General features: G+C 40.8%; 1 protein-coding gene and 3 long non-coding RNA genes across 4 annotated transcripts; 2 read left to right on the top strand and 2 right to left on the bottom strand.

The window, feature by feature from the left end:
* Nucleotides 1–35,999: 35,999 nt before the first annotated feature.
* LOC128122103 (uncharacterized) lies at nt 36,000–39,755 on the bottom strand. Its single transcript, XR_008222333.1, has 3 exons — nt 39,667–39,755; nt 38,484–39,525; nt 36,000–37,820 (listed from the first exon to the last, which is right to left on the bottom strand). It is a non-coding gene; the product is annotated as an uncharacterized LOC128122103 (long non-coding RNA).
* A 34,788-nt stretch (nt 39,756–74,543) lies between these two features.
* On the top strand, nt 74,544–80,946 carry LOC128121406 (uncharacterized). The gene is made up of 3 exons (XR_008222178.1): nt 74,544–74,585; nt 78,782–78,886; nt 80,892–80,946. It is a non-coding gene; the product is annotated as an uncharacterized LOC128121406 (long non-coding RNA).
* Nucleotides 80,947–82,702: 1,756 nt separating this feature from the next.
* On the top strand, nt 82,703–143,359 carry Efcab3 (EF-hand calcium binding domain 3). Its single transcript, XM_052758454.1, has 22 exons — nt 82,703–83,303; nt 85,730–85,783; nt 86,759–86,863; nt 89,050–89,103; nt 89,774–89,878; nt 90,466–90,519; nt 91,580–91,684; nt 92,337–92,390; nt 94,405–94,509; nt 99,653–99,706; nt 104,480–104,584; nt 107,298–107,351; nt 108,991–109,044; nt 116,522–116,606; nt 119,318–119,385; nt 123,243–123,386; nt 126,167–126,238; nt 127,351–127,471; nt 129,593–129,768; nt 130,108–130,292; nt 137,842–137,964; nt 140,325–143,359. Exons 2-22 carry the CDS (start codon nt 85,759–85,761, stop codon nt 140,649–140,651), a joined length of 2,175 nt encoding a protein of 724 aa, XP_052614414.1. The 5' UTR covers nt 82,703–83,303; nt 85,730–85,758; the 3' UTR covers nt 140,652–143,359.
* LOC128122746 (uncharacterized) lies at nt 85,962–91,696 on the bottom strand. The gene is made up of 2 exons (XR_008222479.1): nt 91,553–91,696; nt 85,962–90,335 (listed from the first exon to the last, which is right to left on the bottom strand). It is a non-coding gene; the product is annotated as an uncharacterized LOC128122746 (long non-coding RNA).
* Nucleotides 143,360–144,179: the final 820 nt, after the last annotated feature.

Here is a 144,179-nt window from a genome sequence, read left to right as displayed (position 1 = left end):
GTAGTAGTTTCAAGTCAGGTATTAAAATATCTCCTGTATTGGGTTGTTTGGCTTTTTTTTTCCTCTAGAGTACTCTGGTATTTGGAGGTCTGTAGATGTAACCATCTTATTAAATAAGAAACACGAAGCCGCCGGGCGGTGGTGGCGCACGCCTTTAATCCCAGCACTCAGGAGGCAGAGCCAGGCGGATCTCTGTGAGTTCGAGGCCAGCCTGGGCTACCAAGTGAGTTCCAGGAGAGGCGCAAAGCTACACAGAGAAACCCTGTCTCGAAAAACCAAAAAAAAAAAGAAAAAGAAAAAAGAAACACGAAGCCAATGCAAAGATGAAAGCCCAAGAGGTCAGAGCGATAGCTAAGAACTAAAAACCTTACCCTTCACTGCCACTGCTATCTTCCTCAGCAAGAGACCTACTTCCTATCTGTCTTTTTTATAGACTTTCTATTCTGCATTTTCATTGGTTATAAACCCAATCACATGACCTCCTTGTTACTGCCTATCTATTCAGACCTCCAGGTCTTCTATGGTTGGTATTGAGATTAAAGGCATGTGTCTCCATGCTGGCTGTATCCTTGAACACACAAAGATCTGCCTAGCTCTGCCTCCCAAGAGCTGGGATTAAAGGCGTGCACCACCACCACCCAGTTTCTGCTATGGCTTGCTATTAGCTCTGACCCCCCAGGCAACTTTATTTATTAACATACAAATAAAATCACATTTCAGTACAATTAAAATATCACCATAGAGGTCTTTGACTTACCTATATGAATGTTTGGATTTTTTTTCCTACTTCTGTAAAAAGCATCATAGCAAATTTAACAGGACTTATATTAGATCTGTACATGACTTTTAGTAATATGGCCACTCTAGTAATATCAGTTCTGCTAATCCATGTAAATGGGAGCTCTTCTCATCTTCTGCTGCCTTCTGTGATTTCCTTCTTCAGTCAGTGCCTTGTAGTTTTTGTTATAAAGGTTCACATATAATGAAATTTATACATAGGTACTTGATTTTGAGGCTAATATAAGACTGTTTTCCTGCTAGGTGGTGGTGGCACACACCTTTAATCTCAGCACTTGGAGTCAGATGCAGGCAGAGCTCTGTGAGTTTGAGGCTAGCCTGGTCTACAAAGCAAGTTCCAGGATAGCCAAGGCTACACAGAGAAACCCTGCCTCAAAAACAAACAAACAAACAAAGTTTTCCTGACTTCTTTCTCAGTAAGCTTATCATTGGTGCATAGAAAAAGCTGCTAAATTTGCATGCTACTAATGGCCAAAGTTCTTTAGTAGCTCTCATGGTCTTCTTTCTAGTGGAGTCTTTCAGCTTGTTAAACTACAAGGTCATATCATCTGAAAACATGGACAATTTGACTCCCCCCTTTCCTGTTTCTATCCCTTATTTCTTTTTCTTGCTTTATTGCTCTGGCTAAGATTTCAAGCACTACAATAAAGATAAGTTGTGAGAGTGGACACTATTATTCTGATTTTAGACTTTCAGTTCTTCCTTATTAGTATGGTATTGGTTATTGGTTTGCCATAAGTAGCTTTGGTTATGTTAAGGCATACTCATTTTATCCTACTTTTCCCAGAATTTTTGTCATGAAAGAATGTGGAATTTTATCAGAGGCTTTTTCTGCATCTATTTAGTTGACCATATGATTTTTGTCCTGGATTCTATGTATAAGTCATATTATGTTCTCCTGTTCACATACATTGAACTATCCTGATATCCCTGGAATAAAACAAATTTGAATATGGTGTATAATCATTTTTACTGTGTTATTGCAAGTATTGTGTAGAGGATTTTGTGTTTCTGTCCATCTAGGAAATTGGTGTATAACTTTCTTTCTGATATTGCCATTATTATACTCCTGTCTGGTACAAGTTTCAGGGTATAATTGAATTCATGGTATGAGTTTAGAAATGTTTGTTCCTTTATTATTTTCTAGGATATTTCTTATTTTATTTTTATTTTCTAGGATAGTTTAAGGAGCCCTGATGTTGTTCCTTCTTTAAAGATCTGATAGAATTCATGAAATAATCAGTTTGGCCTTGGAGTTGCCTTATGAAAACACTCTATTACTGCTTCAGTCTTGTTGCTTGCTCCTTCCTGGTCTACTTAGGTTGTTTATATCCTTAGTTCAACTTTGGTATGTCATATGCATCCAGAGACTTCGCCTATTCTTGTAAGTTTTACCACTTATTGCACTGAAATTTTTCTCAATATTCCCCAATGATCACCAAGATGCCTGTAGTGGTTTTGTTATATACACATTTTCATCCCTAATTTTATTGATGTGGTCCTTCTCTTTGTGTGTTTTGGTCAATTTGATTAAGAGTTTTTAAATCTTATTTACCTTTTCAAAGAACCAACTATTTGTTTCACCGGCCTGTGTATTGTTTTTTAAGTATCTATTTCATTAGTATCTGCCCTGATATTTGTTCATTCTGTCTACCAGTTTGGTGATAGATGTTAGTCTGGATGATCTTCTTATTGGTGATAATGAGGTATTGAAGTCCTCCAATATTATTGTATATTGACCTGTTGGCCCCTTTATGTCCAGTATTATTTCCTTTATGAAATTTAAAATGTATTTGCAATCATTATATCTTCTTGATGGGCTATTAGAATAGAGTTAACTTATTTTTTTTTCTAATTTTGGCTTGAATTCTTTGTCAGATATGAGTATTACCTTTAGATTCCAATGTTTTATACATTTTCAGCCTGTATCTTTCTGGCTAGAAAAGTGTGTTTCTTTCAGACAATAACAGCTTTTATACTGTTGGCCATTCAGACAGTTTGCAACTTTTGTTTTGTTTTCGAGAAAGGGTTTCTTCGTGTAGCCCTGACTGTCCTGGAACTCACTCTGTAGACCAAGCTGGTCTCAAATTCAGATATCCATCTGCCTCTGCCTCCCGAGTGCTGAGATTAGAGGTGTGCACCACCAGCACCAGCTCAGTTTGCATCTTTTTTTTTTTTTTTTTTTTTTTTTTTGGTTTTTCGAGACAGGGTTTCTCTGTGTAGCTTTGCGCCTTTTCCTGGAACTCACTTGGTAGCCCAGGCTGGCCTCGAACTCACAGAGATCCACCTGGCTCTGCCTCCCGAGTGCTGGGATTAAAGGCGTGCGCCACCACCGCCCGGCTTCAGTTTGCATCTTTTAATTGAAGAGTTCCAAGCACTTCTATAGGGTTTCTGCTGAAGGGCTTCTATTAACCCTGAGCTCTGTTGAGTATTCTTCCATGGTCGATTGATGTTACTCTTTGTTCTTCCATTTCTCTTAAAGATTTGCTGATTAGCAGAGCAGAACATGCCTGATTCTTTGTTAATTCTTACTTTAGGCTTGTGACTGTCTTCCCTTCCACAATAACCATTGTTTCTTTCACAAGTCTAAAGTTCACTATTTCTGGATTGCACCTGTCCACTGTTCATTCTTGTACACCGTGCCTTTCCATTCCACTCGCCCTGCCTCCAGATTCACACCTGATATTTTGTTGGACTCGTGAAAAAATAGGATGAGGGGATATCTTAAGGCATCACCTTCCCTCATTCCCTCTAATATTAATTTTATGGAATTTCATATTGTTTTTCTTCTTTGTGATATATTTGCTCTGCTTTGATATTTATTTATTTCCTTCTGCTAAGTTTGAGGTTTGTTTTCTTCTTTTTCTAGTTCCTGGAGGTATAACTGTAGGTTGTTTATTTGACATCTTTCTTCTTTTTTAATATAGACATTTGTTGCTATAAATTTCCCTCAGGACTCCATTTGTTGCAGCCCATAAGTTTGGATATTCCATGCATCCATCTGTAAGAGTGTCAGGTGTATTCAGCTCATTCTGTCCTTACATAAAATGGCTTTGGTCCAATTTCCTAGACCTTAACTTTGGTTTACCAATATTTTGGCAATGCTATGTAGTTCTGTGCTTTTAGCAAACTATAATCTTGTGGGGAGTTTTTATAAATTATTCAAAGGCATTTAGTAAATACTTGTTACTATAATAAAAAAGATAAAAGTCTTATTACCTACTAGTAATCTCTCACAAGCAGAAATTATGATGATCTATTACAACATATTTTGTTATCCTTGTCTTTGTACCAGAGTTGAAGCCAACACTTCCATTTTCTGCCAGAGATAGCCATGCCCAGATAAAACTAACCTAACTCTATTATGAATTGAGTGGAAGATGTCATTGTCATTCTGTAATAATTAAATGGTTCTGTGAAATGTCATGTGTTGCCATTTTTATCTGTAGGAAAGGAAGTTGATGTCCAGGATGCGGCGAAAGTTCTTCAAGACATGGGAATAGAACTTACAGACTCACAGCTATCCAAAATAGTGAACAATGTACCAGTTGATGGTAAGTACTTCCCATCAGAATATAACTCCCAAGAGAGACTTATTGTTAAAGTGTGGAAACCTCTAGAATTGTCTCTGTCTGCTTGCTTGCCAGATAGTAATAAGTGACTTATGCTATATCATCTTAAGTGATCTTCTCACAGCCCTGTCCAGTTATCCAACACTCAGTATATAAAACTGAGGAGCAATGATATCACAAGTGGAAAATTCCATGTGACTTCATAAGATAGATCATAATCAAACATTAAACAACAGAAATATTATATAAAACTACTTGAGCCTCAGCATATGAGCTAATTATGAAACATGAATTTCATTTTTAAATTTGGACCCTGTCCTCAAGGCATTTCATTATGTATATTCAAGCACCCCAAGATCATAAAAAGTCAAAGCACTTCTTTGGATAAGGGATGCTAATCTATATGTCTTATATATATATAGTACTAATGCCTTCTAATCCTTAGTTTGAAAATCAATAATTATATCATCATTATATAAGTTCAGTGTATTTTTATTAATTTTTTCTATTGAACCATCTAACATTAACCAAGAGTACATGAGGAAAGAGAAAGTAGAGAGTGATACAATAGGAAACTAAGGAGCTATCACAAAAGGAAGGAAAAGATGTATTGTGGCATGTTAGTGAAGTTAGAACAGTCCATACATTCTGTATAATTTTATTATTTATTGGTAAATCAGAAAAGTCCTCGACAATTTACAAGGAAAGTTTCTAAAATTACTGGTTCGTAAAGCTCCACTTTGCTCTTCTGCGAGCTGAACAGTTCTTTTTCCTCCAGATGGAAAAGTCTATCTGAGACGGTTGCTGGATGGTATGCAGTTCTTTAAAGGTAAGAGGGACACTAAGTCAAGTGAATGAATCTGGGACTACCATTTTTGTCATTGATACCATTTCCTTGTGATTAAAGTGTGGATACATTTGGGCTTTTTCATACATCCACCTATATTTTACCCAGTAATTTCCTTCAATGTAACTGGGAAAGAGTGTCTTTGCCCTCATGCAGTTTTTTTTTTTTTTCAGACTTTCATGAAAGAAGAAAATATCAAAACTTGGGTCTCACAGCGATTAAAAAAAAAAAAAGTAGGGTGAATTACCATATCTTGAGTAAATTTAGTCAGTGGCAAAGACTACTAATCTGATATTTGTACCAAAAGTAAAAACATTACAAAGGCTCCATGAAAGTGGAGGGACATAGACTAATAAGAGAGCTGGGAAGATGCAGGAGGGCCTACCATCACAAGCCATAAGCACATCAACCAGACTCATCCGAACTACCACTAAGATTTTTACTTGAATTCCCTTACTTTTAACTGAAATGCTTCCAAATTGGACTTGCAACCCAGCATTCTTAATAGAAGTTAGTTATAAATACAAGAGAAAAACAAAATGAATTAGAAATATTGGGCATATTGTCACCTTTCTGTGACTTGATGAGGCATTGCTTTGTCACATCTAGCTTTCTCTAGTGGGTGTCTTCTCCATAAAGATTAAAGTGACAAGCACTAATTCTCTGTTAGATTCTGCCAGTATTGAAGCTCTTCTTGGACCCTGGTGTTTGGATTGAAAAATGACAAACGTAATCCTCAGGGATTGTAAGTTTTCTCCACAGTTGAGGGACACTAACTTTTGATTGTCTCTCTCTCTCTACAGGACCAAAGGTTGATGCCAGTAGAGTGGACACGGTTTTGGGAAATATGGGAATAAATCTCAATCAAAGGGAGCTTCAAGATCTAATAAAAAACCTGGAAGTTGATGGTAAGAGTTTTGACTATTATTGAGCTCTCAGGAAAAAAACTAATCATGAAAGCCTATTTTAATAAGTGTTTATTTGACATCAGGAAATGCATTCTGAAAACTTGGGTCTGAAGGAGGAACATACCCTGTCTCTGGCTGGCTTCAAGCACATTTTAAAGAAAGATTTAAATGACACCACCCCATCCACCGTATCTTCCAATGCGAGCTCATTTCTACTTTATCTTTTTCATTTTGTTTTGTTTTGTTTTTTAGACAGAGTCTCACTATGTAGACCATACTGGCCTTGAACTCACACAGATCCACCTGTCTCTACCTCCTCAGCTGGGATTTAAAGGTGTGCACCAGGAGGCCTGGCTTCAATCTTTCCTGATATAGAGAAAGTAGGGAGATTTGGAGATTGGATAGGTGTTACTCAAATTTCAGTCCACCTCATGGGCCACCTTCATGAGTAGGTAGCCCCAGTATTTGTTTTTAAAAGGAGAAGCACTGAATCTTTATGTTCTTTTAATGTAACTAAAGTAAACCTGCTCCACATAGCAGCCTTCTAACTCAGTGCCCATGTGTCTATCTCTTACATGGGTCTCATGGAGGAAAGTCTGTGGTAGACAGCTTGAACTACAGCTTCCTAAACTGTGGCTCATGATCTATTAGAAGTAATGTAAATGACTGTGGGGGGGGTGCAAAAAAAATGATAATGGTATAAGATTTCTGAAAGCTAGATGGCCAAAAACTAATTCAAAATCAATCACATAACAAATCTGAGGTATTCTGAGTGCTCATCCACGGTGCATTGTGAAGCTTCATGGCAGCCTTGGTTGTGAGCACACAGGGGTGCTCCACACCTTATGTGTAGCCACACCACACAGCAGCAGTGAAAGCTGCCTGAAATGCATTGGCATGGACTAAAGTACTGTATGTTGTGGACTGCAGTGTTTTTTTATGTACATTCAGTTTTTTTTTCACCCTCCTAAGTGGATCTCAGGCACATGCCACCCATGCTTCACGCTGTGCATGTACTTTCATTGTATGTGTTTAAATGATTTTAACACATGTGAACTGAGAATATCATATTATCATATTTCATTTCTATCAGTCCATTTGTCATTATGAAGGGGTTTTTTACTTCTAGTAATATGTCTTGCTTTAAAAAATACTTTGTCCAGTGTTACCAATGCTACTAGATACGTTTGTCCTGCTTGCACAGCTTATCTTTATCTTTCCTTTTCCACAGGTTTAAAGGGTACATTTTATGAATAGCATATAGTTGGGATGTTTTTAATTGAGTCTGATGATCTCTGCCTTTCAGCTCAAGCTTTTATTACTTTTAATGTGATTACTAATACAAACCTATCCAAGGTGGTTGCTGAGTTTGGCTGAGTGATCACATCTGTAACCTTAACATCTGTCAAGACAGAGCATTACCCGCCTCCATGACCTTCCCTTGTGGCCTATTCTAAACCATCCCCACCCCAACCCAAAAGCAACTGGTACTCTTGTTTTTCTCAAATTAGTTCTGCCTACCCAGGATGGCATGTAGTGAAACCACTGTGTGTGTGTCCTTTATAAAGCCTGTCTGTCTTCTTTCTAATACTGCACAATAATTACTCCAAGAATTAGTAGCACAAAGCAACTATATTTTGTGACTACAAATTCTGTAGGTGGGAATGGGGTGTGACTTGGTAGGTTTGGCTTCTTTCTGATATGTGACATCTGAAGTTGGCTCGTCTCTCATGTGCAGTAGTTGATGGCAGCCATTGGATTAGCATTGGGGCAGTCTGTTTCTCTCCACATGGACACCCCATGGGGTTTCACTGCATCTACTAGCTTGAGCTTCCTCACAGCATGTGCACTGAGATCCAAGTTCAAGCATCCTAACAAACAGGGAGGTAAAAACTGCATCCTTGATGTAACCTAACCTAGAAAGTCACACAGCATGCTTTCACTACATTTCTATCAAAGGAGTTGCCAGACCCTACTCCATTCAAGGTAGCTTCTGGGTGAGGAGCATGTCAGCCACATCTCAAAAGAAGCATGTGGGGTGAAAGAATTACCTCGCATATGTTCCTACCATGAGTGAAGCTGCTGAGGACACAATACAAGACAGTGTGGATGTGTGCACCCTTTTCCTGCGGGTAAATGTCTCAGAGTGGAAACACTGCATCATTGTCTTCAGTTCTATAAGAAATTCACAGATGTTTTCCAGAAGTGGATGTGCCATTCTGTACTCCCTCCTCCACAATGCTTAAGAGTTCTATTTGTCTTCACTCACTATCGGCATTTGGTGTTATCCGTTTGGAGGGAGGGGCAGTAACACCGGGGAGCAAATGCAGACCCACACCTGCACGCCATGAAGACATCACTGCAGAGCCAACTTCCCCAACCCCTGCCTTCAGATGTGGACTTCCAATCATTCCATCCCCAAATGGCTTTAACTCAAATTTCCTTGACTCGTTAGAATACTGAGTGCTTCTAAAAGTGCTCATTAGAAATTTTGTGCAGCTTTTCTCCCTGTAGGTGAGAGGCAATTTTGCTTTACTCAATTTCATTTAAAAATGAAGTTAAAGCCAGCAGTGGCGGCACACGCCTTTGATCCCAGCACTCGGGAGGCAGAGGCAGGCAGATCACTGTGAGTTCGAGGCCAGCATGGGCTACAGAGTAAGTTCCAGGAAAGGCTCCAAAACTACACAGAGAAACCCTGTCTCAAAAAGAAAAAAAAAAAGAATTTAAAATTAAGATTTTTAACTAAGATAAGTAGAACTGGCTACAGTATACACAGTATACATACATAAAATAATTAAAAATAAAGAGGTTTTCTCAAACTGTCCTATTTGTAAACACCACAAAACTGTATCAGGTTGCAAAGTACATTTAGGCTGTGATCATTTATATGTGTGTATGCTTAATTGGTAAATAGCTTCTCTGGGTATACCTTATTTAATAAGGTTTCTGGTTAACTTTTTTTGCTTACTTTAGATTATTTATCTTAAACTGCCATTCAGATTTCCGTATGCTCGGCATGCCGGTCCCATCTCAGGCAGGTGTTGGCTTATTCTTACGCTTGGACTTCCGCTTTTTCTCTTGAGCAGATAAATACAGCTAACTCCTCAGCTCAGCACCCTTTTCCTAGCCCCATTGTCGCATTTCTGTTTGTTTTGTGTCTTTCAGAAAACAATAAAGTTGACGTGAAAAGGGTAATAAGTGAAGCAAAATCTTTCACAGGTAAAACATTACTAAGACATTTTTATTTTAATAATGCTGATGTGTTTTGCTTGGATTTCCCCAATATTGCATCGTAAGTTTATTAATGTTCATATTTTAAATATTTATAATGAAATTTTTTGCATCCAATTTTTCTTCTGTCTTTGACCTTGAATTAGAGTTCAGCCATACAAAGAAATAATAATATTTAATAAATTACATTTTTGTGGTTTCTGACAATAGCATGCTCATCTTTCACTGATGTTTTAATGGGAGGTCTCAGATCAGCTATTCATGAGTTGAAAGGTCATTCCTTCCCGCCCTCCTTCTTGTTTTGAGACAGGACTCTGCTATGTGACCCAGGATGACCTTGAACTTACTGTGTAGTGGTAGGGTGGTCTCAAGCTTGAGTCTTGGTGCCTCAGCCTCCCATATGCTGGAATTGCAGGCATGAGGATCCATACCCATTCCTTATTCTTTTCACCCCTCTCATCCTGACCCTCTTTTGCCAAGGCTTATACCCTCTATTCCCTACAGCCACATCTGCTCATTGCCTGCCTCACCCGCCTCTAGGCTTTGTGAGCTTGGAAGTTAATTGGCTCTTGTTTAGAATTCAGGCAAATACTAAACTAATGATAATACTTGAGAGGAGTGAAGTGAATTGAGCTACTTCAGTCATAATCACATCTTGCAGCGTTAGGGGGTGACCAGGTAAGCCTGACTTAGTGGCCCATTAGAGATTTCGAGTTTCTTCAGGGTTGAGATGTCTTTTTGCCAAAAGGCTCAGAAGACCATGCTCCCCTTTTATCAAAAATCAAGAAATATGTTTGCCTTACTGGGCATGTGTGAGAAGGTGATTGTAAGGTGACATTGTATGGGCCAGCATTTTCATTATTTCAGATCCTAGAATTGTCGTATACCAACAATTTTTCTTTTTCTTTCAAAGGAGAGAAAGTTGATACAAATAGACTTCCAAATGTTTTGGACACATTTGGTATTTCACTCCGGCCTTATGAAAGCTCGAAGTTGCTAGATTTGTTGCCAGTTAATGGTAAGTGTCATGGGCACCATCTGGGTTTGTTAGATAGTTTGGTTTTGTGTCTAGTCTGTGTAAAGAAATTCCCAAATTAAAAATGCTTGAAAACTATTAAAACCTAATGATGATGCAAATAAAATCTCATCATTTAGATTTTAATTTAAAAATTATCAAATCTTTCAGCTATAAATTTGCTACCAAAGTTCTTTATTGGTCTTGTTTTTTAGAGAGGAAGCAGGGAGGGCGGGAGGGAGGGCTAGAAAGTAGAGGTGGGTGAGGGAAGAATGGCAGCAGGGGACAAAACAGCTAATTGACATAGCCGCATGTTTTCACAGGAGTGAAATGTATACTTTACCAAAAAGGTGATTTTATATATTGAAAAAAGGCTGACTTTTAAAAATTATATGTGTGCATGTAGTCAGACACATATGGGTCCATGCATGTGTAGAAAGCAGAGGACAACCTCAGATGTCATCGTCAGACCTTCACTGCTCTGGAGTTCACCCCTATGGCTAGCAGGACTGGCCAGGGAGCCTGCTGGTCCTCCTGGTCTCCACCCCGCCTGGATTTACAGGCTCGCCACATGATTGCAAAAGTTGTGGAGATGTAACTCTGATACTAGTGTTTGCAAGACGAGCACCTCACTGACGGACCCACCCCAACCCAAGGCCAAAAAAAGAAGATACATTTCTCAACTTCATTATGAAATGAAATAAAACTAGAAACAAATCAGGGAAACAAAAAAAATACATTCAACTTCATAATTCAAAGACAAACCCACTGTTAGTATTTTCGTGGATTTGCTCTTCATGCTTTGAAGACATGAAATGACTGATTAATTGATGGATAATATTTGTGTTTGTATGAACTTGCTTATAACTCTTTTCATGGCATTAATATGTGTTCTGATCATAGAAAACCTTAGTGATATAAATAAGCCAAAGTAAAGCTGTATCTAGTCCTTCCTCAAAGCTGTACCTACTGTCCAAGTTGTGATCCATGTGCTCCAGCACCCTGACTTCACCTGTCTTCACTTCGTACTCTCATAGATAAATCTGCACAGACAGCCTTAAGTCTCTTGAGACTTAGTTGTGAAAGAGAAGGTATTTTGTTTATGTATAGAATTTCCTTCCAGAGAAGCTGTTGTAATTGAACACCCATCAACAGTGGTTAAGGTCTTTATTTCCCTCACATTTATAATACAGGGAAAAAAGAGGGATTTTAGACATCTCATTATTATTTGAATTTCACTCAGATATCACTGAGACTCAGCATTTTGGTTCATATATTATCTGTATGTATTTTAAATGCTCTTTGGGCAAAGATGTTTTGAATTCCCTTTTTTCTGAGGTAGGAGTTGTATACTCTCTTTTGACTCTTGTTTCCAAAACACCTTTTTTTTTAATAGATGATGGAAGAGTTTTTCAGAAAAAGTTGGTGAAGGCCGTGAAGTCTCTTGATGGTAAGGAGCAAAATAAAAAGGCCTTTAAGACTGTTCTTTGTACTGTGAAAAGAAGCATCCTGCTTTCTTGTACTCCTGTATCCTCACTTAGGCCAGCATAGTGTCTGTATCAACCAAGTACTTTCCCGTGCCGGAAATGTTAGGCTCCCATGGATTTCCCCTCCTCTGGGTCCTAAGGGGGAATTATTGTTTTAACTAAAAAACAAAAAAGAAATGAGGGGTGTTGTCTCTCACCTAAAGACTTAGGTCAAAAGTAGAGACCAATCATTTACAGGCTCACGTAACAAAAATAATTCTTGTTCTACAAAATGTCAGTCAACTTTACCTGGGACTTTTCATAGACTCTTTAAGATGGTTTTGCTCTGTAGGCTTGTGCCCAGCAGAGGAATTGGGGGGACTTTACTCTCCTGCTTATGAGCAAAGTTGAAAGTTTGGGGTTTATCTTGAAATCATAACAATAATATCAAGAAATGAATGGTGTTTTAAAATGATAATAAAATGGATGACCACCGTTAAATAAAAGATATACTAGAACGTACAGCTGCACAGTCCAGTTAGAATTGTTCTGTTTGATTGCATCTGTTTCCTGTCCCCCTACTTAGAAGGCAGTGTTGATATCGATAGCCTGGATACGTTTTTAGAAAACATGGGGATCGAGATGACAGAGAAAGAATTCATGGATCTAACAACAAGGCTGCCAGAAACCTGTGAGTGCTGTGGGCACCTGGGGGAAGCGGGGAGTACACATTCTCTAGTTTTGAAAACAAGAATTTTTCCAGTCAGACCTTGAAAACATCATAGATTTTTCAAAAGCTTAGGAAAAAAGGCTGCATCTGAAAAAAGGTCGGGGGGGAAAAAAATGCTGTAACTTTACTGCCAGCGATCTAAAATCCAGTTTCTTCCCCTGTGGATACAAAATGCTGCACAAGATAAAGCGAAGCCTTTAAGTCAGAGAATGATCAGGGAGTAGACACCAGATGAAGGGTTTGCAAGAAGAGCATCAGTCCCATTTGCTTCTCCAACATGTTCAGTTCCCACAGCTGCGCTCTGTTGAAAGCTGCTGTTCCGGAGTGCCCTGCTGTGTCCCTATAGCCAAACCCGAAGTACACGACTCTGGCACCTTTAATGCTTCTTTCGTCTATTGCCACCCTGTACTCTCGGGTGTGTGAATTCCCAGAATTGTCTCCCTTTCTGCCTTTCCTGAGGCTCAGCTGCTCCTTCCCCCAAACCAGCGGGTTAAGTGTTCTTAATGGAATTGTATAGAATGGAATAGGAAATTTCAGACGTACCACAGTGTAACATCAATTGGTATGTTCAGAGGTCTTAGTGTTGCTTACAATAAAAACAATGTAAACACTGTCATAAGTTATAGTAATAAACAGTTCTAACCTTAGTCTACTGTTTTTTCCACAACCTTGTTTTTCCTAGATGAGGTCACTTACTTATTACATTATGCTTAAAATGTCACCTCTTTTACTTCAAACCTGAACTTACAGGTTTCAGTCTAGGAGAGCAAAGTTTTTATTTGTGACTGAGACAAATAGTTGGTCTGGTAATCTCATATAAGGGATCATGAATGTGATAGTATTTACCTTAAAATTTTTACTTCAGTGAAAAAATAGAACCAAGGCCATATTCGTTTAATACAAGAATATTCTTTGAAGGACATCTTACATAAATATACTTATTTATCATTCCTAATTTCACTTGCTTTTAAGAAGGACAGTGGTTTTTGTTTTTTGTTTTGTTTTGTTTTTTGTTTTTGTTTTAATTTTACATTCACCAGAAACTTGCAATCAGAATCTGTCCGGGTTTTTATTCTTTCTCCAGTCTTCTGAGAATTATCTAGCCCAAACTGACCACAACTTTTTAGCAATTTGCCTTTAACCAAACTTTATAAACCTTCCATTTTTCCATAGGAAAAGTTCCCTTTTCCATTTTCAGTTTGTCAGTTAATATAGTGATTAAAAATGTCCATTTAGTGAAGAGTAGAGCTCCTGCCTGTTTAGTGAAGAGTAGAGCTCCTGCCTGACCAGCAAGTCTAGAAACAAACTCAACAGTTCGGTCCATAAGAACATGTATTAGTCAGGGTTCTGTAGAGGAACAGAACTTAAGGAATGAATAGATATAATTTATTAGAATAGTTCACAGACTCTGGGCCAGCTGGGCCAGCTGGGCCAAGCTATCTACCAATGGAAGGTCCAAGAATCGAGTAGTTATTCAGTCCATGAGGCTGGATGTCTCAGCTGATCTTCAGTATATGCTGGACTCCTGGAGAAGTAGGCCCTAATGCCAGTGAAAGAATGGATTTGCTGGAGAGAGCAAACAGGCAAAGAAAGCAAGCTTCCTTATTCCATGTTCTACTGCCAGCAGAAGGTGTGGCCCAGATTAAAGGTGGATCTTCCCACCTCAAAGATCCAGATTAGACGTGGGTCTTCCCACTTTGAATGATTTAATTAAGAAAAAAAATCCCTTACAAGTGTGCCCAGTCTCTTGGGTTTTAGTTAATTCCAGATGCAGTCAAGTTGACCATCAAGAATAGCCATCACAAATACAAAGGCACTAGTTTATTAAAAATGCAGCGTATATTCATGAACTCACAGCAGCCCTGACTGCCTGCTCAAGATCAAGACAGTCAACATTCCAGCATGGAGGGGGATGGGCTTATGAGCTGAGGGGCTATTGAGGGATTCCAGGGAAGGGAGAGTTGGTTTTAAGGATATAACCCAACCATGCTAAGCCAAACATGCATATATGGGCAGCACAGATTAGCCTCTGGTTTATTTTTTTTTAAGGGCACAAACTTGAAAGAGGTAGGGACGAATTCAGAGAAATTGGGAGGAGTAGGGAGTTAATACGTTCTACATGTATTGTATGCATATATGAAATCCTCAAAAGAATTTATAAAAATATTAGAAAACTGTAGCTTACAAGCTATGAGAGTTCAACATGCAGTGGACAACAATCTGAATGTAAGAATTCACAGTAAGAATTAAAAATAAATGGGGATAAATAGATAGTTCAGTCATTACTTACTTCCCCACACAAGAATAAGGATTTAAGTTGAATTTCCAGAATCCACATTAAAAAAAAAAACAAAAAACAGGCAAACAAACAAATCAGCGTTGTGGTACACAAGCATCAGAGAGACAGACAGATGGGTGCCTGGGACTCTCTGGCCAACCAACCTAACCTATATGCAAGTGAGAGACTCTGTCTACAAAAAAACAAGGTAAGCATCTACTAAGGAATGCCACTGGAGGGTGACCTCTGGCCTCTACTTATACACACACAAGCATCTATGTGAATGCACACCCACATGCCACATACATATACACATACATGTTGTTGTTTGTCTTTGCTCTTTTGGGGGTCCCACCACCCAGCTCCCAAATAAATCACATCCAGAGGTTTATTCTTAAACATAAATGCCCAGCCTTAGCTTGGCTTGTTTCTTGCACACACACACACAAGGAAGTGAAAGTAAAGCTGAGATCATCAGGTTGATAGAGACCTTCTCCTATATAAACTAGCCCCTGTTAATGCACAGTTTTCACTAGCAATCTAAACAGCATGCAAAAAGTGAACTTGTTCACCCTTAATTCTTGATTCCTCTTCTATTTCCATGCTACCATAACCTCCCACTACTACTCAATAATCAACATATTCAGCTGTTCCTGCCCTGTCCTGTTTCCCACAAGAACATATTCCTATCTTTAGTATTCTACCCTTAATTCAGACCCTTGTGATCCTGGCTGATACTACTAACACAGCCTCCAGAATGGTCTAATGACTATATTGTTGTCTTAAATTAATCCTGCATAAAACAGCCAGGATAATTGAGTTAAAATGTAAATATAACCTTTTTATTCCTCAGTTAGAACCTCCCCAAGGGACTGGAGAGGACCCAGGCTCTTTTCCCAACACCTACATGTTGACACTTAAATGTTGATTGACCAATTCTAGGTAATCCAGTGCCCTCTTCTGGCCTCTGCAGGCTCCAAGCATGCAATATAGTGCACAGACAGCATGTAGGCAAAACACTCACACACGTAATTTAAAAAAAAAAATTAAACCCCTTCAAATAAGAGAGTAACGGAGCAATGAATATGATCAAAGTATATTACATACATATAAAAATGTCAAAATGAATCCTATTGTTTTATAAAGTTAATATGTGCTCATTAAAAACTTAAAATCTTCAAAGATCCCCTCATAGCTTATAGACATTTAGTTTAACAATATTCCAGGGACAGTGCAGAACACTTTTTATGAATTATTCTATTAATTTATTCATGTTGTCCATTAATGCTTATATTCATTGATACAAGTTTCTATGTCACATATGTCTATTGAACACCAGAATGCACCCCTATCTCTGTTTCTGTCTTAGTGGTAAAGTCACGGAGAAAACAAATTAATGTAAACTTTACGGACTCAGGATTTTTTCTGCTGCTGTGTTCCTGGGCACAAGCAATGAGAAGAGTCCTAAGAACTGATAGAGTAACGTGCAAACCCCAGTCATCCGTTTGACGCCTGCATCCGTTTGCCCCTCCTACAGCAGATTTCAGTCAGGCCAGATCGACACTTCAGCTACCCATGCACTGTGCTCTGGTAGCTCCTTTCCTGCTTCATTCACTGCCACTCTCTAATTATAAAAAGGGATGTAATGCTACCAGCTTTTCAGTGTATACCAGAATGCATGGTCAGCATTTCCAAGAAGTGTCGAATTAGAAACAGAATGCATCCAGAAAGCTTGAGAGAGCTTATCTACAAGAGAATATGGTCCAAACCATCTTAGTTCTTATTGCTGTTAATGGAGCCACTGAAGTCCAAAATTGTCTGTTATAGAGGGACAATTTAGTTAATGACTTCGTCAAGGCTGTGCTACATAATTTAAGGACTGTATGTTTTTGTCTTTTTACTGAGTTTCGTTTTCTCAGTATCTGTATTTTTCCTGTCTTATAGCTGAAGGGAAAGTGAAACTAAATAATTTAATGAAAGAAGTGTATGCTATTTTAGGTAAGTATGAAATTACTTATTTTTTTTGCACTGCTTTAAAGATATCTCCTACTTTGTCTTCATTTTCTTGTTAATTTAACCACTTTAACCTTTTGTTAATTAAGCTTGCTTTGAATCACCTATGCTTTTGCAACAAACACATGCCAAAACTTCAGATATTTCAAAAATTAAACAATGACAAAGATACTATCTACAGATGTAATTTTGGGGGTGGGTCATCAGCAACATTAAAATTTTCTGGGAAATTAGATGAGCATTGGGTTATTTGAAGTATGTTCCTTATAAGAACATAAACTTGGCTGGGCAGTGGTGGCACAGGCCTTTAATGCCAACAATCAGGAGGCAGAGCCAGGCGGATCTCTGTGAGTTCAAGGCCAGCCTGATCTACAGAGCGAGGTCCGGGACAGGCACCAAAACTACACAGAGAAACCCTGTCTCGAAAAACAAACCATGAACTTCGTTGTAAGTAAGAGAGTTTTCTAAATCCGATGCTTAGACTGCATGAGTACACAAGTGTCCTCACAGGTTGAGGTTTATCTAACAATGAAAGGTGCCAGACATGTTTTGTTTTTCATAATTTGGATTCATTTGATGGTGTTCTGTAGCAAAGACAACACATTTCTCTTAACAGTATGAGAATTTTTGAGTCCTAATTCTACCTTTTGGTACCTCTTCAACCAAAGCCATAGAAGACACCATCAGGGTTGCCAAATCTCCTTCACTAGTGTTGATTCTCATTGGAGGAGCTAATGCCTGTGTCAATCAGGATAATTCATCCTGTTCTGTCTTTAAATCAATACTTGGGTGTTTTGTAGTGTAATGGCTGTGTGCAAGTGTTCGAGACTCTCAATAGCAGAATTCAAATAGCTATGAGACGAGATAGCAGAAGGGATTATACAAAGGGACTGGAAGGTGCAGGAGTCCAAGGCCATTATCTTATCAGGCCTGAAAGATTAGTTCAAGTAATGCCTTAAATCTAGGACAAACGGTCAAGCATATTTTTCTTTTAGCATAGATAATCTCATCCGTAGTATGAATCCAAGTACAATATGAAGAATTAGCAATGGTGCAAAGTCTCACCTCATTAGCTAAAGAAAAAGCAAGCTCTCTTCTATTTTAACTGCTTTATTATGTTCTGTAGGGTGATGATTGTATTACATGACAGTCAAATGAGATACAGGTTTTATGATGACCTTGAATTAAACAATTCCTGTGAATGGCATCAGTTACACTTAGTAATCCATCCCACCATTACTATTTACTTCCTCATAAACATTTGTTTGGGAGGGGTTTGCTGGAGTGGTGCAAGGTCTCATGTAGTCCAAGCTAGACTTGAACTTGCTATGTAAACAAGACTAGTCTTAAACTCCTGGTCTTGCTGCCTCATCCCACCTAAGCACTAAGCATACACCACCAGCCTCAGCTTCCCAGGCAGGTTTCTATCCCAACTGGACTTTTTGTAAGGAAACAAACATTTTGGCAATTATTGAAGTCACTAAGAATTATCTATTGGCCCCACAAAACATAGCTAGTAATTCTTTAAATTAGTTTACTAGTAAAAATATGAATTATAGAATCAGCTTGAGGCCTGGGGATGTGACTCATTTGCTAGAGTACTTGCCTAGCATACATGAAGCCCTGGATTCAGTCCCCAGCATCACATAATCCACGAATGGTGGCACACTTATAATCTAGCACTAGGAAGGCGGAGGTAAGAGGATCAGAAGCTCAAGGTCATCCTTGACTACATAGCAAGAACAAGGCCAGCCTGGAATGCATGAGAATCTGTCTACTGCTGCTACCACTACCACTACTAATAATAATAGTAACAATAATGATAATAATATAATAATGATGTTTCTTCTAACTCTAGTAAAATGTTGTCCCTAGTAAAACCTAAGTGGATATTAGTACAGAAGATTATATCTTTAAGTCATAAGTGTATGATAGTAAATCAACAAAAAAGAAAACTATGACAAAAAGAATAAAAAATAATATGAAAAATTAGTAAAACACTGCGTTTTCTTGTTCTGACGATCTTAAGTGGAAGATTTCTATTTCTTGAAGATGTGTACTTGTTCTGAGGGTCTTGTATCTTAAGTCAGAGGTCCCATCCACATGCCACTTTTACTATAGTGAAGATTTTCATCCCCCTAAAATTCATGCTGAAGCCCTAATCCCTGGTGCAATGGCATCAGAAAGTAGGTGAGTAGGTCATAAGGGCTCAGCTCTCAGGAGTGGACTTCGTGCCTCATAAACTGTAAAATGCTTGAGGGGAAATAAGCTACTAAACTCTCAAAGATTTTCTAACAACACTCAGTCCTTGTCCAGTCCCAACCCATATTGTTATTCTGGGATCACTGTTAAGGTAAGTACTCTATTCTGTGGCACGCACCTGTTTATTTTACAGCTAAGAATGGTCTTGACATAGACATTAGTAAAGCTCGAGTATGAATGATTCAAGAAATAAAGAATGAGTGCATCCTGGAGTCCCTGAGGGCAATAAATTCCACTGCTATGGACAAAATAAACTCTGAGTCTGTAAGAATCCAGAATGATTCTTTTCTGATTATCATACATCTTCTTTGTATTGGTACATAAAAAGTTTGAGGATTATAGCATGCCAGCTGCATGCATAAAAGACTCTTAGGGATAGTGTCAATGAATTCACCCTCCTTTTTGCACTGCAACATGCTTTGGGACTCTATAGAGTATCGTGATCTCATCTAATCTTGCTTCCTAAAAGCTTCATCTGTAAATACCATTAACATAAGAATTTTGTATTATATGTAATATATGAACTTTTGCAAGGCACATTCAACCCATCACATGAATTCTAGATTGCTTTTCCTAATTTTGTGCATTAGAATTCTGATAGACAGGGGCTAGGAATTTGGCTCAGTGGGTAAAAGGCTTGCTGTGCAAGATGGGGACCTGAGTTTAGATCCCCGGCACCCATGTGAAAAGGGAGGCATCACACTTCTGTAAGCCCAGGACTGGGGACCACAGGCAACAGGATCCCAGACATTCATCGGCCAGCCAGTCTAACTGAAATGGTAAGCTCCAGGTTCAGCAAGAGAACCTGTCTCAGACAACTAAGGTAGAAAAATGATTGCAGAAGACACCCTGATATAGTCAACCTATGTCTTCCATGTGAGTTCTCATGGGTGAGTGTAACCACATACTCATGTACACATGCATGCACATGCACAAGAATTCAGTTAGGAATCAAATAGAGTCTATAGACCACCTTGGGATGGTCCACATTTCAATAACATTAGTTCTTCTAGTCCATGAACGCAGGATTTCCTTCGGTTCATTCGGTTCTTGTTTCTTTCATCAATTTTCTTTTCAGAAAATTTCCTTAGTTAAATTTATTCCTAGATATTTTTAAATTTTATTTTATTATTTTTTAAATGGTGTGTGTCTGTATACATGAATGAAGAAGCCAGAGGCCTGGATCCTCTGGAGCTGGAGTTATTGGTGATTGTGAGTCACCGGACATGGTTGCTGGGAATCGAACTCAGGTCTTCTGGAAGAGCACTATGCACTCAACCTCTGGGCCATATCTGCAGACCCGTATTCCTAAGTCTTTTTGACAGCTATTGTAAATATAATTTCTTCCTTGGTTCTTTTTTTTTTTTTTGATAGTTCATTGGTACTACACAAAAACACTACTGATTTTCACGTGTTAATTCAGTATCTTACAACTTCATGAGTCTATCTATTAAATATTTTAACATGTTTGTGGTGGGTGATATTCTTTATGTAAGACTGTGTCATCTGTAAGATTATTTAACTTCTGCCTTCCAATAGATATATTGTTTCATTCTTTCTCTTGCCTGATACCTTTTACTAAAGATTTCCACTGCGGTGTTAATAGAAGTGACCAGAGTGGCATGCTTAATCTCCTGTTAGAAAAGCTCCAGTTTTTACTATAAAGGATGATATATGTTAGCTACAGGTTTAGCATTACTGCCCTTTTAAGGCACATTGCTTGCATAACTAATGTATGTTTTAATATGAAAAGCCATTGAGCTGAATGATTGTTCTGCACCTATCATAGTGATCATGTGGTTTTTGTCCTTCATTCTATTAAATGGCATAACTTATATACTGCATATTGAACCATCATCACTTTACCATGGTGAAAATCTTTTTGATAAAAGTTCAAATTTGGTTTGTTAATATTTGGTTAAACTCTGGTTTGTCAAGTTGTGTATCTGTCTTTGTCCGAGGCACTGGCTTGTGGTTTTCCTTCTTGTTGTGTGTTTTTCTAGCTTTGCTATTAGGATAACAGAACCCAAGTCCATTTTTGAAACATTTTTCTCACAAGCATTTACCAAATGCATTTTTGGTACATTCTATTACTTAATAATTAACCAATTAATATAAGCCATGTAATATATGTGCCTGTCTACAAGAAATTTATGTGCATCATAACTTGTAGTTCCAAATACTATCATTTCAAACTCCTAGAGTAAATATTTAAATTTTACTTCATACAAAAAGCACTCAATGATTACTTGTTTTATGCATAATTAAGTTCACAAATTTCTTGATTTCACAGGGTCAAGAATCATCGCTTTCATGTTCTCAAATTCTCTTCTTGCCGCCATTTGTGTCTTCTAGGAGAGCCAATAGATGTTTATGACCTAGAAGATAAGCTGGAAGACATGAAAGTGGAGCTTACAGACAGAGATTATATGACTCTGATGAGAAGTCTTCCACTTGATGGTAAGCATATGCATATTGTATTGCTATGTATTGCTAAGGATTGATATGTATATAAATCCTTCAGAAGGTTTTTGAGTACTTGATTGTGAGACTTCTAAGATGGTAGCAAATTTTTACCAAGGTTTTTTTATTTCTTAATATTTTATTCAATATTCATCCATGCACATAATATGTTTTTATCAACTCCATCCCCATTCCCTTCCCTCCAACTCCTCCCTTAAATACCCTCTACTTTTCCCTCCCAACTTCATGTGACCAGAACTTTAAAATCATTTCTTAGAACTTTCAGAATATTTTTGCCAAAAGAATATCTGAATCATTTACTTTTCAATATGGTAAACAAAAGCTGTTTCGCTCACTCCTCCCAGTAAGGCCTGTGTATTGTCCTTGTTTGCATTAACATCCCAGAGAGTACAAATAAAAATGCAAAAAGGGAAAAATAAGTGAGGTTAGTCACTTATTTATAATTAGAAATTTAAAAACAAATCAAATGGGGTATGTGTTTCAGAGTTTACAGCCAATGGTCATCGGGTTTTGTGCATGAGTGAATAGATTTGCCTCATGAAAGTCTTTCTCAAGGGGCTGGAGAGATGGCTCAGTGGTTAAGAGAATTTGCCTTTATTGCAGAGGACCCAAGTTCAATTCCCAACACCTACATGGTGGCTCACAACTGCCTGTAACTCCAGTCCCAGGGGATCCAGTGCCCTCCTCTGGCCTCCCCAGTCACAGGCACACAAATACTACATATACGTGCCCCCAAAACACCCACACACACAAAATGCAAAGGGGGGGTTTCAAATTGAAAAAAAATAGCCTTTCTCCAAAAAAACTGCATTTCAATGAGAGAATACAAATAAATCTAGAAGGAAACCAATAAAAACTGATCTTTTTGAAGTCATAGGATTGTAAGAATTGTAGTTCATGCTGGGCGGTGGTGGCACGCGCCTTTAATCCCAATACTTGGGAAGCAGAGCCAGGTGGATCTCTGTGAGTTCAAGGCTAGCCTGGTCTACAAAGCAAGTTCCAGGAAAGGCGCAAAGCTACACAGAGAAACCCTGTCTTGAAAAACCAAAAAAATTGTAATTCATTGCTTGTTTGCTTAAGCAAATCTACCTTATTAATGTTTTCTGACCTGAGTTATCTTTTTTTCTCACAGCTTCAGGAAAGGTGTTTAAGAAAAGGGTATTGGATGGTATAAAGACTCTTAAAAGTGAGTGCAAAGCATCATGAGAACAGATAAATATACATGATTCTGATACTGTTCATGTACATAAATTCATCTTTATTAAATAGGAATATCATAAATGTATTTTCTCAGAATTATATTTTAGATTTTATTATATTTCCCAACATAATGTGCTGGGTTATCATGCTATAATTCCCTGGGAATTTATCTAGACCCATTCAGAATTGAATATGTTTGAGATGAACAAAAGACCCCATCAGAGAATGAGATACTACATCTAGTTTCAATGTTGTTTCTCCTTATACCTGTGACTAGGTCTTCCTGAATCTAGGCCCTCATGAATAAAATTATAACCATAGAATGCCTAAATGAATTAGAGTTTTCCACATTTTAATATCTTTTTAATACCTCATCTCTCCTCAGGGGGAAAAGTTGATGTGAATAACCTGAGCCCATTTCTGGAGACCATGGGGCTTGATCTCTCGCAGAAGGAATTTGAAGACTTTGTAGAAAACCTCCCAGTTGATGGTAAGCTCTATAGGTTCGAGCATATCCCTCTGGGGACACCTCAGGTTTAACAGCATCCCTAGAAGGCATTGATTTGACATCCAGAGGGTGTTCTGAAAGGTTTACAGCAGAATCCAGATAAAAACACATGCTGTCTTTAATTAGTTCAAGTCTCGCAAGTGTCCTCCACCATGGATGGCTAAAGGAAATGAGTCCCAACAGACCATTCTCAGGTCAAAGAATGAAGAAGAAAGAAAATCAAATGAGAGGCATTTGGTAGGCACACCAAATAGTGCATGATTGTAAAGGAGCTCGCCTATTGGGGATGTGGAAAACAGACTGATGATAGTGAATGCTGTGAATGCTTTGCCTGTCCTGAATTAGAGAAGCAATGGCTAGAGAGAAACAGGAATTTTAAAAGATACAGAACTGTGGATACTGAGAATAATTAGGTGTTGTGTATGATATAAGCTTTGGGTTTTAAATACAATAATAAAATGAGAATTTTTCCCAATGGAAAATAATTTGTCAATATTGACTGAAGATATGAAAAATATAGCTAGGTAGACAATGGTAGTTATAAAATTAGTCAGCTCTCTACCACTAGCCATCATGCCAACAAGAAACAACATGTTAAAACAGTTCTTTCCTTTGTCCTCTTGTTTTGTGGTACTAGAGATTGAACCTAGGGCCTCGCACATGCTAGCTGAGTTCTCTTTACCGTGTTATATCACCAATGCAAGCCCAGATAAATTTAAAGATAACTTCTGTCAAATCTTCTAATAACTGTTTGTTTTAATGCTGTTTAAATGGATCCAGAAAGCACACTGGGAATGGTGGAAGTCTCTTGAAACCTTGAAACCTACCTCCAGTGACATGCCTCCTCCAACAGGGCCACACCTCCTAATCCTTCCCAAATAGTTTCACCGACTGGGGACCAAATATTCAAACATAGGAGCCAATGGGAGCCATTCTCATTCAAACCACCACAAAGTACAAAACTAAATAGAACAGGGAGGAGGATATGTTACATCTACTTGGCATTAAGTACCTAAAAATATAATGTAAGCATCTAGAACTAAGTTTTAGATGTTGCCAATGTTCTAGCTGGAACAAGGGGAAAGATCCTCACTGTTGCTCTGTGATTTTCTTGCAGAGAATGGAAAAGTTGATATGAAAAACATTGTGGCAAAATCGAAAGATTTCGAGGGTAAGTTTCTCCAATACTGATATGCAAATACTATAAATAAATATCTTAAATGTTTCCCCCAATATATTGTTGATATCAGCCTAGACATTTTACTCAATTACTTGTCAGATCAAGTTTATTTGATAATTTATGTATTCAAAATAAGCCACAAGATTTATCTTTTTTATTATTGTTGTTTTGTTTGTTTTATGAGGAAGGGTCTCTCTATGTAACCCTAGATATCCTGGAATTCACTGTGTAGACCAGTATGACCTGGAACTTACAGAGATCCTACTGTCTCTGCCTCCTGCATGCTGGGACTAAAGATATAAGTCACCATGGCCAGAACAAGTCCTGTGTTCCTTAGGGATACATTTTCATTATAAATATTTGTTTGCTACAATGTAAATCGCTAAATTTCAAGTAAGCACATTAATGTCTAGGTAAGGTTTTGGAAAGCTCACGATGTTTTTTTCTTCATGATCAGTTTTATAAGTCTGAATAATTATTATCAGAATTATTTCTGCTGGCAACTCATGTGATTATCCTATTTGTGTACTAGATTGCATTCTGCATGCCATCTCTGACCTTTGTTGTGTTAGTATTGCAAGGGTAGTGTTGCCTTGACGTCCGTCTGTTGACACTTTGTCACTTTGTATTTGCTTCTTCCATTTTGTCTTTTCTCCTTAACTCCGAACTGAGATTGTAGCCATATAACTATTATTTTTAAAAGACATATCACAGATCATATTGGTTAATAACATGTTCTTACAGATACCTTTTTTAAATTAAATTATCAGGCCAACCCAGTGGGAAAGCTACTTGCCGTGCAAGCCTGGTGACGTTAGTTTAACCTACTGTGGAAGGAAAGAACTGAGACACAAAAGCTGCCCTCAGACCTCCGTATGCCATAGCATGAGTCCATGCATACACATATCACACACACACACACACACACACACACACAGAGAGAGAGAGAGAGAGAGAGAGAGAGAGAATAAATATTTTTAAATAAATTACCAGTTCTTAAAATTTTTCACCTGTAACCATTCAAACATTCTTCCTTTTGAAAGGAGAAAAGATTGGTGTCAGTGGCCTGAAAAACACTGTTGGAGAAATAGGAGTTGACCTCAGTGACAGAGAATATGTGAACCTGCTGGAAACATTGCCATTTGACGGTAAGCTGCATGCATGTTACTGTGACCTCCAGAAACTATCTAGTCTTTCAGTTCTACTTTTTGAAATGTATGTAGTGTTGTGATTTTTTGTTTGTTTTTTTTACTTTTCCCTTTCCATACGTGTGCAGTGTGCATGTGTGGTAGACATTGGTTTTTCGGTGTGTGTAGGCACAGCATGGGTGTGCATGCACGTGGAGTCCCTGGTTGATGTCGTGAATCATCCTCAATGCTCTCTTTCCTCATTCATGGAGGCAGGGTCCCTCAACCAAACCCAGGCCTCACAGGCATAACTGACTTACAGGGGCAGTTGGGCGGGGGGGGGGGGGGGGGGGGGGGGGGCTGCCACACACACTGGCATATATGTGAGTTCTGGGGACCTAACCTCTGTTCTTAGTGCACGGTGCAAGCACTGAAGTGTATATTTTCAAATGTGTGTGTTGAAATGTCGCCTACACCCATCCTCCACCCTTCCTAACAGTCTCTGCTACTCCTGTGATGCTTCGGGCACAGAACTTAACTTTTTTTTTTTTTTTTTTTTTTTTTGGTTTTTCAAGACAGGGTCTCTCTGTGTAGCTTTGCGCCTTTCCTGGAACTCACTCGGTAGCCCAGGCTGGCCTCGAACTCACAGAGATCCGCCTGGCTCTGCCTCCTTAACTCTTGAAACATTTTCCACACAATCACTGTTGAGAAGAAAGAAAATAAAGCATTCCTGCTGCCTTCTCAGTGCAGGGAGGGAGGGGTACATCTTTGATCCCGGTACACAGCAGAGGTCCTCCTGAGACATCCCTGCCCTCTAAGACTCGCCTTTCCTTACCTTTTACTCCTCCCCCACGCTAAACCCTCAAAGTTCTTGTTTCCATTCTCAGTGCTTAGGAGTAGGCCAGGTTTCTCTCCCTTTTCCCTCAATGTTGTTTCTTCTTTAACCAAAGAGGCTCAACGTGTTCCCCAAATAAGCCTAGTTTAGTTTAGTGTAGTTTCATTAGGCGAGTCGCACACTGTAGCCAAGGTTAACCTTCAACTCACTATGTAGCCCAAGCTGGCCTCAAATTCACAGCAATCCACCTGCCTCCCAAAGTAAGCTTTAAAAAGCTTAGCCAGACATGGTAGCAGTTGTCTGTAATCCCAGTGCTAGCAAGGCAGGGGAAGAGATGGAGGGAGTGGGTAGGGATTGAAAGATAGTCAGGGCTACATAATGAAACCCTGTCAGAGGGAGGGAGGCAGAAAGAAAAAAATTTAACTTCTTCCTGGGCTGGAAAGGTAGCTCAGTGGTTAGGGGCACAGGCTGCTCTTGCAAAAGAACTGTCTTTCATTCCCAGCACCCACTTTGTGGCTCACAACCATCAGTAACTCCAGTTCCAGGGGATCCAGTGACCTCTTCAGATCTCTACAGACACAAGGCATACAAGCACACACTTGGTAAATAACATATGCAAGCAAATACTCATACACATAAAATTAAAAATAAATCTCTTTTTTTAAGTGCCTTCTCAACAAATACCTACTTCTGTAAGTAATTCTTGTATCAGGTGCTAAGAAATTAACTTTTTCCATATTTTTACACCAGTTTGGAAGTTAGGAAAACCTTCAAGTATGATTCTTGCTATTAAGGACTTGCTGCTGCCTCTTAGGGCACAGACATGTCCACACTTTAGTATGAGATAAGTGAAAGTAAAAGAAGGAATATGTGGTAGAAAAGAAGGATGGAGCTGGGCGGTGGTGGCGCATGCATTTAATCCCAGCACTGGGGAGGCAGAGCCAGGCAGTTCTCTGTGAGTTCGAGGCCAGCCTGGTCTACAGAGTGAGTTCCAGGAAAGGCGCAAAGCGACACAGAGAAACCCTGTCTAGAAAAAACAAAAAGAAACAAAGAAAAAGAGAGGGGGGAGGGATGGAGGGAGGGGGAGGAAAGAAGGAAAGAAAGAAAGAAAGAAAGAAAGAAGAAAGAAAGAAAGAAAGAAAGAGAGAGAGAGAAAGAGAAGAGAAAAGAAAGGGATGGGGGACTTCAAAAGTAGGAAATATCCCAGCACATGGGAGGCTGAAGTAGGAGAATCCAGAGTTCAAGGCAAGTCTGGGATACACAGCAAGACCCTAGCTAAAAGAAAAGGGAAAAGAAGAAAGGCCAAGAGAGTATCGGGAAGCAGGGATGGAAAGATTGTATGAACCAGAGGGTGGAGAGGACTATGGTGAAACAGTGTCTGAACATGTGAGGACATTGCACTTGGGAGCCCACAGCATCTGTGATTACATGTATGGGAACAAACCATTGGTTTATGTTCCAGCATGGATGAGGAATGGACATGACAGTGCCCACCCCTGGCTGAGAAGCTATAGACAGCTGGCAGCTGCTAAGGGGGATTCTGTTTTCTTTGGGAATGTGGTCCCTGGCAGGTTGCTCCAGAAGGGGACCCTATATCCATTCATATACAGGGAACACTAGTTGGATTCAGTGGGCAATTTTAAAAAGCGGTGGTGTTGGGAGATGCTCAGCAGTTAAGAGTAGTTGCTGTTCTTTCAGAAGACTTGAATTTGGTTCCCAGTATTCACATCAGACAGCCCACAGCTCCTGTAACTCCAGGTCCAAAGGATTCTACCCCATCTTCTGGCCTTCAGGGGCATCCACAAAGCATGTACACTCGTGTACACACAAAAATTAAAATATTTTTTAAGAGGACATGAAGTTGGGAAGAAAACATGGGGGAAACCTGGGGGGTAAATATGATTGAAATACAATATATACATGTATCAAATTCTCAAAGAATAAATAAAAATATTTTTTTTTTTTTTGGTTTTTTCGAGACAGGGTTTCTCTGTGTAGCTTTGCGCCTTTTCCTGGAACTCACTTGGTAGCCCAGGCTGGCCTCGAACTCACAGAGATCCGCCTGGCTCTGCCTCCCGAGTGCTGGGATTAAAGGCGTGCGCCACCACCGCCCGGCAATAAAAATATATTTTAAAAGTAATTGAAGGAGCTGAGGAGGTGACTCGGTGGTTAAGAACACTTGCTGCTCTTGCTGAGGACACAAGTTTGGGTCTCAGCACCACGTCACGTAGCTCACAGCCATCTATCACTCTCCCTCCAGGGAATCTGATGCCCTTTTCTGGCCCCCGCCGAGTACACAGACATACATGCAGGCCAACACTCATACACATAAAAGGTAAAATTAAATATTTTTTAAAATAATATTTAAAGTTGGAAACAAAAACAAATAAGAATGATGAGTGTAAGTTTCAGCTCTTATAGAAGCCAGTTTGTCTTGGAGGTGGATGTATTAACAGAGCAGTTATTAACACATAATGTTTGTCTGGTCCCAATGATGATCAGGAGCCATTCTTGACACACAGCAACAACACCTTATCCCAGTGTTACAGTGGAGGAAACAAAGGCATAGATCTGCTTAAGCCAATTAATAGCAAAGCCTGAGCATTTACGCTTGAGCTCTCAGCCCTATACCAGACACTCTGTGCCATCATGATGTTCATTCCTTAACTTCATGACTCGAAGGTGGAAGAGGACCTTCCTTAAGGTCAACCACAGAATGAAAGGCTCACCCTGTATTCACTGAGACATTCTCTATCCTGAACTGTAACTTTCTCTTTTTTTTTGTTTTCTACAGAAAATAACAAAGTTTTTCTAAATAGACTCCTGTCGAGTCTGAGGGCTTTCAAAGGTGAGTAGCAAATGTTATGAGAAAGTAGTATATAGGATTGGTTTGAGATTCTCCACCTTTGTCCTTTTTTCCTAGTTTATGGTCATGATTCTTCTGGAACCTGTTCTACACATTGATCAGTTTGGTCTTTGTTCATATATGGCGTGTAAATAGGTCAGCAGCAAGTCAAAGGAACCAGTTTTGAATGCACAGCTTTATTTCTGTGGGTCTTGGACAGATCTCATTAGTACATGACTATCACTGTGCTGGACCATAGCCATCACAATGCTCAGCTGAGAACTGCAATTTAATAAAATGACCAATTTAGAAAATACTGCAACTCAGATTCCAGTTTTCTGGTCATAAGCACTCCATATTTTCAAGCCATATATAATTAAAATATCACCATTTGCATAAGTCACAACTGCTCTAAGATCCCGTTGAAAGTTGGCATTGATGACACCCGAGTCCTGGTCTTTATGTCTAGTAGTCACTGTCTTCCAGTGCTGGAAGAAATTATCATGCCTGAATTTGAGATGAAGGAACTGACCTAAATAAGAGTCACAATATAAAAAAGATGTTTAATACACATGGAGTTAAGATGTCCCCAGTATGATGGGCATCTGGAATACCCATCCATCTGGCCAAGGAATGAAGGAGTCCTTCTGAGACTCACTTCTTATTATGCACTTGCTGTCTATGGAATGGCAGTGATAATCACAGGCATCATTTATGCTGTTCATGACATGACTATTTTTACTAGGACAACAATTTTAACTTCTCTGAGTTAAGTGATGCCACAATTCTACCCAGTTCAAAAGCAGCTTTTCCTACTGTGGCCATCTTTTATGATTACATGTAACTAAATTTTTCTGTGGAATAAAAGTTTACTCAATAGCACCCACTTAGGCAGATGTTTAAGCTCCAGAGATGCTGTTTGGTGTTTGATTTTTCTCTATTATAATAAAAACTATAATGTACATTTACCCTTCTCCCTTTGACATGACCTCTTCGTATGAAAAGTGGAATTAGTAGCCCAACAGTTATGAAAACTTAAAAGGAGCATGATTGCTAAACCACTTTCAAATAACTTTCTAATTCTTTTTTGTATGTTTATTTGCCTTTGTTTCTTGAGGAAAAAGTATTGCTATGAAGTGCTGGCTGGCTTGGAACACTCCGTGAAGACCAGGCTGGCTTCAAACATGGTAGAGCTAGATCTACTAGCCTCTGCCTCCAAAATACTGGCAGTAAAAGCATGCACCACAACCACAACCAGACAAATTAACTCTTAACACAAGCCAGGCCTGTCGAAAGTTACTCTATTTTAGCAAGTCTTTATGTCTGGATTGGGTTTTTCTCATGTGTCTGAACTTTTTTACAGGTGGAAGGGTTGATCCTAATAATGTGAAGACACTCCTCCAGAACTTAGGGCTCAAACTCAAAAACAAGGAATTGAGAAGTGTGGTACGGAAGCAGGCTGCTGCTGATGGTAAGCATGAGGATTGTGCTGCCCTTGGGTGTCAGGAGACAGAATCTTGGGATTAAGTATAAGAGATTCTAAGGTTAAACAGGCATGCTGATGCACACCCATAACCTCAGCACTTGGGAGACAGAGGCAGAAGGATTGCTGGAAGTCCCAAACCTTCCTGTGTAGTAAGTTACACAGGCTACACACACATACATACATACACACACACACACACACACACACACGCACACGCACACGCACACGCACACGCACACGCACACATACACCACATACTTCTACAATTAGATTGATCTGAGAATTTTAGGTACTATTTATGGAGAAGAATTTGGCCTGAAAGTAAGAAGGAATTCTGTCTTTTGTCATTTTTTAGTAATCTGATGTCATCATGCTATTCCCTCGGTGTTTGAGAGTACACTGACAGGCCAGGGACTTGTAGGAAAAAAGAAAATGGGAGCAGGGGTAAAAGAGAATGAATTGTAAAGATAGCCAGAAATAATCAAGAGAGAAAAATCTACAATAGGAATTAGTGGAACACCATCAATATTCTCAAAGGTATCCAATGACATGAGATAAATACAGAAGTGGGAAACGTTAAAGGGCAACACATCAGGAATCGATGGGGTACAGGAAACATCTAGGTCAATGTGTGAGTCACACACACATACACACAGCACACACACACACACACACACACACACACACACATACACAGCACACCTTTTGAATGGTTTCGTTACCATTCTTAGAAGGCATCTAAAAACCCAAGGACTGAAGATATGATACATAAGTACCATGAAGAAATGATACTTCTCACAGCCAAACCCTGTGCTCAAGAGAATGACCACAGTCCAAGGTCCTTCGTAATAATGAGGAATCCAGCTTTCAAAACAGGAAATGTAAATTTAATGTTAAACACAAATAGATTAGTAAAATTTATAGGCTCTCATCAGATCCTAATTTATAATTTGTCTAAGTTATATATCATCATCTTAATTGTTTATGTTCTGTATTACAGCTAATCGAAGTATCCCTCTGAAAAAAATATTAGCGGATGTGAACTCGGTTGTAGGCAAGTTAAAAGTTCTCTAAAGTTTAAAACCCTAAATTTTAATGCTGTCCTCAGATCTTTTCATTAATACATAAACTCACAAGCCCAGGAGGCATATAAACAAAACTCTGGTGTCTTCTCAGTGTTCTGCTTCCTCATCTAGATGTCCCAAGGGTGGGTGATGTTGGCACACGAGCATGAGGATCAGATCAATCCCCAGAACCTACATAAATAGCAAATTGTGGTGGTACACCCTTTTAATCCCAGCACTGGAGAGGTGAAGATTGGTGGATCCCTGGGTCTTGCTGGTCAGCCAAACTAGCATAACATGTGAGCTCCAAGCCAGTGAGAGACACTGTCTCAAAAAGGTGTATGGCCCCACAGCTGAAGCAGACCTCTGGCCTCTATACTCACACACACCAGCACATACCTATGCACCCACGAATACACCCACACAGGCATATACAACACACAAGTGATTTTTTTTTATGTGTAATAAAAGAGCTCCCCTCCTCAGAGTGAAAGAAACATGGTCTATTCTCTTCTGTTGTTTATTCTGCTTTGGAGCCTTTCTGTGCCTTGGTTTTCTAACAGTTACATGTTGTGATATTTGTTAATACTGTAAATTATACTTACTACTTCTGTTTTTTGAAGGAGAAAAAGTTAGTGCTAAAGATGTGAAAAGTTTTTTAGAAGCCGCTGGAATAACATTAACACCTAAAGAATACTTAGAACTGATGAGAAATCTACCGACTGACGGTGAGTTTTTCAAACACTATTAGAATGTTAGTAAAAGTTAGGTTGGGTGTCAAGATACTTTAAAAAATGAACAGACTTTTATCTCCTGGTATAATTGACTGCATCCCCGTTGTTGTTGTTGTTGTTGTTGTTAAGAGCTGTCAAAACTTTTTCATAGGACCTTGTTCTTGCCCCAGAAAGTATAATCTTGTTCTTGCACTGAGAGTCAGCAACTCTATTTTCTTGATTTCCTATGATTGGGAATGAAAGCCATTATTATGTTCCAGTCTCCCTACCAGGGAAAGCTAACTTTGGAGATGTAAAGGAAGTGAGGCTGGTGGGAATAGGGAAGAGGAAGAAAGAAGAGAAGCAGAGAAAAGATGGGTTTGTATTCCTGTAGGATGTGGCAACAAGCTATTACACTTACTTTCATCCAGCTACATATATGCTCTGAAAGATTTCTCCATTCCTTGCTTTTGAACTCAAGCAAAATATCAAACTATTTATAAGGCAAATCACTGAAAAGCACCAAAGCACCTGGGTGGGATGGTAGCTCTGTCCTGTCCTTCTGAATGACTGGTACCACTTTTCTGTGATGTGTGTGTGCCCCTGTTTTGCAGATAATGGAAATATATATGAAAACAGATTGATAGACTGTCTGAAATCGTTCAGAGGTAAGGGGCATGATGAGAAGAAGGATAAACAGAGCCCTTGACTCACAATTGTATCTGGTTGTCCTCTCGTGGGGACCGTCCTCCCCCACGCCAATCCCACACGTACTCTCCTGGCTTCCCACGCCAATCCCACACGTACTCTCCTGGCTTCCCACGCCAATCCCACACGTACTCTCCTGGCTTCCCACGCCAATCCCACACTTACTCTCCTGGCTTCCCATGCCAATCCCACACTTACTCTCCTGGCTTCCCACGCCAATCCCACACTTACTCTCCTGGCTTCCCACGCCAATCCCACACTTACTCTCCTGGCTTCCCACGCCAATCCCACACTTACTCTCCTGGCTTCCCACGCCAATCCCACACGTACTCTCCTGGCTTCCCACGCCAATCCCACACGTACTCTCCTGGCTTCCCACGCCAATCCCACACTTACTCTCCTGGCTTCCCATGCCAATCCCACACTTACTCTCCTGGCTTCCCATGCCAATCCCACACGTACTCTCCTGGCTTCACATCCACATTTTCCAAGTAATTTTTCATTCTGCTGCTAAGATTAGCTTTTGACAAAAATCAAATTGAAATCTGGTTGTACATAGAAAGTATCATTTGGGGGCTATTACCTGGGGAAAAATTTCCTAACTCAACAAGCTAAAGTGAGCTCTTAAGCCCTATGTTGTACCTGGTGGGAGAGTGAGTTCATACTTTTTGGGATTTTCCCCTACACCAAGCAAGAGCATTCTCAGTTCTCTTTGCATTTTGGCCACTTCTGTGCACTTGAACATCTGGGTACTGACACTCTTGCTGACAGCCATGATATGGGGGAATCAAAGAAAGTGTTCTTAGTCAGCAAAGTTACTAAGTTCCTTTTGTGTCTTTGATTCTTTCCTTAGGTGGGACAGTTGATGTTAATAACTTAGAAAATGCCTTGGAAAACTTGAAAATCAAGCTCTCAGATGAAAAACTAAAAGATCTGTCAGAAAACCTTCCAATTGATGGTAAGCATGTGACTGGTATCAGACCTTCCAGGGACCCTCGCCCTCCAGAGTTTGTGCCTGAGGCCTCTGGAAGCATCATCCATCTGTTTTGATGCTAATATGATTTTTTTATCTTTTGTTTGTTTGTTTGTTTGGTTGGTTGGTTGGTTGGTTGGTTGGTTTTTCAAGACAGAGTTTCTCTGTGTAACAGCCCTGGCTGTCCTGGAACTCACTTTGTATACCAGACTGGTCTCAAACTCACAGAGATCCACCTGCCTCTACCTCCCGAGTGCTGGGATTAAAGGCGTGATTCACCACCACCCAGCTGATTTTTTTTATCTTAAAGAAGAATCTAGTCCATGTAAGAGCACATTTTGGTTTAGTATATTTTCATTAATTTTGATATATATGATATATGTGCTAGAGTGAGTTATGGGGAATATATCTTTACTTGAGGGACACTGAAGGAAGATAGCTTATTATAGTGAAAGGGTTGCTAATTTCACATTAATTACATCATTTCCGTATCTTCCAAAAGCTATGTCATCAAACTACATGTTTCTCTACCTTGTAATATATAGACTTCCTTGTCTGTTCCTCCTCTATTTTGACACTGTCCACAGGATTCCAACCTGGCCTCAAGTCTTTGATAGACCAGCAATTTTGAACTACAATGTTATATCTTCTCTTTAAAAGGAACAGACAGACGAGAACAGACTCCCACAAGTCATCCTCTGACATGTGCATGGGTGTTGTGACATGTGCACACCTACACGCAGATATACACAGTGGTGGTTTGAATGAGAATGGCCCCCAAGGCTCTTATATTTGAATGTTTGGTTCCCAGTTAGTGGAACTGTCTGGGAAGGATTGGGAAGTGTGGTGTTGGAAGGAGTGTGGCCTTGTTGGAAGAGGGTATGCCACTGGGGATAGGCTTTGAGGTTTCAGGAGCCCATGCCAGGCTCTACCTGTAACTTCTGGTTAGATGTGATCTCTCAACTGGAACTCCAGCACTGCATCTGCTGCCACACTCCCTGCCATCGTGGACATAACTCACCCTCTGAAACTGTAAGCAAGCCCCCAGTTAAATGCTTCCTTCTATAACTTGCCCTGGTCATGGCATTTTATCACAGCAACAGAATAGTAACTAAGACATACACACACACACACACACACACACACACACACACACACACACACACACACACAAGCACACACAAACAAATGAAAAATGTAATAAAATAGACTTCCAGTCCTCTTACTCTCACTACCAAATAATGTAGTCCTCTTATTCATTGCAATTATAGTCCCTGGATGCCTCTTTGGATTGTATACATAAACCATCTCCTGATTTCTCTCACTATCCAACACTCTTCTGTCCCTCTGCTCTGTGATGATCTCAGCATTTGGTTGGCCATCACTGAAGTCTCACATACGTCACTGAGCTTTACTATAGAATGATGTGAGCCTGTCTCTCCAGATTAATTTCCTCTTGGGTAACAGAAGGACCTAAGAACATTTTACCTCCATTCTCTTCCTTCTCTATGTTAAGGTGCTTCTCTCTTTAGTTCTGTGCTGGTCTATTTTAATTTAGAGAAATATCAGTGGTCATATTAGTTATTTGTCTCATCGCTGGAACAAGTCCATGACAAAGGCAGCTGGAGGAAGGAGGTTTGTTTTGGCTGACACTTTAGGAGATGCGGTCCTATGTTGCTAGAGTTTTCCTGCCTGGCCCACATTCAGGACAAATCTCTCTCACCCACCAGTCCCAAGCCGCTCAAACCTGATCAAGTAAACACAGAGACTTATATTGGTTACAAACTGTATGGCCGTGGCAGGCTTCTTGCTAACTGTTCTTACAGCTTAAATTAATCCATTTCTATTAATCTATACCTTGCCACGTGGCTTGTGGCTTACTGGTACTTTACATCTTCCTTATCCTGATGGCGGCTGGTAGTGTCTCCCCCACCCAGCTTCCTGTTCTCTCAATTCTCCTCTCTGTTAGTCCCGCCTATACTTCCTGCCTGGCCACTGCCAATCAGTGATTTATTCATTGACCAATCAGCAACACATTTGACATACAGACCATCCCACAGCACTTCCCCTTTTCTTTTCTTAAAAAGGAAGGTTTTAACCTTTACACATCTCCAAAGTCAGCTTGGTATATTTGGGAATTTGGGCGTAGTTTCTCTTACTACTTCCTGCCGGAGGGGGGCGCTGTATCTTATGGGGACACAAAGAATATTTTAGGGTTATGGAGTAGTCCATGAGGGTGTATCGTCTGAGCCAGTTGCCTTGAAACGGTTCTGGATGTTGGATCATCTGGGCCATGGTGTCATCAGAGACCTTTCAGGTGGTCTTGGCTGGTCAAACCTGATGTGTCTTAATCTGGAACAAATCCATAGCCTCTGGCTTTCTGTGGAAACAAAAGCAGAGCCTCCTTTCCAAAGCAACATATCCTTACATCTAAATTTTGAAGTCAAGTTACCTTTAAAATATACATTTTGGCATAACTCAACAGCTTTTGTAATCAAATGTTTTTCTTTAGTTACGAATATCAAAGAGAACATAATCCAGATTCTCTGTGTGGTAGCCATCTTTACGTGGCTTATTTTTTTATATTAGCTTGAGCCTATTGCTTTAAACTGCAGCCTTCTAAGCCTGAAACGGCGCTGGCGCTGTGGCTGCTGGCTCCACCCACTTCAGCTTCCCAACATGGTGGTGCTACGTTTTCCGCCAGCTCTGGGAGCCATCAACTCTCAGAAATAGTGGGTCTGTGCTTCTATCAAGCAGCGTGTAGCCCAGAAACCTCTTTTTTTTTTTTTTTGTTTTGTACTAGCAAAGGCTAAATCCACCACACAGCTTAATGTGCCACTTGCAGAGGCCTCATTCCCACCATACTGCAGGTCGAGCATGCACGCACGATAGGAACCCGCCAGTAGCTCAAACTAGTAGCTCAAACCGGCAGCTGCCGCTCATTTGAGAGAGACAATTAGGAAGCTGTTTTTAGCTCTGTTTTAGAATCTTTTTTCTCAGTTTTTAGGTGGAAACTCTTGCCACCACGTTGGACGCCATTTGTTGCTAATGTTTTCCTGCCTGGCCCACATTCAGGACAAATCTCTCTCACCCACCAGTCCCAAGCCGCTCAAACCTGATCAAGTAAACACAGAGACTTATATTGGTTACAAACTGTATGGCCATGGCAGGCATCTTGCTAACTGTTCTTACAGCTTAAATTAATCCATTTCTATTAATCTATACCTTGCCACGTGGCTTGAGGCTTACCGGTACTTTACATCTTCCTTGTCCTGATGGCGGCTGGTAGTGTCTCCCCCACCCAGCTTCCTGTTCTCTCAATTCTCCTCTCTGTTAGTCCCGCCTATACTTCCTGCCTGGCCACTGCCAATCAGTGATTTATTCATTGATCAATCAGCAACACATTTGACATACAGACCATCCCACAGCAGTCCTAGGCGGCAGGGATGGTGTGGCAGCAGGAATGATGTGGCGGCAGGGATGGTGTGGTGGCAGGAGCAGGAGTTCACATCCACTGTCAGGAGGGAGAGAGCAATGAATGCCTGTGCTCAACTTCCTTCTAATCCAGTCCAGGACCCTAGGCAAAGGAAGGATGCAACCCACAATTAGGGTGGATCTTCCCACCTCAACTTACTCTAGATAAGCCCTCACAGACGTGCCTAGAGATTTTGTTTCCATGGTGATTTTACATCCCATCAAGTTAACAATCAGCATTGACCTAGTAGTGTAATATTTTTATAACACCAATGATCATTTGGAGTTACTCAAGTGTGCACACATTCTTAGCTTTTTATTCTTTCTTGCATCTCCAACTTTGCCTTTAGGATGATTTTTCTTCTGCCAAAAGTAAATATCATTGACAAATACTCTTTTTCTGCTATAAAATTATCTAGTCAGTTTAACATGTGGTATATGCTTATATGCTTATACTCCTACCACTCAAGAGGCTGAGGCAGGAAGATTGCAAGTTTGAGACTACCCTAAGGTATGTATCAAGAGCCTGTCTGAGTAAAACACACACACACACACACACACACACACACACACACACACACACACACACACACACGAGTTTGCTATAATTCCTGATAGACATGTTTTCTGAGCATAGAATTTTAGTTAGTCATTTTCTTTCATACACTTAAAATATCATCCTACAATCATGTTTTCTAATGTTGATGGGAAGTCAACTGTAAATATTACTTAATTGTTCTGCTGTTTTTGCTTTTAGGATAGTTACCTTTAGTTCTGAAGCTTCGCTGTGATGTGGAAATTTGAAATGGATTGATTTTCATGTATCTGCCTTAGGATTCATTGGGCTTTTGAATTGAAATCCTTTATCAGATGTAGAAAACTACCAGATATTTTTCTTATAATCTTGTCCTTATTCTGTAGGATTTTTTTTTCATTTCTTCCATAACTTTGATTAAAGAAAGACAAACTATCTTCTTTGTCCTTGATTTCTCTTCATTTTTGTCCATATGTTTTCTTCCTATGATCCATAGAAGTCTTAAATATATACATTCTATAAGTGGTAAGAATTCACAAAGCACCCATCTGCCATATTGACTGTAAGGAGTATTTGTAATAGAAATAGCCTCCTAAGGAAGAATGGAATTACATACTAGTGGCATGTCCTTTATTGTAAGAAATACCAATAATGAGCATAGTTTCCAGTTTTGTTTTTGTCCTAAAATGTCCTACATCTTTGGCCTGGGGTGATGGCTCAGCAGTTAAGAGCACTGGCTGCTCTTACAGAGCAGCTGGGTTTGACTCCGAGCACCCACATCGTTCCTCACAACCATCTGTAACTCCAGTTCCAGGTGATCTGATGCCTTCTTCTGGTCTTTTCAGGTCCTGCACACAGATAGTGCACAAACATACATACAGGCATAACACCTATACACATAATATTTTTAGTGAAGAATTAAATATACTACATCTTCAATTCCAACAAGTTATACTGATTTGAGGACATGCTAGTAGACAGTATAAACTAAAGAGAACAAGCCTGAGGAGAGGGATGTACATGATATGCAAAGCTTAAGATCTTCTTTTCTTTTTCTTTTAGGAGTGTGTATGTGTGTGCGTGTGCGTGTGCGTGTGCGTGTGTGTGTGTGTGTAGTGGGCAATATGTGCCATGGTGAGTGTGGAGGTCAGGGGGCCTCTGGAATTAGTTCTTTCCTTCCATCATGTGTGTCCCAGGAATTGAACTCCGGTCATCAGACTTGGCAGCAAGTGTCCTTGTCTACTGAATAGTCTTTCCAGCCCAAGGTTGAGATCTTGAAAAAGAAAAATAGAGAGTAGATAATGAGATTAATAGTCAACATATTTCAAGAGTAATTTTCCTGATTTCATGTTCGTCTATGTATGCTATAATTCAAAACAAATCAGCAAAAAGTCCTACTTAATGTCCCCTTTACCTCTGAGTCGGCGCACAGTTACTCAGTTATTCATGTATGTGTGACGGTGGCCTTTTTACAGCCTCTGGGAAGATTGATCTGCAGAGACTAATGAAAGAAGTACGAAAATTCACAGGTAAGCAAGGCCTTTTGCAAAAGACACACGACTGTTACACAAAAGCTTCACATCTACATACATTTTTGAAAATGAGTTTTCTTAGCTGGACTATAGTGCACACTCATAATTTCAGCATTCAGGATGCTAAGGCAGAAGAATTGCTGCAAGTTCAAGGCCAGTCTGGAGACTTAGTGAGAACCAGGCCAGCCAGGGCTAGATAGAGTTCAGCACAGTAATCCAGCATTCAGGAGGACTGCAGAGGTTCAAGGCTAACTTGTCCTTCAGTAGGGAGAGTTCCAGACCAGCAGAGCTGGGTAGAAGAAGCTTTACACAATGCCGGGTGTGTTCTGATCTCGTCACTGGCTTTACATTTTTTAACTGGCATAAAGATTACATCTATTTATTTAACCTTTAGCAAAATTTTGTGATGATCTATGTCTATGAGTTCTACAATTATTCTGAAGCCTCCGTTAGTTTATGCTTCATGTCACCATGGTAACACAGCTAACAAACGTCATCATGCATTCAAAATACTCGGCAACTACTCTCACTGAGGAAACATTAGGATACAACTGTGACAGTATGCCAGTGATGTGGCTTGTGAGGTGACCCATCTCATCATCCAGCCAAAACAGAGGGCAGTACAGATCTGAGCTGATGTTGGTACACCTGAGATTAGGTACAGCTATGCAGGGGCTTCCTGTGCATCTCTTTGTTGTAAGCAGGATTAACACCTCTGAGGCCATTTAGACCATTGCAAACCCATAGTTTCTTCAAATTTGAACACATTTCCATGAGTCCTGTACCAACTTACTTTTATCATCTAAAGTCAGCAAGCAATTCTCACTTTTACTATTGCCATTTTTTTTTCCAAAGGAGGAAAAATTGATGCCAAACTCGCACAAAGAGTGCTGGGGAACATGGGCATAGAGCTCACGAACAGGGAAGTCAATGAGCTAATGAAAAGGCTGCCTGTCACTGGTAGGTACTCTGTTGACTGGAATGCATCTCTGTGCTTGTATAAACTTTAGTATGAGAACATCCTAAAAAGTGATGCCTCTCCTGCCCTACAACACCTAAAACACAAAGAGAACAAATTGTAATTGGGCCGGGTGGTGGCGGCATATGCCTTTAATCCTGGCACTCGGGAGGCAGAGGCAAGCAGATCTCTGTGAGTTCGAGGCCAGCCTGATCTACAAAGTGAATTCCAGGACAGAGTCCAAAGCTACACAGAGAAACCCTGTCTCGAAAAAAAAAATTGTAATTGGAACGGTATTGTGTCTAGCATTTAAATTTGTTTTGATAGCATCTCCCCCCCACACCCCACCAACATCTTTAAACTTAATCTTGGTATTAAAAGTGTTGTTCCTGGCTGTGGAGATGGCTCAGTAGGTAAAAGCACTTGCTGTGTAAGACTACTGATCTGAGCTCACATCCCTGGAACACATATGAAAGTTGCAGTACTCAGGTCTACAATCCTGGCTCTACCACAGTGAGATGGGAGGCAGAGACAGAGTCCCCAAAAGTTCCCAGATCAGCTAGCCTGGAATACACAGTGCAAGAGCAAACAAGACAGACCCTGTCTCAAACAAGATGGCTGATAAGTACTGACATCTAAGATTGTACTCCAACCTACACACACACACACACACACACACACACACACACACACACACACACACACATACAAATAGATAGATAGATAGATAGATAGATAGATAGATAGATAGATAGATAGATAGATAAGCAAAGTTTAAATAAAGAGGACAAACTTGATGAACTAATGGTAACAGCAAGAAGAAAGGGAAAGCAAGCTTGGCATGAGGAAAGACATCTATCAGCCCACATTCAGAACTCTGTCCAGGGCTGGGGGAAGGCTCAGCGGTAGGGCACTTGATTAGGTGCACAAAGCCCTGGGGGAAAAAAGAGGAGGATAAAGGGGGATCTTGGGGACTTAGATCCATGGAAAGCCCTGGGTTCAGTCCCCAGCTCCAAAGAAGGTGAGAGGTGAAAGTCACAAAAGAAGGAGGAACAGGAATAGAAGAGAAAAGAAAAAGAAAGGAAAAAAATTTTCTTACTTTGCACTTCTTTATAAAGACGTGTGTAGATAATGAGAACTATAGAAATATAAATTTAAGGGCTGGAGGGATGGCTCAGAGGTTAAGAGCATTGGCTACTCTTCCAGAGGTTTTGGGTTCAATTCCCAGTAACCACATGGTGGCTCACAACCATCTATAATGAGATCTAGTGCCCTCTTCTGGCGTGCAGGCAGAACATGCAGGCAGAACACTGTATACATAATAAATAAAGAAGTATAAATTTCAAAGGTAAATTCTTATAATATGCACTTAAAGTTATATCCTTCTATACCTTTTTTACAGTATACATAATTTTTCTCTAATTTTAAATGTTTCATATTTTACAGATGATGGGAAGATACTTAAAAACATATTACTTGATCATGTAAAGTGGTTTCCTGGTAAGTGATAATCACAATAAAGCAATTCAAACTATTATCTGTGCTTTACCTTGACCTAACAAAAATCATGTCATCATTACATAATCAGGTGATTTATTTTCTCTAAGTTTGTAGATCTTTTAGATGCAGCTATAACTAATCAGTTTATAATTTTCTATTATAATTGGCAATGCAAATGCTTCAAATTCTGTTTGCAAATCAAGAGTATTAGTCATTGTCTGATATAATTCATAGTTCATCTGAAAGATACAATTTATAGTATATAGAATCAGTACATGCAATCAATGTATAAATAAAAATTTACATAACCCTTCTGATAAATAATTAACTTCTAAATACAACCTTCCTGCAAACTGTAGAAAACATCCCTGAAGCAGGATTGGCAAAATACATTGTGTTCTCAGCTTCCACCGTGTCTCTGCAGCCCTCAGAGTTGTCTGATTTTACTATGCTCTGGGTTGCTTCCATCTGTGGTAACTTAGGCTCCAGCTCCTTCATTTGTGACCTCCTTCTTTCCTCAGGGGGCAAGTGTCATGCCTCCAAAATGGATGCCATCCTAGAAGACATGGGTTATGAGCTGGAGGATGAGGAAATTGAAGACCTGCAGAGCCATCTGCCCATTGAAGGTGAGCATGTCATGGTGTCTTCAGAGACACTCTCAGCTCTTCCAATAAACTTCCAAATATACTCATGGGAAAAGCTGTTATCCCAGACTGTAATGCTTCAGCCAGAGACAAGCCAGAGGTAACTTGTCTGTTAAGCAAGGAGTTCCACTTGCAGAGCTAAACCCTAACATCACTGAGAACACTTAAAGACCCAAGAAGCCAGAGAAATAAAATGAAGGAGCATTTCAACAAGGAAAAAAAGTGACAGGAACAAAGAATCAGTGCTTAAGAGAGCCTGTCGCTTTTCCAGAGGATCTAAGTTCTGTCCCCAGTACCCATGTTGGAAAGCTCACAATTGCCTAAATACTTCAGCTCCAGGAGATCTGATTCCCTTTTCTGGCCTCAATAATAATAATAATAATAATAATAATAATAATAATAATAATAAGTCCATCAAATCACCAGGAAGCTCAGGAAAGGAAACATATCTAACCATTCTAGATTTTCTTAATTGACAGTTATGTGTATATATATTGTGTAACGTGGTGTTTTAAAGCTTACTTATTGAATAGTTAGATCTAGCTAATTATCGAAGGCATCACCCCACACAGTTACCATTTTTCTGGTGATAGCAAACAGCATGCGTATTTATACTTTTAAAGAACTCAGCAAACTGTCACTGTCAGCTTTGTCCCTTGCTGAGCAGTGGACTTCTATGATTATGCATCCTCTGACCAGTACCCTGCTTCCAGCTTCTGGAGGTCAACGTTTTTATAGTCTACAATGAGAGAGAACAGTGTCTGTCTGTGCCTCTCTTGTCTCAGCTCATATAAAGTCCTCCAGTTCATCAGGGAACTCTTACAATGACTGTATCCCAGCTATTGGGGACAGTGTTGTGTGAACATGAGCTCATAGACCTCTGTTCAATACACACAGTGCCTTCCTTTGATCTACCAAGTTGTGGGATTGTTGGTCAGGCAGTAATCCTATTTTTGTTTTTGAAGAGTTTCCATGTTGTTTTCCACAATGGCTATACTGATGTTACTCCCACCAACATTGTTTAAGAGTTGCTCTTCCGCTGGGCAGCAGTGGCACATGCCTTTAATCTCAGCATTCAGGAGGCAGAGCCAGGAGGATCTCTGTGAGCTCAAGGCCAGCCTGGTCTACAGAGTGAGATCCAGGACAGCACCAAAGCTACACAGAGAAACCCTGTCTCAAAAAAAAAAAAAAAAAAAAGAGTTGCTCTTTTTCTCTACCCTTAACATTGGCTCTTTATTGTCTCTCTAGAAATAACCACCCTGCCTCCAGTTAGGTGATGTCTCATTGTGATTTTGATTTGCATTTCCTTATGGTTAAACAATGCCCCGGGTTGGTTTGTTTGTAGGGGGTTGGGTTTTTTTTTCATATACTTATGCTGAAACTATACAATGCTGTTATCATAGCAATTGAGACAAAGTTGTACTGCTTCCTAAGGTACCAAATCCTAGACTGAGTCTGCCTCCAAGAAATAACCTTCCTTTAATTTTAAATCACAGTCTTCGTCATTCAGACCTGATAAGAAGGGAGGTGAGTTGTCAGCACTTACAGCCACTTCAAGTAAATCTGGAGCCAACAGTCCCCTGTGTATGACTCCTACTCTATGCAGACAGATGATTGGTTAGTTAAGGCAACTAGAAGCCATAGCCATAACCTCTAGCTAGCCTCAACACTAAGGAAAATGACACTTCTCCATCTTAGTCTAAAAACTTCAACTGGAGAAATAAAACTCTGAGTGTGTGTGTGTGTGTGTGTGTGTGTGTGTGTGTGTGTGTGTGTGTGTGTTTTGAGGGGTCTTGTTTTTTTTGGGGGGGTTGTTGTTGTTTTTACTTTATTTTTTTAAAGATGGAGTCTTATTATGTAGCCCTGGTCAATCTGTAAACCAGGTTGGCTTCTAACTCACAGAGACCTACCTGCCTCTGCCTCCAGAGTGTTGAAATCAAAGACATGCATCACCATACCCAGCCAGAATTTTTTCTCAATAGTAAAATCATATCCTCAGGTTCTGGGCAAAAGAAGCTACGTCTGGCTAGCTTAAGCACAAAAGAAAACTGTGGAAGGTCATAGAGTGATTCATAGAATCAGAAATTTGAAAACCCAGGGTTGGGAAGAGCAAAGCCAAGGCTGCATCAAAACGATCACATGACCACAGAGTTAATTAATAGTGTTATCAGGTGATGCAGCTGGATGTGTCACCTGTCCACACTTTTCGGGGTTCTGAGTCAGTCAGTCGGGCTCACTGAATCACATGCCCAAAGGACCAGGATAGGGTAGGACACACCCTCCCTGAGAAGGGAAAGCATTGCACCCAAGGACACAGGAATGTATGCTACTTAGCTGACTCGGGTGGGAAATATTTCTTAATTGCATTATCCTCAACTCTCAGCTAGGGGTGATAATATAGACTTAACTTTTTAAAATACATTATTTGGACTGGGTGGTAGTAGTGCATGCCTTTAATCCTAACACTCAGGAGGCAGCAACAGGCCTGGTCTACAGAGGGAGTTCCAGGACAGCCAGGGCTATACAAAGAAACCCTGTTTCAGGAGAAAAAAAAAGTATATTATTTGGCTGTATAAATAATTAGGGCAACTTCTATAATCCTATAAGGAAAACAGAGAGGCTATATAACCTTCTGTCTAAAAGCAGCGTGGCAACTTCCATAGATATTATAATACATTGTGTATTGTTTGGAGTTAAAATTATGAAGCCAATCTTATACAATTCTCACTGTACTATGAAATTTTATTACATCGACTTACTTTGTTTTGTGCTGTTATAATAGAATACATGAGACTAGGTAAATTATGATGGACAGAAGTTAATTTCTCATAGTCATAGAGGCTAGGCAGTCCACTATCAAGGAATTAACATGGTAGGAGCTTCCTGCTACGTCACCCATGGCAGAAGGCAGAAAGGTAAGAGGCATGCGCCTGTGTGAGAGGAACAGACAGAGCAAGCAAGTGCAGCCAACCAGGAGGGACCGCAAGTGGGGGTGGGGCTCATCTTCATAGCAAAGCACTTCTCACTAGTAAATCCACCCTGCAGTAAGATCAGTTCATCAGGACCCTGCCCACATGGCCTAGTCACCTCTTAAAGTTGGTCTCACCTCTCAACACTGTTAGCACGGAGATTGTCTCCAACACACGTTCAAACCATCAGAACACCTTTATCTTCATCTTCATCCAAATCATGCAGGGGCTCCTGGGTAGCCTGCCTTTGTCCTTCACTGGAAATCTTTACAGTGAGATCTGACTTACCCACTGACTATTTGTACAAGGTTATATGAAGAAGATTTAGTTAACGAGAACTCAGAATTATGTACTAATTAAATAGCAAATTCCCTTTCACTGTTTTGATTCTGTTGCATGCCTGGTCAGATAAACTAACAATCTCTGTGATGTAACCATAACTCATACTTATCAAATATTAACTGCCTACTACATATGTGGCACCAGATCTATGTTATCAATAGTCCCAAAGCAACCTGTGAGGTAGGCTATTATCTTAATTTCTCTGATGTGGAAACTGAGGCTACATTACAGAGGTTGATGAATAGAACCTGAACAGATCTACATAGCTTCAAGGATTTAATTTCTCTACCAAGTAATATTGCTTCTTAGAAAAACTACAGAGTTGTAGAGATTATGAGTGAATGGTAGCTTCAAGGGACAATGTGACCTAGAAATAAGATTTTCAACAAGTCAGCATATAATTTAAATAAGACAAATGTTGGAGGCCTTGGAGTTGGAAGCATAAAAAAAGTGTTCAGTAATGGCTGCATGTACAGCAGTAGGAAGCTAAAGCAGGAATTACAGGTTCAGGGCACCCTGGAATACCTGTTCAGAGAGTTCCAGGTCAGTGTGGACTACATAACAATGCCACAGCACTGCTTTTCAAATCCGAAATACTCAGGTGACCAGACAGATTGCTCTTGAATTCTGACATAGAACAAGTCAACTGGAAAGATTAAACAATGCCTTTTAAATTTCCTAGCACCATTGCGTATAGAATTGATACATTCTGCAATTTCTCCTTCAGTGAGATATATGTATATGTATATGTGTGTGTGTGTTTGATTTAGATATATATCGTATTTATAGATCTTCAATTTTCAATTCCATGCTCATCTGGGGATGAAAACTGGTGCATTTACAGAACAAATCAGGACAAACATTCGAATGTCAATGTTTTATTTCACACTGTAAGGCCTTAAGTTTTCTGGGTCTGAGTCACTGTGCCTAGGTCTTATTTGTACTTTGTCTTACAGATGGAAAGGTTAAACTGAGTAAGATGATGGAAAATGTAGAGTCATTCACAGGTGAGTAAAAGGCCATGGAGGAAAAATGATTTTAAATGGCAATATTTTACGTTTATGCTTTTAACTATCCAAGCCCCATCACAGGGGCTTTGTTAGTACAATAATTTGTTGGTTTTACTCATATATTAATAATATATTTTATGGATCTTTGTGATATGGCTCAGCAGACACTTGGTGCAAAATTTGATGACTTGAGTTTGCTCTCTGAGACCCACATAGTGGAGAGAACTGACTCCTGCAAATTGTCCCCTGACTTCCACAAGGGTGTCCCCAACACACACTAAATAAATCATAAATGTGATGAAAAATAGAAACATTTTATCCAGTAGTCCAGATTAGTTTTGAGTCATATGCTTTTTGACAAAATTGTTAAACTCTTCTATTATTGTAGTATCGTACAGTAATTTTCCTGGATTTTTTTTTTCAATGATTCAAATCAGTTGCACTGTTCAAATAGCCAAAATAAACCTAGGTAACCACATTCACTGGTGAAATACTGCATTATAACTGATCTTTTTAGTAATAAATCACCTTGTCATATTATCATATATCATAAAAAAGGAATGTGTAGCATGGAGAGGGGAGGGGCTCATGAAGTCCCACCCCTAGCTGAAGAGCTATTGGCAGTTGTTAGCCAATTGTTGAGAGGGAGAGTCACCTTTCTTTAGCGGTGTGGCCCACGGAGGCTGCTCATGCTCCAGTAGATGGTGCCCTGCATGCATGTGCATAGAGACAATTGGAATCCAACTCAGGGAGTTATTTTTATAAAAAAGCAAAAAGAAAAAGAAACATACATGAAGATGGGCAGGGCATGTGGGGGGATCTGAGTTGGAGGTAGAGGTAGATACGTTCTGAATACATTATACTCATATATGTAATTACCAAAGAACAATTTTTAATTGGCATTATTTATCTATAAAAATATGTATATAGTCATTTATAGCATAGCTATACAATTCTCTAAACTCCATTTCAGAATGTTAGTTTCTATTGTTGTTCTTAGTGAAATGATCCACTGACAATCACACTGATTAAGCCAATGAAAAGTTTTAAGTCCATTTTGTGGGTGAGGGGGGCTGGCCCAACCAAGAGTGAGCTTGTGCCTCTAAAAGTAAATTGGTAACCAAGCTCAGCAGTACAGTTTCTAAAGGCAAAAACCACAAAGACCATAATTTATATCAAAGGTATATAAAGGTCAGAGGAACCTTGAAATATTCATTCCTGCCAGAGCACAGTAATTATTTTAGATATAATAAGTCAATTATTTTTCATTTATATTTTTTCAAGTTATTTTAGGGTTTTTTAAAAATTATTTTGGTTAATACATCTGGACCATGGCCAAAGTCATGGGACTCTCAAATGTGTTGCCAAGGCAGATGTGACCATTGGGGAGGGGAATAGAGGGCTGAGGACTATCTAAACAAGCACAAAACAGAGTCAGAACAGGATGACATTGCCTTGGGCATTTCATTAGAACTTACAAAATTCTTTTTCTGTCCAGAATTAAGCAACTGATGCCTTTTTCTGATGTCCTCTCAGACTCTCAGCTGAGACTTTAGACTATTCAGTCCTTCCGGTGCATGCAGATGACACTCACGGTTTAAAATCACGTGTTGCTCTCATTTCTACTTTTCTCCAAAGGAAGCAAAATGGATGTTGATGGACTAAATGGCGCTTTGAAAAATGCAGGGATAGTACTCAGGCCTAAGGAACGCTGGGAGCTGCTAAGGACCCTGCCTGTCACCTGTGAGCATTTCTGATCCCGCTTCAGCTCCTAGGGGACTTAGTTTGTGTGTGTATATTACGGGGGCTGAGGGGCAGTCACTGAGCATGCATTCCACATTTGTTTGTGTCCAACATACTGAAGACTTCTCAAATGGTAAGATGAAAGTCCAAAATCTTTGCGTTCATGGAGACTATTTGACGGAGGGGCTCTATTGGACTTGAGAGCTTCTTAAGAAAGGAATTAATTTATGAATCAAGATCTGATCATGAATTTTTGAGTTGAGATATTACTTCTGGAATGTCTGATAATCCTAAAGCAGAAAGAAAAATAAGGGCAGGAGAGAAGGCAGGACCAAATAGCATCACCCAGCCTAGCGAAGTGGAACATTTAGAAGATCCAATGCTTCGCTTTATTAATAAAGCCAAATTGAAGAAAGCTGTATGGATAGCGGGCTGGATAAGCCAGGTCCTATAAGGTTACTGTCTTCATGGTGGTAGTCTACGGTCCTGTTATGGACGTCCGTACTGCTTTGTCTGTGACCATGGTTATGTCTTCCGTTACAGATGATAATAAGGTGTATCGCAACCGACTGTTTGATGGTTTAAAAACTTCGCACAGTGAGTAACAAATACAAGGTCAAGTGAGACAGGCCTTCAAGTTTGTGTTTCTTTCTGGAAAGTCTGCTTATTTCTTAGTGGTAACAGTAGCTTATTTCCATTGAGGGTAGTTCCAAGGCAGTATTCTGTCCCACACAAATGCTGCAGTGGTAATTTTCTTAACGCCACTCCCCACGTGCATTACACTGATCCACTTGCCTCAATTCTCACAACCTGAATGTGGAAACAGTTATTTGAGGCCACATTGCTATATTGCCCATGGTGCTATATTCAACAGTTTATCAATCTTTTCATCCCCCCTTTCTGGCTTTTAGCTTAAATTCCCAGAGATAATTTACTGTTGTGATAGGTTTCAAACCTGGCAACCACAATTATGGTTGTTTCTGACACCTCTACTGTGAATAAATGAGGAACAACTAACAAACATTAGTCACTTCCTTTGCTGTAGGTATCTGCGACAAATTCTAGCAGCATACCTTGCGATATGCATAGGGGATGCTCCTTTCTTCCCTCCCATCTATCCCCTGCCATCTTTTTATTCTGTCTTCAAACATTCAAAGCCTTACTTCCTTCCCTCCTGTGCGACCCAGTCCCTAGAGCTAAGGAGAATTTTAAACGTTAAAACATAATTTTACATTTTTTTTCTTATTGCATCTCTTCCTTTCTCAAGGAGGGAGAGGCTTCACAAGTAAACTAGAAACCATTATGGAAAACCTCAAGTACCAGGTTGGAAAGTCAGACTTGAAAAGTCTACAGCACTTCTTGCAAATTGATGGTATTTTATTTACTACTTATTTCTTTTAAAAAGACCATTGAGCCCTTCTTATAGACTCTGCATGGGTATTTTTTCTCAGTTATACTTAGGAAGGAAGAAATACTTGTGGAGTTACAATCCTCAAGGGTAAAAATGGAGCTTCTTCCAGGTGTGGTAGCATACACCTTTAGTCCCAGCTCTTGGGGTGGGAGTGAGGAGGAGAAGCAGGCAGATCTCTGTGAGTTTGAGGCCAGCCTAATCTACATAGTGAGTTCCAGACCAGCTAGAGCTACATAGTGAGTCCCTGTCTCCATAAAGTTAGATAGAAAGAAAGATAGATAGATAGAATATAGATATAATAGATAGATAATATATATATTCTCTTAATCTATTATCTATCAGTATTGACAGAGGACTGATAAAGGCATTGCTAAGCTTATATTGAACATTACAGGGAATTTTTAGAAGTTATTGAGATAGCTGGTAGAAAAGGCTAGAAAACAACAAGTCAAGTGAAGAGGGAAGGAGGGTGTGGAGTTGTCTGACATGGAACACACAGTAAAAGGCGGTATGTTTTCATTCAGCAAATAGGAGATGGGGTAGAAATGTCAGGTGGGGTAGAAATAGAATGCCAGTGATTTCTGCCTGGAAAAAGTTTATCTATCACCAAAAGAAGTATGTTTTAGGTCCCAGTAACCATCTAGAAGAAGATTCAATTTAGCATGCTAATTCACCTCCTACAAAAATTCTGTTCCATGATTGGATACATTCAGAAAATAGCAAATGCCTCCTGTGAATACAATGACAACTTAGAAAATCTCACAAGCAAATAAGCAAAGTGTGGTCTGTGTCTGACTTTGTGTTTCAGATACTGGACGGTTCTCACTGAGCTCCTTGGCGAATGCAGCCAATTTGTTTTCTGGTGAGAAGTAATGATGGAAAGATTAAAAAATCAAGATCCTTTGATGTGTGTGTTTGTGTGTGTGTGTGTGTGTGCGTGTGCGTGTGCGTGTGCGTGTGCGTGTGCGTGTGTGTGTGTGTGTGTGTGTGTGTGTGTGTGTGTGTGTGATCTCCATTTCCTATCTCACTGTAGGAGTGCTGGGATTATGAATGCACAACTCTGCATCTAGCTTTATTACTTGGCTTCTGGGAGCTGAACTCAGATCATCAGTCTTGTACAGCAGAGGCTTTTGCCCATCTGCCTGGCCTGCTTTAATTTCATTGAGTAGAATTTCTATACTTTAACTTTTATCTCTGTTACTTTTTGACCCCATGGAATTTTTAGGTTTGGTCTCTTGATCGTGTCCCATGAGTTCTTACAAGCTGTAGTGATTATTTTTTTCTTTATTGCTATCTAGTTGTAATATTAGATAAGCCTTGTCGTCAGCCCCTGATATTCTTTCTTCTGCTTGATCTAGTTTATTGGTGATTTTTCTACTGTGCTTTTCTTTAATTCATTAAGGATTTTTTTCATTTCTAGTATTTTTGGTTCTGTTTTGATTTGTTTTGTTTTGTTTATCAAAATCTTAATTTCCTTGCTGAGTTTTCTCATCCATGTTGCTAACTTCCTTATCTATATTGCTGATTTTTTTCCAGGTCCTGAATCTCTTGAGTTCATCCATCTGCTTATTTGTGTACTATTTGAGGTCATTTATCATTATTTAGGACAGGAGCCTGAAGAACACCCAGTTGTATGCCCTCTTTCACAAGACACACCCTACCAGCACTGCCAGGAGTGGGGAATGCCTGTGCAGCTGCTGAATCCCCACCAAGCGTCCCTGGGACTATTGAAAGTGTAGAAATTAATCAAACCAAAACAATTTGTGTGGCAGGGCAGGGCACAGACATTGAGGGACTCCAGGTACCTGGCTTTGCTCATCTCCATTCCAGCTCCCACACACCCTCAAGTAGTCTGTGTCTGGTCTTTCAGTCTCTCCAGATGTTGGAGCCTCAGTTTCCACTGTGAGCACCCTCTGCAGTGTGGCTCACGTTGCCCACAAAGTAGACCTGTGTCCATGGATCTGTTGCAGCCAGTTTCCTGGGTCCAGGCTGATTCCCAGAATGGTCACTAGCTTAGCCAAAGAGGAAGTGAGGAAGACCTTCAGGAATTGGAGACATAAAACTGCAGGGGCTTCAGCTCTGACTGCCTCACATAACCCACCCCTCCCAGTCTCTGGCATCTCCCTTCTGCATGGATGGTAGATCTGTCTTGTCTTTTATTCTTTGGGGAGTAACTGACTGGGTACCCATGCAGCTCAAAATGGCTTTCTTTTCCATTTTGCTTATAGGCCACTGTGAGGGGTTCTTTCATTATCAAGCCATGCTTTTTAAGATTATTATCCATTGCTTATTTTTTTAATCTTAATTTTAACATGTCCCAACTTTTTCCGGGTCTCTGTCTACTGTTTACTGCTGTGCTCCTGTGCCTTCCCATGCCATCCTCCCTTTTCTGCCACCCCTGACCAAGGTCTTCCTCCTCTTTACTTGTTCTTCCCTCCTTTCACTGTTACAGGAAACATGCTTTGCTTTAGCTCTTTCCTGTGATGCTCTGCAGAGAGATACGCCTCATTGTGTACTCAGCTTTCTGCTGCTGTATCTCTTACAATTACGTATTATCATTTCCTTAATGGAGAATCATTCTATAGGAAAATGCTCATTTATTATGTCTCTCATCTCTTAAAGGTGTTAAAATAAATGCCGAGGATATACAACCATATCTGGAAAGCTTGGGCATTGAATTAACAGACAGTGAAAGCCAGCTGATACAGAACACAGTTCCATTAGATGGTAAGTAGTTCAGACCTCACCATTAGTTACAATACTCCTTCCTGGGCTTGAGCTGTACATTTAAAGTTATATAAGCATCGTTACTTAACAGCTCATTGAAAATTAAAAGTAAGAGCCAATTTTGACAAAAAAAATCCTTTCTCCAATATTCAGGTGCTAAATTGAAAGATAATACTGTTTGGGGGGGGGGGTATTGGTAATTACGATAAACAATTTTAAATATTGGACCAAATATCTGTAACATGCCCAAAGCAAAAGTCAGAAAAGGTGATGGCCAGAAGATCTCTGTAGTGGAAAGGAGGGGAACCTCAGAGAACCATAAAACAACCCACGTTTCAATGTTGAAGTTCTACTTGCAGTATATCACATACCACAGAAGAATAGGTAGCCTTGTGAGTCCCAGTAAATTCCTTGAATATGACTAATAACATTTATGAACAGGACTCCCTGGCTTTCTACTTCCTCTATTAATGTGACCTTTACCTTACAGATGACAAAATGGTGTACAAAAATGTGTTAATGGACATACTGCGGACTCTCAGAAGTGAGTGCAAAGTGTTCTGAAAGGGGAAAAAAGCTACAAACCCCTTCATTCTCTCATTACATTACTAATTGTGTTGCCATATTGTGTGATGTAAGCACTAGAACACCTGTCTATCAACAGTTGGGGTAATCATCTATCTGTAGCAATTTTAAATCTTTTTATACTGGTAAGAAATTGTTGGTGAGTTGTCAACTGCTATAATAGTAAGTTGTGCCTAATCTTCTCTTCTGTAAACTCCTTCTAAGGACAATTGTGACAGTGCTCTCTAGAACATGAATAGGAAAGACCAAATTCCTCTCCCAAATTCCTGATTTATTTTATCACCTCAAGGACTATGGTGCTGGGACTTTTCATCTCCTGATTGTATGGGATGATGGGTATGGGTAATCATTTTTTTCCTTTTGGCATAAAACCAAATTTCTTCTATTCTTTCTTTCTTAAGGTGGAAAAGTCAATATTGATAAAATCGATGATGCTCTTGAACATCTGGGATATCCTCTTGAGGAAGAGGAGATAGAGGAGTTGTCTAAAATTCTGCCAGTTAGTCGTGAGTATTTCAAACACACGGTGTTTCATAAAAAGAATTTCAGCTCTTTTTGTATAGCATTTCTAGGTTGTAGGCTGCATCAAAATGAAGCTGAATGTCTCCTTCTCAGTCACTGGCCATCAGAAACTCAGTGAAGCAGATGAACTCAAGCTTCATACTTTCCATGAGAAGCACATGGCCACAGAAGTAACTGCTGATGCTCCAGGTGGAAAGTGGAAGGGTTGTGTGGTCTGAATCAGTGGTGAGGATGACAAACCAAGTTTCCACATGAGGCAAAGGCCCCTGGTAGAGTGTGTCTGCTGTTCAGTAAGGGGCATTCCTGTTATAGACCAAGGAGAACTGAGAGAGGAAGCAAAGTCTTTTCATGGATGCATTGTGGATGCCAATTTCAGTGTTCTCAACTTGGTTATTGTTGAGAGAGAGAGAGAGAGAGAGAAGGATATTTATTTCTGGACTGACAAATATTAGCATGTCTCAGCAGCTGGGGTCCAACAGAACTAGCAGAATCTAAAAGCTTTTCAAACTCTCTAAAGAAGATGATGTCCACCAATAATGCAGTCAGAAAGCCCTTAAACAAAGAAGGTAGAAAGTCTAGGACCAAAGTGTCTAAGATTCAGCGTCCCGTTCCTCCACGTGTCCTGCGACACAAATGACAATGTAGTGCTCTAAAGAAACAACACACTAAAAAAAAAAAAAAAAAAAAAAAGACAACCAAGGAGGAAGCTTCAGAATATAGTAAACTTTTGACCAAGAGAATGAAGAAAGTCAAAGAAAAACACCAGGAACACACTGCCGAGAAACAGGCTGTCCTCGCTGAGAAATTCTATTTCTGATTCCAGTTACAAATAAGTCTTTAAGAATAACAACAACAACAAAAAGATGATCAGACCTTGAAAAAAAGGAATTTTATTTCTCTATAGAAACATTTCAAGTATTCTTGTTGATTTCCGAGAAATTCAGAAGCACAGACCCAGCCCTAAAGACCAGGGGAAAAAAACTGTCTCTTAGTATTAATTTGATACTAGATCATCTACCAAATTAATTGGCCCTCATTGCTTCTACCAGAGTTCCTATGTCAGAGAATACCACAAAGAGATCATAGTCAATACTAGAATCAAGTTAAAAAAGGTCCTTAAAAAGAATATTTGAAGGATGGCAAAATGGTTTGGTGGGTAGAGGCTCTTGCTGCCAAGGCTGAAGACCTGAGTTTGGTCCCCAGGCCCCATGTGATGGAAGGAGAGCATGGACATTCTAGAGCTGTGCACTGACCTCCTGCCCATGGTGTGCTCACACTGCCTCTCCCACCAACTGCAGGCAGGTAGACAGATAGATGGAAAAAAATGTTTAAAGAGTGTTTGAGATGAGGGAAGTGAAAGGCAAGAAGATAAACAGCAATGAAGAAGAGAGAAAAAGAAGAAAGTGGTAACCAGGCGTGGTGGCGCACGCCTTTAATCCCAGAACCCTGGAGGCAGAGGCAGGCGGATCTCTGTAAGTTGGAGGCCAGCCTGGGCTACAGAGTGAGATCCAGGACAGCCAGGGCTACATAGTGAGACCCTGTCTCAAAAAACAAGAAGGAAAAAAAAGAGGAGGAGGAAGGCAATAGAGATTATTAAATATTATCTGTAATATTATAAAATAATACTTGTGTGAACTTCCCTGGAGGATACACACGTCTGCTCACTCCACATAGGGCACCAACAACTGACCAAAGAAATGATTCCTCCTGAGTCCTTGGTGAGCCAGTGAGTTTATGGGGATACTTGCAGAACTTGGGAGAGGGATTATTATAGGAGCATGGGTGAACAGCTACAAAAACACTACAAAGTCCTACTTCCCCGTGGATGACAGCTTCATAGAAGCTGCATCGTGGAGTTTCACTTCAGTCAGCCTTCTACTTCTTGTATATTCCAGCATCTCCCAAGATCACTTGCAGTAGAGCATGGGAAGGAGACAAAAGGGCGTTGTCTTAGTCAGTGTTCTGCTGCTGTGAAGAGACACTATGACCATAGCAACTCTTAAAAAAGAAAGCATTTAACTGGGGACTTGCCTACAGTTTAGGAGGGCTAGTCCATGATCATCATAGTGGAGAGCATGGTGGCAGGCAGGCAGACATGGCCCTGGAGCTGAGAACTTTACATCCTGATACACAGGTAGCAGGGAGGGAGACTGGGCCTAGCATGGACTTTTGAAACCTCAAAGCCCACCCCCCACCCCTCCACCCCTCCACCCCTCCACCCCAGTGATATACTTCCTCCAACATGACCACACCTCCTAGCCTTTCTAATCCTATCAAACAGTTTTACTTCCTGATGACTAAGCATTCAAGTATATGAGCCGACTGGGGCCATTCTTATTCAACCTACCACAGAAATCATGGCTGGAATCCCAGGTGAGACCCTGTGGTCCTCCCCTTCGGCCAAGGAGTGTTAATAGCTCCATTACCATAGACCTAGCTGTCATAGTATTATTTTTGGTATTTAATTGCCATGACTACTTGACAAGAAAATATCCACTCCAGGATAGCAAAGAGAAATAAGCCACACTATAACAATACTAAACTCCTAACAATTACATTTAGTAAATTCGTAGATATCAAACTTTAGATCCAAAGAATCACCCTCTCTGAATTGTGTTCAAGTGGATCTGTAGAGCTCATGAGTTTTTGTTAAAAATAAGTAATCTTGTTACAGTTCTTTTTTTTTTTTTTTGAAAAACTTAGAAAAGAAAGACATCCTGAAATATGTATTGGGGGTTAGTAGTTTTTTCATCATCTTTAGTAAAAGACAAGTTGATTCTGAGCATGGTAAGCATCGTTGGCATAGTGAAATAATGTTGAGGACTGGTAGCAGTTTGATGAACATCCCAAAGTGCTCATCTACCAACCTTACCTAATGCAGTCTGTTAATGCTTCAAATCATAAGACTTTCTGCTTGCCAAAAAATGACCACCTTATTTTCTTAACCAGCCTCTAATCCTTTTGTTCAAGACTCTGTGTAACACAGGAGCCAAGCAAGATTATGTAAAGTTATGTTGGAATATTGCCTTACTCTAAAGATCTAGAGATCAAGCTGATTAAATGTCATAACATAAATACTAGTGAATTTTGCCAAAGCTCTGCAAAGGGTGATAGAAGCCTCGTTTCAAAACTGTAGTCAAAGATAGAGCACTTAAGCAAAAGTGTCTGAAGAACAGCTGAGGAGATACTTAAAATATTCTTTTTTAATTAGGAGGAAATACATTTCTATGTTTCATGAAGTACTCTCTGCTGGGTCTAAAATCCTTTGTAACCTGGTGGCTGCTATGGGCACCACGCACATCCTGGGACCTGCAGAGGCCAGAAGAGGAGGTTGGATTCCTTGGAACTGGAGTTTCAAATGGTTCTGGGCATTAGCTCCTGCCACCACAGGAGCAGACATTTTGTCAGCTCTTGTATTCTCAGCACTAAAAAGGGGCCTGGATATGGTGGACATCCAATGAATACTTGATTCATGAAAAGCTAAAATATATTATAATTTCCTCTTTCCCCCACTGTCCTCACTAATGAGTGAGGAACAGACGTCAGGAAGCATGACTGGGTGTAATGAATATGTTTATCACATTTACATTCTTTTGCTTTTTCCTCAACTTTATGCTTATGTAGACAATAAAAATAAAATGTCTAGTTAGAAAAAAATTCTAGGCCATTGTTAAATTGTTGAACCCTCACAGTTAAGAATTTTATTTAACTGGAGCCTGTATGAGTCTATTCCAGCTGTCGTAACAATATGACACAAACTGGGGGGCTCAAAGGACAAAATGTCTTCTGTCGTAGTACTGGAGTCAGAAAGCTCTGAGACGAAGGCTGGAATGTGTGGCTTCTGGGAGGACTGTATTCCCAGACTCAGACAGTTGCTGTCCCACGGTATTCACACTTAACTGAGGGAGCTGGAAAGAGGCCGCTCCTTACAATCTTACAAGCCACAGCTCCCCCAATCAGGCTTCACCTCATAATTTTGTTCAAATTTTAATTTTCTTCCAAAGAGCACATTTCCAAATACAGACACACGAGGGATTAGGGCTCCAGTGTCCACATTTGGAGGAACCATGACTCAACCCTCAGCAAGGCTTTATGAAAGGACTGTCTTGTATTTCAGGCGAAAGGAGTATCCGCATGGATTTGCTCCTGAAAGAAGTTGATGCGGTTTTAGGTGAGTGAGAAGAAATAATGGGAAAACAATGTCAAAATGATCCCTTGCCTGGTGTGCTAGCACATGCCTCTAATCCCAGGGTTCAAGAAGGAGGTTTCTTGTGACTTTGAGACCAACCTGGGCTATCTAGAGAAATAAATACCATTTCAAAAACACACAGGGCCAATAAGATGGTTAATCATTAAAGGCACTGCCACAGAAGCCTGACAATGTGAACCCATGGTGAAAGGAGAGAATTACCTCCACAAAGTTGTCCTTAGACTCCCACACCCATGCTGTGGCACGCACGTGTGTGCATACAATAATAATTATTAAGCAAAACTAATTTGAAAATGGATCTCTTAATATAGAAAACAAGTTTTTTTGTTTTTGGTTTTTCGAGACAGGGTTTCTCTGTGTAGCTCTGGCTGTCCTGTAACTCATTTTTGTAGACCAGGCTGGCCTCAAACTCACAGAGATCTGCCTGCCTCTGCCTCCTGAGTGCTGGGATTAAAATATATATAGCCACCACACCCAGCTATATATAAAACAAGTTTTTAAAAGTATTTTCTGTTATCTTGTCAAAGTAATCATATCACCCTAACTATTTGTGCTGGTAATCACAACTTAAGTGGCCTGATTTATATATAGACATCTTTGCTAGAATCATTTATTAACATCTACTTTGTTTTATTTTGAGACACAGTCTTACTCTATAGCTGTGGCTGGCTTGAAACTCACTCTGTAGACCAAGCTGGCCATTCTCAAGCTCCTAGAGATCCCTCTGCCTCTGTCTCCCTAGTCCTGCAATTAAAGGCCACCATGCCTGGCCTAGATCTTATTGTAAAGCCAATGGAAGAATTCCCCAACAGCAAACCCATATTCTTTGAAGTTTCTCAGTAATACAATTTTTCTTTATTTATTTGGTGTGTGTGTGTGTGTGTGTGTGTGTGTGTGTGTGTGTGTGTGTGTGTGTGTGTTTTATTTTGTTTAAGCAAAACAAAATATTTTGTTTGGGCTTTTTGTTTTAAAAGGTAGAGTCTTACCAGAACCTAGGCTGCCCCAAACTCACTACACAGCCCAGGCTGGTCTCAAACTTACAGCCTGCTTCCTACCTCAGCCTCCTACACACTGGGGTTAGAGGTATAAGCCACCATACATACCTAGCAACATGCCCTCTTTTTCTACTGTTTTAATAGTAAAATGATATGACAGATTTATACCTGTGACATCTGTGAACAAGGTCATAGTTCAGGCAAAAATGAGAATAAAGTAAATATTAGGCACAGACAGAATGATTGACACCAGCTCATTTAGTGGGCTATTACAGAAACACCAGCTTCCTGTGTGCTTGTTTTTTATTCCCCAAATTGAAGAGCTGCCTTGACCAGAAAGAATTTACATTTCTGTCACTCTCCGGAAACTACCCTTCAGTATTTCTGTTGTTGGTTATTAAAATATTTTTTGAAATTTATTTTTATTTTATGCATATGGGTGTTCTGCCTGCATGTATGTCTGTGCACCATGTGTATGTCCCATGGAGGTCAGAAGAGGACCTTGGAGTTACAGATGGTTGTGAGCCACCATGTAGGTACTGGGAATTAAACATGGGTCCTATAGAAGAACACCCAGTACTCTTAACTGCTGAACCATCTCTCCGACCCTTGTTATTGTTTTTTCAAATTTTATATTTTATAATGCTGCATAGACATTTGTGATTGTGTTATTACTTAAATTTGTAATTTAACAATTTTACTATCAATTTCTTTATGTAGGGGAAGAAATTGACTATAATGACATGGACAATGTTCTTAAAAACATTGGGTTAAGACTCCACCTAAAAGAAAGCAATGTATTAATGAAAGCTTTGCCAATGGATGGTAAGTACTTTAATTTATCAATGAGTTATTTACTGACCCAATGAAAACTGATAGTTACCATTAGGATTTGTGTCACAAAAATGAATAAAACAAAGTCTATAATGTATAGTTTAGGGATAACAGTGAGGATTAAACAAATAATGAATATGAAAAATAAGTATTTTAAGCATAAATTATGAATATAAATTTTTAAATGTTGTATACTGTATTTTGATGAATAAGAATTTGATTGTGACTATTAAATTATTTGTTTTATTGTTAGCATATATTCTTTATACGAAATATAAGGTTTCATCCTATGTTTAAACACATATTCATTGACTTTGATTCTCAGTCTTCCTTCAGCCTTTGCTGTCTCCCCCACAACAAATAGGATCCCTTATTTTCATGTCTTTTTTTTTTAAATATAGGTTCTGCATATGAGAGCAGAAAGTGTTGATCAATGGTAGAGTTTTTTTGCCTTGGATGGCCAAGGCCCTAGGTCTGATCCATTGCAACACACACACACGATTCTGCAAAAAAGAAAAAACATAGTATTTGACTTACAAATATGGCTCGTTTATCACTTAGCATCATGATATGCAGTTCTGTCCATTTTCTGCAAATGACAGGATTTTAAGATTTTGTTCTTCTTTATGGCTAAAGAATTCAGACATTTTTCTTCTGCCACACATCTACTGATGAGCACCCAGACTGACTCCAGCACCAACTAATAGGACCAGTGCCACAATAAACATGGGTGTTTAGGCTTCCCTACTGTATACTGAGGGCAGGAGGGAGGTAGGGAGGTCCATCTAGCCACCATTTTTCAAGCGGATAGATTTACTATCTTAAGAACTTTCTCCTATTCCAAGTCTTAGCTTGTGATATAAATAGAAAAAAAAAACAAAAAACAAAACAAGGAAAATCCCTAGAGTTGTCTCCTGAGACTTGAGACTTTGAGCTGTGTCGTAGGTGTCCTGGGTTCGAACTCTGCAGTGTGTACCTTGCTTTGCAGCTGCCGGGAAGATATACAAGCACAAGCTGATAGACAGCATCATGTCCCTCAAAGGTAAATGAGAAACTGGGTGAAACTGGACTTCCCGTGCTTTGCTTCTCATGCTTTGGGTGATGACAGATCTGTCAGTTGGCCTGCTTTGTTTCTTAAGTTGTTAAGTCATTTGCTGCTTTAAACACGACCACTTGTAAAAATGTGATGTTTCACTCTTACAGCATTTCAAATCTGTTTTCTGAGAGTTCTGAGTATGAGTGGTTTCTGGCAAGAATTCAGCAGACCTACCTAACTCCTTATAAAAGTCCCTATGGAGGCTCTGGGCAGAGCAAGGGAGCAGTTTCTGGCCCAGAGTCCTGTGACAGCTCACTCCTCCAACAACTTTGTCCTTTGATTGTGTACCCTTTACTAATGCATGGGCATGACTAGTGTCTCCACTGCTTGTCTCCTTCTCCCGCTGTTTCCTAAGGAATTCAGATTGATTTGAAAAAGATAAAGACTTTCATGGAAAATATGGGTTATGAACTTGAGGAGAAAGAATATGAAGATTTGATAAGTTACCTGCCCGTTAATGGTAAGTTGCTCCTGACTTTGGGTTTATATAGGAGGATTTCAAAAAGCAAATCTGGATTTGTGCAAAAGTATTTAAAAGAAGAAATAAAAAACCTAAAAGATAGAAAGTCTTGTCCTCAAGGCTGAAGAGTTGGCTGAGTGATAAGGACATTCTTAATTCTTTTCCCAGCACACTCAAGTTTGTTAATGCATCCATGTGAGATAGCTCACCACCACCTGTAGCTCCTGCTTCAGAAGATCTCTTCTGGCCTCCAAGAAAACACACACACACACACACACACACACACACACACACACACACACACACACATACACACATGCATACACAATTTAAAATAAAAATAAATCTTTAAGTCTAAGGTCTGGAGGAATGGTTCCACAGTTAAGAACACATGCTTCTATTGCAGAGGACTTCAGTTCAGTTCCCAGCACCCACATCCCGCAGCTCACAACTACCTCTAGCTCCATTTCCAGGAGATCTGATGCCCTCTGCTGGATTCTGCAGACACCAGGCACACATGTGCTGCACAGACACACATGAAGGCAAAACACTCATACACATAAAAATAAAATAATTTAAGTCTAGCCCTCAAGAATTTATCAGTTCATTGAGTGCCAATATATTTAACTATTAGGAGTATAGCAACCTAACTGTCTGTCAACTAGGAAAGAGGCGTAGAAGCCAAGACATCATTATAGTGTTATCTAGTTGTAGTATAGTACTAAAAATGCCTTCCCTGAGATTCTGAAGAAACGAAAACCTAAGTTTTCCAGAAGAAGGGTCAGAGAAAGCTGTCATATGTGCAGAAACCCTCCACTGATAAAGGCACTCCAGCTGAGAAAACAGTGCATGCAAAGTAGAAGTACAACAAAACCATGGAGCGTTAGGAAAATAGCAAGTATTCCTTCAAGGCTGGAATTTCTGCTTCAAGTAACCAAGTGTCCAGGGTGGAGAGAATGGGCAGGGAGGTCACCAGAAGGGCCTTAAACCAGACAGTGAAATTTAGTCGTCTTCCTCTTGAGTGAGATTCTGTAGTTTGTGCCTTTCTGAAAATGTATCCATTTCATCTGAATGGTCTGCGTGTTGGTATGAAGTCACTCGGTATGAAGTATTCCTGTATATTCCTTTAATTTGTGTAGTTGGTGGCAATGGTCTCTCTGGTTTTGACCTTTTTTTTTTTTAACTAGTCACAAAGGACATACTTTTTCCTAGCTGTCTGGAAGCATTAGTGAAATATTACAACTGTTTTAATTCCGGAAGTAGCAATTTTCCCCCTGAGGCATACATCTCAGGTTGCTGATCCCACAGGAGACACATTAGAGACCCATCTCCAGCTTGTTAGTAGCCACCTGCTGGGCTAATGAAGATGAATAAGAAAGACACCTTCCTCAGAAGAAAAGAAGGAAGCAGAGGAGGGCCCCACTTGAGCAGCAGGGTGGCAGATCAGGCTTCAAACCCCAGGACTTGGGAGGCAGAGGTGGGAGGACCACCATAAGCTTGAGGCCAACCTGAAGTAAACAGAGTTCCTGGCCAGCCAGATCTACATAGAAAAACACTATCTCAAATTTTTTAATTCCTTAATTAAAGTAAACCAAATAACAACACTGTATTTAAGCCGGGCACACCGGCATGAGTCCATAACCCCAGCTCTCAGGAGGCAAAGACAGGAGGATCAGAAGGGGAAGGTCTTCCTCCGCTCACAGGAAACTCCAGGTCAGTGGTAAGTGACGCCCTTCCCAATAAATGAGCGTTTTAAGTGCTATTAAAGTTCAGCTCATTCCCCAAAGCACTTCCGTCCATGTCAGCCGTGGCTAGTGGAAGGGTGGCAGGTGGAGCCGAGCCCTGCCTGAGGCCGGTGTGGAGACGGAAAAGCACTGTTACTGTCCCGAGTCAGACCTCTCCTCCACAGCACTTGACCCTTTGACTGCTTACCAGCTTTGCAGCCAATTACAAGGAGCTCCTCCAAACAGGGTCAGGAGCCACTGCTGGCGCCAGCCCAGTGTCTTCCTAGCTGTGCTCTGCCATCTTGACAGAGCAAACAGTGGCATAAGCAATGTAAAGTCAGTGCCCTTCTCGTAATCTTTCCCCATTTTCAATGGAATGGAAACGGGATAGAACTCTAAATCGAATATTAAAAATTGGCTAGGTCTCTGTGTTTTTCTTCTGTGTGTAGCTTTATATCTTTTTCTATGTGTATTATCATTTTTAATGCATACACTCTGTCTTGTTTTACAGATAATGGGTTGGTTAATATCAATGATGTCATGGATAAAGGGAGTCTTTTTACAGGTGGGTCACTAATCATTGATGAGCATCTATTAAGTGAACCTAAGTAGAGATCTGTACAAATCAACCATACAGGAGCTTTGAGTAGTTGAATCTTCTGCAGCTGAGGGAAAATATGTATAAACAAATGCAATAATATCATAGGTGTTATGTTAAAGGCCTCATAAATAGAAAAGGATTTGCCAGGCAGTGGTGGTACATACCTTTATTCCCTGCATGTGAGTCTCTGTGAGTTTGAAGCCAGCCTGGTCTACGGAGTGAGTTCCAGAACAGGCAGGGCTATGCAGAGAAATCTTGGGGAAAAAAATAAACGGGAAATGATCTAAGGATTTCTCAAGGGAGAGAGCACAGGAACTGACCCTTAAAAGGTATGTCGGTGTGGGCTGGAGAGATGGCTCAGTGGTTAAGAGCCCTGCCTGGTCTTCCAGAGGACCTGGGTTCAATTCCCAGCACCCATATGACAGCTCACAACTGTCTGTAACTCCAAGATCTGACACTCTCAGACAGACAGACATGCAAGTAAAATAAAAATAAAAAAATAAATAAATTTAAAAAAAAAAGGTATGTCGGTGTTTTCTAGACATACTAGAGTGGGCATCTCTGACAGAAAAAGTATAAAGGGTAAGATAAGAAATAATTTGTTGTGGGATATTTGATCATGCTGTGTGAAAGGCATCTTTTGATTGGTTTAATAAAGAACTGGATGACCGATAGCTAGGCAGGAGAGGGTAGGCAGGACTTCCAAGGAGAGAGAGGAACTCAGGGTTAGAATCTAGGTGCAAGGAGATGCCAGCAAGACACAGAGCAAGTCAGACATGCAGAATGTAGGAGAGGTTAAAAAGTCATGTGGCAGAATTAACAGATTAATAGAAACAAGTTAATTTCAGTTAAAAGAGCTAGTTGGGAACTAGTCTAAGCTGAAGGCCAAGCTTTGATAATTAATAATAAGTCTCTGTGTCATTATTTGGGGCTGGCGGCCAAAAAGAAAGTCTGACTACAGTAATTGAAATAATTTAGCATAGACCATAAGACTAGGGCATATTGGAAGGTTCATGTCTTATCAAAAGCAGTTAGCAGGAGGAAGTGGCCCTGCTACACCTGGAATCCCCAGAGCTGCTGACAGGCAAGCTTTAGGAACCCCAGTGAGAGAGGCAGGCAGAGCAGTGGGCTCCTCTGGCGGCGGCGGCCCAGCGGAGGGGTCCGTGCCGGTGGTGGTGGCGTGCGCCAGTAGGATTTGCTAAAGCAGGTCAGAGGCCAGAGCCTGACCAAACAGGTGTGGACTGTCTCTGAATCCCTGTGGCAGAACAGTCCAGGTCAGCTGTGTGGACCGGTGGGTGTCAGGGTCAGTCCAGGTAAAAGCAAAGATATTTTGAGACTGAGGACTGAGAGGAATAGAAAAGACGTCGTCTTTGAGATCTAGAACTGAGAAGTGAGAGGTTCCCAAAGGGATAGTGGACAGGAGAGTATAAGGGTTAGGCACTACAGGATGGAGAGGGACCACTGCAGAGTTAATGAGCCGGAGGTCTTGAACCAGGCGGTAGGTTCCGTTAGACTTTTTAACTGCAAGAATGGGAGTGTTAAAAGGTGAAGAGGTTAGGCGAAGCAGCTTTTTCCTGAGAAGGTCAGAAATGATAGGCTTAAGTCCTCTCAGGCTCTGGAGTGAGAGAGGACACTGAGCTTGGGTGATATACCTTGCAGGATCTTGTAGCTGGATAATAACAGGCTGATGGTGTCTAGCAATAGAAGGGTTCTGGGTATCCCAGACTTTTGGGTCTACCTGAGAAGCTGGTAGGGGAAAAGAATTGTTAGAGTCAGAAGAGTGAGTGGCTAGGAGTAGAAGTAAAGGAGCTGCTGGCGCGTCTGGGATGGAGCGAATGTGTGGAGCGAAAGAAATGGATGCTCCTACCTTAGCTAGAAGATCCCTCCCCATTAAAGGTACAGGGCAGCTTGGCACCATTAAGAACGTGTGTGTGAGAGGGATGCCTCTGAAAATGCAACTGAGTGGTGGTGTCTGATGAGGTAGATAAGGCTGTCCCCCAACCCCGACAATAGGGAGACGAGCAGGAGAGGTGGGCCCCCAAAACTCTCTCAGGACAGAGTAGGTAGCTCCGGTGTCCAAAAGGAACGAGATGGGGCGCCCATTGACCTTTATAATTACCCTAGGTTCCCTGTGTGAGATGGGAGTGGCCGGGGCGGAAACCGGGCAGCGTCAGTCCTCGCTGTAAGCCAAGCCTACAAAGTCAGCTGAAGGGTGGTCTTCATCTGGCGTTCCTACGTCGCTTGGGACGTTAGGACAGTCAGCTGACCAGTGACCCTTTTGGTAACAGTTTGGACAAGGCTTTGTCGGTGCCCTTCGTGGGCCGGCGGTGCAAGCCCGGACCCAATGGCCTTCTCGGTCGGTCATAATAAAGACCAGAAACTGAGCTATTACCTGCGGAGGAGTTAGTGAAAACAAGGAGATTAAGAGCTTGAAACGGGGATGCCTTTAATTGCAGGAACCCCAGTGGTCCAGCCTCACAGGAAAGGTCTGGAAAGGTCTTGGGGTCAACAGCCCTTGTGCCTCTTTCCTCCAGGCATTTGTGCAGAAGAGCCACCAACTCCCCGAGGCATTCCTCCAGGGGACTGAAAACAGGAGTTTGCTTATGCCGCCTGGCATTGGGTCTGTCTGCCTAGACCTTGTCATCAAGCTAAAAAAGAACCAGCATGAGGGAAATTTCCACACAGCCATGGAGAAGGTTGGAAGGGGGAGAGGACATGTGGTTAGTTACAACTTCATCACCAGGAATGAAGAATGAGTGCGCTCCCAAGCAGACTTCTCTACTTTGTTCCTTACCCATGTCTGTGATAGTTTGTGATCCGGCATGTTTCCCTCCAGCACTTTACATTATAGACTTGAAAAATAGTTTAAAAGCTGGTGGTGGTGGTGCATACCCTTAATCCCAGCACTCGGGAGGCAGAGGCAGGCAGATAGATCTCTGAGTTCGAGGCCAGCCTGGTATACAGAGTGAGTTCCAGGACAGCCAGGACTATACAGAGAAACCCTGTCTTTAAAAAAAAAAATCTAGTGTTTCTGGACAGGAATAGAGGTGAGCTTACTTTACAGAGGACACTCAGGATCCACAGGGAGTGGCAATTGCTGTCAAGAAGAGAGAAAGGAAAGCCACCAAATCTATAAGGTCCCACAGAGAGCCAGATGAGTCAAGGTTTTTTAAAAGCCCAAGAGAGGGAAAAGCATTATATAGTGACATGGTGTGTGATTAAGAAGATTGTAGGGGACTTAGAAGATGGCTCTGTGGGCAAGAGCACGTGGTATGCAAACTTGAGGACCTGAATTTGTATCTCAGAAGCCACGTAAAAAGCCAGGATGGCCACACTGGTCCTTAGAACCCCAGTGCTGTGGAGGTGGAAAGAGGAGGATTGCTGGGACTTTCTGGCTGCCAGCATAGCTCCAGGTTCAGGGAAAGGCTTTGTCTCAAGGAAATAAGGCAGAGTAATAGAGCAGGGAACCAACATTCTCCCTCTGGCCTCTGCATACTAGTAAGTTTATTTCAAGGCCAATTCATATAAGAAATATGTTTGTGCTTAATATGGTAATTATGGTACCTAGGAAAATTGTAAAATAAATAATAAAAAGTGTGATTGGGTTGATTAGTATGGGAAGGATTTAAACCAACGTTTTCGGGGTATGGGCCCGATAGCTTAATTAGCTGACCTTACTATTTAGGATAAGGTGTTTAGGTAGCACGTAGAATTTTGAATTCTTAGGTATAGGTTCAATTCCTATTATCCTAGAAATAAGAGGATTTAAACCTCTATTATTTACTCTATCAAAGTAACTCTTTTATCAGACATATTTCTAGGTATAAGGTGTGCACATATGCACACAATCCATACATTGCACACACATACACCACACACACATAACCCTGAAAAGTCAGATTCTCGTTTTTGCATAAAGTTATGTTATAATCAGTAGTGTTTCCCTTGTTGGCATGGGCCCTCACTCTATTTATGGGTAAATGTTCACATCTACTTACCCAACCTAACTTTGGTCATCATTGTTTTGGTCAAAGCCTCTACAGTTTTGTCTTAGTAATTTCTGACGTTCTTGCCAACTTGAATTCATTAATGTTTACTTAACAAAGAATAAGCATTTTTTTTCTGTAAAATAGAATCATCATTCTTCAAATTTTCAATTGCTAGTCCTTTTGACTTTTTAAAGGTGAGAAGATTGACATTGTTGACCTGGATGCTTTCCTGGAGAAGATAGGGGTCAGACTCACAGAAGACAAGATGATGAAGTTGCTGGGTAAACTGCCAACTGACGGTGAGCACTAAAAGACACCACAGTGGCTGTGGGGAAGTAGTAAACGTGAACTTGTGTGACGAATAAAGATGTCGCATACTACCCATTACCAACACATCACCAAACAGATTTGTTTCCATTCCTGAGTTCTATTATTAGACTGAAAATATTAATTGCTAGAATGAAGCATTTTAAAAGTTTCTGTGGGCTGGAGAGATGGCTCAGCAGTTAAGAGCACTGGCTGCTCCTCCAGAGGTCCTGAGTTCAATTCCCAGCACCCACATAGTGGCTCACAACCATCTATTATGAAATCTGGTGCCCTCTTCTGGCATGCAGGCATACATGTAGGCAGAATACTGTATATATAATAAATAAATCTTTAAAAGTTTCTGCTTCTTAAGTTAGAAACATTTATTCCACTTCTGAATAACTGTATTATTTCCTGAGACTTGAAATTTCTATCTTGCAGCTAGTGGAAAACTGTACAAGAAAAGGTTAATAAGAGAATTGGAGAATGTTGAAGGTGAGACATGTGATGCTTCTTTTCTTGGCAGGTGACACTGGGGTCTTTGAACCCTGCTGTTATTGTCAAACACTCTCCCTACTTGACAATTTTCAGATTATTAATCTTGCCATCCCTCCTGTTGAGTTCTTTAGACAGACGATGGTCACCAAAACAGTTTCCCTATAATAGACCTAGAAACAGTAGTTCCTCTAAAAAGCCATATATTAGAAACATCAGGAAGAAACAGCACTTCAAACACTAGGCACTTTTCCAACAATATTGATCTTGAATTTCCAGAGATACTATTTTTAAAAAAATGTTGTTTAAAAGTTTCCCATGGTATTATAATAGATAAGAAATGTAAACAGTAGATAAAGAAAAATTATTGCCTATATACAACAGGATACTGATTGGCCATGAAAAAAATGAATAAAAATCTCATCATTCACAATAACATGAACGGAAGTGGAGGTCATTGCATTAAGTGAAATAAGCCAGGCACACCCCACACAACAGACACCAAATGATCTCACTTACAATGTAATCTAAAACATTGATCTCATAGGAGTCTAGAGCAGAATGATGTTCAGAGGTGGGAGAGAGCAGAAGGGGACATTTAAATGAGAACAGGACGCCCTGCTGGCTATGGACAGTACCGGGGCTATGGACAGTGGCACCACTTCAGGAGGGTAGAAAAAAGAAAAGAATTTGGAAAGTTTTAGCCATGAAGAAATTGACAAATGTTTGGAAAAATAGACATGTTCAACCTGATTTGAATAGTACACATGCATGCATGCATTGGAATAGCACATCCTCTCATCCATAGGGATATTTTTGTTTGTTTGTTTTCGTGTATCAGTAGAAAGATCACTTTGGGTCAGCAGAATGGTTCATCAGGTAAAGGTGCTTGCCACCCAGACAGAGAATGTGAATTTGATTCCTGGAACCCATGTGGAACCCAGTGGAAGGAAAGAACTGACTCCTGGGAGTTGTCCTCTGACCTCCACATACATACTATAGCGCACACACACACACACACACACACACACACACACACACACACACACACACACTAATTAATTTAAAATAAATAAATTTAACTTTTAAGTTTCTTACCGAATTGTGATGTAATAAATTCATAGACTTTATTTATCTCCATTAATTTCAAGGTTCAAATCCATTGACAAATACTGATTTGGGTCTTTAATAGAAACTCCAAACTCCTCACTTCCTTCTTTTAAAATTTCTTCTAGAAGCTAGGATCAAGGAGAGTGTTTGTCTAGCATGTGCATGCCCTGAATTCAGTCATCAGTACGTTCAACAACTCACTCACACAGCTATAATAGAGTCCTGAGAACAAGAGCTAAGAGCTCACAATTAAGATATGAAAAGCCTTGTTACTGGAATAGTTTGAATGCCCTTTGCCCCTCATTCTCTGAGCAACACTGATACTTAGGCATGACCTTGAATGACTTACTCACTTCCTCATTATATTTCCAAATCCTTCTTTTCTAAGGGATAAAGATATCTTCAAATAAGGTGGATGCTTTCGTTAAACATGCAGAAATTAATCTCAATGATAAAGACATGCAGACGCTGATGGACCATCTGCCAGTTGATCGTGAGTTTACCTCCTAGTAAAACTTGCAACGTGAACCCAGTAGTGGATCTGGGATGAGGGGAGGATGTATGTGAAAAGAAGGGAGATAAAATGTGAAGTCTTCACACATAGCTACCACACTGAGCCCAGTGGCCACCACTCGGGAAGAGGCACCAAGAGCACAGACAGAAATGACAAGTCTCCACTAGACACCGTGGGAAATGCCAAGCTCAGACAAAAATACTGAGGATGTTCATTTTTTGGTTCATAGTGCTAATCTGTGGTGGTATTTTACTTGCACTGAAATGTGATTTTAATTGTATGTTAATAAATAAAGTTGTCTGGGGGTCAGAGCTATTAGAGCCATAGCAAGTGCATGGCGGCGGTGGCGCACACCTTTAAGGACCTGGAGGGCGGTACATACAGGCAGTGACGAGGCAGTCACATGTTTGGGTTTACAACAAATGAGAAGGCAGAACAGCTAGAGTATATAAAGACATACACACAGGAAGTAGGTCCCTTTCGGAGAGCTCTCTTGACTGAAGAGGATCCCTGAATCAGGAAGGGTGAGGCTCTTAGCTCTGACCTCTTGGCTTTCTTCTCTGAATCAGCTCTGTGTTTCTTATTTAATAAGACCGTTGGTTACATCTACACTAATCCAATAGTAAATATCACTGAGTAACACTGCATAGTTCCGACAAATGGGAGGAATTGTTCTAAGTGCTGTATAATTAGCTTATTGCATTTTCCAAATAATTCTGTGAGTTAGGGTCTAGTTTTACCTCTATTATACATACAAGGAGACTAAGAGGCAGAGAATACAAGTTGCTTGCCCAAACTCAGCGAGCTAGAGAAGTGGCAGAGCCAAGAAAGTTCAGGTAGTCTGGTCCCAGGTTTTTTTTTTCCTTTTGGCTTTTTGAGACAAGATCTCTTTATGTAGCCCAGGCTTGCCTCAAACTTGTCATCCTCCTCTCCCTGGCCTCCCATGTACAAAGATTATGGGCGTAAGCCACCACACCTGGCCTTAATGCTGTGCTGCCATGAGTTCTTAGAATTTTGAAGGTTAAGGTGCTATAGTAATATAGTAGCAGTGAGAACAAAATTAATCAAAGATGGATGTGATGAGAGAGGCTTGAAATCCCAGAACTTGGGAGGTTGAGGCAAGAGGACAGCAAGTTCAAAGCCAGTCTGAGCTACATAGTAAGACTTTATCCCAAAAAAAAAAGAGAAGGGCCAACAAGATGTCTCAGTTGGTAAAAGCATTTGCCACTCAAGCCTGGTTCTTTATAATGTTAAAAGGACCAGCCTTAATATTATACTTCCCAGGGCTCAGGAGAGACTAACGGCAACAGAATCTTTTTTTTTTTGGCGGGGCGGGGGAGGGGGGGGACACGGGACACAGAATCTCAGCACACCGAGCTCTTTAGTCTACTTGCTTTAATTCCTCTGGAATAACATCCTATTTACACAGCTTCAGTTCTGTTCTCGTGCCTAGCTCTTTTCCTGCCTGATTTCTCTCTCTATTCATCTACTGCTCCCTCTAAGTTCTATCTTAATTCTGCCTCTTCTAGGTTCTTTTCACCTCATTCTCACCCAGCTAGTACTTCCTCATCTGTCTCTTCCTCATCTTCCATCTAGTCCACACATTTTCTCTGGTCAAAATCCTCCTATCCCCAACCAGTTCTCCACCTCTAAGTTCTCTACGTACTTCCCAAGTCTCCCAGGAATCCAGTTATAAACCCAAGCAATAGAAATCCTCTGGCAGAGCAAGGTCACCAGGCTTGAATTCTTAAGGGGTCATAAAGGCAGGTAAGAATTTTCCTCAGGCATTGACCACCAGGCTTTCTTTAACAATCTGAAATGGGAGTAGTAAAAGAGGAGGTCAACTGAGTGCTAATGACCAGTTAGTGTATGAAAAAGGGGATCTATGTGCTCAGTCTACATTCCGAGAAGTGGTTAGGTAAGAAGTTAGGGGTCTATAAATTTAGTAAGGCTGTAAGAAAGGAGGGTCTGAGCTAAATTGTGTAAAGCTATTACTTAAGGTCCACCTGACCTAGGCGGTGTCTCCTTGTGGAATTTACCTTAAATCAGGAGACTAGCATGTGGTGGTCTGTTATTTTGGTTAGTCCTTGAAAGTGGCTAAGGGAGATATCTGATTCCAGGGCTGACAGGGGAGAAAGGATGGGCTGGGAGGAAGGAAGCCTTTCCTGAGGCTGTTCTCCAAATACCTTGAATGTGTATGTCCAAAGAGTGATCAGGCCACACTGTTAGCAATTCTTAGGGAAAAGTCAACTGGGATAACTATGAAGGCACACATGATTTTCATAACAGAAGACAGCTGATATATAACAAGCCAAATAACACCAAAAGCTCCTTGGAATTTGGTTTCCTCTGAAAGAATTCCTTGATCCCTTCAGGTAGTGGCTTTGCCATAACCAGCTGAGTTCTTATAATATATTCCTGCAGCCTGTAGCACTTGGTGACCTAAATTCAACCTCCAGAGCCCACATAAAGGCGGAAAGAGGCAACAGACTCCACAGAGTTGTCGTCTCACCTCCTCACACATGCTCTGTCACACATACACCCCACCCATCCACACATCAGACACATGATAACTATAAACAACTTCTAAAAGAAGAAGATAGAATGAATTAGCTGTGGCATACATTTGGTGATTTTTCTCTATTGACCTGAGAAAATTTTAGGAAATCTGGGAGGATGCCAGACCCTAAGGAAGTATTAAACACCGTAAGATTCATTCAAGTCCATTGATAAGTAATTTTCTAAATCGATAGAAAATGTCATTCCTTCATTCAGTTGGCTGTAGTGTTTCTAATGTTTTAGGCAACCGGCCTTTTGCCTTCATAAGAGATAAGCAGTTCTTCCAAAACCTACTTTTATTTTTAAACCCCTTTGATAGCTGTTTTAATCTACCGTGGCCATTGCCCTGTTTTCTTGGTATTTAGGAACACAACCATCACAGTGATTTACAGTGCAATGATATTCACCTAATTTATGGAATACCTTATATATCTATGTAATCATCTAAGAAAGGATAGATACTTCTGGGCCCAGTGGGCCTCAGGGGGACACAGAGTTAAGGGTGTAATGACATCTGTGCTTTACAGACATAACTGTATCAAAAAAAGGTTCTTACCTATCCCATTTAAAAATAACAACACCGATCACACTAACAAGATGCTAACAAAAGATTGCCATAACTGAGAAAGTATTTTTGAAAAATTTTACATCTAAGGTGAATATATATTGGTTTTAAGGTAAAATCTGTTAGCTGCAATGTGTTTGCATTTTGATATAACCATTGTTTAATAAACACTTGTGTAGCATTGGTCTTGTGCAAGCCATTACACTAATGATTATCAGGTAATAGTAAGAATACAGACTGATCACTTGTACTTTACCATCAGTGTTACATACAGTGTTGGAGTATTACAAATAACACAACAGTACAAACAAATTGTGTCCTCTTGACCAAGTCATAGTGGAAGAGACTGTCCATGGCAGCTTAAGTCTTGGCTGTCTCAGTAGCCACCACTCCCATCCAGTGCTTTCAAACTTGCAATTTTAGAAGCTGTTTTAAATGTATCCAGTGACTTTCTACTTTAATTTGAGAAACACTGGGTAAAGGAAGTAACTGTACAGTGTTTGAGAATGGTCATTGCAAAACAAGGTTCTGTCATTAGAAGTGAGCAATATTAAACACATCAATATGACAGTTACCATGTTGAAGTTCTAGGAGCAGCCAGGAGTAGACCAATGCTCTCATTTAGCAGAAAAGACTAGCCACAGATTGAGGCTAAATTCGAGGAGAGTGCTTGATCTTGCATTGTGCTATACAGATGCTCATAGTGGAGATAGAAGTAGCTATATTAATTAAACTGATGAGGATCAGACATGAAAGATATAAACTTCATAAAATTTTTTTCAAGTGACTGAATATAGGTTTCTGTTTTATAATTTACAATTTAATGATTTCATATCATTTTCCTATAAATCTATTTTATGCTTTTTTTTGTCTTAAAGGTAATGGGAAGGCTGACTTCCGTGTATTGATGAACGAAATTAAAAAGATTACAGGTGAGTGAGCTGTTAAAATGAGTATTATATTGTGTGGTCTTTACATTTTATATTCAAATATGTTTTAACATAACATAAAAATCAAAGAAATTTCCAGCCTAAACTATACCATAAATTAAACAGATTTAACAGCTATCTCCAGGGGATTCCATACAACAGGTGCAGAAAACTCATTCCCTTCTCAGCACCCCATACTGTCCTCTCCAAAATAGAGAACTTCACAGAGCAAATCTTAACAAATACAGAAGAACTGAAAATGTCTTATGACTCATTAGATCACAGTGGAATAAAACTAGAAACTAATAGCAAGACAAAAAACACATAAATACTTGCAACTGACAGTATATTTCTGAATGACCAGTGGGTCACTGAAGAAACCAAGAAAGAAAATTTTAAATTCCTAGAATCAGATAAAAATGAAAGCATAGCTTACCAGAACCTTCGGAATACAGCCAAGGCAGTTCTCAGAAGAACATTTATAGCCACAAGTGTTTGTATTGAAAAAAATCAGAGATCTCAATTTAACAACCCAGTTATATAACTCAGGATCCTAGAAAAGCTAGAACAAATATAAACCAAGAGAAGTGGGTATCAATAAAGGTTAGGGTAGAAATTAATGAAGTGAAGACTGAAAGTGTAACACAGAATTGTAGCATGAATCCTAATTGATCTTAATAATAGAAACCCAGAGCCAGGTATCAGGGTAAATGCTGAAAGATCAGAGAAGTAGAGCAGCCAGCCACTAGAGAGATTTCTTATCTCTACTGAATCCTCAGCCTAAAAGGACTGAGCTCCTGTCTCCTCCGCCTTATATTCCTTTCTCCGCCCAGCCATATCACTTCCTGTCTCAACCTCCCTAGTGCTGGGATTAAAGGTGTGTGACTCCCAAGTACTGGGAGCAAAGATATGAGATCCCAAGTGCTGGGATTAAAGGTGTGTGCCACCACTGTCTGGCCTCTATGGCTAACTAGTGGCTAGCTTTGCCTTCTGATCACCACACAGAATCTATTGAACAAAAAGTTAGTTCTTTGAAAAGGCAAACTCTTTGCCAAACTGACCAAAAGAAAGGAAAGACCCAAACTAGTAAAATTAGAGGGAAAATGTGTGTTACAACAGTGCCAGTAAAACCCAGAGCATCATTAGGGAATGCTTTGAAAACTTACATTCCAAAATAAATTAGAAAACCTGTTTTTTTTAATGATACATACTTAGAGATGACCTACCAAAATCAAATCAAAAGAATAAAAACCATTTAAACAGATGCCTAACAAAAAATAAGATTGAGAGGGTTGGAGGAGTGCCTCAGTCAATAGAGTACCTGTGGCATGCTCATGAGTGCCTGAGTTCAGAGCCCCAGCACCCATTTTAAAAAACAAAACACACAAACAGATGTGTCAGTGTATGCCTGTGACCCAGGAGTGAGAACAGGCAAATCCCTGAGCTCATTGGCCAGTCAGTCTAGCCAATCAGTGCATCCCAGGTTCAATAAGATAACTGCCTCAAAAATAAAGGTCAAAAACAATAGAGGAAGTCAAAAACAATACCTGAAGTCAACCTCTGGCCTACACACACACACACACACACACACACACACACACAACTAAACAATCATGTACATACACCACACACATGTACTCAAAAAAAATCAAAAATAAAAATAAGATTGAAGAAGCAATAAAAATTCTCCTCACAGACAGGCAGTGGTGGCACACGCCTTTAATCCCAGTGCTCGGGAGGCAGAGGCAGGCAGATCTCTGTGAGTTATAGGCCAGCCTGGTCTACAAATCAAGTTCCAGGACAACCAGGGCTGTTACTCAGAGAAACCCTGCCTCAGGGAAAAAGAAAAAAAAACAAAAAACAAAAAACCTCCCCACAAAGTAAAGTTCTAAACCAGATGGCTTCTCTGCTGAGTTTTAGCTACCACTTAAGGAAGAGCTAACACCAATACTCCTCAAACTGTTCTACAAAGGATGCAGGGAAGACGCTCACCATACAGACTCACTCTACAAAGCCAGTAGATTCCAAAGCAGGGTAAGGACACAGCAAGAAAACTATAGGCCAGTTTCCCTATTGAGCATAAATGCAAAAATCTCAATAAAATACCTCCAAATCAAATTAAAGAACACATTAAGATCATAGATCGTAAGCAAACTGGTCTAAGCTCAGGGATACAAGACTTGTTCTGCATATTCAAATCAGTAGGTGTGATACACCACAGATACTGAAGAACAGAAATCACATGATCAACCCAATAACTACAGATAAAAAAACCTTTGACAAAAAGCTTTTTATCCTTCAGGATAAAGCCCTGAATAAAGTAGAAATAGAAGGAATATGCTTCAGAAAATGAAGACCACATATAACAAACTTGGACTCAGCATTATACCAAACAGAAAAAAATGAAAGCATTTCCTCTAAAATCAGAAGCAACACAAGGTGTCCCCTCTCACATTTCTTAATCAATATAGTGATTGAAGTTTGATAATTAAGATAAGAGAAAATGGATATAAATAAGAAAGCAAGAATTCAAAGTATCCTTGCTTCCAGATAGCGTGATCCTATACTTAAAGGACATTAAAGTCTCTTCCAGAACCCCTTAGAGCTGATCAGACATTTTCCATGAGGTAGTAGAATACAAAATCAGCATTCAAAGTAAGTAGCCTTTCCATATACCCATAACAAACTTGCCAAGAAAGGAATCAGGATGAGGGAGGGGCACTCACTCATGACACCTTTTAAACATAGATTAATGCTAAGGGATAAACCTAAACACAGAGGTGAAAACCTCCACAATGAGGCTGTAGAGGAACTAAAGAAGACATAGGTCTATAATCCCATACTTGGCTCTAGGGACAGGAAGATCCAGAGTTCAAGGTCATCCTCTGCTACATAGCAAATTTAAGGTCAGTTTGGGCTGCATAGGACCCTGTCAAAAGAAAGAAAGAGCCGGGCGGTGGTGGCGCACGCCTTTAATCCCAGCACTCGGGAGGCAGAGCCAGGCGGATCTCTGGGAGTTCGAGGCCAGCCTGGGCTACCAAGTGAGTTCCAGGACAGGCGCAAAGCTACACAGAGAAACCCTGTCTCGAAAAACCAAAAAAAAAAAAAAAAAAAAAAAAAAGAAAGAAAGAAAGATCAGGGGAGGGGGGAAAGGAGGAGGAGAAAGGGAAGGAAGGAGGGGAATGCCATAATGATGCCCACTACTCTTACGCTAACATGAAAATTGTAAATTTGTGTTGGGGAGGGCTATGACTCTTACCCTCTCAAACTTAAAATAGCTGTATACTATAAATTCTGCTAGGTTGTCATTTTACAAACATGAAATAACAGAGACAAAAAGAGGAAGAGGGAAGCGGTAGAAGTGCTAGAGGAAAAGAGTATGAAACCAACAAAAAGAATAGGATTGTCACAGCTGAGAGCTGGCGCAGCAGCTAACCCTGCCTGTGCCCTTGCAGAGGACCCAAGCTTGGTTCCCAACCCCCGGTCAGGCTGCTCTCAAACACCAGTAACTCCAGCTCTAGGGGATCAGGTGGCCTCTGCAGGCCTCCTCAGTCTTTGGACTCACAAGGTGCACAAACCACACACATAATTAAAAAATAAATCTTTTTTAAAAGAAAGCATAGACTTGTTATTTTAATGGCTGAATCCTATATTAGCTATCAGAAACATCTAAATTACTGAGAAGTTCTATGATCCCTGTTGTACTGTTATATGACAGACAGTGTAGACTTCAAGAGATTCCCTTTTACTTGTTAAAATTTCTTGTTTTTTTTTAATGATTGTTTGTTTGTTTGTCTTTGTTTTAAGACGAGATCTTTATATATATATAGCCCAAACTGACCAAACTTCCAATCCTCCTGCCTCAGACTCCCAAGTGCTGGGATTTCTGATAGGAAAAAAAAAAAACCCTTCCTCTTCATCTTTTTTCTTTTGTTTTAGTTTTTGAGACAGGGTTTCTCTGTGTAGCTTTGGAGCCTGTCCTGGAACTCACTCTGTAGACCAGGCTGGCCTCGAACTCACCGAGCTCCAAATGTGCCACCATCACCCAGCTCTTCCTCCCCTTCTTGACACTGAAGAGCCAGCACGTCCTCCCCGGGTCCCTTGACTCACATGTGTGTTACATGTGCACATTTTATTTATATAATGTTAGAAAATATGTAATTCTATTGTCTCACCTAAGGTGGTTTTCTCTTTTAAAGGAGAAAAGATTCATGCAGAGGACATAAAAGAAACTGTGGAAAACATGGGGATAGAAATGACCGATAAGGAAAACAAAAAACTGCTCAAAACTCTACCTGTCTGTGGTAAGCTTTGTGTGTTGTTTTCCCTGATCCCTAAAAAATGTATTCATTCGACAAGCATTGACTAATATCTGCACAGATATGACTCTGTCTGAACCACAGAAGAAATGGAAACTGTTTCCATTGCCCCAGGTTCCTGCTGTCAAAAAGAAAAAGTCAGGTTGTTTTTAAAGTTGGAATACTTTAAAATATTTTGAAGATTTTGTATTAATTCTAATATTTGAAATATTCTATGTTAGTTTAAAAGTTTTTTTTTTTTTTTGTAAAAAGAGCCAATTCTATACTAGGCATGATAACACATGCCTGCCATTCCTGAACTTCTCTGTTTGTTTTACACTTATTTGTATGTGTGTACACATGTGCACAAGCACATACCATGCACATGTGTACATGTGAAAGTCGGAGGACAGCAAGTGGAATGGGTTTTCTCTTCCATGGTGTTTGTCTTTGGGACTGAACTCAGGTCTTCAGTTTTGGTAGCAAGTTCATTTACCTGCTAAGCCAACTCTCTAGCCCAAGCCCAGCCCCTCAGAGGTCCAGGTAGGATAATCACTGCAAGTTCAAAGCCATTCTGCTCTACATGTGAGTTCCTGGCAAAAAAGACCCAACCCTACCTAGCATTTCTCTTACTTTTTTTCAGTAACTTTTTATTTATTTTCATTTGGTATATAATATGATGCATTTCATTATGGCATTTTCATACAGATATATCATTCTACCTCGCTCATATTTACCTTCTCACTACCCTTCCCTCATCCCCCTTCCCCCCTTTTCACTGACCCCCTTCTTTTTTTTCTTTACTAAGAAATTTTTTATTCATTTTACATACCAACCACAGATCCCCCTCACATGCCTCCTCCCACTCCACCCCCACCCAGCCTTCCCCCTCAACCCATCCCCCATCCCCTCCTCAGAAAAGGTAAGGCCTCCAATGGGGAGTCAGGAGAGCCTGGTACATTCAGCTGAGGCAGGTCCAAGCCCCTCCCCCTGCATCAAGGCTGTGCAAGGTGTCTCACCATAGGTAGTGGGCTCCAAAAAGCCCCCTCATGCACCAGGGATGGATCCTGATCCTACTGCCAGGGGGCCCCCCAAACAGACCAAGCTATACAACTGTCTCCTATAGGCAGAGGGCCTAGGTCAGTCCCATGCAGGATCCACAGCTGTTGGTCTAGAGTTCATGAGTTCCCACTAGCTTGGTTCAGTTGTCTCTGTAGGTTTCCCCATCATGATCTTGATGCCTCTTGCTCATAGAATCCCTCTTCCCTCTCTTCGACTGTACTTCACTGACCCCCTTCTTTCTCCCAAGTAATTCCCCTTCTGCTTTCATGTCATATGTATGTATGATATGTAAATATATGTGTGTGTGCTTATATTTTAAAATAGAGTCTACATAGGAAAGAAAACACAGCCTTTTTTTTAACAGTCTCTCACTATGTCGCCGGAATTGGCCTGGAACCCTGAACTCTGGCCTTGCCTCCCAGGTGTTGAGATTTCAGGCAGGTCCCTATGCCAGGCTTCCTGCTGGCACTTCTAAAGCTGTACTCATTTTACCTTAGGATCAGGAAAAGGTCCCTTCAGGCAGAAACCCTGTCTTAAGACATGTTGTTGTTCCTTTAGGAGAAATGAAAGTCTTATGAACCTAGAGGAAATGGAAGGACAGAATGGTATAAAAACTCAAGAAAAAGGATGAAGCCAATATATAAGCAGAAAAATACACAAGTTTTGTCCTTCAGTGCATTTGGGTACCGCTAATTGCTTTTGTACTCAAACCACCACCCCCCAATCAGGTCCCCTGGGCCGAGGTTTCTCACAGAGCTGGGGTCTAACCAGGACCTTAGCATCCTAAACAAGCACACTACCTCTGACTGTGTTCTTGATGGGCTTTTCCTGAGTACCTCTCATCTCAATGAGAATGAATTGTGATGCTTCTAAGTTTTTCCTTTCTGTATGTATAAACGTAGACCTTTATCATCATCCTTCAAAAATATAATTGTGTTTTATCCTACAGCTGACAAAACAGTGTTTAAGAAAGAATTACTATCTGGTGTGAAGTGCTTCAAAGGTGAGTGAACAAAAGAATAAGAACAATAAAATTTGAGACTTTCTTTAAGGTATAAAATAACAAAACTATGAGTTTTATTCAATAATTATTTGCTATCTACTAGGTATTTAAGAATCATCTGGAATATAAAATAATGTGTAGAAAAATGGACTTATACATTTTTTACTACCTTACCTCTTGTTTTCCCTGTGTACATGTCTATTTTTCATTAAACTCTTACTTGGTGTTTTATTCATTTTACATTTAATACTCAAATATCGTTTTCAGAATTTTAGATTCTTGCTAATTTGATTCCATGAAAATGAATGTTTTCATTCATTATTAAAAATAAAAAAAGGTTTTTTTATTTTTTATTGTCATGAAAATGAAAGGTTATTATATTACCTGAAGTCCTCTGAGAGGAGGGAACTCAATTAAGAAAATGCTTCCATAGGATCACTGTAGGCAGGCCTGTAGGGCATTTTCTTAATTAGTGATTGATGAGAGAGGGCCCACCCCTTTGTGGGTGGGGCCATCCCTGGGCTGCTGGTCCTGAGTTCTATAAGAAAGCAGACTGAGCAAGCCATGGGGAGCAAGTCAGAAAGCAACTCCCCTCCATGGCCTCTGTATCAGCTCCTGCCTCCAGGACTCTCCCCTGCTTGAGTTCTGGCCTGACTTCTTTTGATGATGAACAGTGATACAGAAGTGTAAAAAAACCCTTTCCTCCCCAGCTTGCTTTTGGTTATGGTGTTTCATCACAGCAATAGAAACCTTAACGAAGACATATATCATTATTGCTTCCAAACTTCGAATTTCTTATCAGGGCCATTTGTCCATTATCCTGCTAGAGTATGAACATTTATTTCTAATAATTAAAATAATTAAATGTGTTTATAGTTAATATTATATATTAATTTTATATAAACACATTGTCATATACATAATAAATATTTTCCCAGTTGGTTATTTGCATTTTATTTTCATATGCTGTATTGAAATAAAATGGAAAAACAATTCACATGCTATCAGATTCATTCACTTAAAGTATACAACTCAAGGGTTTTTAGTACACTATTAAGTTGTACAATTTCACCACAATCAAGTTTACAACACTTCACCCCAAAATGCACTCTACCCATTAGCGGTGACTACACCTACCCCTAGTCCTCTAGGCCTAGGGAACTATGATCAACTTTGATATATGGGTATTTTTCATTTTTGTGTACTTAATTTTATCAACCACTTCTTTTCTGGCCTCTCCTTATTTTCCCATGGTTCACTTTTTTTTTTTTTTTTTTTTTTTTTTTTTTTTTTTTTTTTGGTTTTTCGAGACAGGGTTTCTCTGTGTAGCTTTGCGCCTCTCCTGGAACTCACTTGGTAGCCCAGGCTGGCCTCGAACTCACAGAGATCCGCCTGGCTCTGCCTCCCGAGTGCTGGGATTAAAGGCGTGCGCCACCACCGCCCGGCCCCCATGGTTCACTTTTTTAACATTTAATTTTTAACTCACCTGAAATACAATATATTATATTATATTATATTATATCATATCATATCATATCATATCATATTTATTTTATTATATTTATTATATTATATTATATTATATTATATTATATTATATTATATTATATTATATTATATTATATTATATTATATTATATTATGTGTGTAATATATTATATATAACATATTATATAATATACATGTTGACACTTTATAAATAACTCATATTTCAGATTGAGTCAATAAAAACCATGACAGTAATTTGGGGTTTTTGTTGTTGTTGTTTTTGTTGTTGTTGTTTTTCAAGACAGGGTTTCTCTGTGTAGCTTTGCACCTGTCCTGGAACTCACTCTGTGGCCCAGGCTGGCCTTGAACTTACAGAGATCCACCTGCCTCTGCCTCCCGAGTGCTGGGATTAAAGGCGTGCGCCACCACCGCCCAGCATGCTAGTAGTTTTTAATAATTCTTTCTCATTAGCTATAGTTTTCCTTTTATATAAAAGTATATTTGGGAGGTCATTTTTTTGTTACTGTAGTAAGTTTTAAATCTTACTTTTTATCCAGAATAACTTGATTATTCTTTTCGCCTAGCTCACCAGAATTGCCGAAGTGTACTTTTTCTCCCTGGGGTATCTCTCAGAAGTCTAACTAAGGAAGCACAATCCTGACTGCCCTGTGACTTGCTATCATTTGTGCTTTCACTTCTGGGGAGGAGTTGACAGTCACAGCCTTTCATCTTGCAACAGCTTTACTGTTTCTTGTTTTCATTAAGGAGGGAAAGTTAACGTCCATGATGTGAAGACTGTTCTTCAAAACACTGGTTTCAAACTGGAAGCAAAAGAGCTGAAGGACCTGCAGTCCCGCCTGCCGGTGACTGGTGAGCCTTTACCCCGCCTCTCTCCCCAGACAATGGCCTGTCTGCCTGCAGGCAGCAAGGGAAGAGAAGGCAGAGAAAAACAGGGCAGAGAGAATGTTGGCTTCCCGACAGAACCATGCTGCTGACAACTGCAGACGACTGGTCAATGTAGAAACTTACCGAGTGTGGAGACTTGAGAGGGAGGGGGACAGTGACACAGAATAAAGAGAAAAAATACTGTTCAACAATTGAAAATGTGTGGGCCAGAGTGGCACAGCACTCAGGAGACAGAAGCAGGTGGATCTCTGTGTGTTTTATGCCAACCTGGTCTACATAATGAGGTCCAGGCTAGCCAGGACTACATAATGAGAGCCTATTTAAAAAAAAAAAAATTGAAAATGCATTTCCTGATTATTAATGCTATTAAATCTTTAAGAAATGTATCTGAAAACTATGAAGCCAACCAGCAAAGATGTCAGTGCCTTGTTAGGGGCCCTTAATTGTTTTGACTCTTAATTGTTTTGACAGTTATTAGTTATCAATATTTATTGTGTAACTATAACACATTTTATAGAAACTAAAACACATTTTAATAATATTTATATATGAGTTCTTTAAACTCTTATTGCTGTTATTTTTGGAGACAGGGTCTCATTGCATAGCCTGGTGAGGAAATTATATGCAGCCCCAGGCTGGCTTCAAACTCCTGATTCTCCTGCCTCAGTCCTAAGTGCTGGGATTACAAGTGTGTGCCGCAAAGCCTGACTCGCTACAGTCTTTGAAAATAGCAATAAATTTATTACTTGATAAAATACATTTTGTGAAAATATTTCCCCAAAACAAAGCCAAAAGGTGAGAATAATTGTCTTAAATTATTATTAATCATTTTAATGTATAGCTAGACTCCCATATATACTTTCTCATGCACTCTGCTGGAATATTTTGATTATTTCATTTCATTCTGGTTTTGAAGGAGTACTGGGGATTGAATGTAGGGCCTTACACATACATGGTAGGCATGCACTCAACCACTGAGTTGCAGTCTCAGCCCTTGTTGGACTAATTTAGTTGCGGTAAAAATATATATAAATAACCTGAATTCATACATATGCACATATTTGGCAAGAGATGCATCTGATAGCCTTTTCAAATATATCTTTCCTTGCTATTATCCCAAAACTCAACAAGTAGCTTCTTAAAACTTAGCTAGCATATGGGATCAAAAACTCTCTCAGTGACCCTTCTGTATACTTAGTTACACTAAAGCATATTAGTCTCGCTAGCCTTTTATCTTCACCCATGCATGATCTCTTAACAGCATGCTTTGGTCATTTGCACAATACTGACTAATTATACCACTCCTATAAATACTACATTTAGTTATTCAAAATTTTTTAAATCAGATTTATGACTAAGGAGATAGCTCAGTCCATAAAGAACTTTCTGCACAAGCATGAGGACCCGAGTTAAATTCCAGAACCCTCATAAAAAGCAGGACATTGCACACACACTTGTAAGCACTGAGGAAGTGGAGAAGGGACTTGCTGGCCAGCAATCCTGACATAATTGGTCCCAGGTCCCAGTGAGAGACCTTGTCTCGAAAAATATGGTAGATGACTCCTAAGGAATGACACCCAAAGTTGAACTCAGGCCTCCACACACACATGAGCACACCATGCCACACATCACACACACACACACACACACACACACACACACACACACACACACATCCACACACACACACTCAAAAAAAAAAAAAAAGAATGAACACCTTTGTTGCTTTCTCAAGGACATTCTTAAGTGAAACTGACATCTTACTATAAAAAACATAGCCCAGGACAGAATGACGGCTAATGCCTTCAGATGCCGTTAATTCAAAGATGGCAGGAGTTTTCCCCAATCACCCCTGCAAATGGCGACACTGTGGAAAAGGTGCAGAGTGCAGATGACTCAGGAGGCTGGTGGACCACACTTTGAGAAGTGCTGCTGTTTTAGCATGCCTCTACATCCACACTGCACAAGAGGACTAGGTCTCCCTACACCAGCAAAACTCCACTCCCAGAATGCTGTGAGGAAGAAAAGAAAAATAATAATCACTGAATGGATATACACTTATAGCTTGAATCTTCTCTATTACTTGTTTTTGTTGATTTAGAAGATAAAAATTCTGGGCCGAGCGGTGGTGGCACATGCCTTTAATCCCAGCACTCAGGAGGCAGAGGTAGGCGGACCACTGTGAGTCGAGGCCAGCCTGGTCTACAGAGCCAGGACAGCCAGAGATGTTACACAGAGAAACCCTATCTCAAAAAACCAAAAATAAAATAAAAATTCCAAACAAAAGCATGAAAACTTGCTGTAATTCTATATGCCACATCTCAAGAAATTTATATGATTTTTTTAAATCTGTCTTCATCTTTGAATCTAAATTTTGAATTTTCCTGCAGAACATGAAAAGGTTGACTTGGATGTGTTGATGGATGCAGCAAAATCTTTCACAGGTGAGATTTCATGTAAGATGTAATTGGTGTAAGACTGAGACCCTGATCTGGGTAGGAAATTGCCTTTCTTTAGAGTCAGGCTACCCCTCCATCCAGTTTTGTCTCAATGACAGCAATTTTGAGTATTAGAAATTTAGGAGAAGTATAGACCTCTCAGAGAGAAATATTAACTTCAATATTTGTGTCTGTACAGTGTTTATTTCACTAGTGTTTGAAGAAACAAAATATACATTACCATAGTGAAGCTGAATACAAAATTTTTGCATCAGGGTTATGATCAGTATGAACAGTCAGTCCCATAAATCAGGCCATTAAGTAGAAATGAGAGATTTTTACATGTAAGTAGAATTATGTAAGTCCCATGCCGTCTGTCTTAATGTTCTCATACTTTTATTTAAAAAAAAAAACACAGTCTAAGTAACATATAATCAGTAGATAATTCTTTTTCAACCCTGTGGAGTCTGGAAAGCCCACACCAACACACTTGCATACTCAGTGTCTGCTGCGTTTCGGGCCACTTCCTGATTTAGTGCCTTGGACACTGTGTCCTCACTTTGTGGGGGATGTGGAAAGGGAAAACCAAGGGCCTCCTGCTTTGTGAGCCTCTCCAGAGGCCTGTAACCCCATGCAGGAAAAGCCTCGTGACCTCACTTCCTCCTTAAGCTCCTGCCTCTTGTTACCACTGTACTGAATATGAAGTTTCAATGTGAACTTCAGAGAGAACTCAAACTGTAGTGCTGCCACGGTCACCGGTTGTCACACAGTGCTGCTCCATGCTGTACTGACCCCCAGCACAGGAGACAAGTGTTGTCCTCTAACCCGACTTAAAACTTGCTTTCAAATACTGACTTTCAAATCACTCCAATTTAGTGGTGTTGGCTCACATCTTTGTGCTTGCTTCACCCAGCAGCTAGAGATAGTGCTGTCGTTCATTACATTATCTCTCAACCTGAAATAACTCCCATTTACTTAAAGGAGAAAGAGTTGACACCAAAGACTTAAAAGACGTTCTGGGGAACATGGGAATTGCCCTCACTGAAAAAGAAGAATTGAAGCTATTGAAATCTCTGCCCATCACTAGTGAGTATTTAGCATGCTGCTGGTGTTCAGAGAAATGAATGGGGTACTGTGGGCTTCTGGGTGAGAACAGTGGTGAATAAGAAGCCTTTGTCTTGTTTGTGTTTTAATTTGAAACTGAGAAACTTCTATTCAACCAGTGAGCCCTGGCTAAATTCTGTAGCCCCGCCCCCAGCTCCCTGCAGTGTATCTCCCATCTGTCTGTCCCCTGGGAAACCTCCCATCTCCCCACAATCCAGCTAAAAGTAAATTCCTGTGAGCAGGGTCCCTCCAGCATCATGCATCTGTACAGACAGTATCCACTGTGTTGGTGGCATAACCCACAAGCCCCTCAAAAGTTCTACCTCCAGATCACCTGCATGGCTCATGGTGGGGAAAAAAGACCTAGAGCTATCCTGACCTTCACCTGTACATCCTGACCAGTTCCAAGGACCCCGACAGAGCCATTCTTCCCTGCCCCAGCTCCCATCCTTCCTATCCCAATTGTCCCCCAAGCAAGGGCAAGCTTGCACATTGGCAAGGGTACTCTTGCCCCCTGGAGGGAGCAGCAGCATCCTGAGCAGTCAAAGCTCAGTGCCCATCTGAATTCTTGTTGCATGCACCTAAGACTGCCCATGCCCTGTGTCTGCAATCTCCCCCATCTGAATTCTTACCACATGCACCTAAGGCTGCCCATGCCCTGTGTCTGCAATCTCCCCCATCTGAATTCTTACTGCATGCACCTAAGGCTGCCCATGCCCTGTGTCTGCAATCTCCCCCATCTGAATTCTTGTTGCGTGCACCTAAGGCTGCCCATGCCCTGTGTCTGCAGTCTCCCCATCTGAATTCTTACTGCATGCACCTAAGGCTGCCCATTCCCTGTGTCTGCAATCTCCCCCATCTGAATTCTTACTGCATGCACCTAAGGCTGCCCATGCCCTGTGTCTGCAATCTCCCCCATCTGAATTCTTACTGCATGCACCTAAGGCTGCCCATTCCCTGTGTCTGCAATCTCCCCCATCTGAATTCTTGTTGCATGCACCTAAGGCTGCCCATGCCCTGTGTCTGCAGTCTCCCCTTCTGAATTCTTACACATGCACCTAAGGCTGCCCATGCCCTGTGTCTGCAGTCTCCCCTTCTGAATTCTTACACATGTACCTAAGACTACCATGCCCTGTGTCTGCAATCCCCCCCATCTGAATTCTCACCACATGCACCTAAAGCTGCCCATTTGCTGCATCTGCCACCTCTCCCACCTGCCTCCTCATTGTTCTCTCAAGAAACCAATCTCAATAATTGCCTCCTCCTTCCCTCCCTTACACCCTCCCTTCTTTCCTTCCCTGCCTCCCTCCTTCCCTTTGATACTGCTGGTGATCAGGATGGTCTCTTCTGCATGCTAAGCAAGCCCTCTAACACCCTGCAGCTTTCTTAGCACTTTGGTTCTGTGAAAGTATAAAGGAGAGGCAAATGGCCTGGACTGGAGACTACATCAAACATGTGCCAGACACCGAGGGTCCACAGGCTGGAGCTTTCTGGGGACAGATGGAACCCATAAGGATATGTTGTACTGGTGGATATTATCTGTCCCAATTTTACTTCACCTTCGCTTATGGAGTTAATTTAGCAAGTAATTTAAAATGTTTGTTTTTATTACTGCTCAAATTGACACTTTTAGAGAGACTCATTACATACCTCAGACTGGCCTTGAGCTTACTATGTAGCCCAAGTTGTCCTCAAATTGTAATCCCCTGTCTCAGCTTCTCAAATGCTGAGAGGAGGCATATACTATTGTGCCTGACTGGTAACTATTTTTAATATTATCCTTTTATATGGTCTGCCATTTGGGGTAAACATATAAATATGCCTCCTGGGCAGAGAAAAGGGTTGGAAAGACAGAGGCTATAGTGCAATGCCAGGAGAAACCAAGAAGAACGCCGAAGAGAAAAATGTGTCTGTAACGCGCCTTACCAGCTGCCATGTGCTCCAACTAAGTCTTAGACTCAGCGCATTGAGCACAATCCTTCTGCTGTTATTTAAGGATGAAACAAATTTCTAGGTGAGTCATATAAAAATATTATAAAATTATAGACTTTCACGGCTAGAGGTGTCACTTAGTGATAGCTGCTTGCCTCACTTGTACAAGGCAGAGAGAGAGAGAATATATTACAGAGATTCTCATCCTTCTCCTTGTGTTTCGCCATGTCTTACAGAAGATGGAACAGTCTATAAGAAGAGATTACTGGACAGTGTGGCATCAATCAAAGGTGAGAATCCCGAGAACAGGACCTGCAATTCCTGTGCTTTGCAATTACGTTGTTTAAAGGTCTCACTGATTAGAATCTTGCTATTCCATGATTCCGCTAGTTTCGCTGATTCTGAATATGTCCTCGGAACTCACCTACGGCTTACAGCGTAACATTCCTCTTTTGGCTTACGTATCTGAGGAAGGTGTTGGTGCTGTGTCACTGTAGCAGATTTGAGGTTATCTTTGTCACAGTGTATCTTCATCTGTGATCACTTCACCTGGAAGTTGCACCTCAGTGAGGGGGCTTTTCTCTTCCCAACTCCAACAGTGACTGATCTGGCTTGTAAAACAGCCAATAGTTCACTGTCCCCCTGGGACTGGATCCGTGGTCTTTAATATCTATAGTCTTTTTTAAGGATTTAATGTTTAAATTATATGTCTTGTATGTGGGTATATGCACGTGTGTGCAGGAGCCCATGGAGTCCAGAAGAGAGTCACCTCCCCTGGGGCTAGAGTGACTGTGAGCTGCATAATGTGTGTGCTAGGAACCAACCTGCAGGCTTCTGGGAGAGCAGAAAGTGCTCTGAACCACTGAGCCGTCTCTCTGGCCCCGCTCTCCATGTCCCTAAAGCTGTCATCTTCCACTTTGGGAATTCCTTGTGTTTACTTCCATCTCCTTATTTCTTAAGGGAAAAAAGTCCAAGTCTGTCATCTACCACTCATTTTGAAGAATGCAGAATTTGAACTTGAGAAGGAAGACTATGATGATCTCATGAAACATCTGCCTGTCGATGGTGAGTATTTCAGATACCACTGTCCTAGAAGGAAGTCAGGGTTTCTGTATAAGTTCTTAGAAGAGTTTAAAAAAAAAAAAGTCAGTCTCTTAGGAAAGCTTACAAAACATTTCACCATGTCCACAGAGTCTGTGCAGCCAGTTAATGAATGCACTTCACCCATATTTCTTCCTCTGTCTCTTCCTTCTCGTGTTTACAAGTTTCTGCTTATTTTGTCTTCTACTGTAGCCTGTCTTCTACTGTAGCTTTGACAGGAATGTCAAAGAGGCAAACCAGTGTAATCCATTAGGAAGAAAATAAGAGATGAGCTGCTGCCCAGGGTCTTCCTGAGAGTGTTCTGGAATTCAGACCCAGAACCAGTGGCCAGAGGGAGAGAATGACTGTAGCTCTCAGAACGGTACTCAGTGATGGGTGATGTCCTTAAACTCCCAGCCTCGCCTTTCCATTTCTTCCCGAGCTAAAAGATTTAATAATAAAAATCATGAAAGATGGCTGAATCCTAGCTCTTTACATTTTACTTTTTTTTTTTTTTGGTGACTTTTCCAAATCTAACTGGGTCTCTGTGCCTGGATTGTCTTTCCTTACAGAAAATAAACTGGTTGATTTAAGTGTGTTAATGGATGAAGCAAAAACTTTTACTGGTAAGTAGTGATAGTTAAAAGGCATTCATTATTAACTAAGGCCTTAATATTTTGTAAAAAAAAAAATATTGTCTTCAAACATTAATTTTCTTTTGAGGCGACTACTGACATGGTAAATTAACTCTCCTACAAAATTAAGAGTTGAATATTTGTTCCACAATCTTCTATTTGATTTAGGCTTTACTTGTATAGAACGCGTGCGTGCATGCATGCGTGCGTGCGTGCGTGCGTGCGTGCGTGCGTGCGTGCGTTAGATTTGGGGAGGCACTACTGGGGATTAGACATGCTGTCAAAACAGACAAAGCATAAATCAGTAATATTCAGTCTCAAGGTGGGATTTGATCTGTATCTGGAATGTGAGCTTTCCCTTTATTAAAGTATAAATCCTCATTCTGTAACAAATGATATATTCACATGTCCCTGAATTTAAGTAGCTTAACAATTTCTCTTGAAATTTCCCCCCTCTGGGGCTGGAGAGATAGCTTAGAGGTTAAGAGCACTGACTGCTCTTCCAGAGGTCCTGAGTTCAATTCCCAGCAACCACATGGTGGCTCACAACCATCTGTAATGAGATCTGTCACCCTTTTCTGTATACATAATAAATAAATAAATCTTTTAAAAAGAAAGAAATTTCCCTCCTATAATATAGAGCTATGACACGTAAGTAATTTAAATAATTTTTCCATGATCTAAAACCACCCATGCTTGGGGCATAGCTCAGTCCAGAGAGCTCTTGCAGGAGGAACTGAGTATTAATCCCAGAACCCACAGAAAAAGCTGGGCATAAACTTGTAATCCAAGTGCTAGGGATACAGAGCGGGGAAATCCCTGGAGTTCACTGACAGTCAGCATTGCCTACTCGGCAAGCCCCACTTTCCAGTGAGAGACACTGCCTCAAAAAAAAAAAAATGGACACCTCCTGAGGATCAAAGGCTGACTTCTCACCTCTACATGCACATGTGCACAGAAGTGCTTGCACAGCCATATACACAATAAGTAAATAAAATCATTTATCCCTTGCTAAAATTCTTACCTGTTAAAAATCTGCATCTTTCTAAAGGGAAGAAGGTTGAGATTGAAAATCTGAAAAATGTGCTGAGGAGAGTGGGACTGGTGCTCCCCGACAAAACATACAAGGATCTGCAGAAAAACCTGGCAGTTTACGGTGAGTACTGAAGTCACTCCTTCAGACTTGGATTTAGGAGCATGCTTCGGGAATTATACATTGGCATCCAGGAAAACCCATGAAGAAAACCCAATTCTCACTGTCAAGGAAATCCTGTTGCCTGTTCTTGAAGGTTGATAATATCTGTCACAAACCTCTACCATCAAACTGAAGTGTCCCTGCTGCCCCGAGCGTACTGCCAGCTCTATATGATGACCAAGAAGAGGACTGGGGAGACGGCTCAGCGATTCTGAGTACTTGTTGCTCTTGCAGAGGACCAGGGTTCGGTTCTCAGAACCCACAAAACAGTTCAAACCCATCTGTAATTCTAATTCCAGTGGATTTGACGCCCTCTTCTGGACTCTGCATGCTCCACATGCACGTAGTGCACAAAACATCCACCTACAGTTTTTAAAAAAAGAGAAAAGAAAACGGAGAAAGGGGAAATTAAGACTTTTTAATTCAGCCAAGATATGTATTTATAACTCACTTCTTCATATTTGGTTTCATTCTTACATGATGGTAAAAGTAAACTTCCAAACAAGTCAGAAGGCGGTTGGAGGGGTTTTTTAAAATCGTCGTCCTGTGTCATCTGCCTTTGTCAGTCTTCCCAACAGTTAACTGATATTCTGAATGCTATCTCACCTTACAGCTGGTGGGAAGATATATAAGAAGCGACTGCTAAAGTATGTGACGGGTCTCAAAGGTGAGTGAGCTGCGTGGTAGAAAAGCAAGTAAAAAATCCTTGGCCAGGTGTAGTGGCACATGCCTACAATCCTTCCTCTTAGGACGCTGAGGCAGGAGGATTGTGAGTTCAAATCTTGTGTGCACTATGTAGCAAGGCCCTGTATCAGGGCAGGGGGGAGTTCATGTTTAGTGTTAGCTCTTAAAATATTCCAGCTTTGCTTCCTGCCAATTTATTGATCCATCAGTATGACTTATAACTTGCTTCTCATGTTTGAATGCATTAACTTTGAGAGACATAGGTTAAGTATCGTAATACTGTAGAAAACTCCTAACAGTTTTCTGGTTAGATTTGTGTAGGCTGTCTGTTTCAACCATAAGACATAAATTAGACTGGCCTTCTCCTCTGTTGATTTCTCATGGATACTGGAGACCCCTGGATTGGTTTAAAGGGAATACCCTATTTCTATTTTATATACTCTATGCAAACTACTGTCCTCCTAATTTTGTGTGTGTGTTATTTGTTTTTTCTTTTTGTTTTTGGCGGTAGGACCTTATTCTGTAGCCTGGACTAGCCTGAAATTTGTTTTGTAATCCAGGCTGGATTCCAATTTGCAGCAGTCCTCTTATCTCACCCAATTAAGTACTGGGGTACAAGTATAACCCACCACACCCAGCTGTTTTTTTTTAATTAGGAGACTATATTTTAAAATGCTACCAGAGGCTGAGACAGGAGGATTTCAAGTTTGAAGGCATCCTGTACAACTTAGTCACACTCTATCTCAAAAACAATTTTAAAGACATGATGGGGGTGTAATTCAGTGGTAGAGTGCTTGCCTAGCGTGTGCAAGTCCTGGATTCAATTCTCAAAGAAAAAGAAAAACTATCAGAAAATTCTCCAACTCAAGAAAAATAACTAATCAAAAAGTAAAGGCCAAGCAGGGCAGGGGCTAGAGAGACAGCTCAGTGGCTAAGATCACTTACTGCTCTTATAGAGGACCCATGTTTAATTCCCAGCACCCATGTGGTGGTCACAGCCATCCTTAACTCCAGTTCAAGAGGATCTGATGCCCTCTGCTGACCTCTGTGGGTACCAGACATGCACATGGTGTACATAAATACATGTAGGCAAAATACTCATATATCTAAAATAAAGTAAATAAATCTAATTGACATGCCAATGTGGTTGAGGGAAATCCGATGGGGTCCTAACCTGAAATGAAAGCTACCACCAATGACTACTGAGAGAAAGAGGCTTAGTCTTCCTAGGAATGAGTCCCCTAACTTGTCATTCAATACCAATACCAAGTGGTCAGTCCCAGATAGATAGATAAGCCGGGCGGTGGTGGCGCACGCCTTTAATCCCAGCACTCGGGAGGCAGAGCCAGGCGGAGCTCTGTGAGTTCGAGGCCAGCCTGGTCTCCAAAGCGAGTTCCAGGAAAGGCGCAAAGCTACACAGAGAAACCCTGTCTCGAAAAACCAAAAAAAAAAAAAAAAAACCCAGATAGATAGATAGATAGATGATAGATAAATTTATGTGTGCAATACTAAATGAACTCAGTAGATTGTATTTATGTATTTATTCATATGTATGTAACAATAATTAAAGAATAAATGATCATGAATTTGAGAGGGAGACTTGGGAGGGGTTGTAAGGAGAAGGAGGATAGTGGAATTTATATAACAATATTTTAATTTTTTAAATATTCTTGAAGTTTGTAAAATGTCAGGCAGAGCAATGCCTGTTTGATTCCTAGCACCCACACTTTTAAAAAGGCAAAAGTCTCCTTCTCTTCCACAAATGTAATCCTTCCAATAAAGACAAATATTATTAACAAGTGAATGCTTATTTCCCTCAGTTTTTTTCTACTGAGGGAACAGATATATCTAAATCTTGGACATGCATGCAGTAACAGTTTCCTTGGGCTCTAGTGTTTAACTTCCCAGTAGGAGTATTTGATGTATGAGCATGATCAGTGCTTTTCACCCATAAGAATCAATGCTCACATTCTCATCCCATGCCCTTCTTTCCCAAGGGCCACGGGCCAAAATAAAAAAAATGGAATCTGTCTTGGAAAACCTGGGAGTTAAGATCAAAGATGAAGAACTTGAAGAACTAATGGCCCAGCTACCATCTGATGGTGAGTATTGCAGATACTACCCTATTCAATAGTCAGAGAAATACAGCCCCTTCTCTGAACCCCGATTCTGTCTCCTCAGCTCCTGTTCCTCCTCTTAGAATTACAGTGTCTTGTAGCTTAGGGGTTTTAACCTTACTATGCCATGCACCTGTTTCTACATCTGCTACAACAGTATCTTTCTAAGTAAATTTTTTGAAGCACAAGATTACAAAGAAACAAGTCATACTAAAATATGGTTTATCAAAACATTCATGTTACAAATGGTTAATACTTTTTAAAGCCCTTAAGTTCTTCTAGCAGGTCCAATTGTTGTCACTTTAAAATAGAGATGGGCATAAGCAACATTTCAACATATTTGCAACAATAACACTGACATGAACCTTGGGTGATTTATATTAGTGACAAAGTTACAGATTCTGCTGTCTATGGTTTGCTGTCTGAAGAATCTGTAAAAAAAAAAAAATGCTAAGTTTCAGTTAGTGGTTAGTGAAAAATGAGTGTATATTTTTTCCCATTCAAGCTCAAGAAATCCCTGAATTTTATCAATATATGAACACCAGGTTAAGAACCCCTGATAGTCATCCTGACCTCCTGTTCCTGACTTCTCTGTAAGCAGTACTCTAACAAAGCAATAATGGAGACTATATGAAGCAAGTTAAACAAGGAAATAACTCTATAGGCGGATTCTCCTCTTGCAGCAGCCACTTCCAAATTACCACATAGAGGCTTAATATTACTTATAAATGTTCAGCCAATAGCTCAAGCTTGTTACTAGGTAACTCTTACATTTAAATTAATCCATATTTCTACTTATGTTTTGCCATGTGGCCTTTTCTCAGTACAGCGTGCCCATCTTGCTCTCTCTGTCTGCTGGCATCTCTCCTGACTCAACCCTCCTTCTTCCCATCATTCTCAGTTTGGCTTTCCTGCCTAACTTCCTGCCTGGCTGCTACTGGCCTGTCAGCTTTTTATTAACCAATGAGAGTAACACATATTCTCAGTGTACAGAAGAATTATTCCACAGCCTAATTCAGTGGCTGGAGAGATGGTTCAGAAGTTAATACATGCTGCTCTTGCAGAAGATCCCAGTTTGATTCCCTGCACCCATGTAGGGCAGCTCACAACTGTCAGTAATTCCAACTCCAGGGGCATCAAACACCTCTGGTGTCCATGGACACCTGCTCATGTGCACATACCCACACAGACACAACACACATGATCAAAAAATGTATACGCATGCAGACCCATATGCAATGAGATGAAAATCGGCCTTGTTTCTCTGAAATGATGTAGATGAAAGCAAGGGCTCTGAGCTGGAGAATGGCACTGTTGATTAGGAAAAATTATATATGGACTAAAACATATTGCTGTGCCTTCGTTCTGTAAACATATTGAACATGGTGTCCTGATGCCACTGAAGCACATGCTGTGGGAGAAAAGAGCATGAAATGCCAACTCCAGCTTCTCTCCAGCATGAAGGCCTTTATACCTCTCCCTCTGACTTGTTATTTATGCAGTAACCACTCACCACTGCCATCTTCCTTCTTTAGATTCCATGCTTAATATCACATAACATTACAAAGCCTCAGAACTCCTACCAAACATACTTGGCAAAAACCAAGCCACCTCCTTACTCTGTACTTACTCTTGAATAACTCAAGAGGGCTGGAGAATCATAAAACCAGGCTAATAGAATTCACTTCAGATAACAGTCACAGATTTCCAAGACAGTCCCTAACACTTCCAAGGAAGTCTCTGCTACATTTTCCAAGGACTGTTGTCTTACTCTCAGAGATAATTTCACACCTTCTCTACTCAATTTCTAGTACCTTCTCACCTTAACTCTTAGATGATGACATCACTTCAGATTTCATAAAGAAAATAGATGCAATTAGACAAGAAGGTCCTTGTTTTCCTTCCCTCCTTTTTAGGAGCCATCTGTACCCAGGGCCATATGCCCTACCTTTTATCTTGCTATAAAGGGAAAAGAATCACTTCTACAAAGAACTAGCTTTTCCACTTGTGCATGGATCCTGTTTCTTCTTGCTGTCTTAGAGACCTGGTTCCTACAGGGCTCCCCTCTTATTGCCTGTATCATGAGTGTCTTCCTCACTATACTTTCTCTCTGCATGTTGCCATTGATACTGATATGCTAGTCCATCACACTTGTCTCCTGTTACATCCTGTCCTTAGTTCCTCTTGACAACAGACTACTCAAAAAGTGATACACTCCTGTAGTACCAGCACTTGAAAGGTGGAGGCAGAAATCCAAGGTAATCCTTAATGAAATACTGAGTCTGAGGCCAGGCTGTCTCTGCTTCCTCATCTTCTGTTCCTTAACACTCTAACTAGGTTTTCATCCCCAGCATCACATTTACCCAGCTCTCAACAAGATCATCAGTGACCTATCTTTGCCCAGGTTCATGGTCAAGTCTGTTCTCACCTCACTTGGCATCTTTACAACACTTGCCACATGTGGTCACCCCTTTCTGAAAACTTTTTTCCAGACTTGAGAGGTCCTGTTCTCACATGATGTTCTTATTCACTCACTATCTTTGTCTCCATTTTCCTTTCTAACTCTTCCTCTCATACAAGATCTCCAAATAACACAGTGCCAGGGCTGGATCCATGAGTGCCTTTTTCATCTACACCTTCCTAGGTGATCACATCCAGTGCCGTTGGGTCATATGCTATCTCCAAGCTGATTAAGTACATGTATTTCTCTAGGTCAGTCTGAATCAGGACTAGTACATAAAAATTATCCATTTGATGGTTCCATTTAGATTTCTGGAAGACATTAATGATTCAATAAAATTATTAGTTAATTCTTCCAGCCTTCATCCTTCCCATCACCCTGATGATTGGAGAGTGTGGGAAGATGAGACATCATTCCTCTGTTCTCCCTTTCTTCAACCCACATTCACATCTATCTCTACCTGACAAACATGTTCTAAATCCATCCTTTTTTGTTTGTTTGTTTGTTTTGTTTTGTTTTGTTTTGAGACAGGGTTTCTCTGTGTAGCTTTGCACCTGTCCTGGAACTCACTCTGTAGCCCAGGCTGGCCTCAAACTTACAGAGATCCACCAGGCTCTGCCTCTGCTGGGATTAAAGGCATAGGCCACCACCACCCGGCCTAAATCCATCCTTTTTATCGTTGTCTCCATTGCTGCTCTCCTGGCCCCACCCACCATCATCTCTTTCCTTAGCCTGTGAAATAATCTATCTAGTCTCCATTTTTACAAGTTCCTTTTTCTGCATACACCAGCCAGAGTAACCATTTGAAAGCTGAAATCAAATCAAGTTATTCCTTGTCTTCAAGACCTACAATGCTATTACACTACAACCAGAATAAAATCCAAGCTTCATTGTAGCTTACAGGGCCCTGTATGATTGGAGCCTGTTGGGAGCCAAGATGATCCAAGGCTTTCAAAGAGGCCTGATTGAAGGACAAAGGGAATGTTAGTCCTACACTCTTGCCCAGAAGCAGATTTGGCAAAGTCGAAGCTGGGGCTAGAGCCAGTGCCTCAAGGAAGTTAAGGTTTCAGTTCTTGTGTGTAGACGGATTTTTCTTCGGGCTGCCAGTGCACAAATAATGAAATGCAGACTTACTATTAATTATGAAAGCTTGGCCTTAGCTTAGGCTTTTTCCCAACTAGCTCTTATAGCTTAAATCAGCCTATTTCTGTTCATCTACATTCTGCCAAGTGGTGTTACCTTTCTCTGTGCTGCCCATTCTGCTTCCTCCAGCTCTGGCTGCTGACTCTGCCTTTCTTCTTCCCAGAGTCTTCTCTGTTCCCAGAAGTCCTGCCTAACCTCTTCCTGCCTGCCTATTGGCCATTCAGCTCTTATTACACCAATCACAGCACAACATCTTCACATAGTATATAAATATCCCACAAAACCTGGAAACTAGACTTTCCTCCCTTTGAAGGGCTGTATTTATCAGTCCCAGGGCTGCTGTGTGCTCGGCCTATGTGCACTTGAGATATACTGTGTTCCCTGTGTTTACACATCGGATTAGCTTCCTGATGACTTCCTTCCAGTTTTCCCCTTCAAACAGTGTACAAGAGGCTGTACTTCTTTTTGTTGTTGTTGTTTTGGTTTGGTTTTTGGGGTTTTTTTGTTTGTTTGTTTGTTTTTTGGTTTTTTCGAGACAGGGTTTCTCTGTGTAGCTTTGCGCCTTTCCTGGATCTCACTCTGTAGACCAGGCTGGCCTCGAACTCACAAAGATCTGCCTGCCTCTGCCTCCCGAGTGCTGGGATTAAAGGCGTGTGCCACCACTGCCCAGCAAAGCTGTACTTCTTAATAAACTCGGTGGCATGAGTCATCGACTCGTGCCTACCTCCCTACCCTAGCTTTCTGTCTTCTTTGTTTTCTCATCTCCAGTCCTTCCCCTCAACATCTCACTGTTTGGGACCCTTATTCCTGTGGGTTTGAGTCAGGGCCTTTCATATGTTCCTTTCTTCTCATGTCATATTCATTCCCATCATAGTACAACTATACATCATAACCTATTGGAATAGTCTCCCTCCAGTTCTTCACATGGCTAACCCTTCTCATCATTCAATCCAAAACCCAACTGACTCTCCTCAGAGAGGCCTTTCCTGCCCTCCTTATCTAAAACATTCCTATCGTTTATTACTTTTTATTTCAGGGTCCTATTTCATTTTTGGTAGTGAAAAATTATCCCTTTGTTTGTGTGTTCATTGCTTGTCTTCCTCCCTAGATTGTACACTCAGAACGCATCCTCTTCCTTAAGGATGCTCCCTTTAGCACCCACAAGTCCTCACAAAGTACCCAGCACAAGGAAGGTACTCTGTATTTGCCAATTAACTGACAAAATAAAAATCTATAAGGTCAGATTCTCCCTATGCATAACTATGCTAAATCATTTCTTAACTTAGATGACTCTAGTGGTCTCTAAAACAACAGGGGGAAAGATGATATAATAATTTTTCATTTCACAGTATAAGCTTTCTTTGTTTTCAAGATAGCACTGTTAACCATGGATAAACCCATAACATCCTAAGGAAATCTAGAAAAAAGCCACTAAATTCTTAGGTTCTTTATAATTTCAGAAGGTAATGGAGTATAACTTCTATGAATCTTAGAAACATGGAATCATCTTCCCTTAACTTACAGGTAACAGAACAGTGGATCTGAATGATCTGATGGATGTTATCAGTTACATCAAGGGTAAGTCATAATAGGAAACACTTATAAATATCATCTTAAATACTTAGCAATTAATACTGGGCGAGTATCTTTACCATTCATAAAGGTTGCTCTGTTTTTGTATGTGTGTGCTTGGTTGGTTGGTGATTGATTGGTTGGTTGGTTAGTTGGAGGGTTGGTATTTCATTGGTGGTTGGATGGTTGGATGGTTAGTTAGTTGGTTATGTGGTTGGTTAGATGGATGATTGGTTGGTTATTTGTTGATTGGTGGTTGGTTGGTGTAGCCAGAGCCTTTTTCTCTGTCCCGCTTGGTCCTGTAGCAGCTTATAAAATAATCACTCAGAAACTTAACGTTAATTACAAACTGTTTGGCCTATGGCTCAGGCTTATTATTAGCTAGTTCTTATATCTTAAATTAACCAATTTCTACTAATCTATGTATCACCACGTGACTGATGGCTTACTGGTCCTTTCACATCTTGCTTCTTGGGCAACTCACTGGTGTCTCCCCAGCTCTACCCTCTTTTCCCTCTATCTCTGCTTGAATTTCCCACCTGGCTATATCCTGCCTTGCTATAGGCCAAAGCAGCTTCTTTATTAACCAATGGTAATAAAAACATATTCGTAGCATAGAGAAAGACATCCCACAGCAGGTTGGTGGTTGGTTGGTTGATGATTGGTTGGTAGTTGGTTGGTTGGTTGGTTAGTTGGTTAGTTGGTGGTTGATTGGTTGGTTGGTGGTTGGTCGATGGTTGGTTGGATGAATGGTTGGTTGGTTAGTTGGTGATTGGTTGATTGGATGGTTAGATGGTTGGTTGGTTGGTTAGATGATTAGTTGGTGATCGGTTGGTTGGTTGGTTGGTTGGTAGTTGGTTAGTGATTGTTTGATTGGTTAGTTGGTTACTTGGATGGTTGGTTGGCTAGGTGGTTGGATGGATGATTGGTTGGTTGGTTGGTTGGTTGGTTGGTGAATGGTTGGTAGTTGGTAGTTGGTTTGTGGTTGGTTAGTTGGATGACTGGTTGGTTGGTTGGTCGGATGGTTGGTTGGTTAGATAGTTGGTTGGATGGATGGTTGGTGGTTGGTTAGTTGGTTGATTAGTTGGTAGTTTGTTGGTGGTTGGTTGGTGGTTGGTTGGTTGATTAATTGGATGACTAGTTGGTTGGTTAGATGGTTGGTTGGATGAATGGTTAGTTGGTAGTTAGTTGATGATTGGTGATTGGTTGATTGGTTGATTGGTTGGATGGATGGTTGGTTGGTTGGTTAGATAGTTGGTTAGATGAATGGTTGATTGGTTAGTAGATGGTTTGGGGTGGATAGTTGAGAGACTCTTTGGTTTGTTATGGTTTGGTTTTCTTTGGAGGCAGGGTCTCATGAAGACCAGGCTACTGAAACCCACTATATAAGTAAAGATGACCTTGAAATCCCAATCCTCCTGTCTCTATCTCCCAAGTGCTGGGATTATAGCCACATATCACCATGAGTAAATTTTAGATTCTTTTATATGGCATTTTTCCATTTCTGTGGATTCACTGAACTCAAGTAAACCATAACATGTATTTCTACTGATACTTATAGTAATATGTGACATTTTCCCTGAAATTTTCCAATATAGAATCAGATATTGTCTTGGTTAAGGTTTTTATTGCTAAGATGAAACACCATGACCAAAAAGCAAGTTGGGAAGGAAAGAGTTTATCTGACTTATACTTCCATACTGCTGTTCATCATCAAAGGAAGTCAGAACAGGAACTCAAACAGGGCAGGAACCTGGAGGCAGGAGCTGATGCAGAGGCCATGAAGGGGCACTACTTACTAGCTTGCTCATCATGGCTTGCTCAGCCTGCTTTCTTATAGAACCCAGGACTACCAGCACAGGGGATGGCACCACCCACAATTAGCTGGACCCTCCCCCATCAATCACTAATTAAGAAAATGCCTTACAGCTGGATCTTATGGAGGCATTTTCTCACTTATGTTCTCTCTCTCTTCAGGTAACTCTAGTTTGTGTGCTAAGTTGACATAAGACTAGCCAACACAGAAACCAAAACCCATAGAACCAGTCATACCTTTACCCCCAAACAACCTCCTCCTAGAAAAGCATCCTACAGGAATACTTTACTGGTAAAATTTAAAATCCTGTTTTAAGATTTTTGTTCTCATAATAAGTAGTAAGAAGCTGTAATAGATTAGAAATATTTAAGTGTATATATGAGAATCACTATACAAGCCATTAAGTAGTAAGAGAGTCACAAACTTGAGATCAGCCTGAGCTTTATAAAGACTTTGTCTGAAAAAAAAAACTTAAAAGTACAATGTTAGTTAAGTGGGATAGCATGGATTAAAACACCAACTACAAAGATTATATGGAGTAGTCACTTGACTGCATATTTACTGCAACTGGAAGACAACATAAGGTTAGTGTGGTTCCTGCACAATGATGATACACAAATTCAAGGTATATAAAGAACTGTAAAAACCAAACACATAAGCTAGGTCTGGTGGCACACACCTTTAATCCCAGCACTGAAGAGGCAGAGGCAGGTGGATCTCTGAGTTCAAGGCCAGCCTGGTCTACAGATCAAGTTCCAGGATAGCCAGAGCCACACAGAGAAACCCCTTCTCAAAAAAAATAAAATGAAATGAGTAAACACCTAAAATACAACTTACCCAGTTAATTAATAATCTAATAAACTGAATAAAAGTTCTCAAAAAGGAAATGCGAATAACCAATACATGTTTTAAATGGTTCTCAACATCCTTAGCTAGGATAGCTAAGTCAAATCAAAGCTGCTTTGAGACTCTATCTCATCCCAGTCAAAATGGCCTCATCAAAAAAACATACGCGCCAGGCAGTAGTGGCGCACGCCTTTTCCCAGCACTCGGGAGGCAGAGTTCAAGGCCAGCCTGGGCTACCAAGTGAGTTCCAGGAAAGGTGCAAAGCTACACAGAGAAACCCTGTCTTGGAAAAAAAAAAATACGCTAGAGGATGTAGGGAAAGAGGAACGCTTATTCATTGCTGATGGGGATATAAACTGGTGTAGTCAGTGTTGAAGTCAGTCCTCCAAAAGCTGAAAGTAGAACTTCCATATGACACAGTTATCTCAGGGTAAATACTGGCAAGACTCTAATCAATTACCACAGAATACTTGTACATCCACATGCTATTTATAATAGCCAGGAAATAGAACCAGTCTAGATGTCCATCAAAACATGAGTGGATAACACAGGACAATGGATTTTGTTGTTGTTGTTTTTTGTTTGTTTTTTGAGACAGGGTTTCTCTGTGTAGCCCTGGCTGTCCTAGAACTCACTCTGTAGACCAGGATGGCCTCAAACTCACAGACATCCGCCTGCCTCTGCCTCCCAGTGCTGGGATTAAAGGCATGCACCACCACTGCCCAGCAGGACAATGGAATTTTAATCAGCCATAAAGAAAAGTGAAATCATAAAATTTTCAGAAAAAGTGGAAACTGCAAATCATTGTGGTAAATGAATTAATCCAGACTCAGAAAGACAATACAGTCTCTCATTTGTGAAACCTAGATTTAATACTGTGTGTGTGTGTTGTTGTTGTTGTTGTTAAGTATATATTTGTATGTGTTGTTGTTGTTGTTGTTAAGTATATATTTGTAGCTCATAAAACTAGAAAGGGGATCATGAGAGGGGAAGGAGAGATCTTAAGGAAGGTGGGACATAAAGAGGATAGCAGAGTACATGTACTGGGAAAACAGGGGATACTAACTGGGGGAAGCGGAAGCCAATTGGAGATGGGGGAGGGGGAGTGATGAAAGGCAGACCAAAGTAAAATGGCATATGTATGAAGATGCTATAATGAAATCTGTTATTTTGTATGCTGACTTAAAAAACAATTTTAAAAAGTGTTAACATTTTAAAAAATTATGTAGTACCTTAAAAATATTTATAAAGAAATTATTTTAGGTTGAAAAAGCAAAACACAAGCCAAGCATGGTGGCACACACCTATAATTTCAGCACTCAGGAAGCTGAGGCAGGAGAATCACAAATTTGAGATCAGCCTCGTCTTCATAGTAAGATAAAATACAAAATTATATTTAAATTAGGTTTTCACATTATATAAATACAGTCATTATCAAAGATTAGGAAGAAAAACTGATCACTGTTTTTGTGGTAAGGTAGTGGGATTTCTTGCCCTTACCAGCCCTTTATAGTAGCCTTCAGTGTAGTTAAATCTCTTAGAATTATTAAGAAAAACTTTGTCCTTTGTGTTGAGATGAGATGAACTGTGGAATGCATAGTGACCAAAGAAGTAAATTACAGGCAAATGCAATTAAAGTAAATAAAAATTAAAGTTTTCACTGGTGTGTATTTCCAGGTACAATGATATATACCTGTAGTCCCAATCTACTTAAGAAACTGAAGCAGGAAAATTGCATGTTTGATGCCAGCCTGGGCAACATAGGCAACATGAGCAAGACAGGGAGACCTTTTGAAAAAGAAAGGAGGCTGGTACATAGAGAAAAGGGATATTCATGTGGGCAGAAGGAAGAGAAAAAGTTCAAATAAATCTTGCTCATAGCCTAGTCTGGTACAGGTTCTGCACAGCCCACAGGGGTTTCCAATCTGGGGTACATCCTTTGTCACCACCTGCTGATGCACCAAAGCAGAACTGTAGACACATAATTTCCATTTCCTGGGGCTCCTTTCCCTGCCACATGTGCAGGGCAACAGTCTACATGAGCACACACAGCTTGTCATCCTTGGTAAAAACTGTTTCTATAATAAATCTGCACCCCGTTTCTCATCCTTTCTAAGGAGAAGTAATTGACATCCAAAACTTGGGCAAGTTTCTAGCAAATGAGGGGATCGAGCTCACAGAAGACGAGATGAACAACCTGATGCCTTACCTGGAATTTAACGGTGAGGGTTTCTGCATGTAAGGTGGTGTCTTCCTAAAAGTGCTTTTGTGACCAGCATAGAAGATCTTCAGAAATTATCTGTTCTGTATCACCTAAAGCACTTGAGTGTGTGTGTGAATTACCTTCTGTCTTAGAATTACTATTGCTGTGACAAAATACCACAACCAAAAAGCAAGTTGGGGAGGAAAGGGCTTACACTTCCATATCGCTGTTCATCATCAAAGGAAGTCAGGACAGGAGCTCAAACAGGGCAGGAACCTGGAGGCAGGGGCTGATGCAGAGGCCATGGAGGGGTGCTGCTTACTAGCTTGCTTCCCCTGGCTTGCTCAGCCTGCTTTTTGTAGAACCCAGGACCATGAGCCAAGGGATGGCACCACCCAGAATGGGCTGGGCCCTCCCTCATCATTCACCAATTAAGAAAATGCCTTACAGCTAGCTGGATCTTATGGAGGCATTTTCTCAACTTACATTCCCTCCCTCCAGATAACTTTAGTTTGTGCATCAAGTTGACATGAGACCAGCCAGCACATCTTCACATCTTGTTGAAATGTAGGCTTGGGTTCAGGTCTAGGGTGAAGCCTTACATGTCTAACAAACGCCACTGTGGCATCATGGGCCACATCTTGACTACTGAGCATCTAAAAAGGAAAGAGAAGAGACTATGCCTGTGGTCTCCTTTTTAAAATCCCAAGTAAAACCAATAAGCCAATGTGTGTGAGGGCATGATTCTAACCCAAAAAGGAAGTACAAAATTATCAGAGTGATTGAAATTAGGAAATAAAAGTGAGCAGTAGCAGAGACTCAGGAGAAGCAGGAGTTTGGGGCTGATTGATCACTCACTGGCTGAGATACACAGATGAGTGATGGGCACTGGCCTAGCATCAAAGGTAAGGCCCTGGGTTTGAATTCTAGCACCATAAAAACACACAAATTAAAGCTAGTCGTGGTGGTACACACCTTTAATCCCAGTACTCAAGAAGCAGAGGCATTTCTATGAGTTTAGGGCTAGCCTCGTCTACAGAGTGAGTTCCAGGAAAGCCAGGGCTACACAGAGAAACCCTGTCATGGAAAGACAAATGAAAAAAAGAATTCAAAACCTACAGCAAAGCCCACATGTGCTCCTCAGCCTTCTCCTCCACCTCTTCCGCCCTGTTATGCCGCAAACCACTGAACTGTGATTCTCTAAAGCAGCTTTGTTCCTCCTTTTGTCCTTTAGCTTAACTACCACTTGGTCTAGAATGTTCCTCCTCTACTCCATCCCCATCCCACAGTGTGCCCATGAAGTCCTGTTGGACTGCCCCAGGCTCCTTCTGCATTCTATGACTCCTATTCCACCATTCACCCCGCAACTAAAACAGCACTGTTTCTTCTCTGAATTCTGATAGGATTTTGTTAGAGACAGAATACATACCTCTTGCTCTGACTTCTTTTTTACACACTTCTGTGGTCTCCCAACAAACTTTAAAGTTCTTAAAGAAAAAGTCTGATGTCAAATGCTAAGAACACAAAAAGGAATGAATCACAGCCCTTGTCCTCAAAAAGCTTTTGGTCCAATAGAGGAAGAAGCACATAGAATAATGTGATATAATGTGAGATATATATTATATATATATGCAGAGAGAACATATGGCTGAGACTGGTGTTGTCTTCTGGGGAGAGACTGGCTTAGTCGTTGCAGGGCATCTTTCCAGTCAGAGACAGACTGTGTCCTCACTGTAGCAAAGCACATTTGTGGTGGTTCTCAAAAAGGACGTCCAGGTCACCAAAAAATGAATAAAGATGTGGAAGTAGAAGAGCTAGTGGGAAGAGGAAAAGGATTAGCAGGAGTTAGATGGAGAGAAAAGGTAATAAGGGGTGAATATGGTCAAATACAGCAATACATGTATGAAGATGATATGATGAAATCCATTGTTATGTATAACTAATATATGCTAATAAACTCTCAGAAAGACTTGTCAGAACAAAGAGCAGGTCCTTCCCTCCCTATTCTAACATTTGAGCATATGCCAACATATTTTCCTTTATATCTTCACTTTTACATATATTATATGTAACATATAATATACACAGATTATATATGTGTGTGTGTGTGTGTGTGTGTGTGTGTGTGTGTGTGTGTGTGTGTGTGTGTGCATTCCAGTGAGCTGGCTCAGCAATAAGGGAACTAGCTGCCAAGCCTGACAACCTGAGTTTGATTCCCAGAACCCACATGGTAGAAGGAGAGAATCAGCCCCTACAAATTGTCCTCTGATATCCACATGCTTGCTATGGTACTCATGCATGTTTGCACACTTGTGCAAGCACACATACACACAAATTAAAAAATGTAAATAAAATATATATCTATTGTCATCTGTTGGGAAAGATATAGATTTGAGGGCAGACTCTGTTGGCAGTTCCCCTTTCCCACTTGTGACCTGTAATTATCAACCACATTCTTGAAACTATGAAAGAGGACCCGCATTGAAGAAGTAGAGACATTTGTCTCCCCACAGAAGTCATTATTTGTTGCATCATCCTCAGCCGAGAGAAAAGCTGATCCAAATTCCAAAGCAAATGCAGACGAGTTCAGCCTAGTACTTCCTATGGGGGGCAGGGGGCACTTGAGGTGACAGGAAATCATGTAATGCTTTGCTTTTAATAATGTCACAACTTTTATTAACCTTACTGAATTTTTTTTGGCTGCCTCTGTGTCTGAATCAAATGTTTTACAGGAAGTGGGAAGGTCACCATACAATCGATAATGGAGGGCCTGAAGAAACTTAAACGTGAGTGCAAACTTACAGGACAATTGAAAATTGATCAGTTGATGCCATATATTAATTTTCATATGTGTTTTCTTGGTTATAAAAGTAATACATGGAAGGTTACAGAGACAGCTCAGCTGTTAAAAGCTCTGGCTGCTCTTCCAGAGGACCCAGCTCCAATTCCCAGCACCCACATGGTGGCTCACAACCACCTGTAACTCCAGTCCCAGGGGATCTGATGCCCTCTTCTAGCCCTCAGGCACTGGACACACATGATTCACATATATGCAGGAAAAACACCTATATACATAAAAAAAGGAAAAAGAATTTTTAACTTTTGAAATATACTGCAAACAATATTTTTTAAGAAGTACATGGGACTAGGAAGGTACTCAGTGCTACAGAAATTGATTGGCATGCACAAAATCATGAGCACCAACACTGAAAAATCAAGGTAATGTATATTCATTATAGAAAATATATGTATTCAGAAAGATAAATTATTCAAAAGGAAAAATTAATAATCTTATTAGTTCTGCCTTCTGGCAATAATCCATAACTTTATCACCACATTCTCCATTGTGCATACATCAAAGGATTAACTCTGAAGGTATCAAAAGGTAATATATTAATATCAGAAGATATTTCTACTCACACTAGCATACTGCTTCTGAGTAACAGGTTACCTTGTGCATGATACCTCCATGGCCACAAAGAACCACCGTAACTTTGTAGGCTTCCATAACTTGCCACAGATCTTTCTTGGTGTTAAAAGAGTACAAAATTGGCTTGTCTGGCTATGGCCAACCCAGTCAAATGCAGAAAACTAAACCCTATGTCCACTTTCTCCTGAGACTTCATCTCCTCATGTTTAAGTAATAAAATTAACCCACATTTTGATGAGAAAAGATAATAAATGATATGTGGCTAACCTTGATTTCAGTTCTGACCCAAGGTTTTTACTAGGGGGCTAAACTTGTCCTGTTGCTGTGAAAAGACACCACAACCATGACAACTCTTATCAAGGAAAACATTTAATTGGGGCTGGCTTACAGTTTCAGAGGTTAGTCTAAGCAGGAGCATGGTGGCATGCAGACATACATGGTGCTGGAGAAGTAGCTAAGAGTTCTGTGTCCACCTTGATGCAAGGAGGAGGGGCTAGGTCTAGCCCCAACTTGGTATTCCAGCCTATGTTGACTACCCAAGGAAGGCCTCTATGAGGAGGGGATGGAGGTGGGATGGGTTAGGTGGGGGAGAGCAGGAGAAGGGGAGGGAGGCAGAATAGGGGTTGGTATGTAAAAGGAAAGAATTTTTTTTTTTAATTAAAAAAAATGAGAAAAAAAATTCTTTGTCCAGTTCAGCAGGCAGCAGGAAGGGAGAGATATTGGGTCTGGCTTGAGCATTTGAAATCCCTAAGCCCATCTCCAGTGACACACTTCCTCCAACACAGCCACACCACATGTCCTAATCTTTGGTCCCTAATGACCAAGCATTCAAATATATGAGCCTATAAGGGTCATTTTTATTCAAACCATCACAAGCAGCAAGCAATATGAATTAAAACAGATGGCCCATATGAACTTGGATGTTTTCTCCAGCTCTCCTCTCTTAGTCAGCTTCAGGGCTGTATATAATCTTGTCTCTGAACCTTGTCTTTCAGCGAAAGGAATGATGAGTCTGCACAAGTTGTTAAGAACTGCCAGTGGTATTAACGGTAGGTTACAGCTTTTAATCCTGTCGTTACTGTCCAGAACTGTCTTAGCATTTCTGCTTTCTGTCTGCTAATCAGTCAGGTGACTATACGTTAGTCCTCCAACTAGTTCTCTAAGTTCATTTTGCCTTTATAGTCCATGTCTCACTGTATCACACTGCTTATTAGATATTTCATATTGTTTTCTAATGTCTTCAATGATATTTAATTACATTATGTCTCTAGCATCATCATATAGTTTATAAAGTAACTTCCTGATTCTAGTCTTAAGGAAAGCAATTCAGTTTATTGAACTTTTATGTCCATATCAGTAAAGCAAAAGAGGTGAATTTGGGTAGTGATCTATTAGTTCTCTTTTGGCTTTAAAATTCTAGTTTTAACTGTTAAGGTTGAAAGGACACTATTAAGGTGGGGAAAAAAAGGGTCCAGAATAAGAGAAAATATTTGTTAAGGATTTATAAATGATATACTAATAAGAGTTTAATACCCAAAATATGTAAAGAGACCTTATAATTCAATAATGAAAAGTGTAGATGTAGGTAGGGCTTGGACTATAGCTTAGTGGTAGAGCACTTGTCTAGCATGTGTGAGACCCTAGATTCATTTTCCAGGATCACATACACCAAAAAGCAAATATAGTCATTCTCTTGGATAGACAACTCCACTTTCTATTGTTCCACTTACAGTCAACTGCTGTCCAAATATATTAAATGGAAAATTCCAGAAACAAATAGTTCATAAGTTTTAAATTGTATGCTACTCTTAGTAATGTGATAACATGTAGCACTGCCCTCCCCCGACTGTGCTAAGGACAAGAACCAATCCTTTGTGCACAATACAGACTTTATACACATCACCACATCAGTCACCAAGTAACCATCTCCGTTACCAGATAACTGCTGCTGCACTGCATTGTATTTCTTGTATAGTCTTTATTTTACTTAATGATGACCCTAAAAACACAAGAATAGTGATGGCGACCATTCAGCTTTGCCAAGAGAAATCAGGGAGTGATTCCAGCGAATAAGAAGGTCAAAGAGTTCATTCAGCTCAATGCAAGAAAACATTAGCCCCTAATTTTAACCTCTTACTATGCGTACTTTATGAATTAATATTTTGCCATAAACATGTATGCATAGAAAAAAGATAGTGTAGAGATAAGGTTCAGTGTCCTCCATGGTTTTAGGCATCCACTGAGGATCTTTGAACAGATCATCTGAGGATGAAATGAGACAGCTGTAACCGAGTGTTTCTGAATGGCCAAAGTATATGACTAGACATTGCTTCAGAGATTACATTACAATGACAATGAATTAGATGAAAAGATGTTAAACATCATTATTCACTGAGGGAACACGAAACAACAATGAAATACTACTTTACATTCTCTAGTGTGGATGCATTTAAAAAAGAAGAAAGCTGAGTGTGGTGGCACATACCTTTAACCCCAGCACTCAAGAGGCAGAAGCAGGAGGATCTCTAAATCTGAGGCCAGGCTGGGCTACAGAGCTAGTTCCAGGATGGCCAGGGCTATACAGAGAAACCTTGTCTAAAAAAAAAAAAAAGGCAACACGAACAGCAAGATGGTTTAGTGGGTAAAGGCACTTGCCACCAAGCCCAACTGCCTTAGTTTATCCCCAGGACCCATATGCTGGAAGGACAGAACTGACTCCACAACAGCCTTCTAGGGACTGGAGACATGGCTCAGCAGTTTAGAGCACTGGCTGCTCTTCCCCAGGACCCAGGTTCACTTCCCAGCACCCACATGATGGCAGCTCACAACTGTCTGTAACTCCAGTTCAGGGGCTCTGATGCCCTCTTCTGGCCTCTGAGGGTACACATGTGGTGTACAGACATACATGCCATCAAAACACCCATACACTTAAAATGAAATTAAACAAAAGAAACAAAGTTTGTCCTTTGCCTTCCACATACCTGCTGTGGCGTATGTGAGCACACATACACACACAACAAATAAATGTAACAAAATTTTAATTAAAAATTTTTAAAAGATAACAAGTGTTAAAGATGTAAAGAGAATGAGGCCCTCATTAAACTGGTGAGATAATTGTAAAATTGTGCAGCTGGATTGTTATCTTTGTTGATAACAATAGACATACTCAAATATTATCAGAAGAAAAATATTAAAATCACACATGCATATATGCATATAATTAATGAAAAGGGAGGCCATGAATTCAAAAAAGAGCAAGGAGGGGAAAATGATGTGATTCTCAAAAATAAAGAATATTATTTTAAAAATCATAGTATTTAGTAGTTTGTGGAACATAAGCTAGATGATTTAATATTATGATTTGCTATAAAGTTGATGCTAGGAATATTTTCTGCATTTTAAAGAATTATTTCATGTGTAAAAATGTTTTCTGTACATGTATGTCTGTGCACCATGAGTGTGCAATGCTCCCAGAGGCCAGAAAAGGGTGTCAGATCTCCTGTGGGACTGGAGTTACAGATGACTGTGAGCCAACATGTGGGTGCTGGGAATCAAACCCGGATCCTCTGGAAGAGCAGCCAGTGCTCTTAATCACTGAGCCATCTCTCCAGCCCCCTGTCGTTTTTTTTTTTTTTTTATTTTTAAATCATTGTTTCAAGAATAAATCAAACACTTAGAAGGCAGAGACAGACAAAGCTCTGTTTGGGGCCAGCCTGGTCTACAGAGTCAGTTCCAGCTCAGCCAGGGTTAAATTCAGGACCCTATCTAAATAAGTAAAAGTTGATCTATGAGTCGTGGTCCATGTGTCCATAGCAGTCAGAAGAGAGAGCAATTCAAGTGTCCATCAGTGATGAATGGGGAAACAAAATGTGGCGCTCACATAGCTTATCTGTGACCCACACCACAACACAGATGAACCTCAGGGATATTATGGAGTGAATAAGCCAATCGCAAAAAATAACTACTATATTCTTCTACATATAGGAGATCTCTAGAGTGGTCAGATTCACAGACATAGAATGTAGGGTGGTTATGAGGAGTTGGAAGGAGCGGGGAAAGAGATGTTATCTAATGAACAAAGAGTTTGGGCCTTGTAAGATGAGAGCATTCAGTAGCTGGTATGTAACAAAATGAGCATAATTAACAGTACTGAACTATGTACTTAAAAATTGTTAATCTAGGAACAGGGTTCAACTCTGGGGTAGTCAGAGCACTTGTTAGCCTGCATGAGACCCTGGTGTTGATCCCAGCGCACACAAAAATGGAAGTGAAAGTAGTTGCTTCTATATAATACAGACTTTAGCACAATTAATAATAAGTAACAATTGGGAGTTTTTACTTCTATCTAGGCACTTGGCCCATGCCTATAGTCCTACATTTTTGTGGGGCTGGAGCAGGAGGAATTTGAGCTCAGGAATTTAAAGCCAGCCTAGGAAAGCATAATGAGGTTCCCTCTCTAAAGAAACCACAGTTTAGGGCTGGAGAGATGGCTCAGCGGATAAAAGCTTACACTGTTCTAGAAAAGTACTGTTTGATTCCCAGAACCAACATGGTGGCCCACAACCATCTGTAACTTTCAGGGAGTCTGATGCCCCCTTCTGGCTTCTCAGAGCACCAAGCACACATGTCACAGACACCCATTCAGGCAAAACACCTATACACATAAAGTAATTTTTAGGATTATCCTAAAATAATAAAATAGGAGGTGGAGAGTTGGCTCAGTGGTTAAGAGCACTTGTCTGTTGCAAAGGATCCAGGTTCGATTCCCAGCACCCACATGGAGGCTCACCACCTCCTAGATACCAGGCAATATTTGTGCTACACAAATATTCATGCAGGCTAAACACTCATACACATAAAATAATAAAAATAAAAATAATTAAATATTTGGGGGGGGGGCGTTGAGACAGGGTTTCTCTGTGTAGCTTTGCGCCTTTCCTGGAACTCACTCTGTAGACCAGACTGGCCTCGAACTCACAGAGATCCGCCTGCCTCTGCCTCCCGAGTGCTGGGATTAAAAGCATGCGCCACCACCACCCGGCATTTTTAATAATTATTATTTTAATAATTATTGGTATTTAATAATTATTGGTATTAAATAATAAACAGTCAGACCTAGAATAGGAAACAACCAGAAACACTGCCACTGAGTAAAGCCTGAAGCATTTTTTGAAGCCAGAGTCTGTGTTTATCTACCGTGGATTACAGGCCATCCTAACCCCTGTGCTAGAGCCGTTGTTGTTGCTGTTGTTGTTGTTTGCTTGTTTGGGGGGAAGTTTTGGTTTGGTTTATTTAGTTTTGGTTTGGTTTTTGGAGATGAGGTCTTACTTTGTAGCCCTGAATGGCCTAGAACTTCCTAGGTAGACCAGGCTGGTCACACACACAGAGATCTTCCTGACTCTGCTTTCCAAGTGCTGGAATTAAAGGTATGGGCCACCACTAGCTTCGAGGGTTGAATGCTATGAGAAAAGTCAGAACATGAATATTATAGTTTCTGCCTGATTGTCGGTTTTCCTTTTTTGTTTTTGTTTTGAGACAGAATCTTAAACTCACAGTCCTCCTGCTTCCGCCTTCCAAGTACTAAGATTATAGGCACACATCACCATGCCTGGCAATTTTAATTGCTCTATTTAATTTACTTTTCTCACTATTAAAGAATGCAAGTGGCCAGGCGGTGGTAGCGCACGCCTTTAATCCCAGCACTCGGGAGGCAGAGCCAGGCGGATCTCTGTGAGTTCGAGGCCAGCCTGGGCTACCAAGTGAGTTCCAGGACAGGCGCAAAGCTACACAGAGAAACCCTGTCTCGAAAAACCAAAAAAAAAAAAAAAAAAAAAAAAAGAATGCACGTGGGCCAGAGAGATGGCTCAGCAGTTAAGAGCACTCGGTGCTCTTCTAGAGGACTCAAGTTCAAGTCCCAACACCCACATCACATGGTTCTCAACTGCCTGTAACTCCAGCTCCAGAAGATCCCATGCCTCTAGCCTCTGTGGGTACCTGGACTCACATGCATAGATACACACATATATACACAGGTATTAAAATTTTTTAACTTAAAAAAGAAGAGTATAAGCACTTGAGATTTTTTTTCCTCCCTTTCTATACTTAAAAAAAATTAATGAAATGGTTTTTAATTACTCCCCAATCAAAGGACCTGGGTAAAATGCTTTAAGTAAGTTTTAACAGACTAAAGAAAATATACCAATACATAATTTGAAGCAAAAAAAAAAAAAGTCCTCTTCTCTAAAGTCTCAACAGGCTCAAATTATTATGATTCTGTAATTCATTTCCTCATGTGCCACTGGGGTACTGAGTGAACCCCACTGAGTACACATTTGCTGTAACCCTGGGAGGAGCCTACAGGTCACCATCTCCCTGAGCAGTGAATGAGGTCACAGCTGTATGATGGAACAAACCCTTTATTGGATTCTTGATCTGAAGGCTCAGATAAGGTTGGTTGGTTGCTAATGTTGGTTAGTAGCACAACTCAAAAGTAGGTAATGTCAGAATTTTGTATGCTTCTATGCTGAGTTCTTTTTTAAAAAAATATCTATCAACTATATAAGAAATTGAAGGTATTTATTTTTAAGTAATGATTATTTTGAGCCATGGGGACAATTTCAAAGCACCGTTCCAGTGCCTACATTGTTGAGCGCCTCTGAGGTTCCCAGCTTTATGGTGGGTTCTAGATTCTGAACATTGTGTAATTGAGTTCTTTAGAAAGCTACTTTCCGGGTTCTGAGGCAATGACCTGAGGAGAATGAATTCTAACCAAACATTCTGAAATGTGTTTTTCCTTTTTTTTCTGTTAAACCAGTACTTGCTGATTCCTCATTCCCAAGCTAGCAGCCCTGTCTGCTAGCCCTGTCAGTGAGCTTCCTGATACAGGCTATAGTTTGGAAAGCTAACTGGAGTGATTAAGAACCCAAAAGGGATGAATGCCTCCCAGCCCCTGATCTGCAGCCTGGTTCTCAGGCTCTGCAGGGGGACAGGGGAAGCCATAGTATTGAAAGAAAGAGTCTGTGCAAAGGCTATCCTTTCTGCTTTTATGAAAAAGCAGCGGGCAGGGATGTGGGTCCCAGAAGGAAAGCCTCCGAAAATGTACTTACTAGTGTTCTGAGACTGAAACAAGTAAGCAGACATTTTAGGGGTGCTTTAATACTTTCTTCTTGGCCGACTGTGATGGGAAATGTTTCAAATAAATGTTGTCTTTAATTTTTCCTATATATTTCTACATGCTTTGTATCCTGTGCTATTTTTTAATTAGTTAAGGAATGCAATTTGATGATTTGTTATATGTACACATTGTAAAATATTTACTACAATCAAACTAACATACCAGTCACCTTTACATAGTTATTATGGGGCAAGGCCCCTAGGCAAATTTCAAGTACTCTGAAAAGTAGTGCTACCTAGCCATGGTGTTATACACTAAGTCTTTACAAGCTACTCATCTTACTTACATAAGTGAAGGTTTGTGCTCCTTACCCAACCTCTTCCTATACACACCCCCTTCCCACCATTCTATACTTCTGTGGGTTTGACTATTTTGGATTCTACATGCAAGTGAGAAAATATTTCTCTTTGTGTGCCTGGCTTATTTTGCTTAGCATTTATTTAGTGTTTTTTTGTTTTGTTTTGGTTTGGTTTGGTTTGGTTTTTTTTTGTTGTTGTTTTTTGTTTTTTGTTTTTTTGGTTTTTGGTTTTTAGAGACAGGGTTTCCCTGTGTAGCTTTTTGCACCTTTCCTGGAACTCACTTGGTAGCCCAGACTGGCCTCGAACTCACAGAGATCCTCCTGACTCTGCCTCCCGAGTGCTGGGATTAAAGGTATGTGCTACCACCACCTGACTTATTTAGTTTTTTTAAAGACTTATGTTTTTACTTATGTGTGTGTATATGTGTGTGTGTGTGTGTGTGTGTGTGTGTGTGTGTGTGTGTGTGTGTGTGTGTGTGCAGATGCCCGTGGAGGCCAGAAGAGGGTGCTGGATCCCTTGGGACTGGACTGTAAAGATGGTTGTGAGCAGCCATGTAGCCTGGGAATCTGGTTCCTCTTCAAGAGCAGTAAGAGCTCTTAACCACTGAGCTGCCATCTCTCCAGCCTTGGCGTTTAATTTTATATAAGATCAAAGAGACATTATTTGAAAGGTTGAGCTATGACAAGAAATTTTGCTCATGGATCTTGGCACAGTAAAGGGACCTTTCTACACAGCCCTCCAATCTTGCATATAATTCTAGCTTGGATTTGCATATGATGCCATGCTTTGAAACCCTAGACATTTTAGCCCCAGGCCTTGAGCAGGAAAGAATGCAAAGAAATGAATGAATAAACAGATAGAGTGGCACTTCTCTGCAATTCTAGTACTGGGAAGATTCGGACAGGAAGGACTGAGTTCTAGGCCAGCAGAACTACAAAGTGAGATCTTGTCTCAAAAAAAAAAAGGAAAGAAAAGGAATAAATAAATGGATGTATGGTTGAATAAATGAATGAATCTGTGGATTGATCCTTTATTGTATCTTCTGAATTCCAGAAAGAGTTTCTGGCCAAATGGCAGTTTCAGGACTTAAATCCACACTGAAGCTGAAGCCTCTGAAAGCACCTCTCTTTCACAGGAGGTAGGTGATGAAGTGTGAGCAGACTATAGAGAATCTTTGGGTAATGAATCCAAATTACGTTACAGAGACTGTGATGAAACAAGGTAGACTATTCTGTTCTATGGTAACGTTACTTAAAACATCTGAGTAAAGAGTTTCTTATCTTTTATTTCTTTTGTATGTGTGCTCACGTGCATACACCACAACATGTATATGGAATGGAAGTCAGAGGACAGCTTGCAGGAGTCAGGTCTCCCCTTCCACTCTGTGTGTCCCAGGATCAAACTCAGATCCTCAGGCTTGGCAGCAAACACCTTCCCACTGTACCATTCTGTTGGCTTATGGGAAGTTTTTTTTTGCAATAAAAAAAAATTAACAAAAAGAATTTTCCTCCCCTTTCTCCCGAATGAAGTCCAGTAAATTAGCCGTGAACAGCCCTAGTGCGATACAAGGGAGGTTCTCCTGTTAGTAGCAATGTTTTTGCTCAATCAGCTGCCAATAAACTCTAATAAATAATCACTAATTGGCTGAAAGTGAGAGCCCAAAATACATTTTGTCACACAATAAAAGGAAAAACACCCCTCTCTCCCAACTGCCCATTTTCTTTACCGCTTTGAGAGTGTTTTCAACTTTACCACTGCTAAAGCAATAAATTTCTGACATTTTCAAAGAAAGAAGTAGGAAAATAACCATATAACAGCCAAACCCCTGTTATCACTGTCTCCTTTTGAAATGGTGAGCTCTTTGACATGGAAAATAATCCAGCAAAGACGAAAACCACAGGCCAGTGGAATCCCCACTGGAGGTGAGAGGTGAGGCTGGTTTTGTTTCAAATGGGAAGTTCCATGGTCCTTTGAAACTGTAAAATAGACTTTCTGTGGGGTTTAGTCCAAGATGAAGTTTGAAATGGTTCCACGGGTTTTCTTGTTCTTGTTATTGGGTTTTTTTTGTTGTTTGTTTGTTTTTTGGTTTTCGAGACAAGGTTTCTCTGTGGACCAGGCAGGTCTCAAACTCACAGAGGTCTGCCTGCATCTACCTCCTGAGTGTTGGGATTAAAACCGTGTGACACCACCACCTGGCTCCACAGGTATTTTTTACTTGTAATTAACAAAAGTCTTTGTCCACCTGGCCTTCTGCTTGGCTTTGGGTTTTGAGGGCGACATATTTCTGTGTCTGCTTACATCTTTTACATCATACAAAAATAAACTATTTTTATTTGGAAATGCAACACATAGATAGCAACCTTAGTAAGAGCAGACCTGAGTCTGCAGAAGATCAAGTTAGAAAAAGGGAACACACACACACACACACACACACACACACACACACACACACACACACACACACAAAGAAACAGTGTTAGTAAAAGCTGGGAAAATAAAACAAGTTAGATACAATTCATGCCAAAAAGTTGGGAACAGGACATCTTAAGACTTCACCACTTCCTTCTATCCCAGGCTACTCTAAACATAACCTGAATCTAATGCTCTAGTGGGTGTAAAGTAAACCATACTTTTTTATTGTTTAACCATAATATTTATTATTCCTTCTAGTTTTACTGTATTTACTGTTTCTTGTAAAACCACAAAAACTGGAGCTGGAGAGGCAGCTCACCAGTTAAGAACACTGGCTGCTCTTCCCGAGGGCCTGGGCTCAGTTCCCAGCACCCACATGAAGGCCTGATATCCCTTCTAACGTCCTTGGGTACCAAGCATGCACATGGTGCACATACATACATGCAGGCAGGCAAGACATTCATATACATAAATTATAGAATAAATCTTTGTCAATGTTTTAATAAAAATAAGCCACAAAAGTAAGAGATTCCGTATTCTTAAAACTTTTGTTATTAGTATCAAAACTAAAGACTTCTAAAATAAATTTATAGGAGCTAGGTGTAGTGGCACATGGCTATAATCGCAGTATGCAGGAAGATGGAGGCAGGAGGATCAGGAGTTCAAAGTCATCCTCAGCTATGTAGGCTACATGGGATCCTGTCTCAAAAACTTTTATGATTATTTAATTTGCTACTAAATTACACTTAATCAAAAATAATTTTATTCTACTTGCTGTATTATAAGCAAAGCTAGTTGTGTGTTCATAAATTATTGCAAATTTACACAAAGCCTCCTGGAAGTATTAATATTTTTCCTCCTTTTCCAGATTTCACTTTCCTGAGGCTGCAAAAAGACACCCAGAGTTCCACATTTTCCAGAAGTGTCCTCTGTCTCTATCATTTACTTAGTCTCTCTCATATATACTAAATATCATGTTGGCGATTAAAGTTATAAAGTGATAGATGCACAAGTTTCTCTACATAGGTAGTCAACACAACATTGTTTTCCAAATCAACGTTTAAAACAACAAGCTTCTAACAATAGTAATAGCTTCAGGTTTCCAGCCTGGAACTTTGCAATCAGAGCCTCCTCTCACATTTACTTACCTGCCTGACTTTGGACAAGCCCTTTAATCACCCAGAATGTCTGTTTTGTAAAATGAGGGAAATCGGGTAGTTTTGTTTTGTTTTTTAGGAGAGGTAAGAGCACTGGAAAACACTGGGTGGGCTGCAGTTGTCCTGTCTTCTCAGTCTTTCAGGCAGATATTAGCGAGAGACAGCTCTGCTTAAGCACTGTGACTCTGGGCATACTGTGATGCTTGCCGCCATTATCATCAGCAAAACTCGAAGGTTTTACTCCTGTGTTAAATCCTATGCTTTTTGTGTCTCTTCTCAGAGATAGAGCATATCTTCCAGGTTATTTACAACACAAAGAATCGAAGCTGAGCCCTTCACAACTGGAAGGTAATGAAAACTATCCTAAATGTTAAAGCCTAACAACAGCCAGGGTAGGGATGGTGCACGCCTTTAATCCCAGCACTCAGGAGGCAGAGCCAGGTGGATCTCTGTGAGTTCAAGTCCATCCTGGTCTACTGAGAGAGTTCCAAGACAGCCAGGGCTACATAGAGAAACCCTGTCTCAAAAACAAAAAACAAAACAAAAAAAAAAAAAAGGATCTAATAACAACCGCTCCATGTGTCTGTGAACTTGTTGTTTTATTATTTTTGAGGCAGGCTCTTCCTCTTATATCTAAGGCTGGCCTGGAACTCACTGTGTAGCCCTGGCTGGCCTGGAACTCATAGCTGTCCTACCTCAGCCTCCCAAGTGCTAGCATTGAAGGCATGTGCTATTGCATCCAGCTAGCTCCCATACTGACTTTCTGTAATGCACAGATGAGATTTCAGGGGGAATCTGTATTATCCTGTCGTTAAAGAGAGGGGAAGTGGAGGGGAGAATAAACTTTTTAACCAGACGTGATGGTACACACCTATAACTCAGGAAGCTGGTGCTTAGTTCAAAGCCAGTCTGCCCTGCATATTAGGACCTCTCAAAAATAAAAAATAAACTGTTTGCTAGATTGAAGGAGGATAACTTTCATATTGACCTCTCTCAAGAATTGAAACAGGCTTGGCCAAATATTCTCTTAGTTATTATTTGTTTATTTATTTTTGGTTTTTCAGGGCAGGGTTTCTGAATGCTGGGATCAAAGGTGTACTCCACCACCACCTAGATAGGTCCAATATCCTTTTTTTTTTTTTTTTTTTTTTTTTTTTTTTTTCCGGGGCTGAGGACCAAACCCAGGGCCTTGCGCTTGCTAGGCAAGCACTCTACCACTGAGCTAAATCCCCAACCCCAGTCAAATATTCTTATCCAGATAACTTGTAAGGGTGGTTAACAACAAATCCAAGGTCACATATCAATCAGCAAATTGAACAGTATAAACACAAAGTCTCAAGACTGGTCAGTGTGGTAACATGTATCTGTAATTCCAGCATTAGGGAGGCCTCTAGAGGCAAGAGGACCACAAGTTTGAGGACAGCCTGGTCTACATAGTGTTTGACAAGCCAAGTCAATTTTGTTCTCAAAAGACCAAATTAAACTAAAATGGAAATAAAATACCAGGATTTCTTAGAGACAGACAAAAAAAATGATAATGATGAAATTTGGTACACTGTCTACAGGTCATTGATCCAAACAGCAAACATATATTTAAGCCAACAGTGTTCCAGACATAAGAATATTAGACATGTTCCTGCCCTGGAAGGAAATATGTAGGGAAAATACAGTTAAAGGACAAAATTATCGATGACACGAGGTATGAGAGAAGGATAGAGTGCTGTGGGAGCATGACATAGTGTCCCAATTTGGTCTTCTGGGGCAAAGAAGGGAGCCCAGAGAAAGCTGAATGAGGAAGTCCAGGAAGAATGCAGAAGAGGGGGGCTGGAGAGATGGCTCAGGGGTTAAGAGCACTGGCTGTTCTTCCAGAGGACATGAGTTCAATTCCCAGCAACCACATGGTGGCTCACAACCACTTGTAATGAGATCTGGCGCCCTCTTCTGACCTGCAAGCATGCATGTAGGCAGAACACTGTATACATAATAAATAAATAAATAAATCTTAAAAAAAAAAAAAAAAAAAAGAATGCAGAAGAGTGCTCCAGGGAAGGACAGATCTATCCACAGAAAGGAACAATATTATGCCCCAGAAAACCTGCAGGGGGCTGGAGAGATGGCTCTGTAGGTGAGGGCACCTGCTATGCAAGCGAGGAGCTGAACTCAGATCCAGGCATAAAACGCTGTGCATGACTATCACCCCAGTACCGAGTCGGGGGAACAGGAAGATTGTTGAGCTTGCTGGATGCCAGGGTTCAATAAGAGACCCTGTTGTTGTGGGTTAGAATATTTGTTTAACTATGTCAAGATGTGTTGCATTTGTTTGTGCTGCAGAATAATTGTTTAACTACGTAAAGATGTGTTGCTGTTTCACCTTGCCTTCATAAGGCACCTGATTGGTCTAATAAAAAGCTGAATGTCCAATAGCTAGGCAGAGGAGAGCTAGGTGGGGCTGGTGGGCAGGGAGAAAAGGAGCCAGACAGACAGACACAGAGGAAGCTGGAAAGCAGGATGGACAGTATGTAGATGAGGTAAACAAGCCTCAGGGCAGCACATAGGTGAACAGAAATGGGCTCACTTAAGTTAAATAAAAAAAGAGCAAGCTAGAAGCAAGCCTTAGCTAAGGCCAAGCATTCATCATTAGTAATAAGTCTCCATGAAATGATTTGGGGGCTGGCGGTCCAAGAAAGCCTGCTTTACTCTGTCTGAAAGGATAAGGTGGGATGTGGTAGAGCAGGATGCCTGGCCTCCACACTCAGAGGTGAGCATACTCATGCATACACATGTGCCTACACCACACACACACAGATGCCCTATACTCAGAGGTGAGCATACCCATACTACACCACACACACACACAGATACCCTACACTCAGAGGTAAGCATACCCATACTACACCACCCACACACAGAAACCCTATACTCAGAGGTGAGCATACCCATACTACATCACACACACACACAGATACCCCACACTCAGAGGTGAGCATACCCATACTATACCACACACACACAGATACCCCACACTCACACCCAAAAAAGAAGAGGAGGAGGTGGAGGAAGTGGGGAGAGAAGCACTTTTGCCTGCAGAAGACCCGAAGTCTACCTCAAGGTCCCACAGAGTGGAAGGAGAGAACTGACTCCTACAAGTTGTCCTCTGGCCTCCATATGTATGCACTGTCACATACATACATACACCTACATGCATACATACATACATACATACACACACACACACACACATGCATACATACATTCTTCCTCTCTTCCACTACTTATTTGAACAATTTGAGAAATTGATATGTTTACCCAAAATATAAAATAAATAAATCTACGAGTCTATACTGATAGAAATAAACAATGAAGCTAGGAATATAGGTCAGTAGTAGAGCAGTTGCCTAGCATGTGTGAGGTTCAATCCCCGGTATTGTAAAAAGAATGAAAACTTAAAATAATTAAATATTTAGCACAAAGTAGAGACAAATGACCAAGTAATGGCAACAAAAGGGAAAATAGATTATATATGTGTGTGTATGTATATATATGTATGAATATGTATGTGTGTGTGTGTGTATATATATATATATATATATATTTGTTTTCTTGATACACAGGGTCTGATGTGGCCTATTCTGGCCTCAAACTCACTATGTATTATGGATTATAGGCATGTGCCACGATACCTGGCTCTCCATTTGGTTTTCCTACCAGTTACTACGCATTCTACTTGATTCTAGTTCAAATCCCAAGAAAAGACGGCCTTCTGTCTTTTTAAAAATCTATTATTCACCGGGTGGTGGTGGCACATGCCTTTAATCCCAGCACTCGGGAGGCAGAGGCAGGTGGATCTCTGTGAGTTCGAGGCCAACCTGGTCTACAGAGTGAGTTCCAGGACAACTAGGACTGTAACACAGAAAAAACAAAACAAAACAAAAAATCTATTATTGATTCTTCTCTCCACGTTTTTTTCAGAACACAATTGGCTGTATGATGTCTCCTAGCCCTGTTAGCATATATGTTTCTCCCTCCCCTTCTCCACTTCTACCTGGCTGATCTCGCCATTACTGTTTAGCCCAAGTGGGCCTGGGATCATCAGACTATCTTCCCACCACAGCTTCCAAGTACTAGGGTTGTAGACAGAAGTTACCATCCCTGACTGTGTTGCTTCTTAAATAACTGTCCTGACTAACATAATTCCATCTCCTCAGCCTTCCAAAATGCTTACAACTACTTCACCAAGGATAAAACTGGCTGTATTGATTCACATGGATTGATGAGCACCTTAGCTAAACTGGGGATGAATCTAAACACATATGATATCTATAATGAATTAAAGTGTGCTGATCTTGACAGTGAGTATTTTGACTTATTATTTTCCCATCAAATACTTTTATGAATATCTGTGTTATCATTTATGCTATAAGTGCAAGAAATAACTCTCCCTTATTTACCAAAAGTATACCTCTAAACAAAAGTAAGGTTATCTTCCCTGATCTACATTTCACTTTCCATAGTTTCGATTAAATGGTCAACTGTGGTCCAAAAATACCAGTATTTGTTTAAACTCTTTCAAGAGAAAAAGACCACAGTAATATAACTTTTTATAATGTTATATTGTTGAGGCTAGGCAGGGTGGCAAATACCTTTGATCCCAGCACTCAGGAGGCAGAGTCAGGTGGATCTCTGTGAGTTCCCAGCCAGCCTAGTCTACAGAGTGAGTCCCAGGACAGCCAAGACTACAATAAAGAAACCCTGTCTCAAACACACACACACACACACACACACACACACACACACACACACACACACACACACACACACACAGAGTATATTGTTATAATTTGTTGTTGCTAATCTATGACTATTCCTAATGTATCAGATAAAGTTTATCACAGATATGTGTATGTGAAAAAACATAGTAGATGCAGGGATCAGAATAGTCCCCAAACCTAACAAAACCAACCAAAGAGCTCTCTCAGTCACTTCAAGACATTCTCTAAAGTGAACATCATGACAAATACTTGAACTTGGTATTGAGAAGCGACAGTCACTCTTAGCTTCCACACAGGAATTTTCTCAAAAAATTAGATTTTTTTTTAGCTCATACATAGACCTCATTGATATACTTAAAGAGAAACACAAACTTACTGCCTATCGTCCTGCCAAAGGCTAGGATTGTAGAGATGAGCCACCACACTCAGGTCTAGCCAAGGTTTTAAGGCTTGGAGGTCTTGAAATGTCACTTCCCTATCCCTGTGGACAAGGAACCACTGCATTTGTATGTGTTTCTCTTTAAGGATATCTATGGAGTCTATGTGTGAGCTAAAAAAAAATTAAATTTTTTGAGAAAATTCCTGTGTGGAAACTGAGAGTGACGGTCCCTTCTCAATACCAAACTGAAGGATTTGCCATGTTTGCTTAGATGACGGTCCCTTCTCAACACCAAACTGAAGGATTTGCCATGTTTGCTTAGATGACAGTCCCTTCTCAACACCAAACTGAAGGATTTGCCATGTTTGCTTAGATGACGGTCCCTTCTCAATACCAAACTGAAGGATTTGCCATGTTTGCTTAGATGATGGTCCCTTCTCAATACCAAACTGAAGGATTTGCCATGTTTGCTTAGATGATGGTCCCTTCTCAATACCAAACTGAAGGATTTGCCATGTTTGCTTAGATGATGGTCCCTTCTCAATACCAAACTGAAGGATTTGCCATGTTTGCTTAGATGATGGTCCCTTCTCAATACCAAACTGAAGGATTTGTCAGGATGCTCACTTTAGAGGATGTCTTGAAGTAGCTGAGAGGTACAATGGTATAAACAGCTTCACACACAGCAGAACACCAAGAAAATCTAAGCCCACTGTTTGCATTTAAACCATACAAATCTCCCTTCTCTCCTGAGAACCCACTAAATTTTAAATGCCAGAGAAATTTTGGTAGTGTTTGAAAGCATACAGGTCATGGAGTTTGTTTTCTTCTTTGGGGCTATTTATTGTTAGTATTTGGTTTGGTTTTTTGGAGGAAGGACTTAATATATCCCAAGCTGGCCTCTAACTTGCTATGTAGATGAGGCTGGCCTTGAACCGCAGATGCTTCTGCTTCTACCTCTCAAGTGCTACAGCCTGTGCCTGGAGTCCAATCTAATATGTTGTGTGGAAAATGTTTGTAGCATATAATTTTCTCCTGCCCCTCGTCACTCAGCCGCCAGTGAGTCAAGGTCACCAGATCATTAGAATTATCACTTCTTTCCATTAACTCCATTAACAGTTATTTTATTTTTGCAGGTACATACACACATCCTCTAGTAGTACTTACTGTTTTTTTGTTTGTTTGGTTTTGGGTTTTGGTTGTTTTTAGTTTTTTCAAGACAGGGTTTCTCTATGTAGCCCTGGCTGTCCTGGAACTCACTCTGTAGACCAGGCTGGCCTCGAACTCACAGAGATCCGCCTGGCTCTGCCTCTCACGTGCTGGGATTAAAGGCATATGCTGCACTGCTTGGCAACTGTCTTTTAATTTTAGAGGCAAGTGAGACATGTAGATAAGCTCCTCATGAAAATGACACTCTCTGGCAAAGAACAACAGTAGCTAACAGGTTTTTCAGAATGCTTACACCTTGTCATTGCTTCTGTTGGCTACAGGAGACTAGTGTAATTGTAGACGTCATAAAGACTGAAGTAAATACGAGGATTTTAGGTTCAAGACCAGCATGGGCAACATAGGAAGGCACTACCAACAATAATCTCTTTAAGAAGGAGAGAGAGGAAACCAAAGTTTCCCTGATCATCTTTCCAGCCATGAGTATGTTGATTTTAAGTGTTAGATGACTCAGGCAACTTTAGCTTTTATACTTAACATACATTAAAGAATTCAAATACATCCTAGCTGGACATGGTAGCAGGCACCTGTAATCTCAGCAAACTGGAGGCTGAGGCAGAAGGATTGCAAGTTTGAAGCCAGTCTAGGTTATATATAACAAATGTGCGTTCTCTCTCTCTCTCTCTGTGTCTCTCTCGCTGTCTCTGCCTATCTCCTCTCTGTCTCTTTCTCTTTCCCTCAACTTTATATACACACTGTGTATTTATATAAACTTTAGCAATCTGCTTGCTCTGAGCTCAGCTTCCTGTTGCAGGAGACGGTAAGATCAACTTCTCAGACTTTATAGAGGTGCTGACAGATAAGAAACTCTTCCTCAAGGCTGTGGGTGAGTAGATGACAACCGGGCAGCCCTGCCCACTGCACAGAAAACACTATCCCTTAGGCCTCCAGTCAGGAGACAAATCCAGAAGGTAGAGTCCAGGGTGTGATTTTTTCTTTGTACTTTTCCTACAAAATAATATCAAACAAACTGATAATATCAGAATTGCAATTTAAATATATCAAGCAGCTCCTGGCCACCTAGGAGACAGTGCTCTTGTCTCTAATGAGAACACTAAGGAAGTGATGGGTGCAGGAAGTTTAGTTTTCCTTTTTTTAATTTATTTTTATTTTATGTGCATAGCTATCTTGCTTGTATCTAGATCCCCTGGAACTAGAATTACAGATGGTTATTAGTAGCCATGTGAGTGCTGGGAATCAAACCCAGGTCCTCTGGAAGAGTAGTCAGTGCTCTTAACCACTGAGCCATCTCTCCAGACCCTTGTTTTCCCTTTATAGTGTTTTAGTTCTTAACCAAGTGCATGTGCTACTACCAAAACTATTCCTTTTTTTGAAAAAATTTTCGTTTTCTAGATCGTGAATGACTTACTGTTTCCACACCCTGATGAAGCCTCAGCCCTCAGTGAGAGGCTGGGGAGGTTTCAGAGCATGCCCTCTTGCCTGTGCCCATCAATCTGTGCAAACTCGAAGCTGCCATCAGTCTCTCATGCTGTTTCTGAACTTAACAGGCTGCCTTGGAAAATACAACCACTATTCATATCTCATGCTCTAGGATTCCAGATTCCAAACCCCACAAGTAGCTCTGAAAACATACCCATTCTTAAGCTGTAGACCGTCTGAAGATAAACACTGTGACAAATGAGAGTTTCTCTGCAAACTAGAGATATTTATTAATTCCCTTTCATAGAAGACCAACATGATCGTCTTTAACATAGTATGCATGCAGATGTTAAAAGTACTACCATATTTACTTAGATGTCATTGAACTATGATTATTCTGTCAGTAATCAAAATGACCTTTCTTCAAATAAAACATTTTTAATGTTTTACCGCATTTCTAGTCCCTGATTTAATATTGTTATAAATTGTCAGCAAATTTTTAATAGATGGCTTGCTTGGAAGACATTTTGAAATTTCTCTTTTCTGTTTCCTCTATAGTTCCAGAAAAGAAACTGTGTTTAGATTTAGCTAACAACCCAGGGATCTTATTATTTGAAATCCTATCAAAACTTGTAGAGACGTCAGCCCTGCACAGAAAGGATATAATCGAGCTAGTAAGGTAAGTGGCAATGGAACAGGGGAAGGTGGCTTACTAGGGATGTGTCACCAGCATCCTACTCTACAGAGTTCAATCCAAAACAGAAGAAAGGGTTAGGGCAAGAGGCTACGTGCCACAACACTCTCTCGTGGTTCTGAAACGATAAGACTGAGCTCAGGCTCCATGTGGGCATAAGACATACACACACACACACACACACACACACACACACACACACACACACACACACACGAGCTAGCCATCCCTAACCCAAGGCAGAGCTGCTGGTGCACAGGCTAGCCCTTTTCTTTACTTCTCAGTCTTCGTTTCCTCACCTACAAAATCCAAGTGGTGATGGCAACGCCTGCCCTGAAGGGCAGTTGTGGGGTGACACAGAACAACACAGCCGAGCACTTCGAGAGTCATGCAGCACAGTGAAAGAAGATTTGCATGTTACTTAATAGAGTCCGGCAAGCAGATCAGATGCTTGCCCCGGAGTGAAGTGCTGATGTTTAACGCACAGCGATCTCTGCTACCATGTGTCCTCCTGCACCGCCTCTCACTCCTGCTAAATGGACAGGACACCTTCGCTAACACTGCTTTCTATTGAAGTGGGTTGTGGTTGTTGTTTATTTGGTTATCTTATGAGGTTGTTCTTTAACTGCTGAAAAATTTTCAAATCTGGGAAGATCCAGGAAGCCATGAGACCCTTACTAGATACAGTGAAAAAAAAAAAATCATCTCCAGGGTATCAAAATACAAGATAACCAGGCACTTGGGAGACAAAGGCAGGTGGATCTCTGTGAGTTCAAGGCCAACCTGGCCTACAAAGTGAGTTCCAGAACAGTCAGGGCTGTTACACAGAGAAACCCTGTCTCAAAAAACAAAACACAAACAAAAAAATTAAGAAATGTATCAATGTCAAAAACTATCAAAAGAGACCAAGATGGCCCTTACATAAATGATAAAGGAATCAGTTTAGCAAGAGGAAATAACAGCTGAGGCTGCAGCTCAGCATCTAGAGACTGGCATGCACAAGGTCCTGAGTTCGGTCCCCCATACTGGAAAAACTAGTCCAAAGCTTTCTAAAAGAAATTAAAAAGAGGAAATAGGGATTGTTGTGTAGCTGAGTGGTAGAATACTTACCTCACATGCACAAAAGCTTGGGTTTGATCCCAGGACATACAAAACATTCAAATGATACAAATAAACATAACTTTCTAAGCAGGCACATGGGCTCAGGCAGTGATCCCACACTCTGGAGTCTAAAGCAGAAAGGACACCATGAGTACAATGCCAGCCTGGGCTACAAAGTGAGATCCTGTCTCAAAAGAGAAAAAAAATGCATTTTAAAACCCAATACAGGGCTGGAGAGATGGCTCAGAGGCTAAGAGCACTGACTGCTCTTCCAGAGGTCCTGAGTTCAATTCCCAGCAACCACATGGTGGCTCACAACCATCTGTAATGAGATCTGGTGCCCTCCTCTGGCCTGCAGGAATACATGCAAACAGAACACTGTATATGTAAGGAAGAGAGAGAGAGAGAGAGAGAGAGAGAGAGAGAGAGAGAGAGAGAGAGAGAGAGAGAGAGAGAGAGAGAGAGAAAAGAGAGAGAAAAGAAATAAGACCCAGTACAGACTAGTACAGTATATGGCAGCATCTTCGATGGTGTAGCTACAAGTAAGGAGCTTGTAAATAATCCTTCGCCCAGGACCCTGTAAGCAACCCTAAAAATACACATTGAGTTTTCAAGCCAGAAAGAAAGAGAGGGAAAGGTAAGGATGAGGGGAGGGAGGAGAGGAGAGAGAAAAAATGAGAATACAAAAGAAGATAGGGAGGACGGGGGAGAGAGAGAATGAGATTCGAAGGAAGAAAGACGGACAGAACAGAGACTAAAGTGGAAAGAGAAAGGGGAGCCAGAGGGGAACAGGAGAGGGTAATGGAGTGAATATAATAAAATGCATATAACGTACAAAAATGCCATAATGAAACCTATTATTATCATGTATGATTCACATATGCTAATAAGTTTTAAATAGATTTAAAATAAACATAATCAACATCTATCGCTTGCAGTTTGATTTTCTTTTTGTCCTAACAATTCTTTATTCCATTTCTGAATTACCTGTATTTTCTCTTTAAGCTATTTCCGAAAAAAATTCCAGGAAAGCAACGCAGAAAGACTGTGGAGTCCTAGAAGGGGCTTTAGGGCAGACATCTGCACTCCTCCGCGCTCAAGCACTGCTGCCTTTGCCAACTCGGCCAGGATCTCCATCATGAAAGAAAGGGATCTGTATAAGTTTCTCGAAGCACTCAAGCGTAAGCCGTTTTCCCTCTCCACCGTTACAGACTGACTTCCCCTGAAGCTGGTCAGAAATAAACACCAGAGGCCAAGAGCAGGGCCCGGGGCTCTTCGAGTAACTGCTCTCCGTCCCACAGAAACTATTTGGAAGCAGAAGTCCCCCTGACTGAGCCCTCAGACACCTGAGTGAAGCCTGCGGGATGGGTGTGGGATGGGTGTGGGGTGGGAACGTGCGACTGAGGCAGAGGAGCCAGGGCCACACGAGAGCAGACGAAAGCGCAGTAGGCTCTGTGTGCTTGTCATTCCGGGCCATTTTTACTTCATTTATAATGCCATTTTTGTTTTTATCTTTTCAGGGTGCGATCTCCCTACAGGTAGCCCGTACTCAAAGATACCTATCTTTCCATTGTTCCCCGATGTGGACGGGATGGTGATGGGAAGGCCATTCAAAGACATACAGAAGTTAGAGACGCTAAGGAGAAAGGAGCCGCTGAGTTTCTTTGAGGACTATTTTTTCCATAAAAGAGATTGGAAAACACAGGTGAGTTTTAATCTGTCATATTAGCTGATTTAAATACTTCCACTTGTAAGAACCCAACTCAAGACTAAAAGCATGTTTTTGTTACAAATATTGGACAGCGTCTTGGGTGATTGTAGTTGCTTTGAGGTGTTTATTTGGTTTGGGGCTGGGATTTTTAGAGACAAGGTCTCATGTAGCCTAGATTCACTCAAACTTGCTGTGTAGCCAACAAGGACCTTGAACTTAGTTCTAACTATTTCAACAAAATAATTCGATTTACTGAAGATAACAAACCTGGGTTTGGGGTTGGGATGAAGACTATAAGAACAATAACAAACTAAACATGGTGGTTCATTCCTGTAATTCTAACATGGAGAAGCCTGAAGCAAAAGACAGCAAAGAATTCAAGGCTAGCCTGGGCTAAGTATTGAGTTTCACACCTGTTTCAGCTGCAGTGAGCTCTTGTATTTAAAAAAAAAACCCAAGAAAAAGCAGGTTGTGGTAGTGCACACCTTTAAGCCCAGCACTTGGGAGGCAGAGGGAGGAGGATCTCTGTGACTCTGAGGCCAGCCTGGTCTGGTCTACAGAGCCAGTTCCAGCTGTTACACAAAGAAACCCTGTCTCGATAAACAAAAAAACCACCAAAGCTGGAAGGACAGCAAACTGCACCTGATGGCATGTGCCTATTAATCCCCGCACTCAGGGAGCGGACACAAAAGAAGTGAAAGCCGTCTTAACACATATAGCAAGATCCTGTCTCAAAGACCAAAAAATAGTAGAGCACTAAATGTCTCAAATCTACTTTCATTGCTTTCCCATCAACTCAAGCTGGAGCTGCATTTTGAACTGTCAGCCAGCTCCAGGTTGGCCAGACATCTTGGGAGGGGAGGACCAGACCCACATCAATGGAGCAATGCTCTGATGGAGGGGCCACCCTGCTCCTCACTAGAACCTTGCCTATGACCCCGCTGTACCTTCTGGCCCTGTGTCACTCTGTGGCCTCCAGTCCGTTTGCTTGTACATTACTATCCTGAATTACAAAGTCTCAGGATGCCCAGGTATGCTCATGCTTCCAGATATTCTCTGAGGAAGTTCTAGCCTCACCCCCAAGTTTGTTCTAAGCCTTCCAGGGTAAGCAGCAGGACTGAAATTTACCTGGAATAGAGCCTGATCCAGGCATGGCAGTTCACACCTGTAATATCAGCATTGAGAGGGTGAGTTCAAGGCCAACCTACACTACACAATAGTTCCAGGCCAGCCAGGCTATGCAATAAGACCCTGTCTCAAAAAAAAAAACTAACAAGGGGCTGGAGAGATGGCTCAGCGGTTAAGAGCACTGGCTGTTCTTCTAGTGGTCCTGAGTTCAATTCCCAGCAACCACATGGTGGCTCACAACCATCCGTAATGAGATCTGCCCTCTTCTGGCCTGCAGGTGTATGTGCAGACAGAACAGTGTATACATAATAAATAAATAAATCTTAAAAAAAATAAATAAACAAAGCCAAGCTTGGCTCACAGAAAACTCAATATTCTTATTTGTGTTTGGTTTTGCATGGGGAATGGAACCCATGTACTAACTATGCACTTTACCATTGAACTCCACCCCATGCCCTTTGGATAAAAGAAAACAATACAATCAGTTTATTTTCTGAGTGCACATTATATGCTAGATTGTCCTCATCACAGATTGTCTCTCATCAGAGATTGCCTGTCATCTTAACAGCAATGGCATCAGTGACTTCCTAAGTAATCTACTTGCTTTTATTTTTTCCCTTCTTTACATGTTCTCAGTATATGAATAGCAGCCAAAACAGCTCTGTTCAAATCGACTTGAAATCCTCCAGTTGAGCTTTTCAGATGACTCAGGAAAAAAAAGATAATCTTCGTGATTACTTACAAGGTCCTGAATGACTTAACCCTAAGAGTCTGCCAGGCATGGTAGTGCATGCCTATAATCCCATCACCCAGGAAACTGAGGCAAAGAGATCATAGACGACTTGCACAATATAGGGAGACTCACGTCTCAGATAACAACAGTAATAAACCTGAACCTTCCAATAACTGAAATTCATCAGAATTACAAATCCAGTTCTTCAGTTGTACTACCCACAATTGAAGTGCTCAAATGGCCTATTAAAACACACAAACATATAGAACATCTCCATCATTGCGGAATGTTCTATGGACATCATCAAAGTAGACCCTCACACATATACCCATTTTGTCGTCACACTCTGCTGTTCCTCTGCTTGAACGCCATTCCCTGTGTGTCTGAAAAGCCCTATTCCTTGCTTCTCATGAGTCTTCTTGCAACTGTCACTTCAGGAGTTTCCCACAAGTCAACACAATGAATGCCACTCAAATGTTCACTTCAAATAGTCATTTTAAGTTATAAACTTATACCATTTTGATCATTTTATATTATGAACTTCTACCACAATCAGTTTATTTTGGATTTTTGAGATACGATCTCATACTGTATCCAAGGAAGGCCTTCAATTTGCAATGATTCTCCTACCTCAGCCTCCCAAGTGCTAGGATTTATAAGCCTGTACCACCATGTCCAAAAGTAAATTATCTATTAAATATATAGTTTAGAGGCTGGAGAAGTGATTCAGTAGTTAAGAGCACTTATTGTTCAGTCATACTCTGTTTTTTGTTTATTTGTTTTGATTTTTTGAGACATGGTTTCTCTGTGTAACAGCCCTGGCTGTCCTGGAAATCACTCTGTTGACCAGGCTGGCCTTGAACTCACAGAGATCCACCTGCTTCTGCCTCCCAACTGCTGGGATTAAAGGCATGTCCATTACCACCCAGCTCATACTCTTTGGCTTTTTGAGACAGAGTTTCTCTGTGTAACAGCTCTGGAACTCACTTTGTAGACCAGACTGGCTTCAAACTCACAAGAGATTTGCCCTGCCTCTGCCTCCTGAGTGCTAGAATTAAAGGCCATACTCCTTTTTTGTTTTGTTTTGTTTTTTGTTTTTTGTTTTTTTGGGACAGGGTTTCTCTGTGTAGTTTTGGTGCCTGTCCTGGGTCTCGTTCTGTAGACCAGGCAACACCACTGCCCGGCCCATACTCATTTCTTAATGCTACTTTTATAAAGGACCCAACTTTGGTTCCCAGCACCTATATTGGGTGGCTCATAACTGTCTATAATTCCAGCTTCAGGGGATCTGATGCCTCTGAACTCCACAGACATCTGCACTCAAGTGTACATAACAGTAGCAGGGTCCTGTGCTGTTGTTCCCTATGGGGGAGGGGGCCAAGTAGGCGCAGAGTCAATGACACAGACTCTGGGAGAATGTTGAAACAACAAGCTCAGTTTATTCAGGAAGAGGCAAGCCTTATATACCCTCTACCCCACCCTGGGGGAAAGTCTGATGAATATTCATCTGCTGATGTGACGTGCTGCCTCTCATTGGTCCAGGTCATCTCCAGATCATGTTTCAGCAGCTGTTGCTAAGGTCCTTAGGCATACCCAGGTTGGCTCTCAGAAAGTATCTTTTTTACTTGTTTGGGCCTGCTGGCCCTCAAGCCTGTTAGGGATAAGTCATCCTACACATAACCACACACACAATTAAACATAATTTTTAAAATATATTTTAATAAAATAACAGCCTATCCCCTTCCCTAATTTTTCTATAACATATGTTGCCATCTATTGTTATACTTCAGGTATCATGTTCACATTTATTATATGTAAAAAAAGATATAGTGTGTTATAATCTATATCTACTATATTATATGTATATTTATAAATATGATAATGTGCTATTTCTACTGTCACACAAGTGCCTATTAATAGATATAATATTGATATATTAATGTATATAATAGATATAATATTGATGCGTGTTGATGTATATAATATATATATATAGCTGTGGAGATGATTCAGTGGGTAAAGTGCTCTTGCTGCACAAACATGAGGAGCTGAGACCAGATCCCCAACACCCATGTAAAAGCTGTCCTGGTGGCACATTCCTATAATCACCTGGAAGACAAGTAGACCCTGGAGCCAGCCAGGCTAGCTGAAAACAGTGAGTCCTAGTCCAGTGAAAGAACCTGTCTTAAAAAATACAGAGGTCAACCTCTGGCCTACATACTCACATGCACAAGGGAGCACACTCACAGATACAACTAGATCATTTTCATAATTTCATGTGTATACATTTTATATGTATAAATATATAGAACATTAAATATATACCACATGAGATATAATATACTACATGGTATATTGTGTCTAAGCTAATATATTATAACAGCTCACGCAACATTCTACATATTTACAAATGTTAATTGAAACCAAAAAATAGGACTTAAGTGTCAGAATGAAAATAACCAGCTACACATTATCAACCCACTCCCTGTGACCTACCCCACTCACAAACTCTGTATGTCCCCATTTTTTAAAAAATGCTGCATGAAAAGCTGGGCAGTGGTGGCACATGCCTTTAATCCCCACACTTGGGAGGCAGAGGCAGCAAGACTCTGAGTTTGAGGCCAGCCTGATCTATAAAATGAGTTCCCAGACAGCCAGAACTGTGGTGATATTGTGTCCCCCAATATATTGTACACCCTAATAAACTTATCTGGGGTCAGAGAACAGAACTGTAGATGAACAGTCTTATTAAATAAGAAACACAGAGCCAAATGCAGAGTTAAAAGCCCAGAGATCAGAGCAGTAGCTGAGAACTGAGACTTAAAACGGCCTTCTTACCCTTCCTGCCGCTGCTGTCCTTCCTCTCAGCAAGAGACCTACTTCCTGTGTATCTGTCTTTTTATTGACTTTCTGTTCTGCTTTCTCATTGGTTGTAAACCCAACCACATGACCTCCTCATCACTGCCTGTCTATACAGACCTCCAGGTCTTCTATGGTTGGTATTGAGATTAAAGGCGTGTGTCTCCATGCTGGCTGTATCCTTGAACACACAGAGATCTGTCTGTCATGTGATCTGGATTAAAGGTGTGCGCCACCACCACCTGGCTTCTTCTATGGCTTGCTATTAGCTCTGACCCCCAGGTAATTTTATTTATTAACATACAAATAAAATCACATTTCAGTACAAATAAAATATCACCATACAGAACAGCCACTAGACAGACATAGAGGCCAGAAAATGGTGACACACACACACACACACACACACACACACACACACACACACACATCTTTAATCCTAGCATTCCAGAGGCAGAGATCCATCTGGATCTCTGTGAGTTCAAAGCCACACTAGAAACAGCCAGGCATGGTGACACACGCCTTTAATCTCAGGAAGTGATGACAGGAAGCAGAAAGGTATATAAGGCATGAAAACCAGGAACTAGGTGGGTTAAGCTTTTAGCTTTTAGCTGCAGTTCAGCTGAGATCCATTCAGATGAGGATTCAGAGGCTTTCAGTTTGAGGAAACAAGATCAGCTGAGGCATTGGCAAGGTGAAGTTGAATGTGGCTTGTTCTGTTTCTCTGATCATTCAGTGTTCACCCCAATACCTGGCTCTGGGTTTGTTTTTATTAATAAGACTTTTTACAATTCAGCTACACAGAACTACACGGAGAAACCCTGTCTCAAAAAAAAATACAAAAAGAACAATAACAAAAAAAATGCTGAATGAAATGACAAATATTCAAAAATGTCCTCAAATGCAAGCAAAATTCCCATGTTTCAAAAAGCAAGGCAGCCAGGCAGATCTTTGTGAGTTCAAGACCAGACTGGTCTACATAGGAAGAGCTTCCCTTGGAAAAAAAAAAAGCAAGAGAGACCCTACAGCCAGAACACCAAGCTAGCTCATAATATGACCCTGGGGATAGACAGAAAAGAGAGGCAGGAAGGTCACATGGAGGTACTTAGACCTGATAGCTAGGGACAGGGGTTGGCCTGACAATTCAGGATCAGATGTGGATGCCTAGAGTTAAATCTAAAAAAAAAAAAAATAGATTTAGATTTAATTTGAAATCTAAAAACTCTAAAAAAAAAATCAATCTGAGAGGAAAGGTAAATACTGCCCAGCACAAGGCCCAAGTTCAACCTGCTAGAAGCTGTCAATGGAGAAGAAAGTATTCCTTGAAAATGTGAAAGCTGAGGTTTGAGAAAACATGGGTATGCTGCTGGGATTCACAGTTCCCACAATGGATGCAGTCTCCAAGCTGTGTACTTACCCTAAAAAATCAGTTTCAACCTTAGGAAGTCTGCAAGACACAAATACAAACATATCTAAGTCCTGAGCTACATAGTTCATACTATAAAAACAAAGACGTTCTGAGAGATGGCCCCATGGTAAATGCACTTACTGCATAAGCTTGACGCCCTGAGCTCAATTCCCAGAACCTATGTGAGGAATGGAGAGAACTAACGGTTTAAAGTCCTCTGGCCTCTGCATGAGTGTCATGCACAGACACACAGACATCACACAATCAATCAATTAATATCAATTAATGTAGAGAGATCCCAGAACAGACTACATAAAGAACACAGGGAGACTTTTGGCCTTGGAAATCACAAAAGACTCACCTGGGAGGAAAAATGATGGATTAAAGGATAGAGAAATCTCACAATAGGGGGAAGAGTTAAGAACATTCATACTAGATAGCTTTAGAGAAAGCAGATCAGTAGCTGATGGAGTTTGAAGTCTGGCTTTCCAGCAGCCACTTGGAATGTTAACAGTGAACAAGAGCCTAAGAATGCCAAGTAGTAGCGAGGAGGGTCTGGAGATTAGGCAGTAAGCATGTCCAAAGAAAGTGAGCAGTACGTTTACCTAACTTCCCCTAGCATTGTTCAACAGCCCAGCAACAGGACAAACAAATGCTGCTTCCTTCCAGAAGTCTGGAAACAACAGAGGTTGCACTCTGTGGAGGGCACCTTCCTAATAGCTTGGGAAGTCTGGGTCAGGATGGAGTTGGCTCCTCTCTGCCCTCCTTATCCACTCTGCATGTGAAACATTCATCAGTGTTTGTCTTATAAGCAGCTTTATTATTATTATTACAGTGGATTTACTAAATGCCCGTTCACACACGTACCATGCGAAGTGTGCTAGTGCAACTGACAAATGGCTTAGCGACAACCTTATAAATCACATACATAAAAAAATTCTGACCCAGAGGTGGTGGCGCACGCCTCTAATCCCAGCTCTCAGGAGGCAGAGGCAGAGGGATCTCTGTGAGTTCGAGGCCAGCCTGGTCTACAGAGTGAGTTCCAGGCCAGCCAGGGCTACACAGAGAAACCCTGTCTCAAGAAACAAGAAAGAGGAAGGAAAGAAAAAAAAATCTGGTTTTGTTTTTGTAAAACACTGTCACACTGTAGCCCAGGCTGGCCTGGAACTCTTGTTGTTTTTCTTGCTCTAGTCTCCCGAGGGCTGGTGTTACAAGTGTGTACCATTATGCCCAACTTCCTAGTCATGCTCCCCCGCCCCATTATTATGCCTTTTTATAATTCATGTCTGAAGTTGGCATACATAGTAACGGGTTTCACTGTGGCAGTTTACCATATGTATAATTATGTCTTTGTTATATAATTCAACCTGAACTGTTTTACTGATCTCTTTTTTAAAATTTTAACGTCCGTAAAGGCTGCAGCTGTAAAACCTATCAAGTCTGCCTCAGGCTATTCGGATGACATCCTAGCCATTGACCAACTATTCAAGAAGAAGCATCACTGGACAGTATCTGATGCAGTGGCTATCAAACAGCATGTGAGTACTCCCTGTCAACCGCCTTCCCAGACTGCACCGTCGAAAGTGTCTTCTGCTGGGGAGACTCCGCCTCCAAAAACAAACCAAATCTCTACTTCAGAGTGAGACAAGATGACTGTGTCGCTCCCAGAACCCGAGGGGTCCAGGAAAGAGGAGAGGAAAAGACCTGGAACACGAGTGTCTCCGGTGTGATTTGTAAGGGCCAAGGGAGTAGAAGCATCGGGAGCATGATGATTAGCATCAAATGTAGAAGCGGGGAGCGGGAGACGTAAATCCATCCTGTCCTTCTCTGTGAAGCTGCTTAGAAGTTAGGCTACAGCCAGTGAAAGTGTGCATTCTGAAACCTCTCTGCCCATGCCTTAGAGTGTGTGTGTGTGTGTGTGTGTGTGTGTGTGTGTGTGTGTGTGTGCACAAGTGTGTGATCATGTGTGTGCCAGAGGTCAGCCTCAGCTGTTATATTCCTTAGGTATCTTCTGCTTTTCTTTGGACAATCATCACACTCTCGATGCCCCTACTCACAACTTTCTACTTGCACACCAATCTTCTCGTAGCACCCACTCATGCACTTGCCTGTGAGTGTGTATCCATGAGTCCTGAGATTAGGAGACACCATAGAGAGAAAACACAGTTCCTACTCTAAGAGAGCTTGCGGTGAGGGCAAAGTCACAGAGAAGGAAGTGGACAGTAGCCATGAGCTGGCATGTGCGGAACTTCAGAACACAAAGCCGTGGGCAGCTGACTCCTGTCTCGCCATTAGCACATACACAGGCAAGTAAATGGAGGCTGCCTGTGGCCAGAGACCTCCAGCACCAGCACCAGCTGCCCCAAAGGCTACGAAGCTTGAAAAGATCATTAGTTTAGCATCCCTATAACTCAGCCATAGAACAGCAGGGATCTCTGTATCAAGTGAAGGAAGCTAGGGTGAGCATGTGAGCTATTTCAGTCTATCTCCTTTGTTTAGCAGTAGCCACCTACATACTAACAACTAATTTGCCCCAGCCTAGACTTCTTTCTTGTACCTTGGCCTTACCTCACTCACCATCTGATAAACATTCCCCCCTATGTGCTACATCTCATAACACATCATGCTCAGCATGTCCCACGCTCATTCATCATCTCCTGCATCAGCCTGCCTCTCCCTGAGAATGCTGTATCTCAGTTGTTGATAGCACCATTTACTCAGTCACTGAAGCTAGAGGGCCAGGGGGCACCCTGAACATTGCTTTTTTTTTTTTTCTTCTTACTCCTTACCTCCACCAGTCACCAAATCTAGTCCAACTCAGTCTGGGATGCTTTCCAAGTCTGTTCCCTTTACTCTCTCCCTGTTCTCTCTGCCTGAGTTGAATCCTTCCATAAGAATTGCTTGGACAACAGCCTCTAATCTGGTATCCCAGCCATTTTCCACACAGCTGCTAAATGATCTAACATGAAGATCCAAACATGCCATTGTCCTGTTTAAAGGTAAATGCTTGAGCTGAAGGTATAGTTCAGTTGGTAGCAATCTTGCCTAGCACAGACAAAGCCTCAAAGGTTTGAGTCCCCGTTCTGGGGGCTAAGAAGGATGGGTACAATAAATGCTTCCAAGTAGCACCCTAAAGGTGGAAAAAGCAATAGTATTACAAGTTGAAGAGCAGCCTGTGCTGCACAAAAAACGTCAAGGCCAGCCCGGGTCATTGAGCCTTCCCTTCAGTGGTGGCAGAGGTTTCTACTCTACCCACCTGAGGAATTTATCCCACTTCCCTCAGAAACGGCTCCCACCGCGTGCTTTCTCCAAAGGGCTCTCCTCCACTACACTGAACCTTCAGTGACTCCTCCATCACTACCCCCTCCTCTCACTTTAACCTCGACACTCTGGCAACACCAAGATGCTCCAGCTCCCCTGCCAAGTCCAGGGTGTTTATTGCCTTCAAGCACTTGTTTATGTGGCCTCTTCTTTTGGGACTCCTTCCCGTCACCCCTCGATGCCTCAGCCTTAATATCCTTAAGGATTTTCTCAGCTCAGCATCTTCTCCCAGCTGACTCTCCCTGTCTCTGGCTGAATCCCATACCTATATATCCTAACTTAGCCCCACACTTCTCTCCTGGAACTCACTATGTAAACCGGGCTGGTCTCACACTCACAGAGATCCACCTGCCTCTGCCTCCTGAGTGCTGGGATTAAAGGCATGCACCACTATACCTGACTTTCAAGTGGTACATTTTGATTTCCACCAACTCCTAGCTCATAAGTCCCATGCTACCCCCTATGTAGCCGCAGTGATTTTCACATGTGTGACTCTCAAGTCACCAATGATTATGGTTTATAAATCAAAGATAGTTAAGGTAACTCCATTAAGTTAATACCGGTCCTCTCGGTGCAGGTAAAGAGAGCCACGGACACCTATAACTTAGGAATTGCACTTGAGCACCGGAAAGAAATGCTGAATCTCTGGAAAAAGATCCGAGGGGATTTGATTGGGATCGAAACCAACAATGAGTCCTTTTACAACACCTTTTCTACATACACGTGGTCCTGGAATGTCTGCCAAGAGCTGCTTTCCCCTAAGGACTTGCGCTTGCATGATGCCTATGCAAACAGAAACTCCTCCGGCAATTCTGGATTCTCTTCCCCGTCAGACTTCAGTGAGTGTGACCTGGAGACAGGAAGGAAAAGGAAGCGGAAAGGTTTCAGGGGATTTCGGCAATGAAATGTCTACATTTTCTAAACAACTCTTCGAAAACTGCTTTCCATAGTTATCCAAATTATGATTTCTTGCTTTTATCTACTACAGGCTTAGCAGGTGGAAATTTTGACATCTTTTGGATTCCATCCAGTAAAAACCTTTAAATCATAGAATGGTTTCTCTTCCCACGGTTTCTCTTTCCCAAATCTTTGCTAGTTAAAAGCAGTTACCCTAGCCCTTCCCTGGATGGAGATGGAAGAAGAGATGACCGGAGGTAGGAGGGGGGGAATGGGTGAGAGGGACTAGGAGGAGAAGATCGGGGAGAGGCTGCAGCCAGGATGTAAAAAAAAATAGGTGAAATATGTGTACACACACACTCACACACACGCGCGCACACACACACACATATATGCTTGGCTATGCATGTTTATTTCCAATGCTAAATCTTATATGGTGGTAAAAATCATAGATAAAAACAATTTATCATTAGTAAGTGAATTTTAATATCATTGATATGTAAAACCTAACAATTTTCCAGGATTTGACTTGAATGCCTCGGTCTATCAATGTTCAAAGAATATGAGGTCTCCTAAGAATATTCTACCCAGTTCTTGTTGAGCTACCTTCCCTAAACCTCAGCTGGGTTTGGTTTGTAGTGAATTACTGCTTTGCCATGACATATTTAAGAAAGTGAATGTAGTGAATTGTAAGTATTTTTTTTAAATTGAAAGTAGATTCTTTTCTCATCCTTTATCTCATCCTGACCAGTTTCCGCTCTCTCCACTCCTCCTAGATACTCCTCATCTCCCCTCTCCCCCAGATCCATTTTCCCTCCATTTCCTCTTCAAAAAAGAGCAGGCCTCCAAGAGAGGACAGCCAAACAAGACAAAACAAGATACAATAAGCCAAGGCAAAAACCCAACAGGAGGAAAAGAGTCCCAAGAGCAGGCAGGAAACTCAGAGATACACCCACTCAAAAAAAAAAAAAAAAAGCAGTTACCCTATTATTAGAGCCAGTTACTCCCTGCCACTCCCACTCAGCTTAAAACAGCCAAGACAGCAGCAGAAAGGGGAAAAGTTAGCCTGGGTTTCTAAGGGCCCTCCATGCAAGAAGCATTTGAGTTTGGGGTGACTGTAAATGAGACCGGTTTTTGAATGTTTGTGACAGACCCCAGCATCAGAGGATGGCAACTGCAGGAAATAGCACCAGCACACCCTCCACCCACACCACAAAGAACCTCTGGGAAATTTAGGAATTCCTAAGGCACAACTTTCACTTGGATTGCTCCTGCAAATAATAAATCTCATCCATTACATTAAAGACACACATAGCTGGGCGGTGACGGCGCACGCCTTTAATACCAGCACTTGGGAGGCAAAGGCAAGTGGATCTCTGAGTTCTAGGCCAGCCTGGGCTACAGGGCTAGTTCCAAGACATCCAGAGCTACACAGAGAAACCCTGTCTCAAGGGGAAAAAAACAAATATACACATAACTATATTGCAAATTTGTGGAGGTATCATAGTATTTTGTTTTGTGCATGTGCATGTGCTATATTTGCAAGTGTGCACATGTGTGAGTGCACTCGGGTGTTCTTGACCATGCTGGTATGTGTGGAGCCTAGAGGTTGATGTCAAGGCATCTTCCGAAATCATTTCTCCATTTTGCTTTTTGAGTCGGGTTCTCACTGAACCTGGAGCTCAACATTTCTGCTAGACTCTAGAATCTACCTGTCACCATCTCCAACTCAATGCTAAACACTGCTGCCCTCAAATTTCTACATGGATACTGGGGGTTGGAACTAAAGTCATGATGCTTATACAGCAAGCATTTTGTCCACTGAGCTATCTCTTCATGCTGGAATGTCAAGATTTTTATTGTGATAAAACTTAACTGTAGCCGGGCAGTGGTAGCGCACCCCTTTTAATCCCAGCACTCGGGAGGCAGAGCCAGGCGGATCTCTGTGAGTTTGAGGCCAGCCTGGGCTACAGAGCAAGATCCAGGACAGGCAAAAGCTATACAGAGAAACCCTGTCTTGGAAAAAAAAAAGCAAAAAAACTTAACTGTGTGGTGGTATTGTGTTCCCCAAAATATTATGCACGATAATAAACTTATCTGGGGTCAGAGAATTGAACAGCCACAATATTAAACATAGAGGTTAGGCAGTGGTAGCACATGCCTTTAATCCTAGCATTCCAGAGGCAGAGATCTACCTGGATCTCTGTGTGTTCAAGGATACAGCCAAGCGTGGCGACTCACACCTTTAATCCCAGAAAATGAGCCTTTAATTCCAGGAACTGATGGCAGAAAGCAGAAGACCTGAGGATGAGGAACTAGCCTGGTTAAGCTTTTAGGCTTTTGAGCAGCAGTTCAGCTGAGATCCGTCTGGATGAGGACTCAGAGGCAACCAGTCTGAGGAAACGGGATCAGCTGAGGAACTGTCAAGGTGAGGAAGCTGTGGCTTGTTCTGCTTCTCTGATCTTCCAGCATTCACCCCAATACCCCGCTCCAGGTTTGTTTTTATTAATAAGAACTCTTAAGATTCTTGCTACATAACTGTATAGAATTTACCGTCTTAAAAATAAGTAAGTGGGGGACTGGAAAAATGGCTCAGTAGTTAACAGCACTGGCTGCTTGCTCCTCCAGAGGACCTAGGTTCAATTCCCAGCAGCCACATGGCAACTCACAGCTGTCTATGACTCCCAAGATCTGGCACCCTCACACAGACATACATGCAGGCAAAACACCAATGCACATAAAATAAAAATTTTAAAAATTATTAAAAACATTTGTGTATCATTCTTATTCTTCTTAGACCCACTTTTGTAGCTCTTCCTCCGGCATTCTGTGGGTTTTGACAGTTTATCAAAGGAGGCACACAACTTTGGGATTCTGCAAACACTAAATCTGCATTAACCTTTTGCTCTATTATCAGGATGACAAAGGTATTTTATTTCCTCTGCTGATCCCCCCCCAGGGAGGGGGGGCGCTCATTTAGCCCAGGCTAGCTTTGTTGGACCCTAAAGTTTTAGGGTCTCAAGTGGGCACCCCAAGAACCCAGACTCCAGTCCAGTTGATGCAACAGCACGAGGATTTTATTGGCTTCTGTACAGAAGGGCAAACTCTGCTCCTAAGAGCAAGAGCCACATCTTACTGCAGCCCCATGGGGGGTTTTAAAGGAAAAACCCACAAAAGCCATAAGATTACAGTTCCCATACAATTTTGTTTCACAAGGTCATGGTCTGATCACAGAGTAGGTACAGTCACGTCCACATGTACATTCTTCCTAAAACCTCAAGGGGGGTATCAGGGCGGGAGTGGAGCTTACACAAAGGTCACAGTGGTCCTTCCTGGAACACTTGCAACTATCCCAGTCACAGTTGAGCACATCTCTTAACAGAAATCTTTTTACATTGTTACATTGTTACAGGGGTGATTGAGTAGTGGCTGAGTCAGGTGGCCCTTGGAACTAGATTTTTAGTTTCTCATTTCCTGGTGCTTGAAGTTTCTCTTTTCCTGAGGCTTGGGAGTGTAAACCTGAAGGGTTAGGGTC

Source organism: Peromyscus californicus, unplaced genomic scaffold (genome assembly GCF_007827085.1).
Source record: "Peromyscus californicus insignis strain IS unplaced genomic scaffold, ASM782708v3 Scaffold_3__1_contigs__length_106647218, whole genome shotgun sequence".
NCBI classification, from domain to species: domain Eukaryota; kingdom Metazoa; phylum Chordata; class Mammalia; order Rodentia; family Cricetidae; genus Peromyscus; species Peromyscus californicus.
This window is presented reverse-complemented; position numbering and strand designations above follow the sequence as displayed.

Coding starts and splice junctions, on each gene's coding strand:
- Efcab3 (XM_052758454.1), top strand. CDS start 85,759: ATGGATGCAGCAAAATCTTTCACAG. Junction 119,386..123,242: donor GAGCCCTTCACAACTGGAAG/GTAATGAAAACT, acceptor CCATCTCCTCAG/CCTTCCAAAATGCTTACAAC. Junction 130,293..137,841: donor AAAGAGATTGGAAAACACAG/GTGAGTTTTAAT, acceptor ACGTCCGTAAAG/GCTGCAGCTGTAAAACCTAT.